We start from the raw sequence: 144,179 nt of genomic DNA on the forward strand, positions 1-144,179 counted from the left end.
GTGGATGGCCAGTGATTCCTAATCTGTGCGCTGCTAGAGCACCCTTTATGGCTGCTTTGCAGCAATCGCCATAGGCAGAACAATTGGAACATAGCTGGGCTGCTAGATTCTAAAGATCTGTTATAAGGAACCTCTCTGAAAGGCAAGAAACAAGTGGCTGGAGGTCTGCAAAATCTTAACTAAGAGACAGTTGTGTGACTATGATATACTGGTGGGCAGCTTTTGCAAAACACCTGTCCATGTGAGTAGTCTACTTACACAAGCAGGGTAAAGTCAGTGCCACAAACTCATACTAGATTACAGAGCCTTATCTGTTAGTTATAAAATTGCAAATTGTGATTTTTCAGTTCATGGAAAAGAAGTGCAGGAACTGATTGTTCTGTTGTTACAATGCTCCTGAGAATAGACTAGGTGCAAGAGCAATATTATCAGTATATAAGTAGAACTAACTATAAGAACTTCCAAAATGGTGCATATGTCAGGACCATTTGTACACCATTCAGGACTCTTGTTGCCTTTCAGCAACTCATTTGTGAGAGTCTTGCATAACGTTCTTCAGATATGTTAGCGTACTTTAACAAAATATTTTTTTAATTGCAAAAAAGCTAAACATGTTACATGATTGTAAACATGGCAACAGACATGACAAATCAATGAACATTTTTAGTCCACTAAGGGCCCAATCCTATCCATCTTACCTGCGCTGATGCAGCCATGCCAATGGTGGCAGAACAGCTTTTAAACTGCCCCTGGAGGAAAACTGACAGAAGCTGAGGGGCATCCAGTTTGGGACTCTTAATCCCTATTGAAAAAGAATGGGGAGCTTAGAGAACAACAAGGTAGTGACAGAGTAGGAATTGGGAATGGAAGCATGGTGGGATGTGATAGACAGTTTGGAACAATAAAAGGGTGCAAGGATAAAAGAGCTAATAAGCAGCCTTTCTTTGGGGATTCTATGTACAAGTGCTTTTATGCAAATGCCCAAAGTCTCCAAGATAAGATGGGAGAACTGGAATGTTTAGTGACTAGGGAAAACATTTTTATAGTGGACATAACAGAAATCTGACGGAATGCGGAGAATCAATGAGGAGACTTGTTGATGGCAGATAAATTAAATTAGATCTTTGCATCTGTCTTCATGGCAGAAGACCTCAGGCAGATACTGCTGCCCAAATGGCCACTCCTGACCAAGGAGTTAAGTCAGATAGAAGTTAAAAGAGAAGAAGTTTCAGACCTAATTGACAAATTAATGATCAGTAAGTCATTGGGCCCAGATGGCATCCACCCAAGTGGAAGGAATTGAAGAATGAAGTTGCTGATTTCTTGACTAAAATATGCAACTTTTCCCTTAAAGCGGCCACAGTACCTGAGGATTGAAGGATAGCAAATGTCATGCCAATCTTTTAAAAAGGGAAGGAGAGGGGACTAGGCTGGTCAACGTAACATCTGTTCTAGGTAAGATGGTGGAATGCCTCATCAAAAATGAAAATCTTAAAACAAAAAGACAAACAAGTCTTGCTGAGGGAGAATCAGCATGGCTTCTGTAAGGGTAAGTCTTGTCTCACAAATCTTTTAGAATTCTTTGAAAAGGCCAACAGGCATGTAGATGTGGGAGAACCTGAGAATATTATATAACTGGATTTTCAGAAGGCATTTGACACGGTCCCTGACCAAAGGCTGCTGAAAAAACTCCAGTCAGGGAATTAGAGGGCAGGTCCTCTCATGGATTAGGAACTGGTTGAGGACCAAGAAACAGAGAGAGGGTGTCAATGGGCAATTTTCACAATGGAGAGAGGTAAAAAGTGGTGAGTCTCAAGTATCTGTCCTGGGACCAGTGCTTTACAACCTGTTCATAAATGACCTGGAGACAGGGTAAAGCAGCAAGGTGGCCAACTTTGCAGATGATACCAAAGTTTTCTGAGAAGTGAAGACCAGAAAAGATTGTAAGGAGCTCCAGGAGGATCTCTTGAAAGTGGGAGAACGGGCAGCAAAATGGCAGATGCATTTCAATGTAAGTAAGTGTAAAGCACATTGGGGCAAAAACCAAAACTTCACATATAAAATAATGGGTCCTGAGCTGTCTTTGACATATCAGGAGAGGAATCTTGGGGTGCTGGTGCATCTTTGTTGACCCAATGTTGTTGACCCTTGTTGTTGCTGGTGTTGACCCAATATCGGTGAAGAAGGCTAATTCTGTGCTTGGGATCATTAGAAAAGGTATTGAGAATAAAATGGCTAATATTATAATGCCATTATACAGATTGATGGTAAGGCCACACCTGGAGTATTGCGTCCAGTTCTGGTCACCAGTTCTCGAAAAGAATATAGTGGTAATGGAAAAGGTGCAGGAGAGAGTGACCAAAATGATTACTGGGCTGGGATACCTCCCTTATGAGGAAAGGCTACAGTGTTCAGGTCACCTCAGTCTAGAAAAATGCTGCCTCAGTCATGGGGGACATGTTTGAGATGTACAAAATTATGCAGGGGATGGAGTGAGTAGATAGAGGGATGTCCATTTCCCTCTCACATGACACCAGAACCAGGGGACATCCACTAAAATTGAGTGTTAGGAGAGTTAGGACAGACAAAAGAAAATATTTCTTTATTCAGCGTTTAGTTAGTCTGTGGAATTCCTTGCCACAGGATGTGGTGATAGCATCTGGCCTGGATGCCTTTAAAAGGGGATTGGACAGATTTCTGGAGGAAAAATCCGTCATCGGTTACAACCCATGATGGGTATGTGCAACCTCCTGATTTTAGGCTAACTCAGAATACCAGATGCAAGGGAGAACACCAGGATGCAGCTCTCTTGTCTTGTGTGCTCCCTGAGTCATCTGTTGGGCCACTGTGAGATACAGGAAACTGGACTAGACGGGCCTATGGTCTGATCCAGCGGGGCTCTTCTTATGTTCTTATGTGCATGTGCTGCATCCAGTGGTGGTGGGGCAGTCAAAGAGGCCTCCTCAAGATCAAGAAACAGTTGTTCTCTTACCTCTGGGCTTTATTGCAGCTGTATCAGCACTGTAAAGCTGGATAAGATTGGGACATAAGTAGCTCAGAAACATGTTAGGAGAAGCTGGATGATGGTTCCAAAGTTTTCTTGATGTCTGTAGAAATAATTAGTGTGCCACTGAAAACTGGAACAAAAACTAATGGACTGCTTCACAACAGGTTAGAACCAGGAAAGGTGGGTTTCACTCCACAACAAAGAGATTTTGGTTAAACATTAGGAAGAACTTCCTGATGGTTTGAACTATTCAGCAGTGGAACAGGCTGCCTCAGATAATGGTGTACTCTTCATCTTTGGAGGTCTTTAAGCAGAGGCTGGATAGCCATCTATTGGGGATCTCATAGTTGTGGACAACCTGCATTGGCAAAGGGTTGGACTCAATTGTGTTTCAAATTCCTTCCAACTCCGATAGCCCAATTTTAATGCTGACAAATAAAATTCCATCAGTATTAACTGCAAAACACTATGACAGTTTGCAATGCAGAGCAAGCCATTTTGCCATTACTGCATCAGCAGGGGGTGGGGGGAGGACCCTGTCTGAGTCTATGACTCTTTGATCAATGATGCATTTGGAAACAGCCACCCAGTGGAACACCGACTGGCTTTCATTTCAGAAGCTACAGTTGGACTGTCCTGAAGAAATACTTGAAGAGGGGCAGGATTGTTTGGCAGGATTGCCTTCTTCTTAAGTGAACCTAAAACCATCCACCTTCTTTTGAACAGATGTATTCAAGTCTGGTTTAATTTAAAACAAAACCATCCTGCTTCTTTTTTTTTTCCTCACATCAACATTGGGCCTAAGGTAATGAAAAGATGCCTGTAAATCCTTTCAAGTCTGATGACAAGACAAAATGCCACTAATGTCAGGTTTGGGAATCCTACAAAACAATCCAGAAGTCTCCTTCTTTAAGTTTCTTAGTTTTTTAAAATAATTTCTGCTGTGCCAAGTTTCAAAATATTTGTGGGAAAATAAATAGTACAGAGAGGATTATGAATAATGGTAGGATGGAAATTCACTTTTGGACTGGAACAAGGATCAAGAAACCATTTCTTTCCCACAACCAGCCCTGGAATTTCTGAGGAATTCATAGTCCATATTCATTTTTCCAAGGGGACACATTAATGCAGAAAGTAGCACACCTTTCATCACCACAGTTATACATGGAATGTTGCTATGTGTCTCCCGACTGATGTATTGAATTTGATCTTCTGTTTTCCAGACCTTTATATCTTGGTTTTGCTGACTCACATTCTTTTGATACAATTAATACTGACACATGGTCTTAGGACACTGTTGAGTTGCATAGCCCCTCACATCTTGGCTACTTAGCTGCAAAAGTCTATCAAAGGATTTCAGGTGCATCAAAACACAAAAGAAGGACAAAGGTTTGTTGTTAAGGACAAGATTTTCCCTTCTCAGAAAGGTGGCTGACTGATCTACCCCATTTCATGCATGCCAGTCGTCACTTGATGCTAAAGTTGTCAAGGGACAAAATATGCCTATCAATCCATCCTCACTCTGGTGGATGAAATATGTCTGCACTAACAGCTTTCTCAGTATTCACTACAACATGCAATGTCTTTGTGCCTTCATATACTTCAGCTACTAAAACTGAAGTGTACTGAAGATTTGTCATATTTTTATAACTTTTGCAACATGAAAAGCATAAGATTTCAGATAGGTATTCTCCTCTAAACAGTGGCGTAGCTAGGTCATTTGACACCCAGGGCCCATAAATTTTGTCACCCTATACGACATAATTAATTGATTAATTATTAATTAATTCACTCACATTTTTATACCACCCTTCCTCTAAGCAGCTCAGGTAAAAGTAGCACCTGGTCACTGCAAAGGAGCATTGATTTACAGGTACAAAAAAAACTTTCCAAGCACTCCACTCCCAAATACATCCAGAAGTGCATCACATCAATTCACAGCAACCAGAGGTAAAAGTAGCACCTGCCCCCCCCATAAACACCTGAGGGGAGGAAAGGCAGAGGAAATCTCTCTCTCTCTCTCTCTCTCTCTCTCTCTCTCTCTCACTCTCTCTCTCACTCACTCACTCACTCACTCTCTCTCTCTCTCTCTCTCTCTCTCTCTCTCTCTCTCACACACACACACACACACACACACAGCATGAAAGAAATATTTGATGCTCCTCTTGGCTTCTGCATTACCAGTCTGTAGACAGCAGAGATGTTGATGAGACTGTGGAACAGATGAAGACGCTGTTCCTCGCACTTGCTGCTCGAGGAGAAGCCAACTCCCAACCTCGTGCGCTTGCCGCTATGCGCCAGGAGGCTCCGTCCTCTCTTCCTTCTCCTTGTGCCCAATGCCTGTATTGTATCCCAGCTCCCCCAGCGACCACGTGAGCGCCTGAGCAATGGGGTTTCAGTGAGCCCCTGTTCCTGGGCTCAGACCTGGAGCTGGCGCTGACTGATAAGCTCCTTGCTGAGGCGCTCACGTGGCCACTCTTGTGCCCCTCACAATGAGTTCCTCAGTTAAGCCTGGGCTTAGAAGCGGCTACATCCCACCCTGGTTCTCCTGTCATCTTGCGGGTGGCCATCTTGGGAGGGACCCTCAGGACACCCTCTGTGGGCTGGAACCCGGGGCGGACCACCACCACCCCTGCCCTCAATAGCAACGCCTCTGCCTCTAAACATATTTTCCATATTAGAAAAATGATCTAGGCTCGTATACGAACTGACAGTTGTTTATTGAACAGTGAAGGGATGACTTGGTGTGAGGTACTTCACTTGGTTATTAATCTCTTTCAAAATGGTTCATGGTTAGTTTGGAGATTTTTCTTACAAAAGACTTTTGTAAAATGTGAGATACTAGTGTACGTTTCTGGTTTTGATTTGTAATGTTCTGAGGAGTGAGTGGTAAGGCCCTTTTGATGTTTGTGGTTCTTTTTGTCATTGATACCAATATGACTGTAGAGCACTGTGTTTACTTTTGAAATCTGCAAAGAACTGAAAAAGAGAGATTTTTGTGTGTGTGAAAAATGTATAACAATCTCTCTCAATTAATTCCAAGTGGTTTTCACATGAACTAAAAGTATCTCTGTACACAGAAGAGTCGGATTCAGATTCAGACACCTTTATTAGGCATTATTAAGTGTACAATGAGCATACAGACGTGGCATATAGGAAACTGGCCAGTTGGTTTATAGCCTGCAGAAGAGCCAGTTCATATAAGAAGATAGAAGAGCTCTGCTGGATCAGGCCAAGGTCCCATCTAGTCCAGCTTCCTGTATCTCACAGTGGCCCAATAGATACCTCAGGGAGCACACAAGTTAACAAGAGAGCTGCATCCAGTTGCCACTCCCTTGCATCTGGCATTCTGAGTTAGCCTACTTCTAAAAACAGGAGGTTGCGTTTAGCTGTCATGGCTTGGAACCTGTGATGGACTTTTCCTCCATAAATCTGTCCAATCCACTTTGAAAGACATCTGATGGAAGAGACTCCAACACTGTGATCTCTCAAACTAAATAAGAGTTTGGGGGTTTTCCTGGCAGCCTCACTAGTTTTCTCTATAGAAAAGGGGACATTGGTAGGTCTGCTTACATGAAAGTTCTCCTCCTCTCTCTCTCTCTCTCTCCCCCCCCTCCCCAGTTACATACATGGTTACATTTTGACATTGCACTGAAATCAGTTTTACAGATTTTTCATTTTATTATTTGGTGATAAAACAACACACTTTCACCTCCTAAAGCCTACAGAGTTGTCTATTATCTTTGGCACCACTGTCATACTATTAAAATACTGATTTGGCTTCAGTTATTTTATTTATTTATTTAATTTAAAGGATTTGTATACCGCCACTCAAAGCCGTAGGAGGAGGAGAGTCAGAAGTGGGAAGGCGCAAGTGACTTGTGCCAGACGCTATCCCCTCTAGAGCCTCCCGACACACCAGGGCCTAGGAGAGGGGGGTAATTTGTAGCCGGGCCCAGGATCAGAAAGGGGGGCAGGAGTCAAAGGAGGGGACCCAGAAATTTCCTGGGATCTGACATTTTCCAATCTCGCCCAGATTCACTGCTCACGCGGGACGCTGGGGGCATTACCGTGGGCACATGGCAAGGATTACTGCCACAAGCCATACACACCAGGCCCAGGAATGCATACATACCTTAAGAGTGTCACATTTGGGAGGAAACGGACTAACCATGAAGGAGTATATAGGAGCTCAGTGACACAGCTGTGGGACTGCAGCTAACACAGAAGTCCATTTTGGTGTACATAGGACATTTTCATTCTATTGTGAGCCTAAATACAATGATACTCATCTCCCGCAATGATTTTCTATATTTGAAAGATTTTAGAGAGACTTGGGAGTGTGTTTGGTTTTCTGTATTATTGTATCTAACTTCCAACACTGAGCAGGCAGGTAGACCTGAGCTCTGCATTGGGAAGACGGTAGAGCTGGACTCCAAAAACTATTCTAGTTGTTGCCACTTTCCCCCTGCCTGTTTTGCCCCCATTGCCACCACCCACTCTGATTCATCCCCTCCCTCTTTGGGAAGGGGTCCAAAAGAAACTTTGTACACTTTGATAAAATTCCTCTCAGAGGCCCTGCAACACACTCCCTTTATCTTCTCAGACTTGCACCATCACTGGTTGCAAAGCAATGCACACGTTTTTTTCTGGCCCACATAGGTCGCTCTTTCTGTACGATCAAGTCATATGGTGTAAGTGAAGTTTATTATCTGTGTTCAAATCTGAACCATGTCTAATGTTTGTCTCTTTACTTCTCTGTTGCTAGTAAGGAACAATAACAGACTTCTAGGTATTCAGCCAACTACCTTTCCAAGAATAGACTTGGGATGTTTTCAAGGAGTGCGATTAATAAAGAAGTTAATTAAGAGCATTAGTACAATAAGCCAGCTGATCATGTTGCATGCCCATCAAGTATACCCGCCCAGTGCCTGTTCAGACCATCTTTCATCAGAGATCACTGAAAGAATGAGGCAGGGGTAATTTGCAAGTTATTTCTTCATAAGAACTTTGCTTTTCATATAACGATGTTCATAACCAAAATTTCTCACGGTACCTATGCAGATAAAAGTGCTTTTCATTCTCTCACAGGACACTATAGAAAGGTGCCTTGATAAAAGCATTATAGTAAGTGTGCTTACAGCTAAACAATTAACTGGAACAAATTGATTACTTCACTGTCTTATGTTTCTTTTCACTGAACAAGTATTGCACATTGTGTGGGAGCTGCAGAAATATGAAAAGCTCAAAATTTTCATATTGATTTGAAGCATTCACCCCAATCATGGCCAAGGGATGCCTTAAATTAGTAGTTCTTGTTAGCCTGAGAACCAGTAGAAATTTGCATTTACATTCCAGTAAGTATAGTATAACTGAAGTGATCTACTGATACCAGCCTGTCCTTATTCCTTAACATCCATGTTGCCATTTTCAAACCAGTCTTGCATAAAAAGTGTAATGTGAGGAAATATTACTCGCAAAACTGAAGAGAAACATGGAGAGATATTGCCCAATCCTTCTGACTGCTAACAAAAAATAAAACTGCTCAGGAACTCAACTGCGAAAAGACACAAATAGCTGGAAGTCAAATTGAATGCTTGGCTATTTGTATTGGAAAGGGTGCTCAGTAGAAAAGCATAATATCTATTCCTGAAATGCCTAAGCTAACACAAGTGTCACAAGTGTGAAACAATCCCTGTGAATGGCAGGTTTTTGTCAGATAGTTATTCCAGATTGTGTGCAAACCATGTTTCAAAGAAAACTAGTTTGGAGAGAGATGTTGAAAGCATCCTGGCTCAGATAACCCTGTCAGTGAATCCAAATTTTGAGCAACCTTCCCATTAGGGACCTAATAGAGTGTAATGTCAGCAGTATTGTTGCAAAAACTCAGAAGGGAAAAGGCAGGTTGGTGGCACACACAACTAAATACCATCAGAATTCAAAAGAACGTCCACAAGCATAAAAAGGAAGTGATGTATCTGAAGGCCATGGGAGATTTGAATCCATTGCTTCTAACAAAATATTTCTTATCAAAGTCCTAATGAAAGAGAGGATGACGAGAGGATTAAAAATGGAAAAATTATTGAACCAGATTGGGAGGTGGACTTTAAAACATGTGAGGGACAAGAATATTTGCAAATAAATGATTAAAAATCCTACCAAGTCACCATTAGAGTTCATTTTAGAGGCAGAAATGCAGGGTGCTCAGTGGTGTACCTTAGGGGGGAAAGGGGTGCAAGTGTCCTGGGTTTCAGACTTGAGGGGTGGTGCCACACCACCACCCACTCCCCCACAGCAGCAGTCCCACACGACACTCAGTTGGTGAACCAGTATTGGGGCATCCCCTGACGGCCACCCCTCAGAGGCGTTCTGAGGGCTGGGGAAGCGACGTGCAAAAATACGTGCACTTCCGGTGTCTATTTTCAGCATCTAGATGGCCTTATAAGGCCTTTTGAGGGCCGGGGAGGTTGCATGTGGCTTCCCCAGCCCTCATAATGCCTTCTGGAGGTCAAAATCAACACTCCCAGCCTTACTAGGCCTTCTGAGGGCTGAGGATGGTCCCTGGGAGGGAGGCAGTGGGCATGGGGGGCAACACTTCCAGGTATGGAGGCAATACCCCTGAGGGTGTGCCTCGGGCAGGGCAATGGACATGAACACCACTGAGGATGCTCACTTCCTAGGAGATCAGGAACCTCAGCTAATGCAATTAATGTACACCTGCAAAAAGGTGGAGATGAGTCCTGACAAACGGTTGATGTACTCATCCATTTTCATGTGTTCTGCAGAATTTAGCATCCTTTAAAAAAGAAAGTTCCTAGAGTCCTTCTGGTTAAAAAGACAGGTTTGCTGAAAGTGTGTGGGCATGCCCACATGCTACAACTGGTAACATTTTAATTCTAACTATTTATTATAACTCACTGGTAGAAGGGTTTGAAAACAATGTTATTTATTTTTCTCAGAAGTAAGACCATTGGGTTGTGTAAGAGATGAGGCCATTGTAAGTTCTGTAAGACTTAGGCTGTAGTCCTGTCTTAACCAGAAATAAACACCTCTGCTAACTGGAAAGACTCAGGACAGAAAAACAGATTTGTGAAATAATAAGAATAATATATGTGAGAACTCTCTCTAGTTGCTGGCCCATTTGGACCTAGGACTGGTCAAGCCCTTGAAGAGATGATAAAGGCTTAGCTCAGTTTTCCACTGCAGCAGTGATACCATTTCAATTGTGAGTTCTTTCATATGGCCCATTTCACCCTGAGACCTTTTGGGCTTGCCTCTCAAAGACACCATACACAACAAGAGGCAGCCCTTCAGTGTCCTAGTCCAGTCCCCTAAACAGCAGAAGTAAATAATGCAAAATATGCAAACATCAGGGATGGGCAAATCAAGCGCGGCTTGACTTGAGTCAAGTCACAAGTCTCCACCCCCAATGACTTGACTTGAAAACGAGTCATAACAGCGGCACTTTCCGAGTCGCCAAGTCACCCTTTCGCGACTCTAAAGGACTTCATCCAATGGTCATTTGTTCTTTCAGTGAAGGACAAGAGATCCTGTTCCCGCCTCCCTCCCCCTCCCTGGGCTTTTCCAGCCAGTCATAAGGCAAGAACCCCCTTGGGCCCCTCCTCCTGCCCTCCCTCAGTCAAAGAAAATATCAAACTTCCCATCCTTTGTCCAATGATCACTGAGGGAAAAGAGAGCCTGCTCCTGCCCTCCCACCCAATGCAAAAGCAGGCATTAACGCTTCCCTCCTCCTGGGAGGAACTTCCAGTCTGAATGATGGCCCCACAAGGATTTTCACACTACAAAACAGTAAGCAAGCACACCAAGACACAGACAGACTTGAGACTGTGCACATGGGGAGGAGTGCTAAATCAAGGAGGCCTTGACTCAAATGTTTTGCCGACATCTGACAAATGCGTGTGACTCGAGTGTAAACGAGTCAGCAAAAATGCGCATTTTCACAACTCAAGTCACCTGACAAGTTCCTATCCCTGGCAAACATGTACATATATTTAATCTGCATAGTTTATAGAGGTTGCAGAATTTATCTTTTCTGGACACAGAATTTTTTTTAAGCATAGCATTGAATGGTTTCTTAATGGCAGCTAGATACAAAATTTGCAGTTTTTTGCTGACCTTGAAAAAGAAACATTATGGGGGGAAATGGATAAAATTCTTTCAATCCAATATTCAGAACTGGCTGCAACATTTTTCATGTACTAGAAATACCAGAGAATCAGCAAGAAAAGCACTTCTGCTCCAGCTGCCAATGGACAGCTTTTAGCTGTCTATTCCTTGACTGCGACTGAAACCAGACTGCCAAAGTGCTGCAGATGGAAAAATAATTACTCAATGTGGGTGAAGATTGAAATGGCTGAATCAATTAAGAAGAGCAGCAAATAATGTTTTCATAGTAAGGTGAAAACACAGTTCAAAAAATAAACTCCTTCGTTCATGCATACTGGAATCACAATACAGATTCGCTGCTTAAATGACAGCTTCATGATGGGAATTTGCTCAGAAATAGTAGCAACATATGTGGCCAAATGAAACGAAATATCACCAGGGGAGGATATAAGATTTCTTTGCTATCATGATGATGGACTGAATGGCATAAGTAGCATCCTGGGAGTAATTAACTGGAATAATGTTAATCTAGGGGTAACTGATGCTGCATTTTAATTTTTTGTATTACTTTGTTCTTAATTGTTACCATTTACTCCAAGCCCTTGCAATGGGCCATGATAGAAACTGGATATACCCTAACAGAATAAATAAATTTAAATAAATAACTAGGTATTTATATACTGCCTTTCTGGTCATCAGATTACTCCTCTGACTTTATTCAAGGCAGTTTATGTAGGCAGGTGTTTCTAAATCCCTCAAGGGCATTTTTACAATCATAGAAGTTCTCTCTTTCAAGAACCAACAACATTTCAGAATGGATCTTCCTGGTTTGGTCTCACTAACTTCCCTACTCATCCCTACTCCCTTCTCTCATCCCTACTTCAACAGAAGGGATATTCTGGGTTGGGCTGGGTTTTTAAAAGATAATGATCAAAGAAGTCTTTGGGGAATTAAATCCATTTGTGAGCCATAAATCCATTTGTGGGCAGGAGGTCTGGTCTAGAGGGTAGAGCCTCCGTCTGCCTGAAGATAACATCCACAAGGTCGCCAGTTCGAGGCCACCGGCACCGTGCGACCTTGGAGCAGCTGACAAGCTGAAGCCGAGCAATTCCATCTGCTCTGAGCGTGGGAGGATGGAGGCCAGAATGTGAAGCCAGATCGGAATGAAACACCTTGAATGTAGTCGTTCTTGAAAGAAAGAAACTTCTTTGAAATTGTAAAAATCCCTATTTAATAGGGATTTAATAAAGCCTGCCTATGTAAACCGCCTTGAATAAAGTCTTGAATAAAGACCAAGAAAGGAGGTATATAAATACCTGTTGTTGTTATTGTTGTTATTGTTGCTATTGTTATTGTTATTGTTATTGTTATTGTTATTGTTATTGTTATTGTTATTGTTATTATTATTATTATTATTATTATTATAAATCCAAACAGCTAGTAATACAAATTCTGATTATCAGATCAAGCAATCTGTCAATTGGGCGTTTACTGCGTGGAATGTGTGGCAGTAAATGCTACAAATTAGGAGACGACCATTCTGTCCAAAGTAACAAAAACCGGTAAGACTACATTGCAGATTGGAGATAGTTCTCTACCCATTGCTTAAAGGAGAAAAAAGATACCTCTTGTCACTGGAAATTTAGTCACCAAAAAGGCTGAGGCAGGCAGTGGCATCACTAGGGAGGGTCAGGACACACTCGGGTGGCAGGGGGGGTAACACCACTAATGGCAAAAATTGTAAAATCTTGGTATTTTTTAATAATACCATCATGCTATAAATCACTCAATGTGTAATTTAATGCAGAATGCAATGAAACAAACCACATTGAAATATCTGTATTCTATCAAAATGTATAAATAACAAGAAAAGAAAACACAATTGCCTTATGCAACAAAAAGTGGATTGTCTTAACTTAAAATTGACCAATGAGACTGTTTGTTCCAAAAGCCAATAGAAAGATTGCCTACTTTGCATGAATTGACCCTTTGTTGCTACCATCATAATAGAAGTCCAGGTCAGGAACTAGCCCCTATGAATCCAAGACTTTCTCGTGAAGAACAGGGTCTTCTAAACACTATGTAGTGCAACTATTTATTTTCAGGATATAGCCTATATTTCTTTTTAAAAAAAGGATACTGGCAGAGGCTACTCTTAACATATCCCAGTAGCATATGACCCTACACACATAAGTCAACCTTACATTTTTTGTTTTTGTTAAAATTGGTCAAAGGGGGGAGTTGAGGTGCTTCACACTGCAATCCTATTCACACTTACCTGGAAATAAGCCCTATTGCTTATTATAGAACTTACTTCTGAGTAGACATGCATAGGATTGGGCTCTTAGTACTTTGCCCCCATCATGGTTTTGATCCCAATCACTGCCCATTTGCACATTTTTCCCCCCATTAAAAATAGCATGGGGGGGGCATACAACTGGGATCAGAATCCAGCAGGAGCAGGCTGGCTGGCTGGCCTGCACTGTATCTGGGGCAGGTTTGAAGGTGGAGGAACTGCAACTTACATCTCCTTACCCCTAGTTATACCCCAACCACCTCAATGAGCCTACTCAGATCTGTGCCAGCAAAATCGCTAGCACAGATCCCAGCAGCCTGATGTAATGCCGGGCTGCTCAGGAGGAGGGTTAAGAGCCGGCCTAAGTGCTGAAGACCTGTTCCTATCCCTCCCAGGCCCGATCCACCCACCAGCCAACTCACTACCCACCCTCCCCCCGCCCCAAAATGCCCCTGTTATGACCTCCCCTATGCTAGCCTCTCCAGGAAAGCATGAATTCATCCCTGCCTGACAGGGATATGGTGCGGGTTGGCACAAACATGCCTTACAGCACATTTGCAACACTCCTGGGCTGGTGCAAGGGACTTGCATCAGCCCAACAAGCACTCAGGATTACGCTCTATGTTTCTCAGCTTGCAGTTTAAGACATATTGAACATAGTGGGACTTACTTCCAAGAACATGGGAGTAGGGTTGCAATGTTAATTGGTTAATAAATTGCAGAATGTCTACTATGGTGCAACAAAATATATTGGTCAGATTAAAAATCTTGGAAGAACAGAAAACTCTGAAAGATATTTAGTAACTTTCAAAGTGGAAACCAAAATAATTGGAACACAAGACCATTCATTTGCTCCAGGAATGAAAGGCTCCCAGCCTGTAATGAGCAAAATTGTTTTCAGCATACAATTCAGTGCGCATAAATCCAAATTTAAACGTATACCGATATTAGGCCCAATCCTATCCAACTTTCCAGCACTGGTGCAGCCACAATGCAGCCCCAGGTAAGGAACAAATGTTCCCATACCTTGAGGATGCCTCTGTGACTGCCTCTTCACCACAGGATGCAGTGCGCAGCCCACTGGTATAGTGACCCCAGCACTGGAAAATTGGATAGAATTGGTCCCATTTTCATTTAACTCAGGTTCTGGTGGAAATGTATAAAATTTGAATGCATGGATTTTTTTCTTCAAAAATTAGAGTTCCCAGTCTGTTGTTTTATGAAGGGCACACCTTTTCCACAAAACACGGCTGAATTTTGAGCTGAAAGAATATGGTAAGAGAGTAGAAATAATATTTGCCTTAAAAAAAAAATTGGTATAGAGTCTGTTTCTGATGAAGGGTAAATGCAGGTGTATAGGTGCTTTTTCAAGAAAGAGATGCAGTGATATGGACATCTGCATCTACTGAATTTCTGTCTGTCATTTGTGTCATGTTAAAGGACACATAGCTTCTGTCATGAAAAAGCAATCCTCAGTGAAAATGGGCACTTATACTGTAACTACAATGACTCTTCAGTAGTTACTGTAGCCAAACAGAATTGCAATGACCAAAGCAACTCTTTGGGCCCAGAGATAGTCAAAAAAATGAAGACAGCGTTAGCAGGTTTTAGGAAGTATTATAAAATCTTGCAGTCTTTATAGGCTGGTTATTCACTAGTCTGTTTCTCTGAAATTGTCATTATTAGTTCACTCACTTTTTACAGACTGACCACCAGACATCCTATTGTCCACCTGTGTTTTTTTGAGATTTGATTTGTAGAGATCTTGTGTAGCAAAAGAAAATGTTCTGCAGCATCAGCCTCCCCAATATGGGCAGACAAAACACAGCTGAGACTTTAAAGGCACAGTAGACCTTAGAATAAAAGCTTCCTGTTTGCAAGTCATGCCTGTTTGATTGCTTCCTGTTCACCACAGTTGGTAATTGCTCCTTAATTAGTCAGCTTCTCTTCAATATGGCGGGAGGGGGGGGGGCTCTTAGAAAATTAATCCAGAATCGTTAGAGCTTTGGAAATAGTAGGAGTGAAAAGGACTTCCCCCCCCCCATACTTTTGGATAACATGGTACTGTACTAATAAGATATTTACATCTATCTTCAGACCCAAATACACACACCAGATATCATCCAGTACCATTTGTGGGAGCACCCATGAAGGACCAATGCAGAATGAGTGTCATGATGTAAAAGAGAAGTCTAACATACAGCAAAGTGCCATCTCTGCATTTCGGTCTCAGAATAAGTGTATTTGACATTTTATAGCTTTTCATTGGTTACAATCCAAAGTAAACGTCAGGTGGTAAGAAACTGCCTGGATACTGGATAAAGGTATTTCACATGACCTTTGCTACACATAAAATATAGGGGTTAAGATCCTCCTTGTTGCAGGTGGATGCATGACAGAATTATCATCAAATTAATTCACCATTTGTCCATAATGGTCTCCAGGGCATATATTAACTGAGTTCTTTTATTTACCCTTTTTATGCGCTGAATCTTGGTGGGTAGTTAAGTGATCATCACACTGCCCCCCATTCTCAGCATTGATGTGACGCAGGTCACATGAACTGGTCATAATTCTAAAAGTTCAGGATTAATAAATAATTGTAAAAAAGCAGGATGTTACAAAAGAAAAAGAATTCAGGATACCAAGAACCTACAGTATTTATTGACACAAGATGTTTTCAGAAGGAACCGCCTTCTCAAGTCTAAAAAAATGTAAATGCTTTTGAAGGCAATGTTACTGTGTGGCAGTGGCTGAGCTAAGGGAGTGCAGGGGTAGCAATTGCACCAGACTACAAGCTTTAGGGGGGCAACATGCTGAGCTTGACATTAGTGGCCAAAATTGTGAAAACCTTGGTATGTACAAATAATGCCATCATGTTATGTATCATTGGAAAGGTAGTTTAATGCAGAATGCAATGAAAGAAACTGCACTGGAATATCGGTATTCTATCAAAAGTTATGGCCCATCACTGCAAGGAAATGGCTTAACACGATGCCAGGAAAGACTTGACAACTATCTTTGACAGAATATAATGTCAATAAAATGTAATGTAAATACCACACCACATATACACGGATAAATATGGTAAGTTTAGGCTGTGTATCCTGAACTTTTAGAATTATGACCAGTTCATGTGACCTGTGCCACATTCTAAGGCTAATGCTTATACCATCTACTTCAGGGGTGCTCAGTACGTCGATCACGATCCACTGGTCGATCGCAAGTCAAAATGAGTCGATCGCAGGCTTCTCTCCCGTCCACGCATCCCTGGGAGTGAGCCCCGTCCTGGGAGTGAGCTCCCTGGGAGTGACGCATCTCTGGGAGTGAGCTCCTGTCCACGCATCCCTCGGAGTGAGCCCCGTCCTGGGAGTGAGCTCCCTGGGAGTGACGCATCTCTGGGAGTGAGCTCCTGTCCACGCATCCCTGGGAGTGAGCTCCTGTTCACGCATCCCTGGGAGTGAGCCCCGTTGACTCTACTGGGGCTGACTTACCTTTCCCCTGTTTTTGCACTGGTATGTATGGAGATCTGCCCCCCCCCACTTGTATTGGAATTGAGGAAGATCTGGTGAGGAGGTAGATGTGGTGTCAGCAGTGGCCCCTTTAAGGGTAAGGCCTGGGCATCCAGCAGAGTGTGCTGCACAGCTGCAGCCACTTGAAGGCAATAGGGCCCTCAGGGATATAAGAGCACCTGAGGCAGGAAGGGCTCCACTTATTTATGTGAGTCAGCCTTTTCCTACACGAAGATCATTAAGTCCAAGTACCATTCCACCATGACTGATGAACATTTGGAAGTGTGCTTGAGGCTGGCTGTCAGCAGCTACTGTCCGGACTATGCATCCTTGGCTGATTCACTTCAGTGCAAGTCATCAAAGTAAACTTAAGTAATTACAAAAATGTTTATAGTTAATTATGTTGTGTTGTGCAATATTGGCTCATGCGGTAATGCAAGGTACACCAACATACATTGTACACATAAATGTTATATGTTATGATGGCGCGAACATTGTAAAAAAACTCTGGTAGATCTCTGGGCCTTGCTGGGTTTCAAAGTAGCTCTCGAGCCAAAAAAGTGTGAGCACCCCTGATCTACTTCATATGACAGATATAATAACCTTCTTACATAATTGTCCATGCATTTACTTATTCTCACATGGAGTACACAGGTCAAGTGTGCTGTTGGGAGCAGTGGGTGTGCTTGCATTAGGGGCAGATTCAGAAGGCATGGTTGTTCTCCTCCCTCCCACACACCTAGTAAATGCGTAGGGTAGGGGTGGCAAACGTTTTGAGAACATGTGCCCAAATTGGCAATAGACCTCTAAAAAAATTATCACATGTGCCAGTGGTAATTTTGAGCAGCAGCAGCAGCAGCAGTTGATGATGATGATGATGATGATGATGATGATGATGAGATTTTTGCATGGTCAGGTGTTGACTGGTTTGTTTTATCCAGACATCAAGTCCTTCTCAAGGACCTGAGATGCCTAGCCTGCCACACCCCAGGGAGTGCCTCACAATGTCGCAACACACAGTTTGGGAACCTCTGCCTTATTCACAAGCATTTGTTATTGCTCTCCCCATCCACAAGATGCACAGGTAGTCATTTTGTACTGCTACATTGCCGGGGATGGTGGTGGAAAACCAGGATTGGGCTCTTAAGCATTTAAAAGATTATAGATATTGTATATTATTTAGTATTTGAAAGCATTTTAAATCATGTATTTCATAGTTGGCAATCAATGGCATTTAACATTTGAAAACACTTAATAACTAGCCTGCAATGGTATCTTGTATCTGACAGCTACTAACAGCCAACATACTACTACAATATTGGTAATGCTTGGCAGCTGAGAGCTAAAGAGATTTCATGTGATGCCTACCAAAACAAAAGATAGCAAGAAAACTCAGTACAATATTTTGTGTGTGCATGTTCTCAGAAGTAAGAGTTCAGTGTGACTTACTCCCAGGTAGGTATACAGCATTGCAGCCTAAAATACCCAAAATTCAATTATGGGATAAAATTTCTCATTCAGAATGAAATTCAGTTTGAAGTCAAGATCTCAGTGACAACTGTAAACTCATTACACAAACAGATTTAACATGGGTAGATTTAAGAAATAAACTTAAAGCACCAAAGTGGCATAATGTTCACATACAAGGTTATCAGTGTTGTGTTTTGAGTCAGCTTCTAAGGAAACAAGATGACCCACTGAATTCCATTCAAGTCTTGATATCGACTTCAAGTAAAATCCTATAACAATATAGTATTTTGACTGCTGCAACACCTACCAGGAACATAAATCATGTGTAGGAATGAACCTTGAGTTAGTGCCCAGACCTCCAACCAAGAACACATTATGACAGTTCTCGTTTTAGCGCAACGCACGCTTCTGCTTGACACAATCACTGTAAACCTAAGAAAGGATCAAATAAATTCCCACCCCATTGATTAAGGGCATTTCTATATTTATAGACTTATAGCAGATTTCCACCCCTGACTACTACTGAAGTGGTTTGTCACCAATTATGTACTGAGATTCCTGTTAGAAATTCAACTAAACTACAGTTCTCAGGACTTCGAAGGTTAGAGGGACTTATTGTCAAAGCCAATGGCATAGTGGTAAATTTTGAAGTGCAGAAGCTTATCATGACACTCCTTCCCATAACCACACCACCATAGACATGTGTTCGGTAGAACTTATTCTCAGGTAAATGTGTTTATAATTGTGGTCTTAGTGTGACATGAGGTATTTACTTAGGCAGATCTTGGGAAAGATGATGGACTGACAGTAACATGCTCCTAGATAAATGACACACAGCCCAATCCTATCCAATTTTCCAGGGCCGGTGCAACCCTATAAGTGGGGCATGCACTGCATCCTGTGGTGTGGAGGCAGTTAAAGAGGCCTCCTCAAGGGATGGGAACATTTGTTCCCTTACCTCAGGGCTGCACTGTGGCTGTATCCATGCTGGAAAGTTGGATAGGACCCTCAGTTGACCTCTGGCTGAGCCTGATGCTTAGGGGCAGTCTAAAATGGTAAAAACAAAATATTGCAAAATAACACTGAAATTGGATTTATAACACAATAAAATGCAATATCCTGCTCAATTAATGAAATAACACTGAACTGTACCTATTAAAGTGGCTGCAGACTGCCTGTGAAGCATTCTGAGTGCTTCTGACTGTCTGCCCAATCCTATCCACACTTTCCTGGGAGTAAGCCCCATTGACTCTAATGGGACTTACTTCTGAGTAGGCATGTATAGGATTGGGCTGTGTGTTTCTAAGCCCCTAACTCCCTTGGAGCTCTGTTGCTCACGACACAGTGACAAGGTACTAAAAGGGCAGGAGGTCTGGTCTAGAGGGTAGAGCCTCCATTTGCCTGAACATCCGAAGGTTGCCAGTTCGAGGCCACCGGCACCATGAATGGTGAGACCTTGAAGCAGCTGACAAGAGTAGCTGAGTTATGCCGAGTTATTCCACCTGCTCTTTGGCCGCTGTCAGCCTGTGTGGGAGGAAAAATGGAGGCCAGAATGTGATACCAGATCATAAAAGATCCATCTGAAATGTTGCTGTTCTTGAAAGACAGAACCTTCTTCAATTGTAAAAATCCCTATTGGGAATTAGTATAGCCTGCCTATGTAAACCACCTTGAATTAAAGTCCGAGGAGAAATCTGATGACCAAGAAAGGCGGTATAGAAATACCTGTATTTATTATTATTATTATTATTATTATTATTATTATTATTATTATTATTATTAAAATTGTCAAGGCACACCATCAGTGTTCTGACAATTAACAAGGCACACCTTGCTGTTGGTTGGGGACTCACATTCCCCAATGGCCCTACTAATAAATGACTCTCTCCCAATCTCCCTTGGCATACCTGCAGACCACTCGCATACTCACATGCAGACCATACTTGGCATACCTGCATACCTGCAGGCCACAGCACAGTGGCTGAACATGGTTGGCATAGAGCTCTATGGAAAGTGAAACTGAACCACACTATACATTTATTTGTGAGTAGGCGACCTTTCCTCAGTCCAGAAGGCACCACTATGGTAACGTGTTTTTTTCTACCTTGCAGTTAAAAACCAGGGTTTTTTTTTCCTTCCATAGCAATTCAATGCTATGTTCAATTCCATTGGTTTAAGTTGCTATCTTCTCAATGTTTAATGTTTCTTCTTTGTGTTTGGCAGCATTAGGTTCACTGTAGTTGTTCATTCAAGTAGCATGCAAATCTTAAATGGCTCCTGTAAGTTTCATTCAAGTGGTTGACTATGTAGTTGTGCTCTTTGCATGTGTGTATCTACTGACAGCCACAGGCATAAAACACATATATACCATCTATATGACAGGGATAACACTTGATAAAAAATACTTTAAGCCATTTCTGCCCAACGTTGCATATATACAACAGGGACCAAATGTGTATACCTGTGGGCTGGGCAAAAATGGGTTAAAATGTTTATTTGGAATAAAAACACATGACATCACTTTCAGCTCCCCCCCCCCCTTTTTAGGATAACACTGAAATTCATGAAAAAAATAAAACCATTTTAGACTGCCCCTACTGATGCTTCTTTTCAGCTCAGGCCCTTTGACAGAAGTTTCAAGGGCAGCACCTGGGGAAACCTAATGATACCACCACTACTGCTGGAGAAGTGCTGGAGCTCTGCTCCCTTTGCACCCCCCCCCTTGACTATGCCCTGGTTGAAGCATAAAGTTGCTACTGTAGAGACAACCTAATAGTCTGAAAGCTACAACATACTCCGCAATGGCACTGCTGCAAAACTTGTGCTGCTGCACCGCTCAGCCTCCTCCTCCTCTCCTTCCAGGCCAATGAGAGGAAGAGCGGAGTAGTGCGCCAGCCAGCAGTGCACACTAAACTAGAGGAAAGGGGAGGCAGCACAGGGGACTCTCCGAAAGTTAAGTCTATGGCCCTTCAAAACCTGAGATTTAGCAGCCTCGCTGGGAAGCTTCAAATGGCCCGTGAAAGCATCTGGTTGAAAGCCTGTGATCTGGCAGCCCTGCTTGTCTGCTGGATGTGAAGGATCAGAACATCTCAATCTGTAACAGGCCAGGGGATGACCTTTCAAATGGAATGAGACATTAACCAAGGCATATGTGGGGAGGGGGAGGAGAAGGAGGGCACTTTCAGGTTGCTCAGTGTTGCTGCGGCAGTGCTTCTCTCTCTGAGTAAGTGGCAGAAATATTCCATCAGCGTTTGAAGCCCTGCTGCCAGAATAAGAGGACTTCTCTGGCAAATGACTTCATGCTGCCAGGAGTTGCTTCTGCTGTCCAGGATTGGCCAGTCCAGTCTCGTGGAGAGCAGCATTGCTGCTTGTGTCTGCAAGTACAACATAGTCAAGCTAGTGACCCTAAGAAGCTGCTAGAATAATTTGAGGGAAAATGCAGTGTAGTGTTTTTATATATTATATAAATTACCTTTCCACAGTGACTTCTGCTTTGAATTTCCACCATTCTGTAGTTCAGTGGGAATAAAAAGGAAAGACAGAAGCCTTCTGAAGACAAAGCAGGGCTGGTATTCCCATTTCCTATCAACTTCATACACAATGTCGTGCCAGCTCTGGCAACCCTCAATGAATGCCTCTGAATTAAATGTGTTCCTTCTGAATGAATGGCGGTTTGCCATGCACAGTAGTGGACTGGAGTGCATGAGATTTACATGGATGGATGTATACTTGAGTGGATGGAGTATACTTGAGATTTACTGCTCTTCAGTCCAGTTTATAGGATAGCAGAGAACGTTGCTCATTTCTTGCAAAATGAAAAAAAGGCAGATTTAAGTAATTCCAGGATTTCTTCCTCATGGAAAAAGGAAAACAAAAAGATCCTCAGCACTGTTTTTTAGTTTGACAATCTGCTGAAGAGCCCATAGAAAAGCAAATTAGAAAACCATCCAAAAGAAATGAAGCTGCTGTATCCCAATTTGAACCATTGGCCCATCTAGATCAGCACTGTTTATATGGACTCCAGGCGCTCAAGTCTGCCCCAGTCCTCTCTGGAGATGCCAGGGATTGAAGCTGAGGACTTCTACAAGCAAAGCAGGTGCTCAGCCAATCAGCTACAGCCTTTCTCTCAAGCATTCATCTGCTTTTTACTTGCTGTGTACAATTTCCCCTTTACCAGACCTCTATTCAGGATGACTGTCCTCTAGCATGGTGGGCAATCCTCAGTTTACAGTTTTGTCTACAACCTGTTATTTGAGACCCCTCTGAATTGTTTTACCCATATTTAGCAATATGTCTGCTTCCATCTCTAGGAAAACTAGATGAAAAGGAGGAAAGAGCTCCTATGCACCCAATCCTAACCAACATTCCAGCACTGCATTCTGTGGTGCAGTCACAGTGTTTGCTCTCTTACCTGTGGTGCAGTGCGGTGTTTGTTCCCTTACTTCGGGGCTACCAGTGATTGTGATTGCATCAGTGCTGAAAATTTTGTTAGGATTGGGTTGAATTAGTTGCACAGCACAGGAAAGATAGTAGATGCAGTCTGACATGCAGGAAGAGAAAAAGGAAATTCCTTTTTATTCACAATTATTTTATGTACAGGAGGGATCTGTCATGCTCCTTCTGGCCCAGTTCAGATGTATCATGATTTCCCACTACATAAATGAGCATCTATAGGGCTCACACACCTGAATTCTGCCTTGTTTAATTCTGCCTTGTTTAATCTGTGCACATTACTATGAGCCAGCATTCTACAGTGCTTCTGCCGCTTGCTCCTTCCCAGCTCTTCATCACACTAATGCAGTGATTCTCAAACTGATGGGTCGTGACCCACCAGCCTGAAAACAAATGCCACTGCCCCCTTAAGGGGCGGGGAAAGGGGAAAGGCAGCAACACAATCCCCAAGTTCACATCACTGTGGGGGACCTAGGAGCTTGTTTTTAACCTTCTTATTTCCCTGCCAGCATCTGGGGGGTTGCGGGGAACCCTATGGAGCCCCCTGCAAGGCTCCCTGCATCTCTAAACATTGACAAAATGCAATTGCAACTCACTTCCAGTTTCACGCTCGCAACCAGGAAATGGGTTGCAATTGCATTTTGTTAGTTTTTAGAGGTGTGGGGAGCCTTGCAGAGGGCTCCACGGGGCTCCCTGCACCCCAAATGCCTGCAAGGAAAGAAAGCCCCTAGGTCTTCCGCAGCAGCGCAATCCTTGGGATAGTGTCACTGCTGTCCACCCCGCCCCTGCAAAGACTTCCCCTTGTCCTCAAACTCCCTGAGAGTTTGAAAACCAACGCACTAATGGACATGCCTTGTTCTAAATTATTCCCATGGTATGGTAGGCCTACAAAGAAATGAGCAGGGGTATGTGGATATTGATATGACCCAATAGAGCCCACCTTATGATGTTTGGGGGGGGGGGCCTGATTTTTATTCCCCATTGCTTTATAGCATTCTGGAACTGTAGGAAGGCTGGGAGAGTTGCCAACAGCACCCCTTTCAACTTTCCTAAACAAACATCTTCCATGGGCTGAATCACATTAAGACTGTAGACAACACCAGCTACAGGAAATGTAGACCCTTGGCATTCGAAGGGCTTAGAAAGAAGTAGAAAGTTGGAGCAGAGATGAGCAACAAAGGCAAATTTACAACACAATTTTAAAACATGATAATGCCTATTCTGAAACAGAAAAACCCCAGTAGAGGCAGTGACTTCAGCTAGTGCTTTCCCTAAAGAATCTACAATTCACCAGGCACAATTTCAATCATATCTTGAAGCTGCCTTTGTGTGGTTACATTTGTTCCTTCCTTGGCATTTATTTCACCTTGGTCTTCAGAAATACATTATGCCAGGTTGTTGTTCCCTTAAGAGTTTGCAGGAATAAGCCTGGGTAGGAACTGCTAGACACAAAGTAAGGAGGTGCTAATGATTCTAGGAGCCTGAGATTCCCGGGAGCACAGACAGGTTGTACAAAGAACAGCTGCAGAAATGGAAGAAGTTGTTGCTAATTTTTGAAAGTTGCATATAAAATGTTGTGTAAAGGCAAAAAGGCCCAATCCTATCTAGCTTGCCAGCGCTGACGCAGCTGTAATGCAGCACCACTTTAATAGAACAAATGTTCCCATGCCTTGAGGAGGCCTCCGTGACTGCCCCCCCCCCCCACTAGAGGATACAACACATGCTGTTTTCACAGTGAAATTAGTGCCGGAAAGTTAGGTAGAATTGGGTCCAAAATCAACCATCGTCATATCTCTGACAGAGAATAAACTCACACTTCGATAGTCACAAGATTATGCTCTTGGATTTCCTGTTAAACAACGTAAGAGCAATGCCGACTCCAGCTTTTAGTAGGTCCTTGGGCAAAATCCCTGCAAAGGCCCTGCAATGTTGCAATCCCTCTCCCATCTTTGGAAAGCACATGTGCGCACCACCTGGCAGTGGGGAGAAGGCAGCAGCAACAGCAGACCATCCTTGTTCTTTCTCTGGTGCTATTTAACAATTGTCAGATGTCACCACCTGACAAAGCATGGGGGGGACATACAAGAATTGTATTATGGCACTGACAGAAGATGGTTCACTATTACCACTTCTATTACACAATTATCTTGTGAGCATCTCAATGAGGCCTGACTTTCCATGTGATGATGGGGGTAATAGCAACAGAGTAGGTCCTCACTGCCTTAGAGGTTGGCCAGAAAAAGTGTAGGCCTTGGCTGACTGAGGAGGGTAGCTCCTTGATACATACATTTTTATGTGCTTTGATTATTGTGCTAAAATCGATTCCAATATTGTTTTATGAATTCTGCTTTGATTGTCTCTTTAATGGAACTGAAAGACAACCTAGAAGTATTTTAAATACATGAACACACACGCATGTTTGACTAATTACGCTGATGTGTGCACATTTAATGTACACATCCAGGATTTGAATCAACTCTAAAATATCCACACATGCGCCTAACACAAATTCAATGCAATTTGCTTTTATTAAACGGGGGGAGACAAACACAATGCATGAACAGATTCCATTTGCTGGCAAGAAGGCTTTTTGAGTAGGAGAGGATGGGCAGCTGAAGCAGGATCAGGAGTCTGCAGCGAAATGAAGAACTTGTAACGAAGAGAGATGTCTTCCACATCAGAGACATTTAGCTCTTCTGCTGCTTTTTCAACCAAGATTCCATCCTGTAAGAGAAAACAGGGACTTCTTGTTTTTCTGATACATGTTCTGTACATGTCTGGGTTTACAGATGGAAGCCAAAACCATATCAAGGCTATGTACAGTTAATTGGGAGTGAATCAAAATGAAGGGAGTTAATCAACCCTATTGGATTTACTTCTGAGGAAACATGCACAGGTGGGACTCCAATAAAGTGACCTACTCCTGAGCCAGACTATTTGTCTACCTGTCTCACTATTATTTGTCCATCTGGTTACTCTGATTGGTAGCAGCTCAGAGCCCAGTCCTGTGCTCGGCGGCATGACTTCATGCCACCAAGCACTGTTGCAAATGTGCCTCTCTGCCAGGCTCCCACCCATGCTAGCCCAGCACTGGCCAGTGCTGAACTAGCACCGGGCAGTCGCCCAACCTCCACGGCTCAGCGGTCTCACGGACTGCCAAGCTGTGGCACAGTAAGTAGGGGCAGGGAAGGGGAAGGAGGTGTTCCGGGGAGGGCAAGGCTGGCAGGGGGCGGAGAGAGGGCAGGGGAGGCATGACACGGAGGTGTGACATGAGAGGGGGCCAGACTGGAGACATGCCAGGGGGAGGAAGGGAGGCGGGTTAGTGGAGCTCCGCAGGATCCAAGGCACTTGTGGAGGGCTCGGCACCCTACACAAGCACTTTTACCTTACAGCTGTCGGCGGTAAAGTGAGTAGCCCCATTGCAGGGCTGCTTACCTTACCTGGGGGGAAGGGGACAAAAGTCCCCTTCTCCCGAGGCACCTCCCGCAGTAGTCCAGGGGGCGCAGGATCCAGCGGCAGCCGTTCTTGGTGCCACCGAGCCTAGGCACTGCGGGCAGCTCAGGATTGGTCTGTCTGTCTCCAGGGTTTCAGGCAAAGGTCTTTCGTAGTAGCAGAGTATAATAGCGCACAATGGTGGAACAATATAGAAGAAATTATCCATCCAATGAGCAATGATGGAATTTTGATTAGTCACAAGTAGCCCAAGAAAATCAACAGTCACCATCAGACTCTAGTCTCACAGCAGCCCATGATGGGATGGGATGGATTGGCAGGATCTATGGATCCTGGCAGTATCCCAGTAGATCCCCCCCCTCCCACCCACGCAAGAACTTAGTGGCTCTCAAACTCTCCCAGAGCCAGGAAATGCAATCTTACCAGCACCAGGAAATGCAATCGATCTACTGGTGGGCTTCTGCTACCACTTGATGGCCCAGCTGCTCCTAGCAGCAGGTCATGTATGTGACCACCATAAATGCTACTTACAGTGGCATAAGACCCATTCAGGATTGGGTTGTTAGGATATGACTGAGAGTTAATCAGTGTCAAGCTTTTTTAGTGTTGAGGTGTTTTATGAAAAACTTTTTAAAAAACACAAAATTTTCCTTCTCTGGTTATTTTCTCTTACGATTTATTTCCAAAACATTAATTTTTAAAAATGGTATCTACCCCAAAATTTATATTTAGGAAAAGATTTTCTTTTTCTTTATATTACCACTTATACAACAGGTAATAGATGATTTACAGAACATACTCCTGCATTAATTGCGCTGAGGGATTTATGACAGCAGAAAGTGTTTCGCTGTCATATAATGGCTGGCAATGACACCTGCAGCATGCTGCTAAGTGGTCCTCTTGCGGTCACTGCCGCAGGAGATGGTGGCACCACAGTCTCGCTGCTGAAGCCTGCTGCTCCCATCAGAGCCAGTAAGCTTGTGGTGGGGGAGGGCGGAATGGGGCAAGGAGGGACAGAATGGGGCAGATATTGGCAGCAGCGACTTACACAGATATCTTTGTCCCGTTTTCCCCTGTTCCCTCTCCCTTACTCACCTCAGATCCCTGCCAGCAAAGAAATGAATGTTACCTGGAGGAGACCTCCATGACTGCCCCCTCCACAAGATGCAGCACACACTCTGGTGGTGTGGCTCCATTAGTTAGGATTGTGCTGTTAATGGAAGTTAATAAAGAAGAATGCACTGTCATGTCCTACTTATCTCTCTCCCACTGAAAATGAGGAAATATTATCATCATTGCCATGATCATTTGACATTTAGTTTGGTGTTCAATTCAAAATATTTATGTATTTATTTGTATTTCTCCTGTTCTCACTTTAAAAAAATCTTTTTAAAGAAAAATAATATTGATTTTATATGAAGGAGAGATTAGTGTACTAGTATAGTTGGTACTAGTACTGTGTATTAGTGTAGTTAGGCGCATGTTGTTTACTGAAGTACTTCAGTCTCCCAAATGGCAAGCGGGGAATGATGGGAGATGTGACCTTATGTGATAGCTTGTCTAAACTACTCCAAGTCTGGATTGTTCCAAGAAAGTGAAACAACAGTATCAGGAGCGAGAGAAGAGGGGAATAGATGTCCACAAATACATCTCCCAGTCCTGCAAGGGGTATTGGCAACTCACACTCTACAGCAATTTCTCCGAGGACTGCATTTTCCAAGAAAGGTCAAAGGAGCTTTGCAAGGGCTCCGAACCAACAGGGTACAGAAGCCTCCTTCTTTCTTACACGTTTCTTCATCCTTAACTTTTTGGGTCACACCTGCGCAAATGAAAAACATATAAATGAACGCAAAACAATCCATGATACTCTTCACTGAACACACAGAATTGTTCAGAGGAGCTGAAATTTGGCAAGCGCCATGGTTTCCCCACTGTATTCTTACCCTGGAAATTATGATATTTCACTCTTATATACTGCTTTTGGAATGCTGAAAGAATGTTATGGGTATTACTTCAGGAACCCAAGAAAATTACAGTAACTGTGAAAATCACCCCAAAATTAGGGAGGGGCAGGCATGGTCTGCTCATCTCTGAAAATGATCTGAATTATTTCCAAAAAAGTTATTTCCAGAAATAATTCCCTTTCATTTCCACATCAATCCAAGACTCAGAAAACAACCATTTCTTCTATATCAGTCCCCTCTGCTACCTCCCAGTTGATCTCAAAGGCTGCCACGGGAAAAACCAAACTGGTCTCTGCAAGGGATCCTCTGTTCTCAATTGTACAACTGTTTGCATAAGGACCATGTTCAAAGACTGCCCCTAGAAAAAGTGCTGCTGAGTGACCAAAGCCCGTTCCTTGCAGGGGATCCTGAGGGTAAGAGGATCCCCTGCAGGTGACGTTCCTTTGGTCCCAATTTCAGCATTTCTTGCAAACTCTCTAAGTCTGCCATTCCTGTTGGCTTGGGAAGTTTTAAAGCTCCTTTTGGAATGAATGGAGTTTGGAGTATAACAGGACAGAAGCTGTGTTTTGATGCATTATTTTATTTAACCCATTTAGCTTACTTTCCAAAGTGTTCCTATTCTAAAGAAAGTTATATAAGAATTGCTTTACCGCAGTAGATCTTTTCTAAAGATTATTATGGGGAGGAGGGGGAAGGGTTACCTGGGTATTGACAAGGATAGTTAAGCCTTAGGACTCATGTCAGTAGCTAAAACCTCATCTGGAAAAGTTGATTCCACTGGAGTTCTTATCATATACAACCAGTTATGTTAAATAGTATCATATGTAATTGAAAATGAAATATAATTTATTTCAACCATTTATTTTTGTAGATATTGAAATTGCTTTGTGCGCTACTTTTTGTTGAAAATCAGTATATTAATATTATTACTATTTTATTTTTGCACAGTCATGTTGTTTGTGACTGGATTTTGTTTATATCCACCTATTGAGTCATTCCCAAGGGCCTAGGATAGGCAGTTATTTTTTGTTTTTAATTGTTGCGTTACAAATATCGCCAAAGCATAAGCATTGTTCCTAGTAAGGCAGCCTTTTGTAATTGGCTGATGGTACTTCTGCTCATCCCAATGGTGTTCAAGTGCTTTTCCAGCTGGTTTGGGATAGTATCCAAGGCCCCTATGACTTTATTATTATTATTGTTATCTCTTGCATATCACAGCTACTGGTTCTTTTGCTGGACTGAGCGTTAATTACTAGTAGGGCCCCACCCAGAGCCTAGGATGTTGTAATGTACTTACGTATAATGTGTCCTGAACCAAGCAAGGTAGCTTTTTGAATTTAACCAATAGTAATTTTGACAATATTTAGATGTTTTAAATGCAGTTCAAGCATGTTTGGAATTGCATCCAGTGTACCAGTCACCTTCGGGATAACCACAGCTGGTTTGTGCCATGGATTTCAATTTTTAAATCCTGTTATACTAATTTTTCATGCTCTTTATTATTATTATTATTATTATTATTATTATTATTATTATTATTTACAACAGCTGAGTGCAAAGTTGGCTTATAACATGCCTGGGCTGCAGTCTTGCTAACCTGGGACTCAAGTCCCATGGGAATCAGGGAGCAGACTTTCTTAAGTATTTCTTAAGAATTAAGAATTTCTTAAGGATTAGGGTGCTCCATGAGGGTGAGAGGGGAAGATTTTGTTTCATTGCCATCTACACTTCTGCCCAGCTTTTCATGATTGAGTCGGAGAAAGACTGAAATCTGAATTAGACTGAAACTCATTCACTAATTTGACGTACACATTTCTAATGGGTTGTTCAGGATGGACTTGATTTCGACAGAACAAACCCTTACCAAGATCAGGAAGGAGAACCAGGAAGAGGACAATGAAGAGGAAAGAGGAGGAGAGCTTCATGGCAGTGAAAAGTCTGCAGTGGATATTAGCAGAAGAGCTACAAGTTCAGAGTGATAAGAGATGCCAAGGAAGGCAAGAGGCAGTGACTGGAACCTGCAACAGATCTGAGTCTGCATTCTGAGACTGCAACAGTTGAGCAACTGAAATTCAGGGGACCGTTATAGTAGTCACCTTGCTGAGGGACTGAAGAAAGTTGACAGTTGGTGGCAGTTAAATGAGAAGAGAGCAGTTGAGATCTGCTTATTTAAAAAGCTGGTGTGCCTCAATTCTTATGCCACTAAAAGTATAATCAAGGCAGCTTACATGCTAAAAGCAGTCAGACAATTTTAAGAACATAAGAAAAGCCCTGCTGGATCAGGCCAAAGACCCATCTGGTCCAGCTTCCTATATCTCACAGTGCTCCACCAGATGCCTCTGGGAGTGCACAAGACAACGAGACACCTGTTGCATCTGGCAACAAGATACACTCCCTTGCACTTGGCATTCAGAGATAGCTTACCTCTGAAACCCAGAGGTTGCTTATAGTCCCCGTGACTTGTAACTTGTGATGGACTTCTCCTCTATAAATCTGTTCAAGCCCCTTTTAAAGGCATCTAGGCCAGGTTCCATTATCACATCCTCTGACAAGGAATTCCACAGATTAATTACTTGCTGAGTAAAGAAATATTTCCTTTTGACCATTCTAACACTATCCACTGTATCCCATGCATAATATTATTATGTCTCAATCATGTCCCCCGCCCCTCAAGTGGCTTCTTTCTAGATCGAAGAGCCCTAAATGTTGTAACCTTTCCTTGTAAGGGAGGTATCCCTGTCCACTAATCATTTTGTTCACTTTTCTAGTTCCCCTATTACATTTTTGAAATATGATGACCAGAACAGGAAACAATATTCCAGATGTGGTGTTACCATTGATTTGCACAATGACATAATAATATTGGCCATTATAGTCTCAATCCTGGTTTTAATTATCCCAAACATGGAATTGGCCTTCATCACAGCCACTGCACACTGAGTTGACACTTTCATTGAGCTTTCCAACAGCACTCAAAGAACTATCACACGAACCCATCTGTGTACATATGTGAAGTTATGATTTCTTGCCCCATAGTATATTACTTTACATTTGCAACCCAATTCCATGCAGGATTGGGCCGTCATGTGAACGCATTTGTGACAGAGGAACAGGGTTCCTAGTGTCCTTCAGGTGGCATTATATCAACCTTCCAACAACAACTACATTAACGTTTAAGCAGTAAACAAGCTTTGTTTAAATCTGGAGCACTGAATTTCTTGGGTTAATGAAGGTGTGGAGCCTATTATATGGTTCAAATGAGAGATCGGAAATGTGCCCATCCTGGCCTGTGGATGTGCAGAACTTGGGCTTAGTTGACTGCTGTAAATTGGCCTGAGGGGATCGTAGCCTGTGCCTTTCATGAGCCAATAGTCAGTCAGTCTGAGTTTGTCTGAGCCAATCATTATAAAGTTTTGTTTGAGCCAGTGGGGTCACTGCTGAGGAAAGTGAACGGAGTACCTTGTAACAAGCCCTTGAGAGTTGGAGGACCAAATGAAAAACTGCTGCAGGAGAGAAGGCTGCAGTACCAGTGGAGGAAAGATAGAGGCTGCTGTGTGCAAGAGGAACTGAGGCTATAAAAGGGGCTGCACCAGCAAAGAGAGCTCAGAGACCACCAGGGAAGCTCGGTAGAGAAGGAGCTAGAAGAGCAAGCTGGGGAGACCACCAGGGAAGAGCTGCAGAGAGGAGCTGAACCCAGAGCTCTGCGGGAGAGCTGAGAGACCTGCTGGAAGGAGCCCTGGGAGAGAGAGCCTCTTGCTGGAGCTGAGGACCAGAGGGGAACTTCCATTGAGCCTCCAGCCCTTGGCCTGCCTCAGGTCCTCTCTCAATTGGGGGAATTTGAAATAAGGTCTTTCCATTTGTTTGGTTCAGGTTCCATTCCTCCTAATAAAAGCCTTAAATTTAGTTTGGTGTCAGTGGTCTCTTCCGATCCTGCATTTTAAGATGATTTTAAGAGTCATCTAACTGGCCTGGCACTCTGTTCTCCAGGCAGGTACTCAGCACCAAGTACACGTGTTCAAATGCATGTCTCTTGCACACCTTCGATTAAACAAATAAATTATAGACCATGTAACAGTGACAGAGAAACTTGTTTTCTAAAATGGCAGTATAGAACAGCAGCACAGCAAAAGATAAACAACAGTTGCTATGGAAATAGCCAGCTGTGTCTTTTCTCTACTAGTGGTTTTTTTTCTAAGGTGCAGCAAGCTTTTATGTGTTTCTCTGCATCTGGCTTGACTGAAACTGAAGAGGAAAAAAATGTTTCTAAGGCCACAGTCCTAACCAACTTTCCAGCATGGACATAAGAGCAATGCAGCTCCGAGGTAAGGGAACAAACATTGCCTGATCTTAAGGAGACCTCCATGACTGCCCCCCAACTGCAGGATAAAGTGCATGCCCCACTGGCATAGCTTTGCCAGTGCTGGAAAGTCGGTTAGGATTGCGCCCTAAGTGAATCAAATGGAAATATTTAGATGGGTGCTACCGGTTTTGGTGTGCCATGTTCAAAATCTTAATGAAGCAGGATTCCCATCTGTTCCAATAGAGCATTTAGAAAGAAAACAGCTTTATTTAATTCTTCTGCATATTTGGGGTATTTGGAATGAGGCTTGGCGACAAGTAGCATGATACTAGCCTCTATCTGTGCCTGCAGATTACCATTTCAGAATGGAGGCAGACGATCAAATGTTATTCCATATAAAAACTCCCCATCCATAGAAAACCTGCTCATTTATTATTTTTCACATTTTTATTTCCTCCAAGGAGCTCAGGGTGGTGTACATACTTCCTCCACTCTTTTTGTCTTCACAACCACCCTGTGAGGCTGAGGGATAGTGACTGGCTAGTGATACCTTTTCTGAGGTGTGGGGAGACCTACAGAGGAATCCATGGGTTCCCCATACCCTCCAGTAACTTCAACACTAGATTAGAAAATGCTTTTTTTTTTTTCAAAAAACCAGTAACAAAACATATGAATGTTAGTATGTTTTCAGTGTAAGATATTACTTTTAATCTACATAGTGGTTCCCAGATGGTGGATCGGGACCCACTGGTGAGTCACAACCTGATTTTATATGACCTAAAGCAGTGGTTCTCAAACTTTTAGCATCAAGACCCACTGTTTAGAATGCAAATCTGTCAGGACCCACTAGAAGTGATGTCATGACTGGAAGTGATGTCATCAAGAAGGAAATTTTTTAAAAATCCTAAGCTACAATCCTACCCACACTTACCCAGGAATAAGTCCCATTTACTATCATTGTTAAAAGCATATACAGAGTAGCCTGTTTAAAGTACAGATCTGTAACATTTCTCCAGTGCAGTCATAAGCCATGGAGGTATCAAGTCTAATATATTAAAAATAAAATATTGAAATGAATGGGGACCCACCTGAAATCAGCTTGCAACCCACCTAGTAGGTCCCACCCACAGTTTGAGAAACACTGGCCTAAAGCAAACTTCCAGGGCTAAGAAGCTAGATTAGATGATGAAACAGTAAAGGTGAGGCAGGTCCATGCTCATATAATAAGAACTACGATGGGAAATAGACTTTCCTTGTGGCCTATGCAGATGACCTGATTGCATGTTATGAAAATATCAGGACTATAAAGATGTTGTGCACCACCTGAACAATGGAAATAAAACTGTTGGGAAATGTCTCCTACTACTTAGGCATTCAAACTGAAAAACAAGAGATGGCAGAACTTCTTAGTCAAAGACAAAAGACTATAAAGTTGCTGGAGTCTCTGGGACTCAAAGATGCCAGCCCAGTGGCTACACCAATGGAAACAAACTTTCTAAAACAAAATTAAGAAAGCAAACCATTGCCAAGCAACAGCCAGTACAGGGGCAAGTACTGTATAGGAAAACTGCTACCACAACCAGACCAGACATTGCAACTGCTATGGGGATCTTAAGCAGAAAAACCTGTCTACCACACAGAGAGACTGGATTGCAGTTAAGAGAATAAACAGACACATGAAGGGGGCTCTAGATTTTAAACTAAAGCTGTCAGTGATAATTCAAAACTAGTTGGCTACATTGATGCAGACTGGGCCAGAGGCAGCTCTGTCTGCAAATCAACCAGTGGATACTTGTTTCTATGGTGATGGAGCAATTAGCTGGGTGAGTTACAAGCCGACTATGATGGCCCTTTCCTCAACAATATTTGAATATATCTTAGCAGAAGAGACACATAGAGAGGAGGACATGGGCATAGACCAGTGGTTTCCAAACTTACCTGGGTCACAGTGTTCCTGCAGCCTCTTATTCCCTAGTCAGCCAGGCGCCACCATCTTGAATCTCTCAAGACCAGCATGAACAAGGTCTGATCAAGATGGGCTACTGTCCAACAGAAGTCATGACAGCAAACAACTTGATTAAGCCAATGACAAGAGATTATTTGCAGAGTCCGTGAGCAAAGATTAAACTTGTGGACTGATGCATGAATCCTTGAGAAAGGATAATGGAAAATAGGTAAAATGCCATCTACAAGACACTAGAAGGGGCAGTGTATTATCCAGGAGGAAGATCGCTCAGGGCCAAATCCTAAACTTTCCAATGCCAGTGCAGCTGGAGTCCAGCCCTGAGGAAAGAGGACAAACATTTCCTTACTTGGAGGAGGCCCCCATGACTATGCAGTGCATGCCCTGTTGGCACAGCTGCATCAGCACGGAAAATAGGATAGGATTTGGCCCTAAGACCTTTACTCTTGTCTTCTTTGACCTGTGGAGGTGTGGGATGATTCTACAGTGGGATGCCAGGAGAGGGGGGGAGGAGGGAGGAACTTAATTTACAGAGCTGCTTAATTTATACACAGACCTCTTTTCCCATCATAAGCAGCTTTTTCACACTCCTTCTGTACACATAGAAATAGCAGAATATAGTCCATAATAGCTATCTCTGAGGCTGATCAATTAATGACTGAGAAGTTGGAAGTGGATTCGTTCTGTAGAAGATGAGAACTAGTTTTCTATCTTGATGTAAAATGTGCCAGACAGGTTTGATCACAATATGGTACAGCCAAGTGTGTTCTTAATTTGAGTGTCATTATAATAGCAAAAGATGTTTTGTTCTGTATGCTTAACATCTGCTTATACAATTTGAAAGAATCCATGCACCAAAAAAAAGGAGCTATAATCATTTATGCCAGCAAAACCGAGAAGCTATTCATTTTTCCTGCAAGGAATTTTGCAAAGTACATTCTGTACAAAATGTGTCTTCCTCCAGAATATTAAAAGTGTCTGGCTAATAGACAGGTTTGAAATTCCAATATTTTTAGGACAGTTTGAAATGTTTACAAGTGTCCCTAAGTTATCCCCCCAAGTCAACAGTGTTCCATATCCATGAAGGGAGGTGGTTAAGAGACAGCTCTCTCAGGCTGTCCAACAGAGCTCTGCTTATTTACCCAGGAAGTGGGCTGAGAGCTTCAGACCAGAGCTTTTTCCATTTTAAAAGGCTATAAAGCTCCAGGAATCCTCTATGGAATTATCTCTTCAGAAGCTGATTCTATAAATGAAGAACGAAAAAATCGCCAGGGATTTATTTGGCCAAATCATACACAGTCTCCCTTTATTCCACTACCAATTCAGATCGCATTTCTGGTGGCAGAATGAAAGTGCCAGGAGCAGAAGGCAGTATATTATGAAAGATTTGTGGATAAACGTTTATTTTCTTTTCATGGTATGAAAGGGGGGTTGCTGTACCATTGCGGAATCGTGGAAGGGTTCGAGATAGACTTTGTAATAAGTAAAGGCCAATTTATGCAACATTCCTAAGGGCAATGTGATCATTGTGAATGTCCACAGCATTTTCCCAGGATAGCTGGAATAATGTGACCACTTGCATTTGTCCATATCACCCACTGCCTAAGAAGATGTACTGAAAAGTCATCTATTAATTGACCTTGAGATTGGAGGAAGCCAATCAAAGGTTTTATCCTGCCATAAAAACAGCATACGGGGGGAACGGCAATCAAAATCAGAATTAAAACTCATTGACCACCCCTGCCTTGGTTTTGCCCCATTTCACACCCCTTGAAAGCAAAATTTACACACACAATCCCATGTTATGCTGTCAGGGTTGGTGCTAGGAGAAAGCAGGCTGACCAAGGATAGCGCCTCCTAGTGCTTAGTGCACAAGTACTCCTTCCTGCTGTCCGTTATCCCTTTTCATGGGGCCAGAAGCTGAATGAGAAAGAAACTGGTAGTTTTGTTTGCAGCCAACACCTGCAGCTAAAGAAGAAAAGACGGGGGGGGGGGGGCATCTTAAAAAAAAAAAAATCCTCCTAAAAGAGCCCAGAAGAACCCCAGAGGTTCTTATTCAAAATCAAGGGCACAGCAGCATCTGAGAGTGATCCGATTTGACAGTCCACTGCATTACCTGTGATCATGAACTAGGAAAGGGAGTGCTCACCAAATGCAGATCCAATCTTTGCAAAACTAACTCAATATATATCAGTGTTATACAGTGTTTCTCAAACTGTGTGTCAGGACCCACTAGGTGGGTCGCAAGCCAACTTCACAAGGGTCTACATTCATTTCAATATAATATTTTTAATATGATGCTACCATGGTATGTGACTGCATTGTTACAAATCTATACTTTGTTACAGATCTGTACTTTTTATAGGCTTCTCTGTTTATGCTTTTAACAATGATAGTAAATGAGACTAACTCCTGGGTAAGTGTGGGTAGGATTGCAGCTTAGGACTGTTAAAAATTTTCCTGCTTGATATCACTTTCAGTCATGACATCACTTCTGGTGGGAGCCAACAGATTCTCATTCTTAAAAGTAGGTTCGAGTACTAAAAGTTTGAGAACCACTGTTATATATACCATGAAAGCAAGTTGCAGGAATAAACCATGACTGGAACCATCTTTCCAGACAAAGGTTAAGATTGGAAGTTTCTTGTAGCTATTAGACCCAATCTAGCATGAGAGGCCCAATATCCTGTTCTAGGGTTGCGAACTCTCACTGAAGCTATTCATAGAGAAGGGGTGTTTTTTTTCCAACATGATGTAATTCTGGAAATTCCTGGAGGTTCTGTTAAAATCTCCAGGACTGATTTCAGTAGTCGAGATTGAAGCGGATCCCTGGAGATTCAAGGTCAATCCTGGAGAACTGGCAACCGTATCCTGTTTCCATGTATCCCTCTTCTTCAAAAGCAATAATCTGATTTCAAAGGAGTTACTGGAAAGGGAACCCTTACAGCCATCAAATAACTTTAAAAAAAAAAAAAAAAGGATTCGCCATATCAAAGTGTTCACAAGATAGAAGGGGCACTACGCTTTGTAGTAGGGGCACTGGAGAAGAGTTAGTGTTGTCAGTGCTCACCACTCTTATATTTTTCATAGAAACATGAGCATGGGAACAGGAGAACCAAGTCCCTGACAACATTAGAAACAAGAAGAAAAATTCACCCGCTACTGCAGGCTTAGAAAGGGGGACAGTGGGGTCATTCATCAAAAGTGATGCTGTGGACCTGTTAATTACACGCCTCTGATACTTGCACAACAACTCGTATGTTCTACCCTGCACTCATACTATTACAGCTGACTCAAGACCCAATCCTATCCAACTTTCCAGCACCAATGCAACCGTACCAATGGGGCATGTGCTGCATCCTGCAATAGGGAGGCAGTCACAGAGGCCTCCTCAAGGTAAGGCAATGTTTGTTCCCTTACCTCAAGGCTGCATTGTGGTTGCACCAGTGCTGGAAAGTTGGATAGGATCGGCCTCTCACTCAGGGCAAGGGTGGGGATAACATTGTAACAGTAACAAAATGTTGCCATTGAAGTGTCATAAAAATTAAGTGCATCCACACGGGAAGGGCTACCTTTAGATATGTAGAGAACCTACCACAAATGAGTTTTATTCATCATCTGGAAAGGCCACACTCATCACAGTAATGCTTTAAAGCACTATTTGACTTTTATGTTATAGAATCCCTTTGCTAATTCACATTTAGTTTGTCATGCACTGTAAATCTCTCATCCTTCTTAGCACAGTTTCTTATACATATTGAACAGTTCTCTATAATAGCTAAAAGGGGCCTGATCCAGAGGAAGTCAGTCACACATCCTTAACTAAAATGAATCACAAGGATGATTAACTTGGTCCGGATTGAAAACCCATGTGGAAACAGCACAGATTATATCACAATTATTTTATACATTGCATTGGATCTTCAGTGCTGTTTTTATCATGTGCATTGGTTACAAATTATGTGACCCAGGTTGGTTTGCCCCACCTGTCATATTTGTTCAGATTAAATCAAAAATAGTAGTGAAACTATTTACCCCCTCAAAAGTGCAGTGATTAAGGAAAAGCCCAGATTCTGTCTGTGAAAATGACCTTTGCTGGTGGAAATGACTCACTGGTCCAAAGTGTTAAGAAATGACTTGCCAGAATACAGCCCACGCAGGTGAAATGGAAGCATATTGCCTTGCTAACATAACTTCAGTATAGCAAAACTTAACCAAAATTGACAACAATCCTTTGAGGGGGAGGAGGTAGTGCCTGTGAAGGCATGTTTCAAGCCCCTGAACTGCAATGTAAAGCATTGATTAGGCCACACAATCTGTGCATCTAGCACTAAATTCAGAGCTTGTGTAGCATAAAGTCTCAACGATCACAATACCTGCAGTAACAATTGCCCAGGTATCCCCCCACAAACATGCATGACACAAAAGACTTGGCTGAAACAGGGCCATGATTTATTCCATTACAAGGTTGCGCAGCGATTGGTGCAATGCAACGGGTCCTGACTATACCCACCCCCCTTTAGTGCAGGCACCTAACTAGGAGGAGACAGTTCCTGTCTGAGCCCTCCTTTGGGTGAACCACCTTGACTCAGAACCTGAGCTCGCCCAAGGCTCCCCCAGGTTCTTCATCACCAACCCCTGGAAACGGGGTCCAGTCAGCTGAATTGTTCTACCCACCCTGAGCTGGGGAACCACGAAGGTGAGCATCCCAATTCCATTCCGGGGTCAAGCTAGGCTGCCTCCGATCCAGGTAGCCTTGGGGCTCGGCACTGGCCTTAACCCAGCCTGTTGCTTGCCTGAAGGTAGACATCGGTTCCCTATTTCTCCTCCCATTCCCGCACTACCCTGCCACACAGGGGGCTAGCCTAGCGCTTAGCATCCCCCCGCCCCATCTAAGAGTCCTTGCAGGACCCATTGCAAGCCTGACAGAAAAATATCGTTCCCGACCTCTGAGAGATGCACACCATCTCCCCGGTAAAGGTGCGGCAGAGACCTCACTATATCTGGGTGGCGAAGCACCAGGCTGCCAGCTGCCGACGCTTCCCTCCCCAGGTGTGCATTCACCTTCCTTCTGGCTCCATCAACTCCAGCCAGGCTTGTAGTACACCTCCAAACCCGGCGCAGAAGCAGATCCGACCATATGATGATCAGGCCAGTCATCCAGCTTCTCAGTGTGTTGAGGTCTTCTGCCGTCTGCTGCCTCAAGGACAGTCCCGTCCTCAGGCAAAGGTCATTACCACCAAGGTGTATGAGAAGCACCTGGGGAGGAGGAGCTTCCTGTATACACTCATATACGTACCACGGGCAGTAACTGCCACCACTTCATCCCTCTTCTGGCGGCCCACTGCACTGAAAGCTGTGCTCCCAGGACCAGCTGAGATCCGAATTCACTCTTGAGTGCTTGCTTGTGAGCCCAGAAGACAATGCAGTGGCCACAAATCAGTGCCCTCGCTGGCAGGGAAAGGCCCAAACCTAACAATTAAAGAAGGAAAAACAAAACAATGTAAGTAAACACAAATAATCAGGTGATAACTAAGACAACCTGCCTGCCTTGAGGCACACGTAGCTCTTAAATGCCCAAGATCTCCACCTACCTATTCTTTTGATCTCCCCACTATCACAACCCATGCCAGCAGCAGCAGTTGCTGCCCCTATCCTAAATGAATGAAGGCCAAACTCGGCTGAGTCCTGGCCAAGGCCATCCAAACACTTCCTCACCACAGCCAGGAACTGGAACCAGGTGAGGGGCTCCAGCCTCCTCTGCTCCATTGGGGGACCATCATTCATATCTTGGGGTCTGCTCACTTTGTGCGCCTCCTGCGCTACGTCGGCCCCATTCCCAGCACAACAGTGCTCCTTCCAGTTGTGCACAAAGAGTGGCCTGTCGGACACGCCTCTTACAGCCACTTACAGCCTCTTACAGCCACATACTCACGCAGCCCTGCCACTGGGCAAAGTGGCGAGTTCCCTGCCCCATTCAGTTGGACCCACTGTCCATGACAGCCTGGTCTGTCTTCAACTGCCTCAGCCTCACGCCAGCCTGGGCAGAGCACCTAATAAATGATTGCTAACCGAACATCCCCCTCGCAAAGGAGAAGAGGCCACAAATCTCTTAAGTGGATTTGCAACCAAACATCGTCCCTCCCCAAGGAGCAGGGACAGTGCACCCATTAAGTGGGCTAGTAACAGAACCTCTCTCTAAGAAGGGGCCACAATCCCACTAAGTGGGTTGTTAACAGAACCTCCTCCCCTCTTCCAAAGGCGTAGGGGCATTATGCCCACTAAGTGGGTGGCAAAGAAACACCCCCCTTCTCTGAAAGGAGTAGGGTCAGTACTCCTGATAAGCGCGTTGTTGACAGAACACCACCTCTCCCACAGGAGTTGGTGAAGCGCACCTGGTAGGCAGGCTGGTAACAGATCAACACCTCCTCCTAAGGAGAAGGGGTAGCATGCCTGTTAAGCAGGTTGGTAATGGAACACCACTCCTCTCTCAAAGGAGAAGGGGCGGTGCACTTGTTAAGCGGGTGATCGGAGTTGTTAATTGCGCCTGCTGATGCACAGGGAGAACATAGTATTAAATGCGTCAGAGCGCCCCATCCACTCCTCTCAATTCCATGGGTGCTGAAGCCGGGCCTGGCAGCTTTCGAAGCAGCTCCCATATAGATGCAGGCTGTAAGCAATCAGAGATGGCCAGGGGCTCCCAATATGCCCCTAAATATCATCCGAAACAGGGAGTATTAACTAAGTACAAAGTATTAACAGGGAGGAGTTCAGGTGCCTGCATAAAAAGGGGGGGGGGGCTTCTGCAGGCTTTCTGCAGGCTTCAGAAAGTCCTCCAGAGGCAACTGGAGTACAGCTCCAGTCACCCTCAGGCGGTTCATGTTGGACCAAGTCTGTGTCAATGCAGATCCAGGAGACCCGCATTGAACCAGATCCACAGAAAGAAAATCCAAGGATAACGAGTCCTCACCTGTATTCGACTTGATACTACCATGTATGTAACTGCATTTGGGGAAATGTTACAGTTTTGAATTTTTAACGTAGATACAATTGATGTTTTTAACACTGACAGTTGAACCGTTGATGCTTTTAACATTGTCAATGGGGCTTACTCCTGTGAAAGTGTGAATAGTATTGCAGCCTTTGGGATGTTTGGGGAATGTTTTTAAACAGATCAGCAACTGCTTGGGAGAGTTAGGAGGGTTCTTCCTTATTAAAAAAACATTTAAACTTCTTGTTAACTTTCAATTTGCTTAATTGATTTGATTTGATTTTGTCATATGGGGAAAGTGCTAAAAATTTTCCTGTTTGATAATGTCACTTCTGGCCATGACATCATTTCCAGGTTAATGATATCACTTCTAGGAGGTCCTGACAGATTGTCATTCTACAAAGTAGGTCCTGGTGCTAAAACCTTTGAGAACTACTGGTATAGCATACATCAATTTCTTGTCTCTCCCACATCACATTCCAAACTCCTTCCCATTTGGCCTTTGCACCTGTGGAGTTGTGCCAATGCCCAACTTACGATGGCACAGAGTTTTTCTGGTGCTTCACCAGCAGCCATGGCATGTCCATCAGTAGGTAGATGTCTCTACACCAGTAGAGCCATAATTGTGCCAGCATATGTGAGATACACTCCACACACCTGGTTCAATAATAGGTTTGGGCTGTAAGATAATGTATGGCATGCTCTTGGAATTCTCTATAGCAGGGGTCTCTAAACTTTTCAGCCAGAGGGAACATGAGATATCCGGCATAGTGTCAAGAGCCAGAAAAATAAATACATTTTAAATATAAAAATTTAAATAAATACATTAGAAAGCCCCAGAAAGCCTAAGGCTTTCAGATGGCCCAAAAACATCACTTCTGGTTTTTCAAGAAAACCAGGAAGTGATGCTGTTAAGCCTTTAGAAGGCATTCTGTGGGGGGGGGGGGGGGCACGTGGCTTCCCCAGTCCTCAGAACACCCTCCAGACAAACTGGAGCAGAGCTCCAGTCACATTTGGATGAGCAGGCCAGAGGCTTGCAGGGGAGCAGGGGCTCGCCACAGGCCAGTTAGAAAGCTCGCTATGGGCTGTATCTGGCCCCCAGGCCGGGGTTTGGAGACCCCTGCTCTATAGCAACACATAAATGCAAATTATTAATGACCTTCTTTATTGGTTCTGGTCCACAATCAGCAAATAAAATATTTAAGAAACTAGTGTTATCTGTTTTGTTTTCAGCTAAAGATTTGAAACTGCTCAACCAATGAGTCATTCCAAAGCTCATGACATACTGGCAATACTCTTGGAATTTATCAGAAGACATAAGTAAGTCTTTCTCCTAATCTTGCATAGCACTTGGCTGCCTAATCCTAGGCTGCCCAGCTTGTCCGTAAAATCATAGCAGTTCATAGCAGCTCCCTTTGGCTAAGGGGAGCCAGAGGGGCCATAATACTTCTGCCTCCCCAGATTCACTACGACATCAATCCCTCCATGAGTTCCAGAGCAGATCAGTACAGTGCTACCACCTGCTAAGTACCCACCAAGGATTTAGGGCCCCGAGTACTCACTGCAAGAATCAAGCAAAGCCAAATGCAGACCAGCACTTTTGCACATTGGGCCCCCAAAAGAAAAGGGCGTCTGATGTACATGTAAACTTATTTAACATGCATGAATCAACCTGGATAGATCAGGGATTTATCACATGTTATTGGCCTACTTGCTTGGGTCATTTGGAGTGATCTGCCGTGCAGATATCTTAGGTGTGATGCACCTTAATTCATTGGATTTTGGTATTCTGTAGCACTGAAGAGAGGGCAGTTCTGCCTTTGCACTAGGTCCCAGTGGTTCCCAAACTTTCCTGGGATCATGACGACCCCACAGTCTTTTCTTCCTGGCTCCACCAGGTGCCACCATCTTGGATTTTGTAAAATCACACAATACACAAGCCATTGTTTAAACACATAGCTGTTGTCCATAGTAGGGACTTAAGTTTTTAGATTTTAGATGAAGACTTTTCTCTTGCAGTGCCACCTAGATCTAAAGGGTCAGGAGTGAGGAGAATGACAGAAACCATCTCAAATCCTTAGTGACAGCCTAGTTGGGCTATATAGGCAAACAACTACAGGCAAATTCAGGATTGTACAGTATTATGGAACTTCAGTAAGATACAGATGAGCAAATTGCATTCAGCACCAAAAAGAAACAAACCAATGGTGGTGAAACCAAACCAGGGAAAGTTAACCTGTCTTGCTTGCTGACATTGCCAGCAGGACTATTGGAAAGAATTCCTCTTCATAAACTCAGCTAAGTGAATAAATTAGCAGATTGTCATTTACAAGGCTACTTTGAACTAAGTTCCACTGAATTCAATAGGACTTACATCTTAAGTAAGTCCTCAGTGCACATACTCTGAAGTTAATAGAGAAAGTATCTTTCTCTAAGTCGTATAGCTCTTTAGAAAATAATGTGGATTAAATTAGGCTCCTGTTGTGCATATTGGAAAAGCAATTTAGCCAACTGCTGTATTTCAAGTGGTTTTTTTCCATATTACGTTAATAGATTATCTTTACTTGTCCTCCCTTTTCAAGTTCAAAACAGCTTCATAGAAACCATTGCCACAAGAACTAAAAATACTACTGTGGGACTTTATGGCAAGTCAATCACTGTGTTTTAGATGAGGGTTTTTCCTTTATTGTTGGTTTTGATGCAAAGGTCACTAGAAAGTCAGGTATTATTATACCCTGAGAAGTCTAAACTCTGTACCATCACAAACAAAAACAACTCATTTTAATTGTTACTAGAAGAGCATTTCACTGCAATGAATTTACCCTAAATTGGGTGTCACTTATAGCAGAATGAAATAGGTTTAGTAAGCAAGATATTGATTCAGCAGTGAGGGTAGCCAATGAACATCTTTGTTAATTTCCAGGCCTCTACAACAACCAAGGTAGATGGATGCTCTGAGGGAAGTGTGAAGAATGTTGTGTTTGCTGATTTACTTCCAAGTTTTAACTTGTCATACTCTTTAGGTTCAGAGGAATGACAATAATTTTTGAAATGCCAAGAAAAAAAAATTAAATTGCACAAAATGTATAACAAAAATACATAGAAGACATATCACTGACACAAACCCACACTTATACCCAGCCACTAACTGTTTCCTTAAATGAATTACATCATTTCTGGAAGCTGTCCAACTTCTGTCTTTGGCAAGGCTCTCAAAAGAGAAGGTTCTAGAAGTAAAATCAGCCTATCATTATGTAGGACAAAGTGGATCACCTCATAAAGCAGATAGTAAAGACAGCAAGTTGTCAGCTGTTAAGTTTATAATTATATTTTGATTATGAAGGGTGTGTACCATTTGTATTTTTCACTCAGGCATCAAAATGTCTTCTAAGAACATGTGTGAATATGGTTGCCATCATTGCAGCATCTCTTTCATGAACACCCTTAGTGTTGTTGGCATCCATCAGTCTTGGAAGACTATGGTATCGCGCTCTGAATGGTGGTTCTGGAACAGAGTGTCCTCTCCAGTGCGCGAAGTCTGGGTAAAGCAGGTATGGAGGATAGGCTGTTACCCATGCAGCAAATCCCCCCTCTCCACGTCGCTGAAATGGTCCAATGGAAAGGCAGAGGCCAATACGGTTGGTTCCAGTGGCATCGCAGGAGTTGCCAGAACGTGACTGTGTTCAGCCATGAACTGCCTCAGGGACTCCGGCTCCGGATTTAGCCTCGAGGTTAACTCCTGAAGCCTTTTCCATAACTGGATGTAGCCACAAGGCAGTGGAGGTTTGGGATCAGAGTTTTCCTTCTCTCAGATGAGCTGCCTTCCCTTAGTACTAAGGGAAGTACTAGTACCCTTAGTACTAAGTACCTTAGAACACCCTTAGTACACCCTTAGTACACCCTTCTTTTACTGCATGTGGAAGGTCACACCACTGCTGCCCCAGACAGGAAAAGATACAAGGGGGTGTGATAAAAGAGTGGGATAGATCCTAAACATCCCTTTACCTCTGAAAATAAGCAATTATTCCTTTTGAAGGGAAGGGGAGCGGCTTGGCTTATTTGTCATCTCAAGGGCAGGAGCAGGGCAGGAGCTTGCCTCTCTCTGCTTTAAAAACCAACACTTTAAACTGAGTCCAGAAACAACAATTTGTATTTGCAGCAAGACTGAAAGATATTTTTGTGATTGGTAAGCTCCAGCCAACAGTGAGGCAGCCAAATTTTGGACCATTTTGGACCATTTGCAGTTTCTCAATGGTTTTTAAAAGTAGCCAGAAATTGAGAGCATTACAGTTAGACCAACACTGAGGGCACAAATGAATCAGGGTCTTCAGGGTCTTTAGGAAGACTGGTGAAGCCACTGAAGCTGGTAAAAAGCACTGCTGCTGCTGCCATTACCTGCACATCAGGTCCAAGAGTATCTCAGTCTGCCTACCTTCACCTTCGGGGAGCATATAATGCTGTCCAGAGCAGGTTGTAGATCCTGCCCCAGAACTCCAGAGTCCTTGACCAGCAGGACCTCCATTTTGTCTTCATGGAACAGTGGTTTGGTCACCCACATCCATTCCTGAACTGACACCAGGCATTGGTTTGTCATCTCCACTAGAAGACAGAAAAGAGCAGAGCTGTGCAGGACTGGTTTCAGTGATCTGTCCGCTGGGCCAGTGGCTGATGCACAAAACCATCAGCTGGCCCACTTGGCTAGTTTGGTCCTTGCTCCTCAATAGCAGTAGCAGTGCTACTGCTCACTTGGTGGCATCACTGGGGGAGCATAGGGGGGATCAGCACTGAGCTTTGCCCCAGGGTCTCTAGCAGTCTGGTGCCAACTCTGGAGCAGTTTGCCTCATCAACACTCACAAACCCTGTTCAGAAGTGCTGCAACAAGGGTGAGCCTCCACAGTTACAGCACCTTCATGGGCATGCTGGCAAGCCTCATATTTGCTGTCTATGTGCTCTGAAACCACACCCCTACTTTCCACACGTCCAATACTTATGACTGGAGACTGTACTTCTGGAGAGCAGAAGGTGTGGTTTTAGAGCACAGAGGGGGTGGGTCTTACCAGCATGCTCACAGACGTTCTGTAACCGTGGAGATTCTCCATGGTTATGGCACTTCTGAACAGGGCTACATTCTCTGCCCTGAAATTAAATGCCCCAAAACGCAACAAGTGCGTGTTTAAAGTCTTGCACTGCATTTTAGAGGTGTGCCCAGCTAGAATCCCTACCCTCTTCAACAGAGCTGTCCAAGTCTGACGACCTGCTGATGAGACTTTGGGTGGGGATTGGTGGAAGTAAATATTCCATGTAAACCCCTTTTTCTCTTCTTCAGTCCTTAGCTGGTGCTTGGAGAGCAGGTTGGCCTCTCAGCCAATATGCTGCTGTAGGTGCCGCTGGGATCTGCGTATTGTTCATGACATGCTTCCACTCTTGGTGATTGTTGGCAATATTTCTTACCTCATCGATAGTCAAATGCTGCTTTCTTAGGTCTTCCTCAATGTGTCTGAGCCATGTTTTCTTTGGTGCTGCCCAATGAACCCTCCAGTAGGGAAGTCGCTCTCAGCAGAGAAGCTTGTGTGGCAGCCAATGGGTAGTCATTCTGCAGATGTGAAACAGCATAACTCCAAGGTGTACGATTGCCCTGAGACTGGCTGTGGCTTCCTCCTCTGCCACAGACAGTCTCAGTGTGGCTGCCCTTGGAGAGATGCCACCCACTTCAGAAAAAAGCAGGCAGCACTGCTCCAAGGTGCAGTTGCTGGGAGCAAAGGCTTCTTCCGAAACAGCCGCTTTCACTCCCAGCGACCACACCAAGATGACTGGCTGTGCCAACAGCAGGCAGGTTCTCCAAGCAGTCATGCTTGGAGTGAAGCTAGCCACTTGGAAAGAAGTGGCTGGCCTTGCTCCAAGTGTTCTGGAAGTGAGTGTGGTGACATCGTCACATCATCACAATTACGTCTGGGGCATCCGGGTGGGGGTGGCCTCTGGTGGTGGGGAGACTTGGGACAGCCCTGCAACCTCAAGTCTCAGTCCCCTGTGGGACGCATCCATTTTGATCCTAAAAGGGAAACTCATCCTATGACTTAAAGCAGCTCTTGCTGCCAACAATGGGAGCAATGCATGCGTGCCCACAAAGTGGAGAATTAAATGCCTGTGACTTGTGAAACTGGACAAAAAAGGGCTGCTTTCCTGCACCACAGACACAAAGCCTAGGCAGAAATTATTTAAGCAAAATTAATCATTAAACGGACAATTGACGTGCTTGTCAACCTTAACTATTCCAGACTACACCCTTCATATCAGCAATCTGTCTCCAGTGCATATAGCCTTTGAAACATTGATTTAGGACTATTAAACTGCTCTCCCACATTTTATATATCAGTCTAAAGCAGTGTAGCTCCTCACAAGGCATGTCAGCTTGTCTCAGTATTTGGCTACATGAATAATGCATCAAAATGGTTATTAACAATTTACCATCGTAATTAAGTAGTGGGCATTTTTCAACTCAGAGCCTCTTAAGTGGAGCTTTGTTAATAGTGAATGCAGACTTGACTAAAAGGAGTTCTGTTTTGTCAATCACTAAAATGGGGTTCTAGTTTTCATAATGAGAAGCAGGTCTGACTCTGTTGATGCTCACTGAGGGGGTAAGCCTTTGGCTGGCCTCTGGCACTTCAGAAAGCAGTTAGGAGCATGCATGTTTCCTTCATACAAAACACTTTTACTTATCAGTAAGAAAGATGAGTACATCAGAAAGCTCTACTCTCACCTCCCTGCCAGTGGCAACACAATCCAGAATGCCACCCAATGCCACCTCAACTCTACCACCTTTGCACAATTACGAACCCCCTCCCCTCCCCAAACTAACAGCTGCTCCCCACATGGTTTCTTCAATTACAGAAGTGCAGGACAGGGGACCGTGGGAATGAAAGGGCTCCTTCATTTGTGTGGACCCTGGAAATCAAACTGAAAGTCTTGCACTTCTGCATTTGGAGAAACAGCACAAGGACCAAGGGAAGGAGGTGAGTGATCCACTTTCTACCAGCTGGGCAGACAGTGGGTCATTGAGGATTGCATCCATGACAGCTTGGAAGGCACCCCAAACCTGCTGTCCTCTTCCCCCCACAATTTGCTGCTGTCGCAACTCACATTGCCTAATGGATGGGATGTCCATGCTCCCTGCCTTGCTAGTTTTCCTCCTGCAAAGGATTTTTGTTACTTACTGTACTTCCAAATGTGCAATGCCTCACTAGCAACAACACAGCACAGGCTGAATAGGACTCCAGGTATGGAACTAACTTGCTAATCCTGCTTTTACTAATGCATCAGGAAGAGGAAGCCAAAAAAGCAAGTTTGGATGCCCAGGAGTAGCTGAATTCCATTAATGAAGGTGGGTTTCTAAGTGCTTGCTATTAATACAAAAGGCAACTCCATGTTGATCGGCAGTGCAGCTCTGATTACTAGATGCGGGGAACAAACAGCAGCTGCGTTTCTCTATAATGCCTTTGTTATCATGAACTTTCCACGGCCACCTTTGTGATGTTGAACTATGATCCAGGGGACACCAGGGGTCTGGCCCCTTCTCCTCAGTCATGAATTTCACAACTATTTCATAGCGCGCCTATGAGCCAGTCACCTTCTCGTCATGTAACCCACCTCACAGCGTTCTTGAGAGAGTAAAAACCAACAGATACACCACACTGAACTCCCCAAAGAAAGGGTGGGATACAAATATAGTAATTCATCATTGGTGGCTGCAATGCATTGGATTAGATTCTCAGCAGTTCTTAAACTTAAAAAGAAATACATGCTTGGTCTCATGCACCACAACAGCCCAAACTGGGGTGTTCCAAGAGCTGCACTGCCTTTAAGACAAATGGAACAAATCCAAAGGATTGATCAAGCTGTCAGCTCCCTCTTCTGGTGCAAATCCCTTCTCAAAAGTCACCAGAAGGAAGGAATCATTTGAATTTACCATGAAACTATGTTCACTAGTTTCAAAATGAAACCAGGTGCCCCCTCCACTACCTCCCCTGGCATCATACAACTTGACTTGTATGAGATGCAGACAGGTCTTTCCATTTTGAACTTCCTTTAATTAGTGTTTCCACCTTCCCCCCTGCCTATTGTTTCAGTCACTTTTACCAGGTGAAGAAAGCACAACTTCTAATGAGGTGTCACGCTCTGCTCAATGACATTTAGCAGATGTGGCAAGTGGCTGCCCACATTAAACTGGAGAGAAAATAGCCTTCGTGAATGAGTCATAACACAAGACGGCACAGCTGATGATTCACCCCGACTTTAGAAAAACGATCTGCGTCCTCAGTGGAATTCACTTGTTACTATCACAAATTTAACTGAATTGACTTTGCAAGGAATGATGCACACCAAAACTGCTGTTTCATAGCTGTGATGAGTCAGGAAGCGAGACTATGCAGTACATAAGGAACTTCAAAGAGGGGTGACGTTCCCCTTCATGTGTTGGATGCTTGTGAAAGTACTATCCAAAAACTGTGAAACAAAGATAACTTCTTTATTGGCGATCAAGTAACACTACAGTATAGCCCATTTCAGCAGCAATCCAAACAGGGATTGTTCAGGATGAAGAACCTCCAAGGACCATCTTAACGTATGTAGAGAAGGTGCAATCAGCTTGGATGCCATCTCAGAGCATCAATGCATTGCTTATGCTGGCATTAGTGGTTTGTTCTCAGTAGTTCCTCTTTTTTGGCTAGGCTAGAAGGCTTCTTCATGATCGTCTACCAGTTCTGTAAGAGGGGAAGGTTGCTCCCATCCTTTAGGATTCTCAAGCAGATAGAAACATTCAAATGCATCCCTCATTAGAGGCCAACATCTGAATTAGATTGATGTGTAAGTTTCAAGCAGATGCTGGAAGAGAGGAATCAAGGAAATTCACTGCAATTGTCAAGCAGCCATAATCATAGAAACTTGGCAATCACCTTTTGATGCATATATTTACAGCCCAATTAAAAGCTACACTGGCACAGCCAGGCACTGTATCCAATGCAGCTCAGGAAGTAGCTTGAGGTCTCCTTAGTGTAAGGGGACATACTTCCCCATACCCCATGTCAAGCCCCAGCCACCTTTATGGGGCTTCTTGAATCTGTGCCAATTATTTAGCCTGCACAAATCTGGGAAGCCCTTGTAGGGCTGACCAGCCCGGGAAGCGGGTTAGGATACAGTTGAGGAGGCCCCTCCACCCATTCCACTCTTGCTTCAGCTACTACCACCACTACCACCATCTCCACTAATGTGGAAGATAAGACTTGAGTTTTTTTTAGTGTTCCTAAGGTACTAATTTGTAGCTTAAGGAAGCCAAGTCAATGTCTCATACTTCATGGAAGTTTCATACAATATCAAGTGTTTATTTTTTGTTTTGGTGCTGATTTTGATTCTCTCAGATATGCACATCACAAATAGCAAGAAATTTTTTTAAATAGCACAGATGTTTTGGAGCAATTCTTTGTCATTTGTGTGCTAAATGACTTGGGCTACACTGTTCCCAGAACTTAAAGAATACGGAGTCTGGCCCTCTATGTGTTTCCTGTGAAAACAATGGATCTTACTTCTCTGGCAATTACTCCCAACTACGTAAGTATAAGACTACACAGTACAGACACATGAAGGAAACCTACAAACCTTCAGATCAATTCTAACCATTTTCAGCTCTTTGATCTTTCCATAAATTTCTATACCAAGTAACAAGATAACAGGAATATTCATGGGCTGGAACAGAGTGGATCTTGATTGCACAGCTCTGGATAACACAGCTTGGAGATACGAAACTAAATACACAATTGGGGAAAGGGGGAAGTACAGAAGAAGCTAGTCTGCTTTGAAGTCTGAGATATAGCAAAAGGTAAAATTATGGCCTGTGAAAGAAAACCAAGAAAATTACTTGGGTCAATCCTGTTCAAACAACTCACCCAACAATTTTAGATACTGTCTTGCATACTGCATCAAAAGCCTTTTGTTCACTTTATTAGCCTAGGACTCAAAGGCAACAGGAGTGGCTTGCAATCATATTCTAACATGCCATATGCCGATTCCACTGTTAACACCAAGGGCCAAAACAGATGAGGCATGAGAGATTCATGTTCAAAGCTCCCGACTTCTCCTCTTCAAAACATTTTTAAGTCACTGAGGAGAGTCCAGTTTCAAACATAACAGTGGCGCTGAGAGAGAGCTAGCTTTTCTTGAGGTCTATTAGCTTGAAGAGGAGAAGATGCCATCAACGAAAACTTCACCACCACCTGGAATCTTTTATACCAGTGGTTCTCACACATTTAGCACTGGAACCCACTTTTTAGAATTAGAATCTGTCAGGACCCACCGGAAGTGATGTCATGACCAGAAGTGACATCAAGCAGGAAAATTTTTAACAACCCTAGGCTGCAATCCTACCCACACTTACCCAGGATTAAGTCCCACTGACTATCATTGTTAAAAGAATATACATAGTGGCTTGTTAAGAGTACAGGTCTGTAACATTTCCCCAAATGCAATCACATACCAGGGTACCATCAAGTGTAACATATTGAAAATAAAATACTGAAATGAATAGGGACCCACTTGAAATTGGCTCACAACCCACCTAGTGGGTCCCAACCCACGGTTTGAGAAACACTGTTTTATACTACAGTATATGTGCAACTACATGATATATTAAATAACCAGCCCTCAATATAAAATTTTCTAGTTTTTTACTTAGCTAAGCACTTCAACCATAAGCGTCTTAAGTATGTTTGTAGGTGCATAGGCTATTTGCATTTTATCGATATGTACATCAAACAATTGTTGGACAAGTTGCAATTTTTCTGCAATATTTATTCAGAAGTTATGTAGCATAAAAACAATTAGATCCTGGTAGAGACCTGCTGACCTCTTTGGGACTCAGAATGGCCTGCAGAAGCCTCCAAAGCCACTTCCTGTCTCCAAAAACCAGAAGTGGCTTCTGGAGGAGTCTGCAAACCATTCCAAGGTGGCTGTAGGTTTCCTTGCGATAAGGGGATATTTTTCCCCTTGTTTTTATTTATTTATTTATTTTAACAGGTATTTATATACCGCCTTTCTTGGTCGTCAGATTTCTCAGACTTTAATTCAAGGTGGTTTACATAGCCAGGCTGTTCTAAATCCCTGTTGGGATTTTTACAATTGAAGAAAGGTTCTGTCTTTCAAGAACCACAACATTTCAGATGGATCTTTTCCGATCTGGTATCACATTCTGGCCTCCAGTTTCCTCCCACGCAGGCTGACAAGCAGCTCCTTCATCTCTCACTTAAGGGCGGCCAAGACGCTTCTTCACTCACACCAAAGAGCAGGTGGAATAACTCAGCTTGGCTTGTCAGCTGCTTCAAGGTCTCACCATTCACGGTGCCAAGTTGTTGAGTTGTTGCTGAGTTCCTCACTGGGAGGCCCGCTGTCTAATGGATTTGTAGGCATCCACCAAAGTGTACGGTGGGATGGTTCCACACATATCTTAAATTGCTTCTCTTACATGTTCCAGTGTTGCAGGTTGACAGAGTTGTTGACAGACAGGTCAACTTGTTGACAGAGTTGACTCAGATCTCTGTCAACTATGCAGTTGTTCAGCGCAGCCTGGTGTAACACCAGCTGGCCCAGGAGATGGAGTTAAGATATACTGGAGGAGGCCTCTGCCAATCCTGTCCCCTCCCAGGACCAATCCTCCCCATTCTGCCCTCCTCCAGACCAGAAACACTCCCTCCCCACCTCTGAAATACTCTCCCAGCCCTTGCACCACTCTGCACTAAATTCACGTCTGCCAATGGTCGTGTCTTCATGCAGTGCTGGCGGGAAAGAGCAGGCCTTCCCACCAGCACTGCTTACACATGGGGTGTCATGAACTTGCTTTAAGGCTTGCTTTAAGGCACAGGGACTGCTGTGCCAGTGGAGATGCAAAATAGGATTGTGCTCTCAGAGCCCTCCCTGAAAGTCTACATTTGGGAGCTGCTGGCACAGGAAAAGAATTAAATACCAGTTAATTATTCTTCCATAGTTGCTTATTTTTATTTTTCTATCCAAAACGAAATGTTGACGCACAAAAATACACTAATCATTTCTGTATCATGTGTTAACTTGTGCTGTTCCATCATTTTGTTCTTTATTGCAGTTCTGCAAAAGCGTCACTTTTGGAGTTCACTTCAAAACAAACTACATTTGATACAGGCATCGATCATTCTATCACAGTACCAACACCACTCATTTGGGTAAATTGTTGTAGCTCCCATCTCTCCAAAGCTGGTAATTAAGTAAATCCATCTACAAGCTTCTCCCTTATATCCTTTCTCCTCACAAGACACCGGCATGTTATTTTTTTAGAGAGTTAGCAAATAATCTTTTATAAGTCTTTCCAACACACTACAACAAAAGAAAATCAAACCAAAATCAGGCATGGGTTTTTGAACACACAATACTGAAAACAAGTTACCAATGCATTTGTTAGGTATGAAGTTATCAAAATGCAATTGCCATTCATTTGGGAGCTTAATGAACATTTAATGAAAAGCTTGCTCTTTTTCTAAAATTTTGTAGCTGAGCTTGCTGCTGCTTACCCCATCCCATTTCGCCTCAGGACTCACCACAAAGTGCTGCTTCTTCCTGTTTGCTGTTGTGGGAGCTCACATATTTGGGTCCTTCAGAGGCTGTCCGGTACAACAATGCAAACACCCAAGCAACACAAAGGCTCATCATTTACATAAGGCATGATGGTTAGGAGTACTGTCCAGAGCAAAGAAAACTAGTACATACATTATGTATGTACATACATACACAGAGAAACACCTCACCCAGCAGAGATTAAATGCCATTGTTTCAAACAGACAGCATTGGTTTTTTTATCATTACACATAGAAACCTGAGGTTTTTTTAGGCAATCAAAATGTTTTTTAAAAATAATTTGGGTTGATCATTCAGTCTTATTTTATTTCAGAAAATGTATGCATCATTATGAGGGTTCAGTACTTGTTAACTAGAGAAGCAAATGCCTCGTTCTGTACCTTCTCCTAATTGATGCACACAAAAACAATTTTTAAAGCTCTACTTAAAGCTTAGTTTTAAGAATATGTAGTTTTAATTACAGGTTTACAAGAGTTACTCTGTGAAGGAACCAAGTTTATGCAATGCAGTTTGGTAAGGAAGGTATATTTGCAAAATAAGTAATATATTGAAAAGAGATGGACCAAAACTCTATAATAAGCTGAGAACCAGATCAACGCTAATGATATGCCACCCTACATCTGTGCAGGGCATTTGTATTCACAAAATCCGTAGCAAGTCTGCATCAATGCTTGTTCCACATAGGAGCTGCTATCGGTCCTTGTGGAGACCTTTCAACAACAACATATTCATCTGGGTTGCCAAGCGCTTGATAATGGATTAACAGATCCTGAATTGCACGTTCTTCTATCTGAAATGAGAAAGGAAGAAATGGGAGAGATGTTCTTTGAAATCTGGAAGAAATCAAGAATAAGGATGAACGTTTAGATAGCTAGAATAATGGTAGTCACTACATTCTTCAGTTTTACCAACACTGAACAGGTTTTTTCAACAAATTTGATAAGTTAGAGCCTAAAGAGAGTGCTTTACTTGCAATTCCATGTTCAGGAGGTTACAGTAAAAGGTTACTATATTACAGTAAAATGTAATACAACTTCTTTTGAAACGCTGCCAAAAAAAAAAAAAATTCCCCAGACACACAGATCTTCTGGTTCAGTTACATGATGAGGAAAATTGCCAGCTCAGTATAATTTGATTAAACTATGCTCAACTTGAAGGAATATAAGTTAACATCACAGTTAACACATCAGTGAGCACAAGACAGTCACTCCAATGGCTTTAATTAATACTACTTTACTGCAGAGAATATTTTCCTCTACCTGAATCAAAGCTAAAGGTTTCTCTCTACTTCGGATAAGAGCAGCTTCTTGTTGGAGCTCTTCCTCTACAATTTCTGCAAACGTGATGGGTGTTGCTGCAGCTGGACTCATCGAGGATGTTGATAACCAAGGACTGTGAGGTAAGTAATGCAAGAGATCACCCACTTGAAGATTTTTTTTCTAGTACACTTAATTTAAAACACCCAAATTACTTTTGACACTCCAACGGTGTAGGTTCACAAGAATGCTCATTCTCTGCCCTAAGAGTGGTGGCAGTTGTGCCTCTAGAACAGCCATATTCAACCACTAGTGTGCTGTGAGTGGTCCACAGGTGTGCCACAAGAATTTGGGGGAAGATCATTTATAAGTAGGGATGTGAGCCTCCCACTGGCAGCATGGTGTGCCTTGTTAATTGTCAAAAACCTGATGGTGTGCCTTTGACAGTTTTGATGCCTTGTCAGTGTGCCACAAGATGAAAAAGGTTGAAAATTGCTGCTCTAGAGGAGAAAGGTAATAACAGAAGAACTGCACATTATATTCTCAGAATGTTTAAAAATACTGTCAAATATGAAGCTTAGCAATTTTGCTGAGGAGTGTTAATACTTATTTTCCTCAGAATAAGGGTAAGTCAAACAGTACACTAACAACATGCTTGAGCATGCCCAAGCCCATTTTTCATCTCCAATCCCATCATTATTTGACATCAGTGGGTGCTTCCCACCTAAGACAATGGATGTTTCTCTCCATCCAGAGGGGAAATAGCAACCAAAGGAGAGTGGATCCAATCTGGATAAGGAGCATGGCAGAGACAAAGGGTTAAAGTCCCATTCCTCCCAATGGTTCTATTTGCAAAACTGAAAAATAAAAAAGCAGCACACCTGAGCCAATCCTGCAATTAATGCAACATGTAGTCTGGCTGTAAATATAAGTACAGGTGCAGCCTATTTACTCACAGATTTTTTTATCTTCGGATTTGTCTCAGAAATTTGTCTCGGTGTGGGGGGAACTGAAAGTCACACACACCTTTGCCTCCTTTGCTGGCTTCATTTCCAGGCAGCCCAAAACACTGCAAAAAGGCTCCGCCTCACCCAGGCAGGGAAATAGCCCTGGAACCATGGAAGAGGTTCCCCTTGTCAAGGAACAGTAACACTCTTGGAGCCCCTGAGCCTGCAGAGGCTGAAGAGGGGACGGAAAACCTCTGTAGCCAGAGCACATGCAGAAAGGTGGAGCTCTCTCTCTCTCTCTCGCTCTCTCTCTCTCTCTCACACACACACACACACACACACACACACACACACACACACACACACACACACACAGGGGCAGGTGTGGTAGCAACAGAGGGGATTGCTTTAAAAAAAACCAGGGAGTGTTTGCCCAATTCTCCCCCCCCCCCCGATGGTGCAGGCTCTCCAGCCTACAGAAACAAAACAGTCCAGCAAGCAAGCCTTTCCAGCAAGCAAAGCATGAGAAGGCTACAACCCTCTCCACACTTTCCTGGGAGTAAGCCCCATTGCCTACAATGGGGCTTACTTCTGAGTAGAAACGCATAGGACTGGACTCTTAAAAGCTCAGCATCCCACCTGTGAAAGGGGGAGGAGAAGGAGTGGAGGGGAGGGGATTGAGAACAGCTGCCTTAGTTTCTTTCCAGCCCCACGTGTCAGGCTGCAGCATATTTGCTTAACTCTATGGAATTTAGCTCAACATGGTTTTTGTTAATCGCGCCGAGTCATGGAACGGAACTAACTGGGATAAACAGACTCCACCAGTATATGTTTTGCTTGAATGTTTAGTAGGCAGCAATATGTCTGCACCAGCATTTTATAAGGTTTTTCCAACACTCATTCTGTTAATGCTGTAAACAGTCATTGTAGCTTTGAATTCATTTGTATAGAAAGGTTGAGATTATGAAGATAAAGGAGACAGACTGGCAAATACTCCACTTGAGGAACTTGTATGGATCAAAGTGGAGAAGGTTTCAAAATGACATTTTGAAGATGAACCATACACCTATAGATCTGGATACATGTAAACTTTTCACTCTCTTTCATATATTAGGTAGACTATAACATGAACATACTGTAAATGATTCAATTTTCCTCTTTGAATTTCAATATTTCATTTAGTCAACAGCCAAAATATCTGTCCCTCCTAGTGTGTCCCCCAGAGAGGATGGCCTTCACCTCGGCACACTGTAAGAACGCTTGTGTGGCTGCAATTTAGGCAAGGTAGAATCAACTATACACATTATGTTGTGCTGTCCTAGATATCAAGCGCTAAGACATCAATTTCTCTCTCCCTTGCTCAGTGCTAAAATAGGGCATTCTGAGAATGTTATCATTCAATTCTGACTGGCAGGTGATGTTGAGCATCACCTTTCAGTTGCACAGTTCCTAAACCCGAGTAACTTGAATAAAACTGTTATCAGTCCCAAGTAATCATTGAGTAGTTTGCATCACAGTAAAATTTGTAAAGTAATTGGCTTCTTTTCCTCCCCCGCCCTTTAAATAATATATGCATGCATAATGTAATGTATGTATATGTGTACACATTTATATTTGTGTATTGTTTTGGTTTCTATTCTCTATATGATATTTCACAGAGATGTTATTTATCAAATACCTATGCTGAATAAAGGTTTGATGAGCTGAGTGTTGAGTTGATTCAATTTTTACAGAGATGTCATAGTCAATATTTTTCATAGTATATTGCCCATCTGTATTTTATATCTGTATAAAATATACTGTATTTTATAAACAGTATAGTAATAGAATGTCCATCAACCTAAGTTAGATGCTATACGTTTGGATGTTTATATGGTTTTACACTGCTGTAGACACTCAATGCTTGCCAGAAAAGTGATTTACAAAGATTGGAAATTAAGATGTTTGATCTCTCACCTTGGAGACTTTTGAGACTGTGCATCCTCAATTCCTGTAACTGAAACTTTTCTAGAGCTGGTTCCCCCACCAATAAACTTTTCTTCCCCTACTAGGAGATCACGGAATGACTTTGGCACAGCAGAATGCAATGAAGAAGCCCTTTTTAAAAAAAGAAGATAAAGCCTGAAATTCTTATACGTATATAGTAGCATTAATAAAGTAGTATAATGTTTGTGTTCCATTAGACTAATATAATGAATCAAAGATTGCAATATTACAGAGTCCAGAGAACACTATGCAGTTACGGTTTGAACTTTCTAGGATTCTGAAGACAAGAAAAAGTATATATACCAGAGATATTTCCTTCTCTGTTGTAGATCTAACAAGGGCTTATCTCTATGCCCTTAACTACTCATGCTGCCACCACTTCCTATGTTTCTCATACCAAGTCAGACACTGTTTGTATGGGGCAGTGCCATTGTCCCCAGGTATTCACCAAATGGATGGGGGTGATTCTGGTGCACTTGAGAGAGCAGGATGTTTCCCTGTACCTCTGCCTTGATATCCTCTGAGATGGCCTTCACAAAATCAGGCAACCTGGAGGTGATCCTTCAAACTCTACCACAATAAGAACACTCTTTCCTTCCAAAGGATACAGCATTTAGGGGTATGTTCAGATACCAGCATTGCGCCTGTATCAGTCATAAGGACGGACAGCTTCCCTGGTGCATTCAGCACTCAAGATGTCCAGGACATACTTAAAGTAGTTATAAAGATTGTTGGAACTAATGATATCCGACATTTTCTGTCAGGGCCCCTATAAGTGGTCTCTTATCCCTGGCAACTGGAAATTCTCCTGCAGAGCCATGTTCCAATATGTCCGTCTAACGGTTAAGCAGTCCCTCCGCTGGTGAATTTTGAGAGCTCTCTCCAAAGGTGTAACATGAAAGCTGCGGGGGATGCAACACACCACAGATAGAATGAACCTTATTCAACATTGGTAATGACTCAGGGCACATGGTGCAAGCCACAGAGGGAATACCAAATCAACTGGTTGCACTTTAGGTGATGTGCCTAGCTCTCTTGGTTCCAACCTCCTCCAACACATACTGGTTCATATAACAAAAGCCTACTTCAGCAGGCAAGGAGCATTTCTTCCTGCACCTACCTACACACATGTAAGTAAGACTATTAAAGTGAGCTCAATATAGAGTTTATTTTCTTTAACCCATTTTTGACAGGCCAGCAGGTGTACACATTTGGTCCCTGTTGCATATATGCAATGTTGGGCTGAAATGGCTTCAAACACCACTACGTAGCCTTCATTCACCCAAACTGTGAAACTGGAGGTTTCTGTTTTTGGCAAAAGAAGTAAGTATGGTTTAAGATATATTGAGTCTCCATGTCAACCAAAAAAGTTCCAGAGGGTCCCACACCCATCTGGCATACTGTCTTGCCAGAAGAGCTGCTGCATTTCCAAGACAAGTATCTCGTTTCACTGCAAAACAAAAGTTCTGGAGAATGCCACATACTGCAAGCATGGAAACCTCACTTCAGTGCCAATGCATGCACAAGAGCTCCTTTTAGACTTTCAAAATCAGGGTTATGCCATAACTCAACATGGCTAAAAATGTACAACCTCTTTTTCTTCACCCTTATAGTAAAAAATAATGAGAACCATATTTGTTAGTAATTTTTGTCATCATGCCAGTAGTAGTAAGATATATATTTCTTAAGGAAATTTAAATGCTTAAGTAAATCTCACTTTCCAAAGAGTCAGTAGTATGGCTTTTTAATGTCATTATAGATTTCACTCTGATTGTCTGCTTAAAACTCTTGGGCTTTTGCCATTTTCCATTTTTGCAGCCAGAGGAATGTTGGCAAAAAGGTTTTGGTCATCTATGCCCATACAAAAATTAACCAGAATTCATTCTGCAGCTCAAGTTCTACTGGCCTATGCCATGTGGTGAAGTGGGCAGAGTTTTGGATTTTCGGTGAGCTGAAACCCCCATTCGGCTATGAAATTTCCTGAATGTTATTCAGTTATTTTTCAGTTTACCTGCCCTCATAGAGCTGCTTAGGAAAAAAAACCCAAATATCCTTGAGGAAGGGTAAGATACAAATGTGATAAAACAACAAAAAGCAATGCCCAGGTATTTTACTTGCTTAGTGTAAATAGAAAAAGTCAGCTTCGTTTGGCATGTACAAAACAGGCCCCAGCTTTAATTGTTAGCACCACTAGTTAAAAAGGATCTCTAGCAGCACAGCTAGAAAAATCTGCCCAACAGTTTGGTGATCTGCTTCCTGGCTAGACAATACAACGCCAGCTGTACCAAGAATCTGACAGTATATCATAGCTTCATATTTTCAGCTTGGAATATAAATACAGACTGCTATAGGTTATACCCTTTAACATTATTAAAAGGAGCCTTACATTTAACCCGGCAAACTGTGGAACATATGAAAACTTTTCACATGGGGGGGGGAATCCTAGACCAGGGGTGCCCAAACCCTGGCCCTGGGGCCACTTGCGGCCCTCGAGGGCTCCCAATCCGGCCCTCAGGAAGGCCCCAGTCTCCAATGAGCCTCTGGCCCTCTGGAGACTTGCTGGAGCCCACGCTAGCCTGATGCAACTGCTGTCAGCGTGACAGCCAACCATTCAACCTCTTGCATGAGCTGTGGGAGGAGGGCTCCCTCCACTGCTTGCTGTTTCACATCTGTGATGCAGCAGAAGCAGCAAAGGAAAGGCTGGTCTTGCTTTGTGCAAGGCCTTTTATAGGCCTTGAGCTATTGCAAGACCTTCATTCATTTGTATGTTGCATCCCTAATATATTCATTTATGTAAATTTATTCAAATTTGAAATGTAAATTAATTCTTTTTTCCCCAACACAGTGTCAGAGAGATGATGTGGCCCTCCTGCCAAAAAGTTTGGACACCCCAATATAGACTGATGCTTCTCTGATTAATGTCCATGTTTGAAACAGATTTTACATCCTATGAACATAAACACCTAGCATTAGGAGCACTTTCCTCATCATTTGGCTGTCTATAATGTTTCTCCAAGTGAAACATCGCTAGATGTTCTTGAAATTTACAAGAATCTACTACTGGCAGTGGTCTATTCTTTCGTTACGGGCACAGCTATTATACCTTCTCAAAAGCAGTGGTTTCCTTCCAAGACTTGTCAGTGATCTGCCAGACCACCCCCACATGCTATGGAACAGAGAATCTTCTTGGCCTAAACACTGCAGAAGGAACACACTTCCTCCTTTACATTTTAAAAATCAGCTTTTAGCCTGAACAAGCACCACTTCTGCAAAGCAAAAGATTCATATATTACAGCTCTCCACACACACAAAACAGTTGCTCAAGCACAGTTGTGGACAAGAGTCTGTACATCAAATTTGGGGCATGAAGAGAGAGCTTTCTCATACCAGCTGCTGAAAATATTGTTCTGAAACGATTGCAGATACCAAATTATAACCCCAGGGAACTGCAGTTCACTTGTTCCTTTGACACTGTGTATTTACATATGGATAGATTCCCTTTGAAAAACATCTGCCACATAATGCATTGTCAAGAACATGGTTCTGTGGGCTGGCACTTTCTCTGGCTTTTAGTCTTTCTGGGTTGGGGTTATATGCCAATCAACTGCGAGCCCCCAGCTCTTCTTCTTAACATGCTTGCCTTTCTGGAGGCTGCATTCCAAAATTCCCCCACAACCATTCCTTCTTACAACAGAACTTATTCTTATGCAAACTGGTAGCCACCGCCACCACTTCGCTGTCTAGCCCCCCTTTCTCAGCCCAGAGAAGACATGTGAGATGCTCCTCATAAATTTTACTTTTGGTAATGTGTCTGATTGGTTTGGGTACTGAATTTAGCTAGGTGTGTATTCCCTTCATCCAAGTAACCACTCCAGTGCAAATCTACTTAAAAGAATATATTACAAAGAATAAGAATACAAGCAGAGCATAAGCCCTCATAAAGATAAAAAGGCACGTTAAGACGATAGCACACAATAACCAAAATGAGAAGTGCTAAATAACCCTAATACACTTAACCTTGATTTGGTTTTGTGAGGCAATCTTCTATCTATAAATCTAGCAGTAAAACTGGAGTTCCCTGCCTCCCTCCCTCGCAGCATCTTCCCAAGGACGCAGAAATGGCAAAAAACAAAATGGCCCTGCTGTTCCCCTCTTTTTATAACTCTCCAACTGACAGAAAACATTAGGATGATGCAATCTCTACTTTCATGCAGTTTGGCACATAGGCAATCCAGGTGTCTGATTAGAAGAAGTTATTCTCATCCTATGACCTGTAATAAAAATCAGAGGCCTCCTGATTTATTTTTTAAAAGGCTTTCCTTTTTTAGGGAAAAAAGTCACACCTTCACTGCCTCTTGTTTTCAAGCTGTGCCAGATCTTCTTTATCTCTAAAGTTTCTCTCTGGCACCAAGGGAGACTCTTCAAGACATAAGGCAGGACTGATCTGCTAAAACTTACAGCTTCCCAGCTTTGATGTTCCTCTGGGCATTTGAAACTTTGGCACTGGCAGTAAATTCAGGCTCTCACCTCTGGAGTCAGAAGTTCACTGGAGTGTACCCCACTGGAATTTCTACCAGAGCCAGAGATACCTCTAAATCAGTGGTTCCTAAACTCCTGCCCCTTTAAGACATGGTTGGGATCCAACAGAGGATCCATAGGTGATTGCATGTCACTTCTGGGTTCTCCCCGCCCCCACTGCCATGGTCACCTAATATCTGGAAGAACTGGGTAAGTAAGAAGCCCTGTAAAAACCCCTTCCTTACTTCCATGTAATCAGTGGCAGAAGTGAGGAGAACCCAAAAGTGACGGATGCCGTCACCTACAGGTCTCTGTCACCACCTGGTTTAAGGATTTTTTGAATGCAGTATCTGGAGGGGTCGCAACCCCCAGGTTGGGAACCACTGTTCTAAACCTATGTAACACAACCTCTTTCAACAACAACAACAAGTCGGTATTTATATACTGCCTTTTTGGTCATTGGACTTTATTCAAGGCGGTTTACATAGGCAGGCGTTTCTAAATCCCTCAAGGGGATTTTTACAAACACAGAGGTTCTCTCTTTCAAGAACCAACAACATTTCAGAATGGATCTTCCTGGTCTGGTCTCACTTCTGGCCTCCAGTTCTCCCACGCAGGCTGACAAGCAGCTCCATCTCTCACATGGAGGGCAACCAAGACACTTCTTGCTCACACCAAGAGCAGGTGGAATCACTCAGCTCAGCTTGTCAGCTGCTTCAAGGTCTCGCCATTCTCAGTCGTTCAGGGAGCTGCCAGTGTCCTCGAACTAGCGACCTTCTGATGTTACCTTTGGGCTAACGGAGGCTCTACCCTCTCGATCAGACATCCTGCCTTTCAGGGTTGATTCTAACTCTCTTTAGATGTTACTCTATTTTACTTTTCCTAAATTCTATCCTCTTCACATGTGTGAGGTGGACATAATATATCAGAGCAATATCCCCACCTGAGATTTAGCTTTACATTAAGTGGTGCAGAAGTTTCATATATATTAATTTTCAAATAGTGATTCTTTGTCAGTACTTGATGATGGGTCATCAGGAACAGATGGATAAGAATCCAAAAATCCCAATTCAAAGTTACCTCTGCTACATTTTAACTACTGATCTTCCCTGCTGTTCAATAGTTTGCTGCTATTTATTATTATACTGTATTTCATTATTTTATTCTACACTTCTGGAAGTCCCTTTGGTCTCTTTGATAAAGGGTGGAAACGAAATGATTTGAAATAAATAAACAGCTTTACTGGCCAACTGCCTCAAGGTTTCTAAACCAGCGCAATATGCAAATTCAAGTCACAAAGAAGAACAGGGTATCCTCGTAGGCTGAAACAACACTTCAAAAGGTACTGACTTCAGTCACGAGGGATGTAAACATGAAGACGTACCACACATTTCCCAGCACTGTAGCTTTTGGAGGCATAGGTGGTTGCACAGCTGTGTCTGGCACAATCTCTGGGCCGTTATCCTTCGCAGCCATGGCAATCAATTTTCTTTGCTTCTGAGAAAGTTTGCTTCCATGAGAAATGGGTTTACTAAAAATTGAAATAAAGCAACATGATATTAGCCCACCATAACACATCACCTAACCCAGGGATATCAAACTCATTTCATACAGAGGGCCAAACAGCATTCATCATGCCTGCTGAGGGCTGGACGTAATGCCATTAGGAAGGAAATGATGTCATTAACCAGGTCATAACAAAAAAAAAAAAATAAGCACTTTCTCACTTAGGAACAAATTAGCTGCAAATAACAGAAGAAAAAATATACAAATCTTGATCATATTTCAAGATATGGGAAAACCCAATTTTCATGTGGGCTGCCCTATCAACAGTAATAGCTTTGCTCAGCAACTGAGAGCCTGAAAGTCAGGTAAAAAGCTGCCAAGGGCCACATCCAGCCCCTGGGCATTATGTTTGACACCCCTGACCTAACCAGTTCTAAATAAAATACCAACATATAAGAAACGGCAAGATGGGTTTTCACCCTCTTATGTATGTCCTAGACTTACAAAAGCAGAGGAAGACTGGCTTTCTTAGATTGGTAACATGGTATAAATAATGAGCCTAAATTTTTTCATGATGCTTCCAGTTCTCTGACATTACAGTCATGCAAATGTTAATTTTGTTAAATATGTTAAAACAGTATTCACTATTAGGGTGTAAGACAGAGACTATAGTATCACCATATTTTGTGTATGAGAATAATGCAGACAAGAATGTATGCTTCAACACACAAATATTAACTTCCAAAATAACGTGTAAAGCAGCTATGAGGGCTTTAAAGTAGGCTAGGATTTAGATGAATAGCTCAGCCTTTATTTTATTAAATCCTTGTATTTTACTAACCCTGAATTTATCTTTGGCATGGTTCCACATATCTCTTTGTTTTCTTCAATTTCCATAATGGTTCTTAAATCCATCGCAGGAGGACTGGCAGGACTGAATGAAAAAAAAATTATAAGTTGTTACTTCTGAAGAAATCCATTTTTACTTACATTCCAGTTGCCAAATGCCACTGAAATTTTCTATATCTTGCATACATTTTGTAATCAAATGTATAATTTATGTGTACTTCCTCAATTATGGCAAACCTCAAATAGAATGTTTTCGGACAAACATTTTATATATGTGCATATTTTTCAGGACACACACCAAGGACACTTTTAGGTCTACTACTTAGAATGCTGAACAAGATACTTTAAAACCCCTGTGTTTTCGCCAATGTGAAGCTTGGTTACTTTGCTCTAAAAATCTGCTGTGACTCTAGATCTTTAAAATTAGCAAATTTAAGCTGCAGCTAAACACAGCTAGACTAGCAATAACTTCTGCTGAAAGAAGTCAGCTAGCACCTTTAGTGTACAGTCACATTACTTTTGGCACATTGATCACAACCACCAGACAAGAATTGAGCCATCCAAGCTTCAGAGAAATATGTTAACAACTACCAGCAGTTATACACAAGCAATGTCTTTTAGTGTGAGAAGCTCACCATATTAACTTGTAAGGGAACAGCCTTTGACAAACATGGAAACAAATTAGATATACCTGAAAGAGCCAATCACCCAGCTGGCATTGATGTTTTTGTTATTAGAAATGCACCATGAAGGAGATCTTTTATGCACTGGTGTTCCCTCACATATTTTCATTTCTTTATTGGCAGGTGGAACTGTATTGGAAATACACATTTTCTCTTTCACCTGAAATCAAAACACTTAAGTTATATGAACTGTTCTTCAAATATTAATAAATGCAATCCATTTTGACAATAAGTAGTATTAGCATTTACAGATGTATGGAAGAGATGAACACGTCATGCATTTAACTTCTATTGGCTACTTTACGTATGTCCAAGGATTTGGGGTGCATCTACTGGGGCTTTTTCACCTTTCAGTATTGCCCCTTGTATCACATACGTATAATTTTTGAAATGCTGGTGTCAACACGATGGATTAATATGATTTTTTAAAATATGAAGTTGATAACTGGATAGTGCATCTCTTACAGTTACAGTATATCTTCGCTTAAGTGTATTTCTTTCTAATCACGAAAGCTTTATGGTGTATATCTTATTTCTCTTCCATGACTGTTATATCACAAAACCAAGCAGATAATTTGGGGGGGGGGGGAAGGGGAACTAGCAGCAAAAGATTGCAGATAATATATCCCTAACAAAACTAGAAGTTTTGTTTTGTTTATTTGAGTCGCACACATTAAAGCAACAAGGTGAATATGCTCTCACCTCAGCTCTCTCTGCATGGAACGCTGCTGTGAAGTCAGGGGACTGCAAGTCTCTGGGACTGCTCACTCCCACATAGCTACCTTCAGAATCTGATGTGAGCATTTCAGGGAGGGATTCAACAGAGCTGGCTTTATCCAGTTTCAGTATCCCTACATATATTGCAAACAAAGCAAAACAAAGGAGATTAATCTGTGTAACACAAAATAACTTGGAGGTTAACATTTCATTCTAGAACTATTAACTCTTCCAGTATGCCAAAAGTTTCTGCACTGACATCAGGGCAATGCAGCTCCGAGGTAAGGGAACAAACATTCCCTTACTTGGAGGAGGCCTCCATGAGCGACACCCAACTGCAGGATGCAGCACATGTCCCATTGGCACCGCTATGCCAGTGCTGGAAAGCACTGATATAAGGGGTTAGGACTGCGCCCTATGTAACCTAGCTACTTGACCAAAAACATTCTGGCCTAGCCCTAGCCTGCTATGCACTTAAAGCACTCCTATTAATGACAAATTTCCCTCATCCTTCATCAAGCAGATGGCACTCAAGTCTCAGCTCATGCACTGCTGTACTTTCTCAGAAATAAAAGGGCAGCAGACAAAGTCCCACCATTTAGCCCTCTATCCTAAAAGGGGAGATTTGTACTTACCGTGAATCCCCCTTATCAGTGGTCTCCATGTCCGGATTAGTCCTTACAAGTGGGTAGCTCCTCCCTCTCAGGTAGGCAGGCCAGAGTCTTTTGGTCATCCTGAGGGGAGGGGCCGCCTGGACTCCCCAGACTGTCCAAGCATGAAGAGCCCTGCCCCTGACGCCAGATGTCTCATGTCCATCCGGAGGCACTGTAGTGGCGGTCCTCTAGTGTCACGTGCTGAATTGCGTGTTGGCTCGGGGGATGAGTGCAGAATGGGCCCAGGTGGTGCGGGGCCCTACCCCAGGTCTATTGCTACTCTGCGCTGTACTGCGTCCCCCTGACTTTACGATTCTAAAATTCAAAATAGGTTTGGCTACCTTGCTTTAAAGCAGGAGCCTCCAGGCAGGCTGCTGGTAAAACAAAGGAAAATTTTCTTAAGGGACAGCAGCAGTTCTTGCCTGCTGGAGAGTTAGGAAAAAGTTTATTAAAGGGACAGCAGGCAGTATTGCCTGCTGGAAGGCTGGAGAGTTAGTGAAAAGTAAAAAGAATAAAATACCCTCTTAGCTTCTCCAGTGGGGGGGGGGGTTCAGAAGGGGGGGTTCAGCAGAGCTGAACCCAGCTCTGTCCTGCTTCGCAGGGGGACGCAGTACAGGGGGACGCAGTACATAGCAAAGTAGCAATAGACCTGGGGTAGGGCCCTGCACCACCTGGGCCCATTCTGCATTCATCCCCCGAGCCAACACGCAATGCAGCACATGACACCAGAGGACCGCCACTACAGTGCCTCCAGATGGACACTGGAGACATCTGGCGTCAGGGGCAGGGCTCTTCATGCTTGGACAGTCTGGGGAGTCCAGGCGGCCCCTCCCCTCAGGATGACCAAAAGACTCTGGCCTGCCTACCTGAGAGGGAGGAGCTGCCCACTTGTTAGGACTAAGATGCACATGGAGATCCCACTGGAGAATGGTATCTTTAATAAGGCCACTGAACTCCTAACAGGAAACAAACTCTAGGAATAAGCTGAACCTGTAACATATTACTGTAATTGCTCCCTAGTGGTTGCTGTAGCCTGTGCTGGGGCTACTATTGCAGAACTCTAAGGAGTATGCAGCTAGCTCTTACAGAGCCACGGAGACATTAGCTGCTACTAGGGACTGTGGTTTTTGTCTCCTCTTGCCACCAACTCCTTTGCTGGCGCTGAATGTATATGCTACTGTTTTTGATCAGGCCATGTTTACCTCCAACCAGAACAGTAGGTATGAGAAGTGCCACAGGCATCTATGGCCATAGGCCCCACAAATTGCTCAAAAGAAAAAGATATAAAACAAACTACACATAAATTGTATGAATGTAACCTCCAAATCTGCATTATAAAGCAATATCATTCACCACTAACCTGTTGAGGGTGGACTCTGAATAATATCCGATAAATTATATCCTCCTGAGCTGTCCGACCGTCTTCGAGGCTTCTTTTTAGCCTTTGCTTTCGCTTTTTTGAGAAGGGCTTCCCTGGTTCACACACATACACTTAGATTTCATTCACATTTAGAATTATGGCAACAGATAGCATGCTGATTTCCTTATTACATTTTCAAAGGTAAAAACTTTCCCAACATAAGGATAACATCTTTTCCTAATACAATCTTTTAAAAATTATTCTGATGGCACTGAAGATTTCTCCAGAAGTCTTCAACATGCCTTTTGCTTTAATCGTTATCCCCTTTTCTTGCTTATTTTGAATGGGTCAAGAATAATCTTTATAATAACCAGAAACACAAAACAGCATTTTCAAAAGCAAACTTCCATAATACATCATGATCCCTCAGCCTATGACTCAAAAGTCATCTTAGTTGTAACAACTAGAAGAAGGATAGTTTATTATTTACCGGCAAGAACTCAAAAGGATAGCCTAAGTTATCCTTCTGCTTATAAGGGATCTGAACAATGAAATCCAAATGGAATCCTGATTTGGCTCTGCACTTGCACAACATGTTATGTTTAATGTTACACATAAATTTGTCAATCCCTCATAGTTGTACAGATTTTTCTAAACGCACTGAAACTCACAGTTTTTGTTTTCTAAAACTCACAGACTAAATGCCACCTTATTTCCACACATGAATTTTAGGATGCAACTCTCTTAATTTTTTTGTGGTTTTCTGCCACCAATCCACATTTCTCCATTCCACTTGAGAATTGAGAATTGAATTGGATAATTGAATCTCTGAAAACACAGTGGCACAGTAGGCCAAGAGATCAGAGAAATCAGGAAAAAAAATAATCTTACTGAGTAGCTTGCTCTGTACTTAATTCTTCTTTCAGGAAGACAAAAGTTTCTCCTTTCTCAGGTTCCAAAGAACTAATATCAGGCCCATACTGATAAGGAGTTATTACTCTCCTAACCATTGCTGGAATCTGTAACATCAAAATGATTTAAGCTAGACACAAAGAATAAGTAGTACTGAAGACATTTCTGAAAACCTGTAATTCTGTCTTTAGGAACACCCATTTTCAAGCAGGGCAGAAAAGAGAACTCTTACATACTGAATTAATCTAATGATACACATTTATGCAAGTCTTTATAGAATATCTGATAGAGCAGAGTACACAACCTCACACTTACACAGCCTTCAGGCTTACTCAGTAAAAAGAATGTTGATTATACATTTTCATTCATTTTTACTTGCACCATTTTAAAAAGCTTTATAAACAGCATTTTAATGCCATATTCAAAGAAGGTGGTGAGATAGGATTTTAACTAAAGCTACTTTTAAAGTAAATAAAATGGTCCTGGTAAATAGCACATAATTGACTCATAGGGTTAGAAACTTCTCACTCTTGTATTAATAGACAGATACAAGAGAAGTCCTGCTCTTGTCTGAGTTACATTACTTTTTAAAAAAATAGTGTAGCCTAATGCACATTCTACCACATTTTCTGCGACACCAATAAAAGTGTGGGACACACAGGGCTACATGATTAGTGAATAAGTTGGTAAAAAAATTGTCAGAAAAACACACAAATAAAAATTACAACATACTTATGGATTCAATACCTGTGTCCAAATTACTGGTTAAAAATAATCAAACATTACTGGTATAATTCCTTTAATAAATGATAGGCCTTACCATGTTTCTGTAAGAAACAGAAAGATCCTTCAGAACATCATCACTTAAAACATCCAGAGCCCTAAGGAAAACACACATTAAAGAGAATTCACGCTAGGCTCAGTTATGCACAAGTAACTGACATGAAAGGCAATCATCTTGAGTTCTACACATGATATAAGACCCTAAAAGTGTGGTGTACTTTTATCATACAATGGATAGACCAATTCTAAGCAGATGGGGCAGATACAGCTCTTGCAGGCCCACTAAGTATTGTGAACTTTTTCTTTCCTCCAAGGCTTAAAGATAAGCAATTCCAATTATGTGATGATTCCCTTGAGTAATGTTACAAGCACAGGCATACGGAAAAAGTCAAGCTACAACAGCACTCCGCTTAACATTCCCTGAGATCGAATAGCAAGCAGACTAGACCCTAAGGACAGTTGTCAAGGAGAGAACTCAGAGACATTTGGAAGGAAGATGCTACTTAAACCATGCTCAAGACAACAGTTGAACAAGCAGAGCCAGAACCTACCTTGTTTCAAGAAGAGCTGCCATATTTAGCACTATGAATTGTGAGCAAGACTGTTTCAACTGTTCAGCATTGTACATTGCGGCAAACTCCAGAAGTTCAGCAGTATTCTTTAAAGTAACTGTGGCGGGAAGGGGAAGAAGGAAAGATGAATTAATTATGTAAGAGACCAATTCTATTCTTTCCAGCTCCCCACCAACACAGACAATGTAGCTGCACCAAAAACAAGCTTGTTGTATCCAGCAGGAAGGGGGGGAGGATCGGGAAACTTTGGAGGAAAAGGGGGAAGGTTTTGGAGGTAAATTGGGTATTATTTTCCTTTACCCCATCATAATTCTCCCACTCTGCAATGGGTCTCCTTAGATCTGCACCAGCTCTGTAGGATCCAGCATATGCCACTGCTGCCAGATCCACCCTTCCCTCAGCTATTCCTCCCACATCCCTGCCCAGTTTCACCTCTCCCCACCTTACCTGTTCTGATGGGTGAGATGGAAACAGGCAACAAACACAGAGCGCTGTTGCTTCTTGTGGCAGTGTCCCAAAATGGGTGTTGACAGAGCACCGGGCATGCCATTGGCAGCCATTTTACAACAGCAGAAGCCTCTTCCACTGTTTGTAAATCCCTCCCCTCAATAGCCCAATCTTGGATAGAACAGGGCTGAAAAAATCATGATGGTAATCTAGATAAAAAAACATATTCCATAACTCTCTTCTGCTAATTATGGTCCACTTGTGTGCACAAGAGTAGAAAAAGAAAGGTACCCAGTGCAAGCACTGTCATTACTGACTTTTGGGGTGTCACCACTTTCATGGTGATTTTCATGGCAGACAGACAGCCCAATCCTGAGCTGCCCGGGGCGCCTGGTTACAGCAGTGCCAAGAATGGCTGACGCCGCATCCTGTGCGCGCCTCAGCCTGCGCCTCAGGAGAAGGGGACTTTCATTCCCTTCTCCCAGGTAAGGGAAGCAGCCCTGCAATGGGGCTACTCACTTTACTGCCGACCAAAAGGTTGGCGGAAAAGTAAAGGCATTCGTATAGGGTGCCGAGCCGTGCATGAACGGATAGGATCCGGTGGAGCAGAGCTCCATGGGACCCGCCTCCCTCCCTCCCCCCGGCATGCCTCCAGCCTGCCCTTTCTCCACCTCCCGACTCCCCGTCACGCCTCCTCCCCGCCCCCCACCTATTTCCCTCCTCTTCCCCCCGCCTCCGCTTACCATGCCACGGTTCGCCAGTCCTTCAGACCGCTGAGCAGCGTAGGACAAGCGCCCGCCCGGTGCTAGCCCAGCACTGGTTCAGCGGTAAGCCTCGCAGACGTGCCTTACAGCATGTTTGCGACAGTGTGCTCCAGCGGAAAGTCAGAGTACCAAGCTCAGGATTGGGCTCTAAATGGGGTGGCTTGCTATTGCCTTCCCCAGTCATGCTACCTTTCCCCAGCAAGCTGGGTACTCATTTTACCGACCTCGGAAGAATGGAAGGCTAAGTTGGATTTCCTGAAGCTACCTGAAATCCAGCTTCTGCTGAGATCAAACTCAGGTCATGGGGAGAGTTCTCGACTGCAGTACTGCAATCTACCACTCTGTGCCACACAAGACGCTGTAGTGGTTCTCAAACTGTGAGTCTGTGGCACACCAGTGGGTCAGCACCCAATGGTTCATGAAACTGGCAGGGTAGATTAGGCTATGTGCATCAAGGGTTAAACAACCTGCTACTTGAGTTAAACACTGCTGCCCAATCAGCATTACAGCTACAGAGGTTTGAGTGGCTAGTAAAATGAAACTTTTTTTTAGGCGAGTCCTGATGCAAAAACGTTTCAGAAGCACTGACAACATTGCAGAAAATAGGTTTTAAGAACACGCGCTCAATAATACGTGAAAGAAGTGTCATCTTGCAAACTATTACATAATTATGAAAACAGATAACATTACAAGAGTCATTCCAATAACTCACGTTTTTCTGTAATTACTCCCTCACAGATCTCTTTCAGACGTAACATAAGGAGCTGGTCTGCTACCACAAGAACATTGCAAACGAATTCCACATTTTGAGATTCTAGAAATCATTGGAAAGTTACATGAGGACAAGTGTCCAACATTCTACTTACTGTCCATCTTCTAGCTATTAGCTGAACTAAGATCACATTCTAACATACAGCAGAACCTCCAAAGTTGACCACTTCTCTATAATGACCACCTCCTTAAGTTGACCTAATTTTCTAGAGCCTTGGGTTTTTCTAGACCTAATTTTCTATAGCCTTTTTTTCTTATATGTTGACCACCCTCCTATGTTGCCCAATTCCTCCAGTCCCTTGGGTGTTCAACTTAAAGAGGTTCTACTGTATTTAGAGATGAGTCAACACACTTATCCCCAAACAGCTCCCACTCAAATGATTAGAAAGGAAAGTGCTCTCCAAAACCACTACTCCTTCTCCCTTTTGCATGTCAGTTTCACACACAAGACATCCTCATTTCAACTTCTGGCACCCCTTTCTAAATTTGCTACTTCCTATCTCTACCCTTATCTGAGTTTAACTTCTTAGAAAAGAAAAATAAAACTTTACTGGGGGGGGGGGGGAATGATCTCCTCCCCTCTTTAATCTGACCCCATTCTTAGCAACCTCATTAGCGATGGACAAAATCCTCCTTGCCCCATACTCAGAAAAACCCAAACTATCCCCCAATTTGAAATACAGTTCATTTTATTTGAGCCAAAATCTGAGCCTGTTTCATAACCTGTTGTGACTCCAGTATTATCACTGGGAGCATGATAGGATTATCTTTCTTTCAGACATACATAGCACTCCGCCTGCCTGCTCCCAAGTCCCTTCTCCTATTGTTCTTGTTGTTCCACAGGGGATGACAGCAACAGAATGGAGGGATATGTCTTCCTTCCCTACCTTCCTGATGGTTGCATGCTAAATGCAAGGTAAGTGGGAATTTTATTTTTTTCAGTCTACTGACACAGGTCAATGGCACTGGAAAAAGTACAACTGCAAGCACTCCTTGCATTAGACATGCAGCTACTACAGTCTGTTGTCCCAGTGAGATGTGAGCAATGCTGCCAAGGCAAAAGCAGCAAGAAAGGTAAGAGGTAGGAAAGGGGCTTGGAGGTGAGGAGAGCTGAGAAGATGGGAAAGAAGCAGACAGGCCTTAAGTTCTCTGCATCTCTGATTAAAATCTGAGCTGTGCAAGAGCTTGAGTCAGTATCTCAAGCTGAGGGCAAGCTTTAGGAACCTGCTGGATTGGATTTCCAAGCTCTGCTCAAATAACATTCAGCAGCATACCAGTTCTCATCTATAGTTAATTTATATGCAATTACCTCAGCTCATGTGTTTGACTCCACTGATTTTTGCCTATCAATATTTCTTGTACCCCCAGTTCCCACAGTGTCTATACACATACTCATGGAGCTCTTCTCAAAGGTACTACAGACTCCCAAGCATGCTATTCATTCCTGTCCAATGCATGCCAGAAGTTTAATGCCTTCACCTTTTATTGTAAGAGCTTCATCAGTGTAAATATAATCCAGAATGACCTGCAGGATATCAGAGGGGAATGGCATTTCCAGAGCTGCACAACATGAAGCCTAAATGAAAGAAATTTAAAACAAAAAATATTTCAACCCATTTAAAACCAAACAGAATTTTCCTGGGAACCTTGGAGAAACTCTTCAGAGTACAAAGATATACCGTATTTATCGGCGTATAACACGCACAGGCGTATAACACGCATCTTCATTTTAAGAGGAAAATTTCAGGAAAAAAATAAGGGTAGCTCAGAACTTTTTTTTATTAATATTATTACCACATATAAGGTAAATAATGTAAAAGGACAGTAAAAGCAACTGTTTTAACAAAAGAAACTTGGATATTTTGTTTTTACAAAAGTTTACTCAGAAATCACTATCTGGGAAACCAAGAAACTCTTCATCTTCACTGCTATCTTCAAAATTGCAATGAACACTGCTGCTTTCACTGCTACTATCTTCATAAATCAGCTCATCTTCTTCACCATCCAAAGCATTACTTATGCCACCTCACCTCAATCCCTCCCCCTCCCCTCCCCAAAGAAAGGGTCTCCACTTACCATATTCATCAGCTGCCAGCGGCTGTGATAATATGCGGCGGGCGCAGCGCTGACATCACGTCACGACGCTGTGCCGCCGCTAGGCACTATTGGGAACGGGATCCCTTAAAGAGACATCGCCGTATAACACGCATACATCATTTGCCCCCTATTTTCAGGGGGAAAAAGTGCGTGTTATACGCCGATAAATACGGTATACCCACTTTTTCTCACAAAAAACCCCCACCCAAACCTTGATCATGTCCACGTTATTAAGGTTACAATTATTCAGATAATCAAGCAACTTGCTCTGCTGTATTCTACTATATTTTACAGAACATCTTGGCAATATTCTCGAAAAGTTTACAGATTGCCAGAAACGCAGCCCTTCTCAAAAGGAGCCTATCAAGGAATCATTCTTGATGTAGAACAGTGTTTTCACAAGTCCAAAATACCCCTTTTTCTGATTAACTGGAGGAACACTTCACTTTTACACCCCAAAAGATACAAATGTAGAGAAAAAGGAAGCATTACACATGCTGATGGCAGGGAGAGGAAGCATTACCTACTCGCTTCCTATGTAGGTCAAGATTCTGAGCATGTTCTCTTTGAAAAGAAAACCCCAAGAAGTTTTTTACACAAAGATGCAACTGGCAGCCTCCTTAAGGAGAAGCAATTCTGTCTCATCTCTGCATCAGGTATGATTCATTCATTCAATCCATTCTACTCTATGAAGATATGTGGCAGAACTATCCACCTCTAGAGAAGAGTGACAGTAAGCAGCAAAGTCAAGCAGTAGCTCATGCTGAGATACCTGCCTATTTTTAGCCCGACTATTTTGTGCAAAGTATTAGACATACCAACAATGCAATTCAGATTCAATCTAAGACAAATATGAACAAGCAAAATGAATCAATCAGTAGATCAGGCTTCTAAATTGGAGGAGCAGGCAGCTAAGTAACTGTTGCACCAGTGGCACACTTACCTCGATCCAGGCACTGCTCAGCATGCTGTGGAAGTAGTCTGAAGAGGAAAGAAAATTCATTCAGTCATGCATTAAAAGACAGAACCAACCATGAACCAAGTATCCAAAATACTTTGCATTATACCTACCAAGTCTTGCACACAGTACACATTTGTGACATGGGAACTCCTTTCCATCTATAGACTTCATTGTTACATCACAGAGGTATGAACTACAAAAAAAAAGGTAATGATTTGGAAACATTAAACACGAGAGTGGTAATCAAATTCAGCAGTCTCTTCCTCACTGTGTTTAATATGCAAGTTTAGGATTTTTTTATAATTTTGTTTCAAAGAAAATTAAATACATTTGTTACCAGCATGAAATGCAAAAGAGAGTACAATGACAGCCCACACAGGAGCATATGAAATGAAAAGCTGCCCAAGACAGCTGCATCAGATTGTACCCAATCTGAATTTGTGCCTCCTCTACATTTTCTGAGTACAAAGAGAATGATGGACCTTGTGAAACACACAACAATGACACTGTTGCTAGCCAGAGAATTTACAATCTACGAGGGTCGCCCAGAAAGTAATGCACCACATTTTTTTTCTCAGTCTACAGTAATGGTACAAATGCGAAACTTTTAGATATACATTATTTGAATTTTCAGGAGTGCGCACACAAATTTTTGGTTTCTTCAGACAGATAGCGTAGCTGCAGCAGTGTTTCGAAATGGCGTCTGTAAGTGATGTACGTTACAAGCAGCGTGTTGTCATTGAATTTCTCACTGCGGAGAAAGAAACTGTTGGGAACATTCACAAACGTTTGTGTACAGTTTATGGAGACTCTGCAGTCAACAGAAGTACGGTTAGTCGCTGGGCACAGAGGGTGAGGCCATTAGAAGGCGGTTCGGCAGAGCTCCAAGATTTGCAGCGTTCGGGGTGGCCATCCACGGCTGTCACACCTGACAAGACGCAGCTTGCTGATGTGCTCATTCGCGAGGACCAACGCATAACGACTAGGCAGTTGGCGCTGAAGCTGTCAATCAGCAAAGGAAGTGTGGATGCAATCATCCGTGCTCTTGATTACTCAAAAGTGTGTGCATGATGGGTTCTGCGCTTTCTTACGGTGGACCACAAATCTCAGAAAAAACATTTCTTCTGAGTTGCTGAAACGTTTTGAAGATGAGGGGGAAGCGTTCTTGTCCAGGATTGTGACAGGTGATGAAACCTGGGTTCACCATTTTGAGCCCGAAACAAAACGACAGTCGATGGAATGGCGTCATCCTCAATCTCCACAAAAGAAAAAATTCAAAGCAACTGCTTCCGCCAGTAAGGTCATGATCACTGTGTTTTGGGACTGTGAGGGCGTCATACTCATTGATGTGATGCCAAGAGGCAGCACCATTAACTCTGAAGCTTATGTGAAGACATTAACCAAACTCAAGAATTGTTTCTAGCGACTTCGGCGCCATAACAACCCAGGTGAATGTTTAATTCAACATGATAACGCTCGGCCTCACACAAGTTTGAGGACTTCGGAACACATCACTAAGCAGGGCTGGACTGTGTTACCCATCCACCCTACAGCCCTGACCTAGCTCCCTCAGACTTCCACTTGTTTGGGCCATTAAAGGATGCCATTCGCGGAAGACATTTTGAGGATGACGAAGAGGTGATTCGCACAGTGCAGAAATGGCTTCGTGACCAGAACAAGGAGTGGTACGACGGCATACATGCCCTTGTGTCTCACTGGAGGAAGGCCATAGAACTGGACGGAGATTACGTGGAAAAATAGGGAGTGTAGAAGAAACATCATTCTTTCTTGTGTGTAAGTTTCATTGTGTTCAATAAATAATTGTTGAAGAAAAAAAATGTGGTGCATTACTTTCTGGGCGACCCTCGTAAGATATGCAGTAAGAATGGAAGGTAGACAACAGGGACTGAAAAAGCAGCAGCAAAGGCTATGGTTGCGTGTGGATCTATGACGAAAGAAACGGAAGTCAAATTTGTGGTATCATAAACCCTGAAGCATGATACAAGAAGTGTTGCTAGATAATTTTCTGACAGTAACACATTACACTTTACTACATAATTTTTGCCACACCCCATTAAGTGCAAGTTCAGGAAGATACTAGCTACACTAACTGACTGGGTCGGAAGTAGGCAGAGGCAAGTAAGAGGGTCAAGGATGAAGGCATGTGCTAGTCTTAGGGTTTCTTTCACTCAGAGTTTATAAAGAAATGTCTGTCAAGGCTGCCTTGCATGCTTGGCTTATTATACTACTCCCAACGAATTGAAACTCACAATTTTTTCTGGTTTAGCTTTGGTTTGTTGCCATTTTTTCTGTTGACAACACTAATTCTTCCATTTTCCAGTCTGACTCCATCTAGTCTGTAAGGGGGGGAAAAGTTACCATATAACTTCATGCGTACATAAAGCACAGGAAAAACCAACACTCTACTACAAAATGAAGGAAACAATGACATACATGTGCTAGAGAGCCACCACTGTATGTGGTGAAGGGTAGTTGTTCCAGACAAATACTGAGAAACAGCCCAATCCTATCCTACTTTCCAGTGCTGATGCAGCCCCAATGTAGCGCCGTAGCAAGGGAAGAAACAGTCCCTTATCTTGAGGAGGCTTCCACCACAGGATGCAGCGCATGCCCCATTGGCACGGCTGCAACAGTGGTAGAGAGTTGTATAGGATAGGGCCCTTAATTATGTTAACATACCATACTGTTCCAGAAACAGAGAGTGATCATTCATTCATCATTTTCCAAGATGGGACAGAACAATTGTTTTTAGAGTTTCAATAATCCTGAAAGATGGTAGTATGTGGTGCTGCAGAGGTAAGACAGAGGTGCCTTTCTAGGACTGAGTATCAACAGAAGGTTTGAGTGACATGCTAAATGACTGTGCCTTAGAAAAGCTAGTTATGGAGTCCACCAGAGGAGAGGTGACTCTGGATTTAATATTGTGCGGTAATCAGGACTTGGTTAGAGATGTCAATGTTACTGAGCCATTGGGGAACATTACTGAGCCATTAAGAACATAAGAACAGCCCCACTGGATCAGGCCATAGGCCCATCTAGTCCAGCTTCCTGTATCTCGCAGCGGCCCACCAAATGCCCCACTGAGCACACCAGATAACAAGAGACCTGCATCCTGGTGCCCTCCCTTGCACTGGCATTCTGACATAGCCCATTTCTAAAATCAGGAGATTGCACATACACATCATGGCTTGTAACCCGTAATGGATTTTTCCTCCAGAAACTTGTCCTCCAGACCATGTCGAATGCCTTCTCAAAGTCCAGAACATTGGGGAACGAAGTCCATTGGGGAACGTTACTGAGCCATTGGGGAACAGTAATCATGCTGCGATCCGTTTCGACATGCATGTCAGGGGAAGAATACCGGGCAAGTCTCTCACAAACACCCTTGACTTCCGACGAGTGGACTTCCCTCAAATGAGGAGGCTGGTTAGAAGGAGGTTGAAAGGGATGGTAAAAAGAGTCCAATCTCTCCAGACTGCATGGAGGCTGCTTAAAACAACAGTAATAGAGGCCCAGCAGAAGTGTATACCGCAAAGGAAGAAGGGTGCCGCAAAGGAAGAAGAAGAAGTTGAGATACCGCTCAACTAAGTCCAGAAGGGTGCCCGCATGGCTAACGAGCCAAGTTAGAGAGGCCGTAAAGGGCAAGGAAGCTTCCTTCCGTAAATGGAAGTCTTGCCCCAATGAGGAGAATAAAAAGGAACATAAACTGTTCCTTTTTATGTTCCATAAACATAAACAGGGCAAAAGAAATGTAAGAAGGTGATACAGGAGGCCAAGAGAGACTATGAGGAACACATGGCCAGCAACATTAAGGGGAATAATAAAAGCTTCTTCAAATATGTCAGAAGCAGGAACCCGTCAGAGAAGTGGCTGGCCCTCTGGATGGTGAGGGAGGGAAAGGAGAGATAAAAGGAGACTTAGAGATGGCAGAGAAATTAAATTTCTTTGCATCTGTCTTCACGGCAGAAGACCTCGGGCAGATACAGCTGCCCAAACAGCCCCTCCTGACCAAGGAATTATGTCAGATAGAGGTTAAAAGAGAAGATGTTTCAGACCTCATTGATAAATTAAAGATCAATAAGTCACCGGGCCCTGATAGCATCCACCCAAGGGTCATTAAGGAATTGAAGAATGAAGTTGCTGATCTCTTGACTAAAATATGCAACTTGTCCCTCAAAACGTCCACGGTGCCAGAGGATTGAAGGATAGCAAATGTCACGCCGATCTTTAAAAAGGGAAAGAGGGGGGACCCGGGAAACTATAGGCCAGTCAGCCTAACATCTATACCAGGTAAGATGGTGGAATGCCTCATCAAAGATAGAATCTCAAAACACAAAGATGAATTGGCCTTGCTGAGCGAGAATCAGCATGGCTTCTATAAGGGTAAATCTTGCCTCACAAACCTTTTAGAATTCTTTGAAAAGGTCAACAGGCATGTGGATGCAGGAGAACTCGTGGACATTATATATCTGGACTTTCAGAAGGCATTTGACATGGTCCCTCACCAAAGGCTACTGAAAAACTCCACAGTCAGGGAATTAGAGGGCAAGTCCTCTTCTGGATTGAGACCTGGTTGAAGACCATGAAACAGAGAGTGGGTGTCAATGGGCAATTTTCACAATGGAGAGAGGTGGAAAGCAGTGTGCCCCAAGGATCTGTCCTGGGACCGGTGCTTTTCAACCTCTTCATAAATGACCTGGAGACAGGGTTGGGCAGTGAGGTGGCTAAGTTTGCAGACGACACCAAACTTTTCCGAGAGGCAAAGACCAGAAATGATTGGTGAAGGAAATGCTCCAGAAGGATCTCTACAAACTGGCAAAATGGGCAGAAAAATTGCAGATGCTTTTCAGTGTAAGTAAGTGTAAAATCATGCACATTGGGGCCAAAAATCAAAACTTCACATATAGGCTAATGGGTTCTGAGCTGTCTGTGACAGATCAGGAGAGAGATCTTGGGGTGGTGGTGGACAAGTCGATGAAAGTGTCGACCCAATGTGTGGCAGCAGTGAAGAAGGCCAATTCTATGTTTGGGATCATTAGAAAAGGTATTGAGAACTAAACGGCTAATATTATAATGCCGTTGTGCAAATTGATGGTAAGGCCACACCTGGAGTATTGTGTCCAGTTCTGGTCGCCACATCTCAAAAGGATATAGTGGAAATGGAAAAGGTGCAAAAGAGAGCGACTAAAATGATTACTGGGCTGGGGCACCTTCCTTATGAGGAAAGGCTATGGTGTTTGGGACTCTTCAGCCTAGAAAAGAGGCGCCTGAGGGGGGACATGATTGAAGCATACAAAATTATGCATGGGAAGGATAAAGTGGATAGAGAGGTGCTCTTTACACTTTCACATAACACCAGAACCAGGGGACATCCACTAAAATTGAGTATTGGGAGGGTTAGGACAGACAAAAGAAAATATTTCTTTACTCAGAGTGTGGTTGGTCTGTGGAACTCCTTGCAGCAGAATGTGGTGACGGCATCTGCCCTAGGTGCCTTTAAAAGGGGACTGGACAAGTTTAAAAAATAGCTGATCACATACCTTGAGCTCAAATTGCCAAGTCCAAATTTCTTTGCAGCAACCTGCAACGCTTTGATGAGATTCACTTCTTCCCTAATACCCTTGAATTTCTTGGAAATAGATTTGGATTTGCTCTTCTGTTTTTCATTTACTATGTGCACTTGGTTACTTCTGTAAACCTCAAATGCAGACTTATTATTAACATCATCATTAATCGTTATTTTATTCAAGTTTGTAGTTAAGGAGTCTTGATTCTCTTCCACTTTTTCTTTGTACACCGTTTTCGGCCTGTGACCATGAATCAGGAGATCACATGAGTCTGTGTAAATGTACTGCAGAAGGTACATAAACAAGTCTGGGTGAAGTTTTTCAATCACAAAGAGGTCACAACCAACATCATCTTCATCTTTACGATAAACATCAGCAGAATCTAGCCAATCACCATCTGAACCAAAGAGCTTCCGGAAAAAATCAGACCGCATTGCCAAAATATACTTGTGTGTAGGAAAAATCCTGGTGCCAACCTGAAGAGTCACATCATGGATGGTATCCATAACATCTGCTTCCCCAAGCAATTTGCTAAAGTCCTCAGTAAAGCTAGATGTTGACACACTTGGAATTTCATACAGACTGGAAGACAAACAAAGTTAGATGAATTGTTTTTAAAGAGTTCAATTTTAGTTTTCCCTTTATACTATTCATGCTTAACGCAAGGTGGAAAGGTTCCAACTTGTATTGAGTGAATTTTTTCTGCCTTCTACCAAACAAATACCAGAAGAATACCCTGAAGCAATACATCCCTACCTTACATGCAACATGTAACTTGTTGCATGTAAGGGTGAATACACCATCAGCATACAAACAATGCCTTAAAAAAGGGAGTGATGCAGAAACTCCTTAACAGGATGCTGTACTACATAATCTACTTAAATGCTGATTTCAAGCATCTTTACATATCACCACCATTTTTCTGTACCAATGAACTAACAGTATGTTCTTCCTTATTCTTATGTAAACTGATGCAACTTCAATATTTTAAAATTCTCCTGTATTCTAAGCTAAATAAAAACAGAAGAATTTTTAAGCCATATATGAAAGTACAAACACTAATGGTAATTATTATAAAAAGGCATTATTTACTTCAGTTAACTTTGAAATCAAACTTTTTTCTCAGTTTCATTTTAGAGGCAATTATTTAAATGAGGAATTTGCACATCAAAAAGAGTGCTCATGTACATCCTACTTCATTAAAAGAAAATGTTTTTTAAAAATACATGCTCTGGCTTAACCCACATGTGGAAAACATTTTCTGTTTAAGAGGGATAACGGATTGACCCATATAGATTCTATAGTCTCTACAAGTGAAGCCATGAAAATTTAACAGATTTGACAGTAGAAATCAGTATATGTCACAATATACCCGGTAAACCACCACCTGTTTTGCAAACACACACACACACACACACACACACACACACACCCTATGTCTTGAAGCATACATTTTGCATACAATTCAGTGGACCTTATTCCTAGGTAAATGTAAATTCCTAGGAAAACTTATTCCTAGGCCTACAAATCAGAGCTTCTCCTTCCCTTTACATAGATCACTTTGGGCTGGTGTTTGAAAGAAGGACAATCAGAAGGCATTTAGAGTACTCCTAGCACAAAGAAATGATGTGGTTGGGACAAATAAAGTAGCTGGAGTGGAGAAATGAAAGCTAGCAGAAGTAAACTAATGAAATCTAGCCAATATACAAAGTTCCCCCAAAGAGGAATCTAATTCATTTCTAGGAAAATATCCCCCAGACACCTTATTGCTCATATGAAGGAAATGGTTAATTGTAATTCCATTTCCTTAGGAGACATCATGCAGCCAGTGACAATGTTCAAAAAGATCAAAGCATAAGAGTTACTACTGAGTGCTTACAAAAAGAGTTCTACTTTCCAACCGCAAAAGACCTGACCAGGCACACCTACTTCTGAAATTCATCATCATAATCTTAATTTTCAACCACTGTGCTGCAGCGCTTTGGTGTGCCACAAATGGTTTGCAGGACTGCAGCAGGAGTTTTGGGAGGTTATTATATTAGTAGGGCCATTAAGGAACGCGAGCCCCCTGCCGGCAGTACAGTGTACCTTGTCAACTGTCAAAAAACTGGTGGTGTGCCTTGATAAATGTGGTGCCTTCCCAGACACATGGCCTTTAGTGCTATGAGACGAAAAGGTTGGAAATAGCTATTCTAACCTCAAATAGCTATGATGTGTCAAGAGAAAGAACTAACCAGCAGGAATAATTTTGAGTAAGCACTGTTCTTGTCAGCACTTTCAGGTAAGTTATTCCCATTGACAGTCGAATTATACCTTGTTTTAGGGTCAGACTGTAAAACAGCAAAGTTACTTCCATTAGGATCTGTAGTAACACTGACAGCTCTGTGAACAAAAGCAAGCTTCTCAAGCCGTATTCGTTCATACACATTCTTTGTATCATAAGACGCGACATCATCTGAAGGACTCTGAATGTTTGACACAATTTCTGGAAAAAAACAACCATGGAAAAGGTTTAACTAGAATTTAATTGATGAAACAAAAGAATACAGAATACAGGTCATCCCTCGTTATCCACTGGGGTTCTGTTCCAAAACCTCTAGTGGATAAAAAAAATCCGTAGATAAAAAAACAGTGGTGGAAAAAGATTCAAGGACCCACTTCCAGGTTTCTTGCCCTTCCATTGCTCCTAATGGAATAAGGTCTTGCCTTGACATCCACAGGAGTTTGATTCTGGGACTCCCTGCTGATATCATTAAAATGTGTTAAATAAAAGCAGTTCAAAAAAATTAAAAAGTGCATCCCTTTACAACTGTGGTTTAAAAACAGCTTTTCTTACTGTTGTAGAGAGGCAATCAGCAATTAGAAATGCAAAGACCCCTTGCCTTTGCCTGGCTCAGCTGAAGAATGGAATGATCACTTGCATCACTGCCTCTCTACAACAGTAAGAAAAGCGGGTTTTTTAAAAAAAACAAAACTGTGATTTTAAAGGGATGCATTTTTCCCCTTCTCCAGGGGCCATCACATCCCTTCTCATTTGCAGTGGCCATTCACATTGAGTCAAATTTGTGTATAAAAAATCCGCGTATAACAAGGTTGGATATGTACTTCAAATTATTTGGAGAATGTAATGTTGAAATGTTATTTGGCTTCATTCACTGAAAACTGTCTCATGGATGATGGACTAAGACTGCATTTTTGAAGACTGAAGACTGAAAATGCAGTCTAGAAAGTATATCATCCATGAGACAGGACAAAGCACGTACGAAGTTTAACTTGCAGCATGTATGTTCATTTGGCAGTAACTGGGCAAGCCTATCAGGCAGATAATTCCCCTATACAAAAAACCTGGCTTTGGGACAACCATGATCTGAGTGTGAACAAGACTGTCTCAATGTCCTAGAACGGAAACATTCCCTACAAGAATTTCAAAATGTTTTGTTCACCTAAATGCTTGGTACAAATCCCCTACACAGCTCAAACACTTCAAACTGCAGCTAAATTATTTGGACTCCAACTTGAAGACACTAGGTGGCACCACCTACTAATCTTTATTCTGTTGCTCTACAGAAACTGTGTTCCATTCATAAACATGACTTATTTGAATATACTTCAGAACATACTACTAACATGTCTACCAGCTGGCCAGCAGAATAAGAACACTAGGAGAAAAGATTGTGCTTTCTGCATACCTAAAGTACACAGAAGAATGATCATGTGTACAATTTTTCAATATGAAGAAAAAACTGAATAATCTAAAAGGGACTGAGAATTGTCATTGTGCTCCAAAACACATGGAATGCTGAAGGTGCCAAAAGAAAAAAGGGAGTACGAGGAAATTGGCATGATGAAATTCCTTATCGTATAAGAGGGAGAGGATTAGGGTTGGAGAATACACATTCTGATGTGCATAACCCAGGTGTGTGCGCGCGCAATGACCTTTTAACAAATGCGACCACTTACAAGTTATGTTTGTCCCAATTACTAACCTTCAACAAACTGAAATTATGAAGGAGTGAAATTTCCCATTCCCACAGCATTCAGATTAAGGTGACAAACAGTGTGGAAAGGGGAAGCTTAAACCCCTTTCTCCACACTGAATGTTCAAATTGTTTTCTTCCTCTACTGTCCTCCCTCCCAGATGATTGCTTTGCAGAAGAAAGATCCCAATCCTAGCTTCATAAGCTCAAAACCTTTAGTATAAAACAAACAAAAGGCACAAACATCACAAGACCATGCAAAAAGGACTAAGATGAATCAAGAGGAAAACAATTCAGATTATAACATTGTTCAGTGCTCAAAACCTATGCCCAACAGAACCCCAAGTTCAATTTTATAAAAAAATAAATATTTGATGGTATTAAAAATGTACAAACCAAAATATTTGATGATCAACCACTATTCTTGTGGGAAAGTGATAGGATGAACGTATGTGGCAAATGAGACTATATTGTGAATAGATATTTTCAAGTTGGTTTTTTGGAAATAACTTGGGTAGTGTGGACAAACAACTTGCGCTATATCTTGAATTAATAAAAATGAAGAGAAGACTATTGTGTGTGCATAATCAGTTTTACACAGACTACTGAGTGTGCACATGCTCCCCCGGGAGTGGTTCAGTTTTGGCAGCATAAACATAATAAAAGTCAAAGTCCTGACCTCTCTTTTCCAAATTTCTGTTCGCATCCATCCACTTTCCTCTGAAGGCTTCACCATCTTGGGTAACAAACATCATTTCATTCCTATTTAAAGAAATATCTGACATGTAGACTTGGCGGCCGTAGACCCAGCGGCACTGCTTCATAGGACTGTTAGTAGATTTCCAGCAAAACACCTAAGTCATTAGGGCAGGGTGCAAGGGTAGAGAAAAGGAGATGTTAACATTTCCTCATTTCTTCAGTAGTAAAACCTTGCATCCTATTCAAGTACTGTGAATTAAATTGGCGTTCCCAAGCTTTCAGCTACCAGGGCCATCATTCAGTCTTGCTCATATGGTGAGCTAGAATGAGTCAATTGCAGAAAATATATACATTTTTAAATAACTCTACAACTTTTCACAACAGAAGAAAATATCTGAAATATTTGTTGCTATAGCGCTGCTTGCCATCTCTTTCCCTCAGATGGATTCTTATACGTACAAAGCAATCCAGTTCAGCGGTTGTTTCATCTAGCACAAGGAAGGTAGTGTACAGTAGTGGGGCAGGTGGAAGGATGGGAAGTGGGGGAGAGCTATACACATAATTGTAAGTGCCACCAGACTCAGCAGGCTGGTCAAAGTGTGTTGGTGGGCTGGATGTGGCCTGTGGGTCATACTTTGGAGAGTCTTTAATTAGATCCTTCATGCCATGAGGAGCTACTAGTGTCTCTACTCTTTTTTAAGCAACATATTTTGGGACCTGTCCGCCATCTGTGATCTGTTCCAATGTATCCTCCTGACTGATGCTGGCCTGAGCTCCCCCTCATTTCCTGAAAAAGGATTTGACTTTAATCATTTTTTATTTAACAAGACCACCTTCCAGATGGCAGAGAGCTCTGTGAAAAAAGATAGGCTGGTCAAAGTGCTCTAGGTCCAGAGATACAATATCTTTCTTTTACTTGCAAACACCTGTAGCAGTTTGCTAAGAGCTGGTGAGGAGGTGAAGAGCTGTGTGTCTGTCTTGAAATTGCTGCTCAGTCACCTTTGAGTTTTTGTTGCTGTTGTTTTTTGCCGGTGGGGGCATATTTTATATATATATATATATTAAATATATATATATTTAAAAAAATATATATATATTAAAAAAAATAAAATGCCCCCCACCGGGCGCGCACATATATAAAAAGAAAAACCTCTGAGTTTTTTAAATGGCCAAAATGAACATGGTTTAACTTTACAGGATCTCCTCTTATGAAGCTTTTAATGGCGAGTTTAGATTATTCAGTCCCACTACTAAGAAGCTGTACAAAGCCATTCTTTTAAAATAGTTTCAGAATGGTAACAAAAAGAAATTTTAAAAGTGTACTTTAGTTCAAGATAAAATTGCAATAGCAGCAACTATTTTGTCACAAGTGCCTACTGAGTCAAAAGGTCTATTGTAATAAAAGAGATTAGGGGTGTGCTGGGGGTATGGTCTGCAGCAGTCACTGTCCTCCATCACTGCATACATAGAGAAGTTCAACACTGAGTGCATGTACTTCTCTCCAATGTTATTGTGGATAAAATAGTGCAAGGCAGTCCTGACAAGACAAGACAAGACAGCACTTCAAGGACTGTTCATCTTCAGGTTACAGTCATCATGCATGTTTCAGGTAGGGAACCTCATTCATATGGATATCTGTATTATTCTAAAAGTCATATAAATAGAGACAAATAAGCTGCTACGCAACAAATCCATGTTTACTCCTTTTGTGGCAGGTAAAGAGCATAAAACATTTTACGAATACTGTATACAATTCTTCACAACTATTTCTCTTCATTGCAAATTTATTCTAAAAATAAATGTCAGGAGTGGCCTACTTAATGGTATAATGTTACAGACGGACAGGAAAGATCTTAGATAAAATTTTAACTAAATTGTATTATAGAGATGCACAGTACTCTACAGACCACTTACTCTTCCAGCTTGATCCAGGGCAAGGATAGAAGTTCTCTGACCTTCATTTTCCTTAAGGTGTTGAGGAGCCACTCTGTATTCCAAATAGCCTCCAGTAACAAGAACCTTTTTTAGATTTAGCTGCCTGAACAATTAAACACAGAAGTTGACACTTCATATAAATATAGAGCATCATCTAAGAAAGCAAAAATGTTTACAATTACAGAACCAATAAAATAGACATTTAAACCCCACTAAAGCTGCAATCCTAACCACACTTTTCTGAGAGCAAGCCCCATTGAACAAAATAGGACTTATTTCTGAGTAGACATGGTTAGGATTGTGTCCTTAGTCTAGTACCTCAACACTGACCTAACACAAGATTCAGCACAGCTGCCTATAGTTAGCAGATGAAACAGTATCAACTATTCCAGTAATGTAGAAACTCTGTCAAGTTTGTCAATTTTGTCAAGAAACTTTGAAGTTTCTACATCAGTGGGAAAGTTGACTAGTGTTGCTTAGCCCCACCCTTACCAGCATGTTATCATATGGTTCCTATTAAGTACAAGGCATGTGAAACATCCTTATTAGAATACCCAGAAAATAAACCTGTGTTTCTATAAAGAAACTAATTTGAACACCTGATAAACTGAAGAACACAGCAATGAAAGGCAGCCAAAAAACAAAAACAAAGATGACATTCAACATTCACACAACTGGCATTCAGACTAAGAAGACAAACTAGAACAACTTAGTACTAAAATTACAGCAAAATCTTAGACATATATACTCAAAAGGGAAGTGCCATTCACTTGTATAAACACTTCCACGTGTTTACAGGACAAGCCTTAAATCCTAAATCCAACTACATTAGTGAAAGCTGGTGGTTAAAGGACTGAAATGAGAACCAGGGATTTCCCAATCGAATTTTGCCACTGGCATGGGCTGGTGGTCTTAGTGCTTGATGCCTGCTGGTTTTATTGGTGCTTTTATTATTTACTAATTATGGTATTTTATGTACTTTGGGTCCTCTGTTACATTTGTGACTGATTGCTGCTTGCTGTTTAACACACACAGGCACACACTTATTATATTTATCTTGTATTCTGAAGTTTTCTTTTAGATGTATGTATTTTTAATACTCTGTTATAAGCCAGTCTGGGGGCCCTTCAGGAGAAAATTGAAAAAATAAATGAACTCAGCAGGTGGCCGAAGGCAAACCACATCATTCAGGGCTGTTGCGTTCTAAGGAACAGAAGCATACACAGTTTTTTGAAAAGCCTTGCACAGTTACATGCAGAGCAAGTAGTATCAACCTTTCCACTTACAGCCTCTTAATCATGGTCCAAGTAGTTTAGCAATATGGTTAAGCAGGGTGTCCTCTTGGGCAGACTGAGTTACTAAATGTGCATGCAAAAAGGTAACCCACCGCAGTTGTTCAAATTAATAAAAATAAAATACCTCAGCAAGGGTAAGAGGCTGTGTGTGGTTGTGTGCTGCCTAAATCCACCATCCAATGCTGCTTCTGTGTGCACCCCTCCTATAGAGGGAAGGTGGGCAAACAAGTGGGCATTCTTTCATCCCCCTTCCCTTGGCTGCATGCAGCCTCCTTGGTTCAAATCTCTTCTGTCTGAAACAAACAGGTGCAGGAGATGCTGGGAACTAAGCAACCCCAAGCTTGTGCTCATTACAAACAGAAGAGTGCAGATTGTAAGCGAAGATAAGGCACCAAATCACCTTTCCCTGCCTCCCTGTTCTTTGAAAGCACTCAGTAGGCAGGGAAATGTGATGTGGGACCACAGCAGCTTTTTTTTTTCCTACTTCTCCAGTAGTGCAGGATGAGAGGATTGGTATACCCAGTGGAGCAGTGGATTTAGAGAAGGCAACAGACAGATGGGCAAAGGGTTTGTCTATTTGCTGCCCCTCTAAGGGTGCCACTCCAAGCAAATTCTTCAGATGGCCTCTTGGTTGAGTCATTCCTGGCAAGGGTAAATTTCTAGATTTTCTCTGAAGAAAAGCACTCACTTGGAAGCAATCTTCTTGCACTGATATTCAGTGAGCAAATAGATATCCCCTCTTTCAGTAACACAAACTGTGGCACCATCACTTGCAGTGACAAAGGATATAGTAACATCCTTGTGATGCAGCGCAGAGACTTGGCGAGGAGAAGTCACACATTTCTCTCCATTAGGATCTAGCAAGTACCCTATAACGTAAGAAAACAACCTAAACGTCAGATCCAAAACTACTTGGTATTTGAACACAATATTTCAGAGAACACAGTATTTCAGAAAGAAAGCAGAAATAGGTTGTACGGATAAAACATCCATCCACCTCAAAATTAAAATTTCTGAATGGTCAGAAACTATCCATAAAGCTAGGTCAACATAGGAAGCGGTCTTATACCAAGTTAGGCCACCAGCCCACTTAGCTCTCAGTACAGATGTTTACACTGCAAACCTATGAACATTTAGAAAAAGCAAGCCTCAGAGCATGCAATGGTCCTAACTCCCTAGGAAATGTGTTCTAGAGTGCAGACTTATATTTTATTTATAAAAAGCATCCCTACATTACAATGAAGTACATATACTCCAATCTGGAGCACATGTACTTGAAATTATGTCTTAATCTTATATGAATTGAAGAACAAAAGAACAGCCCTGCTGGATGAGGCCAAGGGCCCCAGCTTACTGAATGTCATAGTGGCCCACCAGATGCCTTTGAGAGCACATAAGACAGCAAGATTCAAGTCATGATGCATTTGCACATCCTGGATTTCAACTGAATGTTATTTCAGGGTATTATACAACTGTTTCTAGAGCTGGGGTACAAATTCTATTCACTGTCAGCATCTTTTTATCAAAAGCTAAAGCCCATTTAGGAAATTTTACCCTACTGCAGTTCTGCATGTATTCACATCAAGAATTTTTAAATGACAATCAGAATAAAAAGAAAACTAAATTCCATACAAGTTGTGTTACATTAATTAAAATATACATATATGGTGTGTCTCTCTCTCTGGTAATGCAGGCACAAAGGGCAGCTGGGTAGTGATAAGAGAATGACTATTAGGAAAATTGTCATAAGAAGGGGTAAGGAGGTAAAAGAGCAGAGAGGTTTCCCCAAGCTTTTTTGTAGTTTATCAGCACTACTGGTAAAATAGAGCCTTTACCAGCACCACTCAGTCACTCTCCAGCTTTTGTACCTTAATGGTAAAAGAACAAAATAATTTTAAGTTACTTCTAAAAAGGACACACACACACACACACACACACACACCCTTCTGTAAAAAGCCATTATATTTAAAATTCTTACTCTCTCACCTAGCTGTCCACCATTCAATCCCATTGTATACACTGCTTCTTTTGTCCACAGAACTGTATGGAATCTGCCTGCAGCCACACCAACAACCATTCTTCCTTTAAGATTTTTTGCTTGAACCTATAAGAGAAACCCAAAGTACACACATATCACAACCAGGTTAGAACAGTATATTCAGGGTACATATAAATCATATCATTCAGAGGACAGAATGAATATGCTAAATACAGACTGGAAAAAGCATACTTAAAGACAAGTGGAAAAACTAGGTATATGTCTTTCAATATTATAATACTGCAACATCAGAGCTCCCCTCTCCACACTTCCCTTTTACTTGAGGGAAGTTTCATGACAGGGTCAAGAGGAAAAAGGCTTCACTAAGACATATGAAACTATCACCACTGCATAGTTTGTAATACCAGGCAAACAGATCATTTTGTCAATTGCTTGTCTCTTTCAGCTGGCCACTGAGGAACAACAGATCCTAGTCAGCCCATGAGCCAAGACTAGCCTATATTAGTCCATTGGAAATTCCAGCTCACCTGACCAGATCAGAGGAAGGGGTGAAATACCCATGTGATCCTAAAACATCCAGTAAGATGGGACAATGATCTTAGTAAAGCTAGGTCTTGACTTGACCTTAAGGATGATCTTGCATATGCTCTGATGGCTCTCTCAGAGTTCATCGGTGTGTGATCAAGCCACCCACCTGTCTGAATTTGGAATGAAGTCCACCCATTTGCCTGTATTTGCAGTGAAGTCCAGACAGCTGAGGTCACAGAAAGTATCTCAGTCAGGATCAGTGAGATAGATCAATTAGGGCAGAAGTTCCCAAACTTAGAGCAGTCAGGGCACCCTTTTTCATGGTGGCCTCTTCTTTCCAGTTCTCTTGGGAGCCACACTCATGGATGTTGTGCAATCCAATGTGGCAGCACCTGGGAGAGCCTAGAAGAAGAGGTCACCAGGAATATTCCATGACACCACTCTGAATTCTGCATGGTGCCCTGAGGCACTGAAGCGCACAGTTTGGGAACCACTGCATTAGGGAGTTTATTTTGCTGTGTTGGCTACAATTACCTGCTATAAGATTTGCTAAGATCTGCAACTAGGATTTCCTACTGACCAAGACATTTTTGTAAGCATGCTTGTTCTGTTTCTTCCTTTTCATATGACCCTTATTATCCTAAAATCCCCTTTATGTTATCCCCTATACAAACTTCTTTTTATGTTTTAATTCTCAGTTGCTTATTGTTAGCCAAAGCTTTGTTCTACCACTCCTTGACCATTCCTACATGCTACAGTATAGCTTTTTAGGAATTCTCCACGTAACTTTTAAAGATGGTCTTTCTCTGGCTGGCTTTAATCCTGTGGAGAAAGCAGAGTATACCATTTTGACCCAGGACAAAGGGACAGATCTGGGAGAAAGATTAAAGCATCAGCACCAGAACGTACAGTTTTACACACACACACAATCACCAAAAGTGGAAACAGCAGCAACTCTGGAATTCACTGTTCAGTAAAGTCATGGTATTCTCCTACCAGATTTTAATTGTTTTCAGTTGCCTACAATTGCTGTAATTGTTACAGTAAGGATATAGTGGGCTTTTACAACTATTTTCACAATGCTGCTGCTGGCACTTAGATTGCTCTGGTTGTGTTTTTAAAACTATGAATTGTTTTATATTTTGCTTCTGAAGTCTGTTTTGCTTACAGGCAACCTAATACGGAGCTGCCTGGTGTGCAAGTCTGCCACGGCGCCAAAATGGCTGCTGCAGCATCCTGACTGCACTGGGCAGCCACTGGCTCCACTGGGCCTGCGGTAAGGCTCGCAAACGTGCTGTACGACATGTTTGCAACAGTGTGCGCTGGCAGTAAGCTGGTATGCATAGCGCTAGATAGGGCCCTTAAACACCGAGATCAAGAGCTCCAAGATGCTGCAAGAGAAACAAAATGCTTGTTCAGCCACTGACACTGAAAGCTGTGCTTAGAATATAAATACATATTATGTAGCCTTTTCAACACCATTTTCACTTCTGAAAATACATAGATCTGAGTTATAACCTACCCCACTATAATATTTTGGAGAACAAAATCATAAAATCCCAACTGCAATTACTATTCCTCCTCCCCTTATTGCACTGTTCAGAGAGATAATAAAATCAAAACTATTAATATGTATATCCTGTCATCTTTCATATGCTAAAATGAGCTTTGAATAAAGTGGGACAGAAATTTTTCAATTAAAAAAAATGCCTTTTCACCCATTTATCAAAAACCTTTGATTTGGAGTATGGAATTCCACTGCAGTTTCAACTATGTTTTGAAAGAGATTCATTTTCATTTGAACTACAACAGTTCTCCCAAAGTGATGACTACAGGGATGTAAAAACATAAGAAAATCTCTGCAGAATCAAGTCAAGGACTATCTAGTCCAGCATCCTATTTCCTACCACAGCCCACCAGCTGTCTCTAAAAAGCCCGCAAGTAGGAGATGAAGGCATTCCTCTCCTACCATTGTTCCCCTGCAACTGGTTTTCAGGGACTCAGCTAATCAGCCCTCTATAAACATGTTCTTCACTTCTTGGTTCAACTGCAAGCAATGCAGCTGACCACTGCTCACAATTTACTCCTCCTATGAAGAATCATGTAACAAGATGGGCTATGAAAAAGTCTGGGAAAGTTAAAGGCTTGTGGCCATCTTGGAGCTTAACCATCTAGAATGTGTTTTTTTTTTTTACTACAGATGCCACAGATATTACATAAATCTGTTGCACTATGTCCAGTATACCCGCGTCTACGTGTGCCTGAGGAGTATACATGCCTCTAATTCACTGTTAAGCTAGACACTACCCATTTACTCAGAAGTTATTTTTACCTGTCTGGGAACATTGCAATTGGCGGGAGGAGGAACAATACCCAGCTGATGAAAAGTATTCAAACCAAAGGTATACACATAGCCATCTTCTGTTAACACAACTGTATGATCTTTAGCTGCTGTGACTTGTGAACACTGATGAACCATCAGGCTTTCCACCAGTCTAGGAATCTAAGATAAAATGGGAAACACTGCAATTATCATCTCTCTCACAAGCAGGAGTTTTACCACTGTAATCAAAATCAAAGCAAAACCTTTCAATAAAAAATGGTATTTTATTCTGTATGCCCTGTCATAGGGAGATCCAAATGCTGAACAATTTGGTTTATATGCAACCTAGCAATTACTTTATTATGCTTAACCCATTTCTGCCCAGCCCACAGGTGTACACAGTTGGTCCCTGTTGCGTATATGCAATGTTAGGCAGAAATGGCTTAAAGGTGGTATATACAGGGTTGCACGGAATTTTTGCACCCTTGGTAGTCAGTCAAGATTTATGGTCTCCCCCAAAAGGGGGATCATTTTGCAGCTGCAGTGTGCTTTGGCAGTACTTGGCAACACAAAAATGCTCCCTTTTCAAATACACCAAAGCACATGCAGAGACAAGCTCTCTGATTCCTTCTCTCACTTTCAGCTTGATTTTTTTTTAATATTGTATTTTACACATGAATAAGCAACCATCGGCACAACTATTTTAAGAGGAAAAGTGGGGTAAAAATGTTTAAAACAAACTAGACGGGCATTACAAAAGAATACATCAAAAAGGTATGAACCACATTGGCATTTGTGAAAACCCATTCACTGAAAAGAGAATCTCCATTATATAGATAATTTTTATATATTAAACTTGCACTGCTTTACTGTCCATTGCCTTACACGCAAAGGCAACTTGAACTAGAACTTGAACTAGAAAGAACACCATTACACCAAAGAAAGTAATGAAAAACAGCTTGTATTGTCTTGCACTGGAAAGTTAGTTTATTGCTTATGCACTTCCACAGCACTGAACACCACAATTTCTAATAAAAAAAATGATCTATTCAACTGGAGTCTTCAGATTGCATTGATTTAGTTTTCTCATGGTCAACAAGACCATGTTGTCAGTACTTGGGACAACTAAACTTAAAATGTACATCCCACCCTGTTCAAAATCTCAGCGCAAAAAATTCTACCACTAAAACAGAAAATGTATCAAAAAAAGTGAAATCTACAACATATTTTAATCTTTACCACACACAGCCAACAACATCAACATGAACTAGCATGTTACATTTTACAGTTTATGAACACAGTCGATCTCTGCACTGCAACAGAAGCAGTTTCCAGTCCTCAGCATGTCAAAATCAGATTCTAAAGTACTGCAGGACAGCTACTATAAATAAATAACACCAATGTATGTGTAATACAAGTCTTAGGAGATCAGATACTATTTCTGAAAGCCAGTTTTCACAATTCAGGATATTAGTTTGAGAATACCAAGCAAGTCTGTTCATCACCATGACCCAAACGACCTCCTTGACCATGTCCACAGGTATACACTTGTCCTTTCTGGGAAAGAAACACCGAATGAAATTTAGAAAGCACCACCTAAGGAGAGAAAAAAGTGCATTGAATAGAGATAATCTACCTGCAGGTTAATGTCAACTTCTTTGAAGGACTCAGGGCCCAATCCTATCCAACTTTCCAGTGCCAGTGCAGCTGCAATGCAGCCTTGTAGAAAGGGACAAATGCTCCCTGACCTGGAGGACGTAAGGTAACATTTGCCCCTTCCTTGCAGGGTGCAGCACATGCCCCACTGGCATGGCTGCACCTAGAAAACTGGATAGGAATTGGCCCTCAATCAGTTTAATAAATAAAGACACCTAAAAGCTAGTCTGAAAAAACTGCACACTCCTAGGTTTATAAAATGCTGAGTACAGAATCCTTGTCATCTTTTGTTAGAAAAACATGCATCAATAGGACATAACAGGAAAAACAAGTATTTCCACCCACTCAACTCGCATTTCCGTGTAAAAAATAAAACACGACCATGAGACGTAAGAAGCCCATATTGCCAAGATGGTTAAAAATAAGAGATCAGAAATGCAAACTGCAAATGACATGGGGTATGCTGTATCTGCAAGACTCATACCCGTGGTTTCATCCAACCATGGATTGAGATGTACTCCCAGGAAAAAAATTCCACATACCCCCTTGTCATGGATATGTACAGTTCAGGCCTAGTAGCATTGCAAGGCCTGAACCAAGCTAAAACAGTAACACAGAAGTGGCTTGCATTTCCTAGCTGCTAGGATTTAAATCTCAATGGAAGGTGATTATGTAGCACCTAGGCAGCCAGAAAGACGCCCATCAAGGATGGAATGCAGCTGCAGATCTCCAGGGGGAGGGAAGAGCTGAGAGGGCAAGCTTCCAGCCCCACTTCCAGAGGACAGGGTCTTTGTTCCTTGTCTCTTGGTGAGAAAGGTGGTGGGTGCACATCCTGCCCCACCAGGACCATGTGGCCATAGGTAACTGACCTGAGCATCTACAAAAGAAGCTGACCCAGGTGAGGGTTAGAGAATAATAGAGTTAGCAAGTTAGCTTTGTTGTTTTATGCTGTTATGTTTCCTAGAAGTTTTTCTGCCTCTAGCATTTGCTGCCTTTTGTAACCTTTTGTAACCCTATGTATTTAATAAAGTAGAAAATCCTTTTAGGTTCATTTTCTGTTGGGGACAAAGGTTCAGAATCCTGCCTAGCCGTTCAGCAAGCTACCAAAAATCCTCATTGTGGACCAGTAACTTGAGGACTGAGACTTTAAGTAAAGAAAGTGCTCAGTGCCTACAAGGGATACAGTTAAGCCTAAAGGGTCTTGGTTTCCCTGGACTGAGGCACTGGCTCTTACAGGGTGGTGGCAGTACTACCGAACAGGGATCTTTGAGGGCTCTAGGGTTCAGAACCAACAACTCTGAGCACCCAAAACCCTGGGAGTGAGACCCAAGTGTACGACACCCCTGCAAAAACTTCCATATATTCTGCTGTAGCAGAATCAGGTCTGGAACAAGATCTCTCTGAAGCACTTGTTCACAATGTTTCATTCACATTGCACCCACTGTTTTTATCATTTTTACGCAGTTTAACAAGCGGATTTGAGCATGCCTGTTTTTATCATATCTGCATAGAGTCCCAGTACCAAACCCCTGCAGATATCATATAACAGTATAAAAAAAGACTTCTTTCCAAACAGAAACAGCATTTTCGGAATTGAAAGGGGGAAAAGTGCCACATGTTTGACCTACACGTATCATCTTACACCTAAGCAGTTTCCATCATTTAAGGCAGGCTAGGATCACTGGTCAATCTACATCAGAGTCATCTTCATGTGCAAATACCATGAGATACAGATTCAAGAATCTCAACATAGAGAAGGAATGCAAAAGAAAATTCAGTACTGAAGCTCTTCTACTTGGTGGCTTAATTCTGAAAAGAATGTACTTTATACTAACTAAATCAAAGCACTATTCATATGTTTAAATTACCTGTTTAATATAAACACCATTCCTAGGAAAGAGATCCACCAACTCAGGATGATGTTTACTCTGCTGACTGCCATGGCCCAAAGTAAAGTTGATGTTGTTTCCCCAAGTGTAGACATCTGTAGGATCTAACACAAAGTGATAAACGCCATTTGTATTATCTTCTACACTTATGTATGAAATGCATTTTAGTTTCTCTTCTGTGTTTTGCTGAATAGCTTCTTTCCAGATATTCCACAACAGGACATTTTGGGAATTAATCCTAAAAAATTCTAGCACATCAAAATTTATTATCATGACAAAATTCGATATCTAAGCATTTGCAAAACAAAAGTCTAGATAACATGATCCCAAAATTCACAGTTCCAGATTGTCAATTCAACTTTTATCTTAACTGCATGATTAGAGGATTGCGTGTAACAAAGAAGATCAAGAACAGCTCTAAACGTATATGAACACAATCAGGACATCTGCTAGAATTGGTGTTCTCAATGCATTTCAATATACAAATCTTCTTCAAAGAAACTTCTGAGTCTTTTACGAACCAGCTCAAGCTAAGGCTTGGATGATATCATAATGCATTCTTATTGAGCAGGCTAATGAATTAAATATTCTCTTGACAAAGATTTTTTGTTAAATCTCAAATACATTGGAACACCAATATTAATAGCTGTCTATGTGTTTGTGAAGACGCACCCAGACAAAGTAGAGCAATCCTAGGCTTACTGAAAATATCTGAATAAAAGGTAAGCAGGGGTCCATATTTCAACCCACCCAGACAGGTAACCAGAGTCATCAAGACTGTACTAGCAACTAAGATTCTCATGTACTCACTAAGCAACTGTTGAAGAAAAACCAGGAGAGAAAATGATAGGCTAGCCCAGTGTTATTCAAACTGTGAGGCGCTGCTCCTTAGGGAGGCACCAGGAACTCAAAGGGGAGGCGCGGGGTGTCCTTTCACGCAATACAGTCACACCCCTGGGCAGAATACAAGCCCGTCTTCTGCTCTTTTTTTTTGAAGCAGAAGAAACGGGAGTTGCTCAGCTGCTCCCTCCTAGAATGACTGCGAGAATGGCTGCTGCCGCCCTGCCCTCTTCTCGCTCCACTCCGAGGCTGCCGCCTTCTGTGTTCGCTGCATGTTGTTTCCAAAGCTCTTTTACTCCAGCCCCCATCTGGCAAGTACCAAGCATGCTCATTTTGCAGTCCTTGTCCTTGCTAACCGTCAGAAAGAAACCCTCCTTGATCCTTGTCTGGTTGGTTCCTAGTTCCCAGCCTGGGATCGCTTCTCATCAAAGTGAAATCTCTCTTTTCAACCCCCTCCCTCTTCCACTCCCCCCTTTCGATCTCCAAACCTTCCCGCTTTCCTCCCCCTCCCCAAATAAAACACTTCCTATTTTACCAGTCACCAGGGGTCTTAAAGTTGTTTCCATGCAGTTGGCAAAGGGGGGGGGGGAGAGAGAAGCACACACTTTACTTGGCCAGGAGCAGGAAAAGGGTACTGTTTTTAAAGTGATTTATTAATCTTGTTGTTTGAGTGAAGAGGAGAGGCTGTATTTTTAAAGTGATGAATCTTGCTATTTGAAGGGAATACTTATCAGCCATTGATGAAGTGATTGCCAGCCCAATCCTATCCACACTTTCCTGGGAGTAAGACCCATTGACTCTAATGGGACTTACTTCTGAGTAGGTATGTGTAGGATTGGGCTGTGCATCTCCTAGTATAGGAGACAAATCAGCTTCCAACCAAACCCTTATCAGCTCTGATATATTTTCATAGTCTATTTTTGTTTTCCCCACCAGCTGCTGGAAAAATTTAATTTCATTAAATTAATAAAGGGATCCTCCTTGGATTCTTCTGTCCAAGGAGAATGGGAGAAATGACTAGTTGGATTGGGGTCCACAGGGGTGGGTGTGTGTAACGTTGGTCAGACTGGTTGTTCACAAAGTTCACTTGATAAAACAATTCTATTGGTATGCTTACAAAGTTAAAAAAAATGAGTCTTCCTGGACCAGACAAAATCTACCTACTCCAGCATCCTGTCTCCAACAGTGATCAGCAGCTGATCATTTATAAAGCATGTATATTGCTGTGTATTAATAATATATTTTTAAGATCTGCATTTAATTAATGATATGATTAATATAATTAATATTAATATAGTTGATATTTCTGGCCACTTCCTGTTTAATGATGTCACTTTCAACCCTCAGGAACATGATGGGGAGTCATGGCCAACAGCCACGGGGGGGGGGGGTCAAGGGAGCCACTGGCCAGAAAAGTTTGAGTGTCACTGGGCTAGCCCATTGCTCTTCTATTGAAGGGGGGGATCCTATGACTGTTCTTAAATCAGCTGCACTTGCTACAATTGCCAAGCACTATTGCCAAGCACTACTGCCTTAGAGTGGGAGGACAAACCCCAATGAGCCCAATTAAGTCCCACCCTTAGTATTCATCCTCTTCTCTGCTTGCTGGAACAGTGATAGCAGCTGATGAGACATCTGCCAGCTGACTATGCAGATAGACCTCCTAGAGCTTCAAGGGAGTGTTTTATCCAGCATCTGACATTTAAAGGCAAGCCCACTCTCCAGAAATTCAGTATAATCAAACACACATGTTGCATTGCATTTTACAATAGCATGTATTCTGTAAAACACGGTTATGTTTACATATTAAACATAACTGTAAAATTAATGATTATTTTATGCAATGACCTACCAGTATTCTTGAATACAACATGAGCTGGTCTGTCCTTCATTACCAGGTCCAAAGCAGACAAACCTTCTTTATCTGGCACATACAAGTTCACACCATGCTAGAAGTGGGTGGGAGAAGCAATACAGAAATCAATAATTTTATTAATCCTCAACATTAGTTGATTTCCATTTCCATTTTACAGAAGAAATCCAAAAACATTTTACATTTAGAGTTCATTATTTAATGGCACAATCCTATCTGGTGCAGACAGTTGCAAACATGCACCAGTTGGAAGATCAGAGCCTTCCTGCCAGTGTGAAGAGCAGCACCCATCAAAGCAGGTACGTTCTGTGCAGAGCTACGCAGGTGTAGGGGGAAGGAATGTAACGGGCAGCATCAGGGGATGGGCAGATCAGGGCTGGGAGGGGTCAGGATCAGCAGCAGTGCACACAGTATCCCCCCTTCCTGGGCCTGATCCGCCAACATGGATCAACACGGACTTGCACCAGTGATATTGCACAGACCGACTGTGCAGGCTGAGGTTTATCTTGAGGCAAGGGAACAAATTATGTCCCCTTATTCCAAGAGACTTAACACCTGCAGGATGCAGTGTAGCCTATGCCAGCACTGCTACATCGTCATGGGGATGTTTAGGTAGGATTGGGCTACAAACATATCATGTCCTTTTAGGTAAAAAATAGAGTAAAGCATCATAACACACGTTTTAATTAGTATATATAAAATTCATCAACTAGTTTTAATTATTTCATGGAGAAATAAATCTAAGTTCAGAAAATGGCAGCCTGGCATTGTAAAAAAAGATGATCTGAAATAGGTGATCCAGGAAGCTGTTTAGCTAGCATGTCAAATGCACCTTTTTTTCTCTGATGTGATGCTGCTACTTTGGAAAGTTTTCAAAACTAGTAAAAAGTTGACAGCATTACAGAAGCAGACAATGAAGTGTATCTTGTGCAATTTGTGTGAATCAGGCCTAAGACACTGAACACATTACAGTTCACATTTTGCTCCTACGTTTACTTCCCCCTTACTTGTTTTAAACTAAAAAACATTATTTTGATCTTTAAAGCATGCATATTACTCTGATGCATAATTTTTAACTTATTTGTTAGCGTTCAAAAATTATTTGTACTTTCTCAGACGGGGTGCCAAACTCATTTCATACAGAGGGCCCAATAGCATTCATGATGCCTGCTAAGAACAGGAAGTGAAGTCATTAAAACAGGTCATAACCAATAATAAGTACCTTTTCTCACTTAGGAACTCATTAACTACAAATGACAGAAGACAAAATACACAAATATCATATTTTAAGATATGGGAGAACCCAATTTTCATGTGGGCTGCCCTTTCAGCAGTAACACCTCAGCACTGCTCAGCAACTGAGAGGCTGAATAAAAAGCTTTTGCGGGCTACATCCCACCCCCAGGCCTTATGTTTGACACCCCTGTTCTAAGACAGTGGCTCCCAATGAGGATTTATTCACTTAAAACCAATGTCAATCCCTTGAGACAAATTCTTGTTGCAATTTATCAGGAAAAATTGATACAGAGTGCATATATGTGATGAAATTTTGCAGTAATTATATCAAGTGTTCTTTTTGCTCAATGTTTGGTTTCTCAAGATTTTAGGTACATTCTACAGTTGCTGGGTTATCAGGACTACTGACCTTCAGCAATGACCACGCACAGTCTATATGTCCATAGAAGATGCCTCGGTGCAAAGCTGTCCATCCCGATTCTTTGTCTTTTGCTGACAAATCCACTTCATTTGTTTCTGCCAGCCAATCCAGTACACCTTTCTTACCACAGGAAGAGGCAAGATGGAGGGCACTCCTGCCAAACATGTCCTTGCTTGTTGCTGCATTATAGCAGTGAGAAGTAAGAAAGGCCTTGATCTGGCCTTCATTTCCTCGGGTCACTACAGAGACAATATCCAAAGCATGCTGTGGTGATCGACACTTCAAGGTGCAGTCTGGCATCAAAGAACTCATCTTACTCTTTCCTAAACTGTTCCCCCCTGCAAGAGAAGCCCCTGTCAACACACCAGGGCACTCTGCTTTTGCTTCTTCTTCACAAGAAGGTCATGATTTCCAAGTAGTTCAGTTTCAGACAGCTGCCATGAGGATCATTGTGCTGTTAAAGCTTGGCATTTAAAAAAATAAATATTTTCACCAATATAAATTTATATTTAAGTCTTCATTTCTTCATCTACAAATTACTGTATTATTGTCCGGGGGAGGAATTCCAGAAGGCAACCAAAGGAGTGGGGAGGGGGATTCCCCCTCCACACTTTCTAGCTCTTTTAGATTGCCATAATTGCAAGGGAGACCTGAAAGAAGAGGAGGGGAGAGAAGATTAGATTTGTGAAACATTTAAGAAATTAGCTTTATCAGCAGAGATGAGGGCATTTATTAAAAACTTTATTCACTCTTCGTCATCATCATCTTCAGCATTTATATACTGCCTTGCAACAAGAAGATCACAAGGCAGTTTACAAAGTCAAATAACTAAGTGGCTCCCTGTCCCAAAAGGGCTCACAATCTAAAAAGATGCAGAAGAACTCTAGCAAACAGTCATTAGTTAAGACACTGCGCCAGGGTGAAGAAGGATAGTTACTCTCCCCCTGTTAATATAAGAGGAACACCACTTGAAAAAGTGTCTTATGCCCAGTTAGCAGGGGATGGACAGAGAAAGCACTTTACCCAGCATGGACAGAGAAAGCACTATGCTTATTATGCAAAACAAATACAGGGTTTACATTCTGTGCGCATGCTAACCAAAGCAGAATCTGGGTTCATTTTCATGGTCAGATTAAAGTCCTCAGAAAAGAGCTTGAACTGGCTAGTTCTCTTTAAGGAAAAAAAATTTAAAAGATGAGAACAGGACTCCTAGAGGCAGGTGGGCCGGGCTTTCATGTCCAAGCACATCTCCTAGTTCCTTCTCCTTCTCTCTTATCCTTTAATAAGATAAATTAACCCAACCAATTGCCAAAAGAAAAGCAAACCCCCCAAATGGACACAGTGTAGTGGGTACAAACTCAAAAAGAAAAATAAAAGCAACAAGATTTAAACATATTCCCTGCTTCTGTCTTATTTGGCACATTTAACGGTTGACCCAGACACTGACAACTCCAACTGGGTCAAGTTCATAAAACTGGGAGATTGGGTGTTTGCATTTGCATTCAAATGATTCAGTAAGCTCCAGATTTCATTAAAAGGATAGCTTGTTATGGAAAACAAGCCACAGAGAGCCTCAAACGCACAAGTTCCCTCCTCATCCTTTCTTACATTAGGAGAATAAACAGAAGCTTCTAGTTTGCAGTAAAGCTTTGGTTCTCCTGCATTTCTTTTTCCTAGAGCAGTGTTTCTCAAACTGTGGGTCAGGACCAACTAGGTGGGTAGCAAGCCAATTTCAGGTGGGTCTCCATTCATTTCAATATTTTATTTTTAATATATTAGACTTGATGCTACCATGGCATGTGACTGCATTTGGGAAAATGTTACAGACCTGTACTTTGAACAAGCTACTATGTATATCCTTTTAACAATGATAGTCAATTGGACTTACTCCTGCGTAAGTGTGGGTAGGATTGCAGCCTAGGATTGTAAAAAACTTTCCTGCTTGATGATGTCACTTCCGGTCATGACATCACTTCTGGTGGGTCCTGACAGATTCTCATTCTAAAAAGTGGGTCCCAATGCTAAATGTGTGAGAACCACTGTCCTAGAGAACTATAGGCTTGATCCAGTCACATGCAGGTGCAGTACTTGTGGACTCCTTTTGCTGTCCTCCCACTCCCACAAGCTTTGAAGTACTAATCAACCAACAGCTCCTCTATGATGTTTTCAAGGGCTTATTATCCAGTTATAGCAAAGATGAGAAAGAGATAAAAAACGCTATTCATTAGTAAAAATAGGTTTGTTGTAGCACTGACTGAAATAATTTAGAATACAAAATACATCACTACAAACATTACCAAATACTGATACTGAATATCTACTATCAATCTACCAAACTAAAAATCTACTGATGTTTTATAGAATATATAAATACTACTAGTGATAAAACCCAGATCATTAAATACTAGCAATAACAAATGACATTTGGAATTACCGTATTTTTCGCTCCATAAGACGCACTTTTTCCCCCCAAAAAAGTGGGGGGGGGGAGTGTGTGCGTCTTATGGAGCGAATACTGCAAAAAAGAGTGCACGTTGGGGACCTTAATGATGCCATGGGGAAGCCTGCAGCCAGATCAGAAAGGGAAGCCGGGGCTGGGCTGGGCTGGCTGCTGCCCTCGCGCCGGCGAGAGCTCGCCTCCCGCCCGCCTCTCGCTCCGCCCACTGCCGGGCTTGGCCGGGAGCCACCGCCAGGAGATGCGCTGCTGCTGAGGCCGGAGCGTCCGCCCGTCCCTCGCCCCGCAGCCCTCGCCCAGGTAAGACCGGCGGCGCCCGGCCGGGAGTGCACCCGCCCCGTCGGGCAGCGCGCCGAACTGCGGAACTTCCTCGCTGCTTGGCAAACTTCGCGGCCACCACGCTCTGCTGCCACCACAGAGCTGCTGCTGGTGCTGCCACCCGGGGGCGCCGGCGGCGCACGTGCCCGGCCTGGCCCACTCTCCGCTCATCGGCACACCTCCTCCCGCGGGTGTGCCCAGTCCCTGCGCCAGGCAGGCTTTCTCAGAGCTGGCCGGGCGCCCAGGGGAGGGAGGCTGCCTGTCCACTGGAAGAAGGGGGCTGGGGCGCTGCCGCTCCGCTGTCCCACCTCACAGGGCTGTTGGGAGGAGGCAGCGCTTCTCCCGCAGGGAGCGAGGATCCCTCCCTCCACAGCAGCTCTGCGCACGAGTCGCCCTTCACCTGCCGCTGCCCGGCTCCGCAGCTGCTGGGACTGCGCGAGGCTTCGCCCACCCAGGCGGCACCTGCAGGGTCCCGTTTTCCTCCTCTAAAAACTAGGTGCATCGTATGGTCAGGTGTGTCTTATGGAGCGAAAAATACGGTGAATCTCTGAATAAATACAAATCTTTATTATCTGGCACAGGGGTGCCCAAACCCCGGCACAGGAGCCACTTGCGGCACTCGGGGGCTCTCAATCTGGCCCTTGGGGAGCCCCCAGACTCCAGAAACTTGCTGGAGCCCACACTGGCCTGACACAGTGGCTTCACTAGGATTCACGTCACCCGGTACAGGAGGCCTGCGCATCACCCCATGCAGTGGGCAGGGCAATGCCCCAGGTGATGGGCGTGGTTATGTACCATCACCCCTCCCCCACTGGTTTTTTGGCTGTACCTTTTGTTAGAACACAGATATTTCAATGTGGTTTGTTTCATTGCATTCTGCACGAAATTACACATTGATTGATATATAACATGATGGTATTACTCCTCCAAATTCTGATTTTAGTGATTTTTAAAACTTGTAGAGTCACACACGCACACACACACACGCACACACCCCTACCCCTGAGACAACTTACTAACACCTTATTGTAGCAGTTCTCAAACTTTTAGCACATGAACCCACTTTTTAGAATGACAATCTGTCCAGGACCCCTTAGAAGTGATGTCATGGCCAGAAGTGACCCATCAAGCAAATTAAAATAAATAATTATAAATAATTAAATTAAAATAAAAGAAATAATGAAATAAGGAGGAGCCAGTCCTGTTTCACCAAGTGAATCTACCCTGAAGTAAGTTCTATTGTGGTCAATGGGGCTTACTCTCAGGAAAGTGTGGGTAGGACTGCAGCCTCTGAGCCCAATCCTATGCATGTCTACTCTGAAGTAAGTCCCATAGCATTTAATGGGGTTTACTCTGTAGTCTGCCTGCAATAATAAACCCCCAAAAAGAATCAGTGAGATTTCCAGCCCTCCCCAGTGCCCAGTTTAAGGTTCTTCTATTTCAGGCATATCCAGATAAAGACCCACCTGGCTTTGCAAGTGCAGAATAGAAAACTTCCCCTTACCATTCAAGCCTCTTTTTTGTCCTTTTTAGTGGGGGGGGGGGGGCTGCCTTCTGTTGCACTCTAGCTCCATCGGATCAGGACCCTTCTGGGGTCCTCACATTCCCCTTTGCCTGGCATGACCACCAGCCAAGGCACATCTGCCTACTCCTGAGTAAACATGACCCTGAGGCTGCTTTGCTTTGCAGCTGGGAGGGAGGGACTGACCTCCTCCTCGGGTGTTTCGGGGGGCTGCACTCATTGGATCAGGACCATTCTGACATCCTTGGAGTCCTCTCAGCCTGCCCTTTCCAACGGACTAAGGCAAGTCTGCCTACTCACGAGTAAACACGACCATGTAGCTTCATTTCTGGCTCCATAGACTGCAGCTGGGAGGAAGGCAGGGACTTCCTCGGCTGTTTTTGGGGGGCTGCATTCATTTGATCGAGACCATTCTGGTGTCGTTGGATTCCTCCCAGCCTGCCCTTTCCGACAGACTAAGGCAAGTTTGCCTACTCACAACTAAACGCGCGATACGGCTCACTTTCACTTTCCATAGGACTCCATGCATTTTTTCCTTACAATATTTGGCCATACCTTTTGAACGAAAGGAGCGATTTCAATTCTGTTTTTTGCACTGCACTTCGCTGTCCATTCCGCATCCAATGGTGTATGGCATGATGTGGTAGCGCCTAATGCCACGAAGTTAGTGCGTCCTCCCCAGGGCGCGTCACCCCCTGGCGCGTCACCTGGTGTGGCTCGCACCGCCCGCACCCCCCTAGCGACTCCAGTGGCCTGACGCAACTGCTCTCAGCATGAGGAGGACTGTTCGACCTCTCACCTGAGCTGTGGGACAAGGACTCCCTCCACTACTTGCTGTTTTACGTCTGTGATATAGCAGTGGTAGTGAAGGAAAGGCTGACCTTGCTTTGTGCAAGGCCTTTTATAGGTCTTGAGCTACTACAAGACCTTCATTCATTCATATAAGTTCCATCTCTAAAAAATTCATTTATGTAAATTTATTCAAATTTAAATGTAAATTAATTCTTTTTTTCCCCGGTCCCCAACACAGTGTCAGAGAGATGATGTGGCCATCCTGCCAAAATGTTTCGACACCCCTGATCTGGCAGAAAGACACCATCAAAATCTACAGCAGAAACATTTATAAGGGTGCATTTCTTTCAATTCCATTTTCTTCACTCCCAGAAAATCAACTTTAATGGCTGGAGATTAAAGTACAAATACCTGGCCCTTGGTTGGGGAGGGAAACATAAATCATAAGGCTGAAATGTAACTGTCAACCATCTTAATCCAAAAGTGTGTTAGCAGCAGTTACTTAACCTATCAAGCTGACAGCAGAAGGCATAAAGGGAACAAAGTACGGGGCAGGACAACATTAGTCAGAATACTATTTAGGAACTTGCTATAAAAAAAGTAAATTGCTGACATCACCAAGTGCTTTTTGACTCAGCAATTCTTTCTCATCTCTTACCTCACGTTGTGAAAGAATGACAGACAGGTTCAACATGAAAATATTTCCCTAAACATCTGTTTTACTGTAAGCAAGACTGCATTTTGTGCACAGAAATAAGTAACTAAGTTATTATTTCACAACATATCCATATTTCATGGTAATGCTAAAAAAAAAAGTAATTTCTTGTTAAGAGATCAGAAAAAGAAAGCTGTTTTATAATGCAAGGCAAGTTTCTCAGAAATACAACTTTTAAAAAAAGTTTTTTAACACTGGCTAGATTTTTAAGTCAGACATTAAACTAGTTAAATTTTATTAGACATCTGTCAAAATCAGAACTGAGTTTATTTAAAAAGATTTATATCCTCACTTTATGATTTAAGGCAGATTATACACAAAATCCGTGGGGGCTGGGGATAAGAATAGGCCCTCAGTTTGACTGTACTTGTCGTAAGAGGCGACTAAATAGCCACCGGGTAGATGGGGGAAGGCAGCTCATCTGAGACAAGGAAAACTCTGATCCCAAACCTCCACTGCCTTGTGGCTACATCCAGTTATGGAAAAGGCTTCAGGAGTCAACCTCGAGGCAAAATCCGGAGCCAGAGTCCCTGAGGCAGTTCATGGCTGAACATAGTCACGTTCTGGCAACTCCTGCGACGCCACTGGAACCAACCGTATTGGCGTCTGCCTTTCCATTGGACCATTTCAGCGATGTAGAGAGGGGGGATTTGCTGCATGGGTAACAGTCTATCCTCCATGTCTACTTTACCCAGGCTTTGCGCACTGGAGAGGATACTCTGTTCCAAAACCACTATTCAGAGCACGATACCATAGTCTTCCGAGATGCCAACATACACAAAATATTAATATAGAAATTCAATAAAGATAATTTTAAAAACCAGCAAAACACTCATTCAAAGAGAGACAAAAGAGCACAATCAAAAATTAGGAAAGGGCAATTGAAAAGTGTGTTTTCGGCCTTCTTTGAAGAACATGAGGAAAGGAACAAACAGAACCTCAAGTTCAAACATTACCATATGCATGCTTTCCTACCTCCTTGGAGGCTTTGAAATACAGTATCTGGCATTGATCATGTTTGATCATGCCAGATACTATTACTATTATTTATTTACTTATAGAATAAATATTATACTATACTATATTTTAAAGCCTCCAAGGAGATCGGAAAGCATGTGTTTGATCATTTAAGGTAATACTTGCAGGTTTCCATTTTGTTTCTCAATTCCCTTAAAGGAAACACAGTTTTATTTGTTTAGCTATAATGTAAAATAACAGTGCATAACAAGATCCCACAATAGTAATAATTACACTGACTGTTGGGTGTCATGCTACTGTCAAGCAGGAAATTGTCCTTTTATGACCAAGCAGATTTAAAGCAGAAGAGGGAGAAATTCTTTTGTTTGCAATATCACAACATAAACAACTAATCACATCAGCACACCTGCATTGCAGAACCACTTACTGCATATTAACATAACCTCTTCAAACTGGTACAGCGTAATACCAGGACAACATGTACTTTCTCCTTGAGTATATATCTGTGAAGGGCTATTACTGTATTTCTATTTCACAGCAAGGTTTTTATACACTTTCAGAGGCTTCAAACTTTGTATTTTGTTTCCAAGGGCCAGACATCTGCAACGCCTGGATGTTTGTAAAAAACAGTCCTTGCCCAATCACCTATAAAGCAAGCATTGGGGTGGGAGATCTACTTTTTAAAACAGGCAGGATCACATGGGGATCTCACCCAATCTCTTTCTCCATTCCAACTTCAATACTAGAAGCAAGTCAAGCAGGGGAAATTGCACAAAGCAACCAAGTGTGATAAAGTAAGGCAGGGCAGAACTCTTCCTCCACCCACTTTACAGCTAAATGGGACAAGTAACTGTTTGAACTACAAACACAGCCCCAAATGTCTAGTCTGGTCCTATGCCATTCTGTATGCATCAGAATAGACTTGAGAGCAGAGTTTCCAGCATCTATAAGGGAACATATCAATTTCTCCCTCCAAAACAGTACCAAACAGAATAGAAAAAGCAGAGAGGGAAAGGGGTCTGGACCCACAACCAATAACAAGACGATGAGCAAGGAAGTGTATCAAGCCACCAAGAATTGATCTAGAGCTGTAAAACCAAAAGAGCAATTTTAACCAATCTCTTTAAGAGCCAGCCCACCAGTGTTTTGCTCCACTTCTCTCTCTCTCTCTCTCTCTCTCTCTCTCTCTCTCTCTCTCTCTGCCACTACCACTGTTGTTGTTTCATGCCACATAAATAAAGTGCACACCAAACAACTAGGCATACTAACTTCTGCTCATAACAATTAAAACATACTGGTCTGTAATTAAATAAAGTCCTTATATGATCTAGTATAATCCAAAGCCTATAGTCATACAGTTCACATCCAATGTAAAATTATCTCTGCTTAAAGGCAAGAGGTTTCTGCTTGGCTCCCTTCATGCAAAGATACAAAGCAGATTGAGTTACTCTAAGGCAGGGGTGCCCAAACCCCGGCCCTGGGGCCACTTGCGGCCCTCAAGGCCTCTGAATGCGGCCCTCAGGGAGACCCCAGTCTCCAATGAGCCTCTGGCCCTCCGGAGATTTGTTGGAGCCCGCACTGGCCCGATGCAAGTGCTCTCAGCGTGAGGGCGACTGTTTGACTTCTTGAGTGAGCTGTGGGATGAAGTCTTCCTCCACCGCTTGCTGTTTCACGTCTCTGATGCTGTAGCAGTAGCAAAGGAAAGGCCAGCCTTGCTTTGTACAAGGCCTTTTATAGGCCTTGAGCTATTTCAAGACCTTCATTCATTCATACAAGTTCATCTTTAATATATTCATTTATGCAAACTTATGTAAATTTATTCAAATTTTAAATGTGAATTAATTCTTTTTTCCCCTGGCCCCTGACACAGTGTCAGAGAGATGATGTGGCCCTCCTGCCAAAAACTTTGGACACCCCTGCTTTAAGGCAGTGTTCAGAACTTTCCAAATGCAAGAGCTGGTAGTTATTTCAGAAAAATATTGTTTCTCAGCAAGATGGAAAGTCCATGAAATTTCCTCAGCAGATCATAATATATTCATAGCTTGAGAACTGAACATTGCAAAACATAGTTTGGAGAACAGATCAAGACGTACTGAACAAGATCATGAATATTAACTTCTTAGATTATAAACTGATACAGTATATACAGCACTGTACCTTTAGGATGCTAGCACATACCTGTAATTACTTGCTAGCTTTTAAGTCCAGTAGAAAGCCCACAATAATACAAAACATAACAATTTAACCCCAGATGTCCCGTATTCCCCCCCCCATGGTTGGTTGTTAAAAGGAATCTGTGATGCAACCTATTCAACACCTTGTCATCATGACTATGTTTTTAAGATATTTTAATGTAGGCTTAACATTTGTGTGTATGAACTCTTTTTAAGCCACTATAATCAAAAACACCTACTGTTATCAATCCTATTTAGTAAACAAATTCTGGATTTTTCAAAATAATCTTGACCTAGAGCTTCCTTTCCAAGCTAATTTAATAATAAAGTAATGTTAATCTCACTCCTGCTTCTGTATTGCAGAACATTCAGCCCTAAAAGCAATCAACACTTTAAAATAATGAGGTTTGTAGCAGATGCTATACTACCTAAACATGAGCATCATTACTTACAATTAATATCTGCAAAAGTCAAACAGAATAGTGGGAATAGAAAAGGGGGCTGGCATCATTAAACCCCATCCTGTGCATGCTAGAAGGACCAGGAACACTTCAGTGTACCAGTACAACATTCCAGTGACAAAACAGCATAGGAACCCCAAAGCCTAACAAGTGCCAACCCCACAGTTCTGCTCCCATTGATTCCAGGTGGACACCCTACTGAAAAGAACCACCATGCATAGCAACAACATCAACAGGCATTGACACAGAGACTCCACCCCTCTGGCATCCAGATGTTCACAAACAACAGGAAGCAAACAGTGCAAGGACAGGGAACAAAGAGCCCTCTCAGCAAAGCTCTAGTCTTGATAGATCACATGATAGGAACCCAACTAAGAACAGGTTGCCAAATAGCTATGAGTGCAAGTACTTGTGCAGCAGAAACAACAATTCACTGTGGGATCCCACAGTACTGATGAACTAATCAGACGTGCACTAACTTTATCACAAATACATATTATGACCTGAAAGCAGCTTAGTTCTGTAGCATCCTTGCAGAAAACAACACAGCAGTTGCTTTCCTCAGAATCTTGGGGGTAGCAGCAATGTAGCTACAGAATACCATCTCCACAAAGATAACTGTCCTCCCATACATTGTCGCCTCTGATCCTACAGAAATACAGATTGCTGAAGTCAGGCATAATTATGCACTTCCAGAGATGCAGGTTATACCCAGAAGGCTGTTTGCTTCCCAGTTGACCTCTTGACTGAGCAAACAGTCCAAGAAAAGAAAAATTTCATCTTTTCTGGCAAAAAGCTGGCCATCCCTGCAACTCAAAAAGCTGGCCATCCTCTAATTCACTCATTACTTCCCTCACACAGTTTTTGGTGACCTCAGGCTACTGAGATAATGTACCAAACATACTTAAGATCATCAAAGCATGCTCAGTGAATACTTAGTATTATGACGGGAATGGCAAAAAAGGACATGATTCTTACAGGATACAATATGGCTAAGAATATTTTTATGCTACTTTTAATAGGTGTAAAGAAAAGGCAATGGCAGGCCAGACCACAGTTCAACTGACTCACAGTTTCTTTCTCCCTGGACTACTTGTTATTACCAAAGTGGACTGAGTGAAGTTACCAACAAAAAGCAGATTTAAATTGAATATTTCCATTTATTTTTTAGATACTTCATATATAAAAGTGCATACTACTAAAGCCATAGAAACATAATGATTTGATGTTGCTTACATCTATCATGCTTTGTAACTCATTGTTACACTGTTTACATCTGTTACATTTTCCTTGTTTATGTAGCAAAGGAATTTTCTTCAAGGTTTCCAAACGCAATTTATCAGCTAGACCAGCCATTTTCAACCACTGTGCCATGGCACAGTGGTGTGCCGCAAATGATCTCTAGGTGTGCCTTGCGAGTTTGGGAGAGGGTCATTTATTAGTAGGGCCATTAGGGCATGTGAGCCCCCCACCAACAGCATGGTGTGCCTTGTCAGTTGTAAAAAAACTGACGATGTGCCTTGACAATTTTAGTACCTCATCAGTGTGCTATGAGACAAAAAATGGTTGAAAATCACTGAGCTACACCCATACTTTATACAACCCATGTTTGTCTTTAATCAACCCTAGAAAATGCTGCTTCTTTCCAGTGTACCTTTGTTTTAGTTTGTTCCTTCTCTTTGTCATATAACTGCCCATTCTCTGACTAACTACTTAGAAAGTCTATGTTTTTCATGAGACAAAAAGCTAATGTTCATGTCCTTTGACTGGTAGTTAGTGTAGGACCATTACAGGTGACACAACACTGAAATATTATACTTTTCTCCTGTTGTAGGCACTGGCCTTGCGCTCTAGCATGAGCTCAAGATTTAGAGATTATTTAGATAGGGAGAGGACACATATTCTCCGACAAGACTGGTTGTTTACTTAATTTAATCAGTACTCAGCTCTATGAACTGTACACTCCACCAGAGATAACCACCCTGCTTTTGTGTACTTAGTGATCCCAGGATGAAAGGAAGAAGAGGCAAGGCGTCCTGACCTAGACAGGGTAAACCATCAGTGAGCAACCTGTGTTCAACATAGTCAATCTGAGACATATGAAAATATAAAGCTATTTTGGAAACAATGAAAGAATGCAAGAAGAGATTTTATGTCTGGATAGGTGGGCCATAGGTAAAAGCAAAATTATATTTGCCAGTCCTATTAGCAAAAAATTGAGGAACAATAGATATGGCATAGAAAACTAGTTCTTTGAACTTCAGGTTTGCTATCAGTTTAGGCCTAAACCCTTAGCCAATGTACTTGTCTTACCCACTATCAACTTCTTGGTGTATGACAATTTTGGGGGTAGGAGTTCCCTTATATCAGGGGTGTCAAACATAAGGCCTGTGGACAGAATGCGGCCCCCCGGAAGCAATTAATCTGGGCCTCATTATAAGTGGGCTCTCTCATATCTTGAAAACAAATGTTTGCACATTTTCTCTTCTGTCATTTGGAGCTAATGAGTTCCTATGTTTAAAACAGTGTTTATTTCTAGCCATCACTTGCTTAATGATGTCACTTTTGGCCCTCAGTAGGCACAACGAATGCCAACTTCAGCCTCCTGTGTGAAAAGTTGGAACACCCCTGCCTTATATGTTCTCCCTGTAAGGAATACTGGAAAAAAAATAAGGCAGGGTTGTTCATACTTGTTCCACACGGAGGGCCAAAGTTAGCATTCATGGTGCCTGCTGAGAGCTGGAAGTGATATCCTTAAGCAAATGATGGCCACAAATAAGCACTTTTTTCTCACATAGGAACTCATTAGTTCCAAATGACAAAAGACAAAATGTACAGGTGTTTATATTTTATAATATATTTGTATTAATTTATAATACAAGACCACCTCCCACCATCGCTAAGACTAGCCTCCTCATGATGCATCCCAGGCAACGTGACTTGTCACAGTCAAATAGTCTACATGCAATGGCTGTTGGACCTACAAGGATCAGCCAGCAAGAAGAAGCAACATGAACCCACCCACACCCTCAGTCTCTTAATACAGGGGTGGGCAAACTTTCAACTTTAGGGATCCTGGATCTTTAACAGTAGTATAGAAGTGGAAATTTCAGGAGGTGCAGCTTGTCATCTCACAGATGAGAAGCTGCACCTGCGGAAATTCTTGCTCCTACACCAGTGGTTCTCAAACTTTTAGCACCAAGACCCGCTTTTTAGAATAAGACTCTGTCAGGACCCACTGGAAGTGATGTCATGACCAGAAGTGACATCATCAAACAGGAAAATTTTTAACCATCCTAAACTGCAATCCTATCCATGTACACTCAGGAGTAATCCCCATGATTACTTAATCCCCATTATCATTGTTAAAAGCATACACATATTAGAGCGCAATCCTAACCCTTTAAATCAGTGCTTTCCAGCACTGACTTAAGGGCAACGCAGCACTGACTTAAGGGAACAAACATTCCCTTACTTTGAGGAGGCCTCCGTGAGTGACACCCAACTGCAGGATGCAGCACATGACCCATTGGCACCACTATGCCAGTGCTGGAAAGCACTGACATAAGGGGTTAGGATTGCGCCCTTAGTCTGTTAAAAGTACAGTTCCGTAATACTTTCCTAAATACAGTCACATACCATGGTGGCATCAAGTCTAATACATAAAAACTAAAATACTGAAATGAATGGGGACCCACTTGAAATTGGTTCACGACCCACAGTTTGAGAAACACTGTCTGACACCATGGTTAAAGGTTCAGGATCCCCAAAGTTGAAAGTTTGCACACCCCTGAATCTTAACACAACCACAGCACAGTTGTGTTAGTGGGCATGTCTACTCAGGAGTAAGCCACTCCATTGTGTGCAGTGGTGCTTACTCCCAGGAAAGGGTGCACAGGATGGCAGCCCCAGGCCATCGTGGCAGTACCTCTGAGGGGACTGCCTGCCTTTTCCCTACAAGGAGTAGCTACTCACCCCACCCCCAAGGAGTAGAGAAGCTTCCCCCCCCCCCCAGCGCCTGCCCACACCCTGCTGAACGCCTGCCTGCGGTGCAGCCCAAAGCCACGGTGGAGGCGACGCTGCTGCCCTGCGCCAGTCCCCCCCCCTCACCAGTCGCTAGATGAATGGGCTCGGCCGGCCGCGGGGGGGCGCGCGCTGGGGGGCGGGGGAGCACATCCTCAGTGGCTGCGGAGCGCTGCGGACGGCGCCAGGTGCACAGGCGGCCCCCACGACCGCCACGGCTGCAGCCCCGGCGGGAGGAACTGAGGGCGGCCAGACACGGGCGCGGAAGTAACGCGGCGCCGGATTGGCCGAAGGATGAGTATCCCGAGCGCCGATTGGCTGCGCAGCGAGGAGGCCGGGCGTTCGAAGGGGCTGCTGCGCAGGGCGAGCCCCCTGCGGAGTCCCGGCTTCCTCCTGCTGCGTCATCGCCACGAGGGCTGTCCTGCGCTTCCCTTCCTTGGAAAGAAGACCCACCGGCTTCAGCGGGCTTGCTCCCCTGCAAGGCAGTGCGTCAGAAGACCTGCTGAGGAGCCGCACTGCACCTCTGAGCACCGCTTTAGTCCTGAACTGAGCTGCCCTCCTGGCCACTCTTACCTGGGAGTAAGGCCCATTGGCCATAATGGCACTTTCTTCTGAGTAGACATGCATAGGATTGGGCTCTCGCTTCCAAGGAAGTGTGCATGACAGGATGGCAATTGTGCCCCACGACCCTCAGCGTGTGTCACTGGAAGGAAGTCCCACTGGGTTTAGTGCAGTTACTCCTGGGGAAGGGTGTAGAGCAGTGGTTCCCAAACTTTTTAGCACTGGGGCCCACTTTTTTAAATGACACTCTGTTGGAACCCACCTAGGTTAACCAGACTTTTAAAAAAGGTGATCTAGAAAGAATTTATAAACAAATAAATAAATAGTAACGAGAAAAAGACCCTAAAACATTTATCTCCCTATATTTACACATGCTTGCAGACTGCAGGAGCTGAGCTCTTTGCAGGTAATTAGCAGCTACAGTGTCCGATTTTTGAATAGCCTCAGGGCTTGAGGAAATTAGTTCTGATCTTTCCCTCACTCTGGCAACCCACCAAAAATGAGGTCAAAGCCTACCAGTCAGTCCTGACCCACAGTTTGGGAACCACTGGTGTAGATTAGCAACTTTAAAGATCCTGTTGCCTGACTGAAAAAAGCAGCTTTCAACTTCAGCTTGCTAATGCAAAATATTAAAGGCAGAGTCTTCTTGGGCTTCAATCAAGTTAAAACAGGCAATTTCATGCCATGCAACTCTCATAATACTGATAGATAATAAATATGGTATCAATTATTAAAGAAATTGGTGCTGTGCAATATGAACTAGGGACCTGATTACAATCTCAAAATGTAGAGCAGTGGTTCCCCAATGGTGGATTAGAAGCCACTGGTGGGTCATGACCTGATTTTTGATGGGTGGCCAAAGGGTGATGATGGAAAGATCAGAACTAATTGCCTCAAGCCCTGAAGTTATTCAAAAATCAGATACCATAGCTGCTAATTACCCTGCAAAGAGCTCAGCTCCTGCAGTTTGCAAAGCAGCTGTTAACTGCTTTGCAGTGAACAGAGTTCCTGCAGTTTGCAAGCATGAGTAAATATAGAAAGTTTGAGGGTCTTTTTTCTGGTTATTATTACTTATAAACAAACACATTATTTATTTATTTATTTCTAGTTCACCTTTTTAAAAAGTCTAGTAAACCTAGGTGGCTCCCGATAGAGTATCATTTTAAAAAGTGGGTCCTGGTGCTAAAAAGTTTGGGAACCACTGATGTAGAGGAAGCTGCCAAATATGAAAAATTTTTGTTAAGGGGGGAAGGGGGAAAACCCAAGATGAGGGGAAGAGTATAGTCCTATAGTTCAGAAACACCAGTCTGGAGCATAACATATGGTATGCCTTTGGACATATGTACTACAATAGTTCTACAAGCCCAATTTCAGACCCACTATTGTCACCCTGGATATACTGATGGGGGTGACACAAACACCAAACTGCACTGATGTACCACCAATGCCAGCACACCAGCTAATGCAGTGTTTCTCAAACTGTGGGTCAGGACCCAATTTGTGGGTCAGGGTCCAATTTCTGATGGGTCCTGCAGAGCCTCCAATGAACATGCAGGTGATGGAGAGATCAGATAACTAATTGCTTCAAGCCCTGAGGCTATTCAAAAATCAAATAATTGCTAACTGCTCTGTAAAGATCTTCACAACAACCATGGGAAGTAGGGTAGGGTCAAACAGAGTGACTGGCCCAAGGTTACTCTGTAAGGTTTTTGGTTGTGTGAAGGTATTTCCCCCTGCACGAAGGCCAAAATTCTGGCACTATACCACACTGGCTTTCATGATCAAAAGCAACTATTTTATGATCAAAAGCAGCTACTGGCATCTAGATAAACTGCTTTTGCATATGGGAAGTAACTATAACCTCAAAGGAACATAAAATTTAATTAGTATTGTTTTGGATTTTGTAAATGTTTTCTTAATTTTTTTTAAAAAGTGCATTGAATCAGGCACCCTCACAGTTCTAGCACACCATCCAATCAGTTTTATGACAGATTACAATATTGGAACTCTTCCATTGCAAAGCTTACCGAAATCCAGACTAACCTCAATAGCTAAGCTCTTAGCTTATTTTAACATGACCTTATTGGAGGCATTCAGTGGAGATGAGTCATGGAAAATGTAGTCTGTGTTTGTAAAGGGAAATGGCACACAGTGGCCATACCCTCTTGCTTTGAGTGTTGAGCCATTGCAAAAGCTTTGAAAGCTGATGAGAAAATTAGTACATAAGGATGTTCTAGAGGTCAGAATTAGCACTATTATGTAGAAGAACAACCGGCTATGGAAATAGATCTGAAAAATGAAACACATCTATGTATAGCATTGCACCAGAATAGCTTAATTGGTTGCAGTTTAAGAAGCCAGTTTTTGCTACTCCCAAGCCTTTGAAAATCAAAATCCAAGTATAAGGCTGAAGTCGATGCCTACAATACTTCTTGTTTACTAAAGGATTTAACAATAAATATTGAAACCATGCAGCAAAACGTGGGTATTTTTTTTCTATTTTATAAATCAGAGAATTCTGGCATAGAGCAACTTCAGCAAGTCCACAGAGTAATTCACTGGTAACACTCTCCATTTTAGGACTGATGAGTCACACATATATGAACATGAACATCTGTTGTGGTGCCAACATCAAACAAACCTAAGACTGCACATATTCTGTCCTATACATGCGCATCACTTTTTTCGATCATGACTGTGACATTGTATAATTAGGAAAAAAAGGTTGAAACACTTGGGATAAATAAATTTGATAAATTATTGCAAGGACTTTAAAGCAAAGTGAGGGACATATCCCATCCAGTTTTCCTGTGCTGGTACAGCTATGCCCATGAGGCATGCATTGCTTCCTGTGGTGGAGAGGCAGACACAGAGGTCTCCTCAAGGTATGGCAACATGTGTTTCTTTTACCTCAGTGCTGGAAAATTGGATAGGATTGGACCCTGTATTTCAGGTTCAGGAATGAAGATGCTTAAAGTTACAATCCTATGCACTGTTACCTGGGAGTAAGCCCCACTGAACACAGTGAGACTTCTGAATAAATAACATATTTAGGATTGTGCATTGGATTGTGTTGTAAGATATGTATTCACTATGACATCAAGGTTCATGTGCAAATGTGAATCCATCTTTCAGGCAGAAACCAAACTTTAAAATCATAAATTATTTTCAGTCTACACCAGTGCTATGGAAGAAGCTAAGACTGCCATCCTGTATATACCTTCTGGGGAGTAAGCCCCATCAGGCACAGTAGGACATACTTTTGAGTAAACAGGCCTAGACCTGTGCTATAAAAAGTATGATTACAGCACAATTCTATGCATTGGTTCAGTGGGACTTACTCTCAGGAAAGATGTATAGGATTGCAGCCTCACAGTCCAATCTTATGCTCCCCCCCCCACTCCAAAAAGCCTTGTGTTGCATCCTCTGGGGAGCAGGCCCAGAGGTCTTCTCTGGGTAAGAAAACATTTATAAGGGGAGGGGGTAAGTCTCCGACATGCAAAACTGTTGGCGCAAGTCTGTGTCAATTCTGGTTAGAGGATTGGGTCTGAGAAGGGGATTCAGCGGATGCCACTGCTGCTGACCTGCCCCCTTCCCAGATCCATTCCGCCCTTCTCCCCCCCCATTGCCACCACACTCCACCCCATTCTGCCCTCTCCTTGCCCCATCCCACCTCCATGACCAGCCTATCTGGGTCTACAGGCCCTCATTGATTTGCTGCTGCATGTGGGGCCAGCCACTCCACTGGCACTCTGGCAGCATGTGACTTTGCACACTGTTGGAAACACATTTGCGACTGCTGTAACAGTCTTCACAGGCTGAACACTCATTCTGCTAGCAGATTAGCTCAATAGGATCTGGCTGTCAGATACCTAGATATAAGTATTGTATTATTCCTTATAGCTTGAGCCTAAAAAATGGAACATCAAAGAATGGTCCAATTCACATTTATCAGAACAGTGTGGAGAAGAAACAACACTCCCAGTCGCACCATTGTAGATCTTCCCACATCATTGTGACTCTTCCGCCTGGTTCCTCCATTTCTATTTCCGGAAAAGTGTGGAAAGTACCCAGAGGAAAGCAGCTTCCACACTACCATTAGCTATGAAACAGGCCAGTGTCTAGCAGAGTTAAATGGAATTTACGCTTGAAATTGCCACCATATAATATATTTGGGAAACACTCATCAAAAAATAAATTAAATAAGTGAATACCACTTGTGGTACAGTACAGTTCCAGCCTATTTATACACAGATTTTTTATACACAGATTTGACTCAACATGAATGGGCCCTGCAAATGAGAAGGAATGTGCTGATCCCTGGAGAAGGGAAAAAATGCATCCCTTCAAAATCAGTTTAAAAAACTGAACAGTCCGTTAACAATAGAGATGTAAAATTTCTGGAAATTTTGAAGCTTGGAAAAAAACCTGGCTTTTTTGGGAAAAATCAGAAATTTTCAGAAAAATTGAAAAAATGCTACATTAGCACTTTTTTTTTCTTTTACAGATTGAAAGTCATTCTGTTACTTTAGGAACATAAACTATGACTATGGACAATTTGACTTGGCATAAAATTATCACAACTAGCGTATTAAAAATATAGTGTATCCAAACTATTATTACAAAAACAAATTACTTTTTAAATATTTATTTGTAATTGTAACAAATGGAGCAACAATCTCCTGAACTGTTTACTAGTTTATGTGGAACAGACAAGAAAACCTCCACAAAACAATTTTTAAAAATCCAGAAGTAACAATTATTCATATTTCCTCCCCACAGTATTAAATAAAAATTAAAAAACCATTCTCATAAAAAGAATTGAAGAGGGGGGAGGTGTATAGAAGGGAATGGGACTAAGTTTCAATGAATGGGCATGAAATTTAATCAGAAATTTTCTGAGCTGTAATTATCAGTATCAGTTTCAGTCTCTGCTTCTGCAGCTACTCTGTTGTGTCTGTCATTATCACAGTTATTGTGGACTTCTAAAAACTGAAGATTTGCCCGGATTGAAATAAGCTTCTCTACCCTTTCACATGTCAGTTTACTTTGTGATTTAGTGTGAGTGTTTCCAAACATAGACCAGATTCTTTCACATGCTGCAGAAGATGGAGAAATCTGAAGAAGACAAGAAGCAAGAGGAGTCAGAAGCTGTGTTGTGCAAAGACCTTGCCACTGTGTTGCGGGAGGAATATGTTTGGCAGAATCCCAGGTTGCATTCCTGGACCAAATCCCTGAAGATGTTCTAAATTCTGCAACATTTGAAAGTACCTTCCCAACCTCAAGTCCTAAATGTGATGCTTGTTTTGTAATCCAGTCAAATGCAGTCACAGTGCTATCATCACTTATATTTCCACCTTTGAATCTTGGATCCAGCAGATTTGCAGCTGCACGAATTGGATAGCAACAAAATTCTTCCCTTTTTTTTTAATAATCACTTTACTTTCTTCTATAGTTGTAAGTGAAGATATACTGAGATTTTCAAACAGTTGTTTTTATCTTGGTAATTAGATTTGGAATTGCTGACAAAAGTGCACTATTGGATTCAGATGCAGTGATTGCTGCAGCAATTGGCTATAGAATCTTCAGGGAACTTTGCAGCTGAACCCAGAAGACATCCTGATCAAGAACAGTGTTTCTCACACTCCTGAGTACTTTTAAGTTCTTCAACTATTACTGTTTCTTGAAGAACTTCTTTGTTTTTTAGTAAACTTTCAAAGGAGATAACCACTCCAGCCCACTGAGTTTTACTACAGAGCTTCAGTGTCACTATTTTATTCTTTGCATTTTTTCTACTTGCTTCTTCTTGAAAACTGTAGCTACAATATGAATACCTTTTACATGTTTTAGAACTTCTTTTGCTCATCTAAAGATCATTTGAAGGGTGTCCAGTTTCATAATATCATTAAGAAGCAAGCTGAGCCTATGAAATGCACATTCTATTGCAGTAATATGTGGATACTTATCCATTATGATTTCCCATGCTGCTTTCATATTGCTGGCATTGTCAGTCAGCAAAGCAAATATTTTACCACTCCCAATTTTCTGTAGGACTTCACATATTTTACAGCTGATATACTCTGCAGTATGTATGTTCTCTCCTGTTTCAATGCTTTTGTAAAAAACTGGTTGAGGTGTTATAACAAAATTTATAATTCCTTCTCCGCTCACATTTGTCCACCCATCTGTAAGTAGTGCAAGACACAGTGCTTCATTAATTTTTCCTTGCACAGATTCCATTACAAGTTCATATTCCGATGCCAAAAGAGGCTTGCTCAAAGAATGTCTGCTGGGCAAATGGTATGATGGTCTTAGAAATTTCAAAGCTTCCTGCCAGTATGTATTTTCAGTTATTGAAAATGGTGTTCCAGAAAAATATATTGCTCTTGCAAGAGCTTGATCCATTTTTTCCTGATTTTCAGGGGTAATCTTGTCTACAAATGAAGTTATTGAATAATTTTTGAATGCAGTTGTCTTCAGTATCTGTTTACTTGAAGATGCTGCCGATGGAACAACACTTTGTGTTGCTGCTGATGTTACAGATGGAGTAGAAAGGGGACTTCTTGAATGAGAATGCTGAGAAAAACCATGTGCATTTTCATCATTGTGGTCCTCTTCACTTAGATCCATGAAGGATTTTTTTAATATCTACAGGACACTTGTTACATACAACAATGTGTTTTGTCATCCTAGTAGCATTTGGAAATGCATATTTCATCTGACAATATTTGCAAATCACATTTTTCTTCTCAGAATTTGGGATTAGGACTGGTTATGTTTGTTTTTATGATTTCTTTATCTATGCCTAATAAAGGTTTATTCATTCATTCATTCTCAGAATAACATGCAATGTGAAAATGCCTCCATATGCTAGATGTTGGTCTCACCATTTTCCTGAGGGAAGCAGAAGAAAAATATTTAATGGCTAGTTTGCAAGAATACACTAATCTATGGTTGTAGGTAGGGGAAGTAGTAGTAGTAGATTAGTAGTAATTAAATCTACTAATTAAATCTACTAAGTAGATTAGTAGTAATTAAATCATTATTTACAGAAAGGTTATGAAGATAAACTATCGTAGCTAAATGATTCAGTTTTCTGGAATCAGATAAATGTAAACTCTTACCTTTTAAAATAAAGTATATACTTTCAGGTCCTTTTTGTTGCTCTGTATTTTCTTCCAATGCTTTGAGGCCTGGTGAAGTGGACAGAACAGAACCAAACATACCTACCCACATGCAAAAACAAAACTGAAACCTTTTTCTTTTTTGTGACAATAGCAGTACCTCCTAAAGGAAGAAATGCATCTTGTTCTTGCATTGGAGAGTTCAGTTTGTAACCTAGGACTTGCTTGTCCTCAGTGCACAGAAATTAGAATAAACTGATACCATACATATTTTTTTAGAAATGATTTTTAAAATATTTGAACAGCTTGTCTTAAAAAATTTTATTCATCATGTTAAAATAAAACATTCCATCATCAATTTTTTTCTTTTTTTTCTTTTTTCAATTTTTTGGAAAAAACCAAAAAAGTCTTCAGGAAAAAAACAGGGGAAAACGGTTTTTTCCTGAAATTTTCTGGTTTTTTCCCCTGGGCCTTCACATCTCTATTTAACAATAGCTTCCTTAATATGAGAGAGAGAGAGAGAGAGAGAGAGAGAGAGAGAGAGAGAGAGGGCAGCTGGCTAACAATCCATCAGTCCTTCTCTTTCCAGGTGACCCCTCCCTTCCCCCTGAGCACACGAAAGAAAGGTGATCCCTTTGCATTGGTGAAGGGAGGGGCTGAATGAAGCTTCTTTCTAAGCTCTTGGTGGATGACTAATTGATGGGTTGTCTTCTTAATTACTCTTATCTTACATCACAAAGGTCAGCAAGGCTGTTTTTAAATCACCAGAGCAAAGAAACATTGTTTTTTAAATTGATTTGCTATACAGTGGTGCCTCGCAAGACGAAATTAATTCGTTCTGTGAGTCGTTTCGTTTTGTGAAATTTTCGTCTTGGGAAGTGCGATTTAAAACAAACCCAAAAAAAAAAAAGGAAAACAATTTGTCTTGTGAAGCACGGCCATAGAAAAATTCGCCTTGCGAGTCACCAAAAAAATCGCAAAACGCTTTCGTCTTGCGAGTTTTTCGTTGCGCGAGGCATTCGTCTTGTGAGGCACCACTATAGTGTGTTTTTTGCCATCCAAAAAAGTGAGTGCTTGGAACACAACCCACTCAAATAATCTCAACCTGTAATTCTAAAAACCTAGATGTCCATTCAACATGCACTTGATGAAGCTTCTTGTTTTTGCCACTAGATGTCACTGTTGAGATGCACTTCATTTCCTCTTCCGATTTCATTCCAATACCAAGTTTACCATAGTGTAACATTTTTGCTGAGTTGTTTAAACTGCTTATTAGAAGGGCCTGTTTTTACATAAAGGGAAAATAAATATACTTGTTCTAGGTTTGAAGTTAGATGCTGCAGTCAAAATGTTTTAGTGTATTTAGGGATTCATGCAAGCATTCTAATGGTTGCCACTTCGTTAAAAGTCTGGATAACTGCTTCTTCACTGAAGTGGGAACAGTATTTGACCCCCAGAAATTTTTTTTTTAAGTATAAGAATTGTATTTCTATCACAAATGATGGCACAGCCACTACTCAATACACACCTTCAATAATCATGCATAAAATATCCCAGCAACCATAACCAACTGAGGGCCCAATCCTATCCAATTTTCCAGCACTGGTGCAGCCGCAATGCAGCCCCAAGGTAAGGGAACAAATGTTCCAATACCTTAAGGAGGCATCTGTGATTGCTGCCCCACCACAAGATGCAGTGCATGCCCCATTGGCACAGCTACCCCAGCACTGGAAAATTGGATAGGATTGGGCCCTGAATTGCTGTGCTGGCTGAAGGGGTTGGGGGGAATCTCATTTTCCCAAGAACAAAATATTGAAGTTTGAAGGCTGAGAAATTGTGATATACCATAAGAGAAGCACTTCCTTGAGAAAAGATATCTAACTTCTCCACAACAGATGAATGAATAATTGCATAATTAACTTAAGAAGAAAGCACAGTTATCTTGTGAAGGGCTGGAGCATATGTAGGCCCTGGGGCAAGCCCTGATCTGGCCCCCCCCCCAATGTTCTACCCCTGCCACCTATATTGAGCAGTCAGAGGTTAGCCTGACCTGGTGGGCTGTCTGTTGTCATGGCCCCTTGGCAAGTGCTCATTCTGGCCAACCTCAGATGCCACCTCCAGATAGATATGAATTCTGTGACCTTTTCAGCATAGTACAGTTCTGTAGCTGCTCTTAGCTTCCACTTGCCCAGGGAAGGTTTTGAGACTGGACAAATTATGTTCCATTAATACTGCAGCTGTGCTTAGTTAAGTAAAATCTGCAGGTCAGGTAAGGAAATCAGTTCAGTTCATCATGGAGAAGGAGCAATGTTTCATGTCGGCAAGGGAGCTCCCAGGGCACAAAACAACTTTTCCTTTTTTTAATCACAAAATCAATCAGAAGCATGGGAAGCTGCTATCCATACCTCCCCATCTGCAGATACACCACTGTGTGTGCATATTTCTCCTTTCTTGACAAGTAGCTGTGGTGTAAGCAGTTTGAGAAAATCCCTTTAGCATTTTGGCATAGTTAAGCCAAGAAGCAAGGTAACACAGGATCAAGAAATAAAGAGTAGGCAAAATCAAGCATGCAGAGGTCAGCTCATTAGGAATGCTGCTTCGGCACATGGAACAATAGGCTGCCCTTATAGCTTATTCATTTTTTTCCCTCCAGAAGCTAAACAATAAAAAAGCTTAATTGGTTTTGGCATTTAAAAAATGGTCTTTGTAAAACGTTCTATTTTAAAAGAGCTGAGACTGCAAACCCACACCTGGCAGGTAAGCCTCAATCTTAAAACTACTCTGTGTCATGATAGCAGCTTAGCTCGTGGGCAAAAACGTTTCCTGTAGAAAGGGATAGGGCATGTTAGAAAAAAGGGTTTAGGAAACTCCTCTCAAACTTTGACATTGTTTGGTCCTTGATGGGCCCATTCATTAGTGAGGTATATCTTGTCAATGTAGCAAGCTGATTTAACAAGCTGCATTCTTGATATTTTAGGTGAGAAACAGGAAAATAGGAACAGAGACGAACACAGGATGACCTACTAAAGGGAGGCACATTTGTTTTAGCTTGTTTTTAGAGCAAAGAAACACTGAATTTGACTTTTGAAAAATGCTACGTTCTCATTGCAATGTTCACCACCTTTAGCAACAGTTCTAAGATCCTTCTGACTGTAGTAGTACCTCCTATAATGCTGTGGCTGGGTTACTGGAAAACAGAGTGCTTTGTGAAACAGCAAGTGCTACAGAAAATAATTAGCTCTCTAATGTAGATGCATTCAAAGTCAGAGTCTGTGATGCAATTGACCACCTTTGCTGTCATTCTTCCTACATGACAGTGGTGAAAGGAAGTACTCCCAGGAGGATAGGCCACACTGTGACTTATCCTTGGGAAGTACAGGCTTCTTGTTCATGAAGGAATCTAGGGTACATTGCCTTTCCCATTGTTTCCTCTCCCAAAGCACTGCATGGTAGCAAGTGATTGGTCCTCCACTAGCTAGAATACTCCACTCTCAACAACACAGCACAGGTACACAGGTTCCACTGAGTGAAAGAAAGTGCAGATTATTGCACTTATCTGCCTGGAACATTTGAGTAGTTTTCTGGATTTTAACCTTTTCCTTTTTTTAATGCTGTAAAAATTACACTTAGAAGAATGCTGTAACAAAACAGTGTTAAAGAAGGTATTACTGCGCAGTAGTCAAGAGACACAGGAAAATATTTATTCTCTTGCTGTGCTGTTTTGAAATATCCTCTGACATCGTATTTTACAAAGTTTTACAGTTTCCGACTACACCTGGCCTGTGGGCCATGGAATATATATGAACGTGTTACAACACAAAACATTCCCATGTGCTTACAACAATCCATTTTCCAACCCTTTTGACTGAGCAGCTGCACGCACTTTGTTAACAAAGTGACCTGTGAAATTTCACATACTGAATTTATAATCAAATGCTTCATCTCAAAGGTCTTCTCCGGGCAGTGGAGAAGTGAGTGGGGGTATGAGGGGAGGCTGAAGGAGGCATTCTGGGGCAAGAGGAGGCGGGCCAGGGGGAGGCAGGCAGAGGAGGAGGTATGGAGGGGAAGGAGCAGAGAGGAAGGGATGGGACCGGCAGAGCTCCGCTCCACCGGATCCTGAGTCCCATGTTGGGCCGAGCAGCCCAACACAGAGCTCTCCAATTCTGCAGCAGCTCCAGAGCCGCAGAATCAAGTAGCCCCATTGTGGACAGAACAAAATAAATTGTTCTGATATAAGTAAATATATTAAGCCTGTCTATGTGAACTGCCTTGGATTAAAGTCAAAGGAGTAATCCAACAACCAAGAAAGGTGGTATATAAATAGCAGTTATAATTATTGGGTTTTGTTAGTCTGTAAGTAGTCAATTGTTTTCCTCCACTAAAAAGAAAGTGTCAAGGCAATGTTTTTTCTTAATTCTGAGAGCACCTCACATAGCCCCTGACTCCCTCCATGCAACCCCTAGGGGTGCAAGCCCCACAAGTTAAGAACACCTGTATTAGAACACTGCATATTATTAGAGAGAATGAAAGCTTCACTAATTTAAAAATGTATTTTTAAGATTTAAAATAGACAAAGTTATTTCTTTTTCTATATATGCAAGTGTTCACCTTATACAGAAAGCCTCATGAGACAGATTGGAAATCGAGGCAGGTAATTGAAAGCTTTCTGTCACTGGTTCAAAGTGGGAGGGGAACCTCTCTAAAAATGAATGAATTCATAGCTCTCAAAACCAGCTCCTGTACCATGGAGGTTAAGGCAGAACTATCCTAGCTGCTTAGAGAAGTGAACAAGCCTGACCCATAAACTTTTATCACCTGACTTGCTCTAGTCTGGCTGTGGTGTTGCTTGTCTCCATGCAGTTCTTCCTTTGGTCAGAGCCTCAGCTGGCCCATCCATGGGGCCAACTGAAGTAGTCGCCTCAGTCAGCAGACTGGTAGGAGGCACCCATCTCTGTCCACCTATTTGCTTCCACTGCTCCTTCTTGTCCTTCCCTTGCCTGGATTGGAAAAAGAAGAGCGGGACAAAGAGGAAGAGCAAATGTGGAGTGAAGTACTGAGTTAGCCCATTGGAGAGTGGGAGGGACACATCATTGAGTAAGGGGGGGCTCACTTGGCATGCTGCCTCAGGCATCAGGAGGTCTTGAGCTGGTCTTCGTCATTGCTGAATGGTGGCACACGGAGTCAAGTAAGTGTGCACTGACTGAGCCAGTGCACATATTGCTAAGCTGGTCTCCCACCTTTGGCCAGCAGCGCAGCATGAGGAAGGAGGTGAGTTTGTTGTGCTGATTGAAGCTGGAGACAAACGACATAAGACATTATTTTTCATTGCCTTTTGTGTTCTTCTCTGGCCTGCGACATTAAGGCAGAGATGTCTAGATTTTTCATCAATACTGCTTCACTCATCAATATCGCCTACTGTGGTTCAGGTCAAGTAGCTATCAACTTTCATAGTACTTATTTTGTTGTATTTATATGCTATTTTTATATATTTATGTGCACATTTGGATCAGATGTCTCATTTCCATTTCCCAGAAATCAGAGCACTCTGAAAGCTACTCTTGAATGGATTGTGATAGCTAATTAATCCTGAACATTTCAGTGATGGCAATATTTATAAAGAATGTCACTGGTTTTAATCAGCTGGATAAGATGTAAGCATGTGTTCAACATACATTTTAACTAATCTGATGTTTGAGTGATGCTTTGTTGTCTGTCCTTTGATGTCTGTGCCTCTGTAATAATGCTGTGGTCAAAACGGTTATCCCCTCCCGAATTTTTCTTCTTATGACTTTACTTATGGTTCTATATATTGTACATTTTAAAGTGAGTAAGCTGTCTTGGGCATTTGCTTCGGCATAGAAAAGGAGGGATATATATATATATATAGATATAAATATAGATAGATAATCTTCTAATGCAGTGGTTATCACACATTTAGCACTGGGACCCACTTTTTAGAATGAGAATCTGTCAGGACCCACCAGAAGTGATGTGGGTGGAAGTGACTGGAAGTGATGTCATCAAGCAGAAAAATTTTTAACAATCGTAGGCTGCAATCCTATCCACACATACCCAGGAGTATGTCCCACTGACTATCATTGTTAAAAGAATATACATAGTAACTTGTTACAAGTACAGGTCTGCTACATTTCCCCAAATGCAGTTACATACCATGGGAGCATCAAGTCTAATATATTCAAAATAAACTATTTAAGTGAATGGGGTCCCACCTGAAACTGGCTCACGATCCAACTAGTGGGTCTCGACCCACAGTTTGAAACACTATTCTAATGCGTTTGTGGGAATTTCATGAATTGTGTGACAGATTTGCAACAGTTGGTGACTAAAGCAAATTGATAACTTTTATTTACAGTACAATCCTATGTATGTCTATATTCTGAAGCCCCATTGAGTTCAAGGAGATTTACTCCCACTTAAGTGCGTATAGGGCTGCAGCACTTCCTTGCTAAGTTACTGGCAGCTGCACCAACTAGCTTCTTGTTCAAACAAGTCAATGGTATTTGCTCTAGCATGCCAGCCAAGCTTAACTTCTAGTTATTGAAAGTGGAGTGTCAAAACTGAGATACAGAATTCATGCATGGCACTCAATTCTAGTGCAACTCTGTAGAAGGTAGAGCATTGAACAGATCTTAACCCATAACCTTCTAGTCAGCTGGCAATGCCACACATCCTCTTGCCTCTCTATGTTTGTGGCCTTACTTGGGGCGAAGGAAAGCTAAGTGAGTAGGTTATAGAAAGTATGTCAGGACAAGAAATCTATGGTAGGTATGATCAATACCCCACAATAGGTATGTTACTGGATTTAACTTCAAGCCAAGCTGGGAAGGAAAGAATGAATGGCTTTGGGCCTAATAGGGAAGCAAGTCATGAAAATTATGGTTCTCAAATATACACATTTGGTTTTCTCGTCTAATCATTTTTCCCCCTGGATGCCCCATTTGCTGTTTCTGTTATCAGAGTAAATATATCAGCCTTATATATGCCCAACAGTAGTTCATATAACTTGGCAATCTGAATAATCAGAGTTCGCTACTCATTATTGTGCAACAACTTCAGAAACAAAGCACTGCTGATCACCTCAAGGTGCCATTTGCAAGACCAAGTACCTCTGTGTGGAGACACAACTGCTCTCCAGCCCTCACACTGAAATGCCAGTCATTGCAAATGGTGCCTCTGGACAAGGTCACCCTGCCAGTAGTCCCTGCACTCGTGTGGATGTCACCATGAACACGCAGCAGCTTAACTTCAGGAAAAATATTCAGATTTTGGGGGAAAACAGAGTGCCTTTCAAGAGCCCAAGAAAGGCATGTCTGCTCAGCTGCTGGCTGGCCCCTCCTCCCCTTTCTTAGGAAAGTTAAGAGTCATAACTTTCATGACTCTTTGGGCCATCAGATAGATTAGTCTGAAGCCCTCAGGACAGGAATTCTCAGCTCCCTGAAAAGCACAAGTTTCAAATCCCTGCTCAGCCACAAAGCTTCCTGGGTGACCTTGGGCCAGTCATAACCTTTCAACCTCACCTACCTCACAGGGTTGCTGTGAGGACAAAAGGAGCAGAGAAAATATATACACCACTCTGAGCTCCTTGGAGGAAGGGTGGTATAAAAATGTGATAAACTGGTTTAAGCCATCTTTGCGCTTTCCTTATAGTTGAACTTGTCCAGTCCATTTGTGTAAGATGAACATCCTTCATGGGCATAGAAAGAAAGAAACAGCTCATGTGCCTCATTAGCTGAGAAGAAGAGATATCAGCAGACCAGGTCATAGGGCCAAAATTCCTTCTTTTGCCCAGCTGATGGGACCCTGTGCTCTGAAATCCATCTGGACACCCTTTTCAGAAGTATGTCTGCAGCTTATACCTTACTCTGCCCCCCATTATTCCTATGGGCCCTTTAAAGAGAAGAGCCATACAGTGTTCCAAGGTATGCCCCCAATCTGCCAGTACAGATGTTCTCTGGTGTCAGTTCTGCATCAACCACAAAGGCCCTTAGTATTCTCAGTGGGCCAGAAGCCTGACAGAACAGCATTAATGGGCTTTTGTGCAATTGACAGTCCAGCCCAAGATCACAGATGGACAGCCCAAAATAAGAGATCAACAGTCACCATATAATATTTGGCCATTTGACTCCTTGGAGAGCTTTCCTTAACAGTAAACTGCCAACTGCAAGTTATCAATAGAACTCTGTGGGTTAAATTATTTTGTGACTCTGTTAAGAAAAAAACGGTAGTGATTGGACTGCAGTGATTTGAAGGACAAACCACAACCCAGTCACTTCCAGTTTCAAAACACAGCTCTTGAATAACAAGGCTAAAATATAAATATAAATAAAATATAAGTTTCCTTTGCCCCGTCAAAGGGGCGGAAGAGTCACTGGATAGTTAACAACATGACATGCCCCTCAATTTGGACTGCAGCAACTCATGTGTAAAGTGCTCTGTGGAATGTGTCCTGGCTTTGGTGGCATGAAAGTTGAAGAAAGCAGCTCACAAAGCCATGGAAGATAAGCACCTCCTCTGCCATAAAGTGAAAACAGCAGAGGGCATAGAGCGCTGGAGATGCTCACAATTTTCTCGGTAAATTTAATCTCAAATCTAATTATTTTCCAGGTAAAATAATCACATTGTCAGGCCTGTGTAATCAGTGCAGAAGCCAACTCTTTAGTCTCCCATCTCAGTATGAATCACACAACTGGAAGGGACCTTGGAGTCCATCTAGTCCAAACCCCTGCTCAGTGCAGGCATTCTGCCACAGCAGACCTGACAGATGGCTACCCAGGCTCCGTCTGAAAACCTCCAACGAGGGAGACCCCTCCACTGCATGAGGCAGGCTGTACCAGTGCCAGACGGCTCTTACAGTTAGGAACCTTTTTTCACATCTAGCCTAACAGCCTGATCCGATGCTGGAACAGTGCCAGTGGCCTTTGTGCTGCCCCAGCAACGGTTGTCACAAAAGTGCTGTAAGGCACTTCGGCACTGGTGGGCAATGTGTGGCACCAGCGGAGAGACCAGCACCAGTCAGTGCTGGACATCTGCACTGGCAAGATGTGGAAGAGGAACATGTGGCAGTACATGTCCCCATCACTCAGTGGAGAGACGTTTGGGGGCTGGGGAAGATGGGGAGGGGGTGAAACTGGGAGGGGGAGAGTAGGCCAGAAGGTGGTTCAGGCCCAGGAGGGGGCAGGGATGGCAGCAGAGATTGCCACTGAATCCTATCTCCCTCCCCTCCACACACCCCCAGCCCAACACGGATCTCATCAGTTCTGCGCAAGTTAAGTAGCTGGCACAGATCCAAGCAGACCCATTGGAGGCACTGGAGTTCTACACAGGGTAAGGAAACCAAAGTTCCCTGAAACCGAGGAGACCTCCGGCTGCTACTCTGGCCCCACAGGATATAGCAGCAGCTGTTTTGGTGCCACTGAACCATGTGACACAGGCACGCATAGGATTGGGCTCCAAATCTACTTCCCTGCATTCATCCCATCTGTTCTAATCTTCCCTTGAGGAGCCAAAAAGAGAAAGTCCTTCCCTTCTGCTTTGCAGCCTTTCAGGTACTTAAAGATGGTGATCATATTTCGTAGTCTTCATCAGGCTAAACCACCCAGTTCTTTTAACCATTCCTCATAGGACTTAGTTTCTAGAACCCTTCACCATCTTAGTTTCCCTCCTATGAACTCTGCCCTCCTATGCCCTCTTATGAACTATGATATTGATATTTATCAGTATCATACCTAGTAGATAACATCTATTTCCTCAGTGTCCATTTGCCTCATATTCCCTCTGTGCAATCCATTCTCCTTTGTTCACCCAAAGACCCATGTTTCTACCACTGCTTTATTTCAGGAAAGCTTGTGGATGCTAACAGCAGGTGAAAAAAAGCAGCTGTAATGAACAAAGGAAGACAAATGGGAGGCAGAAGCTCCCCACACAAGGGACTGAGGGCCCAATCCTATGCATGTCTACTCAGAAGTAAGTCCCATTAGAGTCAATGAGGCTTACTCCCAGGAAAGTGTGGATAGGATTGGGTTGTGAGACTGCACTGGGAGGAAGTTCCACTGAACTCAGGCTTCCTTCTGAGTAGCTGTGCCTAGGGCTGCAGTGGGAGAACTTCCAAATCAATGAAATGTAGAGTGGTAGAACAGTTAGCCCAAGCCATAGTGTGAACAAGTCGGATTAGCCTGGCCAAACTCTGCTGGAAAAACCATGGGCATGTCTATCTCCTTCCCACCCAGCATACTGTCCTGCAACCCAGTGGCATAGCTAGAGGGTGTGCAAAGCACTAAGTTTTGCAGGGAGCCTCACCATGAAGTGCAAGGGAGCCATTTCAGGCAGTGTCCATGTACTCCATCCTGCATTCACCTCCGTTTTGCTCCCACTGCCCAGAAAGGCTCTGAAGGGGGGGGCAGGGACCCCTTGCATGCTGTGGTGAGGCTCCCTGCAAAACCTAGTGCTTTGCACCCCCTCTAGCTATGCCACTGCTGCCACCACATAATTGCATGCATCCTGAACTGCCCTTCATCTGTGATTCCAATACAATTTCAAAGTTTGTAGCCACCACCCCAACAGCAAAGAGTTCACTTAACCTATTTTTGCCCAGCTCAGAGGTGTACACATTTGGTCCCTGGCTGTTGTGTATATGCAACCCACAGCTTAAGGGCCCAATCCTATCCAACTTTCCAGCTCTGGTGTAGCCACAGTGAAGACCGATGGTAAGGGAACACATGTTCCCATACCTTAAGAAGGCCCCAGTGACTACCCCTCCACCAAAGGATGCAGCTCAAACCCCACTGGCACAACTGCACCAGCATTGGAAAATTGGATAGGATTGGGCCCTCAAGTCAGTACTCACCAGCTTCAGCTCTTGTAAAAGCCAGTCTGATGTAATGACCTGAGTGCTAGAATGTGACCAGGGAGGCCAGAGTTCAAATCCCTGCTGAGTTGTGAACTCCCTGGATGATCTTGGCACTAGTCTCTTTCTCCCTCTCAGCTTCACCTTTCCCAGAGGGGTAAAAGTGGGGGGTCAAGTGTGCTGCTGAGGAAAGACAGGATAACAAGGTCACAAAGGGTGCAATCCTAACCCACTTCCCAGCACTGACATAAGGGCAATGCAGCTCTGATAAGGGAACTAACCTTGGCTTACCTTGAGGAGACCTTTGCGAGTGCCCCCCCAACTGCAGGATGCAGCACACGCCCCTGGCACAGCTATGCCAGTGCTGGAAAGTGGGTTAGGATTGCGCCCAAAGAGAATCTGCTTTCAGCCCCAGGCTACATGAAGCAATTGAAACAAGCCACGTGCTTTCTGAGCGCGTGCAGAGCGCCTTTCCTTTGTTTCCCCAGCCCATGGATTTGTCTCAGGGCAGCCCCACTGTTCCCCCCCGAACAACACAAGGCGGGTGACTCTTGCGCGCCTTGCAGAAGCTGCACTGGACGCGGGTTTTGGAGGCGAGCAGGATGGCGGCACGCCGGAGGGCGTGGTGCGCGGAGCCGGGCGGCTTCGCGCGGCCGTGGCTGCCATTGGTCCCTGCCGGGAGCGGAGGCTGGCCCAGGCACGGCCCGCGAGTGGGAGGGAAAGTTCTCGCCTGCGCCCCGCATTTCGTAATCGGCGGCGGAGTTTACACGGGACGGCTGTGCGCGGGAGCCTCGGGCGCAGCACGGAAGGTAAGGGGACGCCGGCCGGCTGGCTGGCGAGGGGCTGCGACTCCTCCGGGGTCGGGGAGGGCTGGACCTGGCGGTGCTGCTTGCTTTGCTTTGCTTGGGGGAAGGGGGCAGCCATGGGCTCGAGCTCCATCCCGCTTCAGAAGGAGGGAGCGATCCGGAGAAACGTGTTTAGATGGTAGCGCGACTTGCTCTCGTGTGAACGTCCACAGAGTGACTGCGGCACAGCCAGCTCCTAGGCGTAGTCACTGAGAAGTTAGGCTACAGTCCTAGCCACACTTTCCTGGGAGTAAGCCCCATTGTCTGGAATGGGACTTACTTCTGAGTAGACATGGAAAAGATTGGGCTGCCGGGCTGCCATCCTATCCACACTTTCCTGGGAGTAAGCCCCATTGTCTGGAATGGGACTTACTTCTGAGTAGACGTGGAAAAGATTGGGCTGCCAGGCTGCCATGCTATCCACACTTTCCTGGGAGTAAGCCCAATTGACCAGAATGGGACTTACTTCTGAGACATGCCTAGAATTGGGCTGTCAGCCCCACTGAGTTCAGTGAGACTTACTCTCAAGAAGTGTTTGGAAGATTTGCCCCTAGGCATACTTAAAAGATGGGGGAGAGAATGACGTCTCTAGAAAGGGGGACTTGGAACCAGGTTGCCTGGAAGGAATACCGCAAAAGTTGCAAGGGGAGGAGAGGAAGCCGGGACTTGCTGCTGCTGTGGCAAGAGATGGGAGTTGCTAAAACTTGTGCCCCACAGGCGAGATCACAACGTGTGCAACTCACTGGTCAACGTGGACAAAGCAACAGTCTGGCTCTGTCTCTGGCTGGGCTAAAGTGAATCAGAATCCTGTAGGCAGGCAACAACAAGGAGAGAAGGAATCCATTCTTCCCTGACTGGGAGTACCACTGAGATCCTAAGGAATTGGTGTGGTATGCTCTGGAGGAGGCAGCCCTGGAGACAGATTAGTTTGGGGACCATCAGTGGAACAGGCTGAAAAAGAGATGTTGGTGGCATGAGGGGCATCAGAACTGCCTTGCTGGACCAGAGCAAGGTCAGTTTAGTCCAGCATTGTGTCTCCAACAGGAGTCTGCCAAATGGCTCTGCAATTTTGCTGACCAAATGCAAAAGCCATGACTGTTGTGTGCAGCTGAAGTCAAGAAGTGTATGGCCTTTGTATGCGGATGAGTATTTATGGGGTGGAAGGTTTCCCTTTCTTGAGAGCAGAAGAAGCATGGGGAGACCCTTCAAGGCTAGATTTGTCAGACACGGGTAAGTCAATAGAACTTGGTCTGACAAGAGAATCCCTCACTATCCCTATCTGGCAAGGTAGGAGAAATAAGTGACCCTAAATTGTCTGTGCATAATCAGTCAGCTTGGTGGTTCTCTTCTAGGGGATCAGCTTGTCTTTAGGGCTTGACAAAGGTGCTGAGGGAGGAGAAAAAAATGGGTGATATTCACAAGAGGGAGTTCAAGAATGAGAGTACAAGACTGAAAGGCGGTTTTGTCAAACCTAATTGCAAACTACTTCTGTTGCTTTCATCCCTCCTTTTTGCAGCTTCTTTCAGGGGCAGCTGTATGTGAGGAGTAAACAAAGGACTTGACACTGGGAAACGTGAGAAGGGACCATCCTGGCGCTTTGTGGTGGGTTCCTGGCCACTGTGGTACTACTGTCTCAGTACTGAAAGTTCTGGATTGGGGTGGAGGGCAAAGGGCTGCTGTGCTCCTGTCCTCCCAGGAACGCTGAGCTTCTGTTTCCAAGCTTTTCTCTTGCCCCTCCCAGCTGGACACAGGTGTCAGTGTTGCGGGAATCCAGCAGAAGAGGGGACCTGGTGGTGGTGGCAGAAACAACAGCGTGAGTGCCGCAGCAGAGCAGCCCCTGGCCGAGGCGGTGATGCTGGGGTGTTCTCTTTGGGGCTCTGCACCCCAGACACCAACCGGGGAGAGGAGAGGAGCTGGGTGGGCGGAACTGTTGCTGCTCCTTCCAGCCCTCTCTGGCTGGGCTTTGGCTCAGCAATCCGTCAGCTGCCCTGAGGCTTGTGAGTGCTCAGAGGCAGCCAGGACAGTAAAGTGCATCAACAAGAACCTGACTGAGGTGCCACAGGACCTGCCCCACTACGTGCAGAACCTCTTCCTCACTGGCAACAACATCAGCAGTCTCCTTCCTGGGGCGTTTCTCCTCCCTGAGCCACTTTTGGAGCTCAGTCACCTCAACCTGAAAGGCAACCACCTGGAGGGAGTGGAGCCTCATGCTTTGGCGGGGCTGCCCAGCTTGAAGCAACTGGATCTCAGTGACAATTCCCTGGTGCTGCTCAGCCCCGTGGCCTTGGGCAACACCAGCAGCCCTTTAGAGGAGCTGAACCTGAGCAACTCCCTTCAGAACCATCGTTTTGTGAGCTTCGTGGCCAATCTGCTTCAGCAGGGGAACCTTCCAAACCTGAAGCGTCTGGATTTGTCAAATAACCACTTGCTTTACTTGCCAGGGCACATGTTCTCCTCACTGCCCAGCCTGCAGCACTTGGACCTGCATAACAACTCCCTGGTGAGTTTGCACAACGTGTCCTTCCAAGGCCTCCGTCAACTACAGAGCCTTAACCTCAGTGACAACTCCCTCAAGTACCTGAGGAACAGCACCCTCCTGCAGCTGCGGGGCCTCACCACCATCAGCCTCGGTCACAACACCTGGGCGTGCGACTGCAACATTGAGGACTTAGTGACCTGGCTCAAAGAGAGCAGCCAAGTGGAGGCCAAAGAGGCACTGAAGTGCTCTTCTCCTGACCAGCTGCAGAACAGCTCCTTGGTGAAGATAGACATTTCCGACCTGAACTGCTCTGAGCAGACAGATAGCCAGGCTCAGCTGCAGACATCTTATGTTTTCCTTGGGATCGTCTTGGCCCTCATTGGGGCCATTTTTCTCCTGGTTTTATACTTGAACCGAAAAGGCATCAAAAAGTGGATGTACAATATCAGGGATGCTTGTAGAGACCACATGGAAGGATATCACTACAGGTATGAGATCAACGCAGATCCCAGGCTAACACACCTCAGCTCCAATTCTGATGTTTGAAGAAGCACAGTGGGATAGGTGGCCAAGAGCACAATAGCTATGCATGAAGTGTAGATCTTAGCATTTTAGACTATGCCCACCCAACACATGCTTGCTGCCCCTCTGCACACACCCCTTAGATACATCACACACTGACTTGTGTCATGCAGAGAATTATGCCTACCCATACCACAATATTCACAAGTTTTTGCTGTTTTTTAAATGATTGTTGCCTACAGTTGTGCATGGTATCAGGCTGTATGTACAAAACATGCTGCTGTTTGTCTCCCTACCTGTTTGCTTTGCAACTTGCCATCATAGGCATTGGAGAAATCTTTCAATGTCTACCAAGGAAAGGGACTTCTATGCTTTTCTTTCTGTGACGTTTCCAAATGGTGAGACTGTACCATTTAAAATGTACCATTCAACAATGCCTGCCTCAACACTGTTTTGTTTTTTTAAGGAGGAACATTTTATCCATCAGTCTTAATTTTTGTTTGTATGCATCTTAATTGTGAAGAATTCCAATAAACTTTAAACATATTCAGAACATTCTTTTTAAAAACTTCTCTGCACCAAGAAGCAAAATAGCCAACATGCAAATACTTAGTGATTTGACACAGTAGGGAAAGACTCCACACCTCAGTATAACACTTATTGTTTGTAAAGGTGCAAGCATTTGCAATTTATGTGAAAACAGGAATTTTTTTTAAAGGACTGCCCCCTCCCCCTCTTTCCTAACCTGCAAATGAACCAGTTTGGACTGTTAAATAATTCAATAAATGTTCTTGCAAGAACTTCTGTTTTGCTGAAATTTGCTGTTTTCATGTTCTCGTCTGGAAATGAAGCACAATATAGGACAAACCTTGTTCCTTCTCGATGAACTAATTTTCCCAGTACAAAGCATGGCAACAGTGTAAATTCTTCTTTTATTGTCAAAATAATTCATGTTTGCTTGAAAGTGCTTTCATCAATGAAGTTTATCTTACAGTGAGACTAGGAATATACAAAGTTTTACTAATTTGCACTTGTTTATTAAATTGCAAGCAAATGATAATCTACATTGTTATTCAATGCTATTTTTTAAATATCCTGTTCTTAAAAGTGGCTGTTTGACTTTCTTAAGCATGCAGATGAGGATCCATTACATTGCTGTTAAGGTTCTTTAGAACAGTCACTGAAATCAGTGGAACTAATTACCAGGTAATGGGAGTTATCCAACCAAAGTTGGGCAGTCCCATCCTATGCATTTATTTGGAAGCAAACCTTTGTGTATGTTCAGTGTGGCTTACTCCCACATACCCATAGGACTGAATCTTAAAATCCCCATGGATTTCAGTGGGAGAAACTTAAGCATGTGCTTAACCCTCTCCTGTTGAAACTCTTAAAAGCGCTTAACTTTGCTGGCTTGTGCCTAATACATTTAAGTTTGAAGTGATGGGCTGAAGTCATACTTACATACCAGTCCTACATATGCTGACTTGACAGTACATCTGCAGGTTCAATAGGGCTTCTTTTGTACCAAGTATATATTGGATTGCAGACTAACTTGGATATGTGTTCTGTTGAAATCAATTAGACTTGGGTCTTATTCTCTCAACCTACAGATGAGTGGGTAAACCTTTCTAGACTGAGACTTCCAGGGCAGGGGGGAGGGGCTCACATAATTTAAAACTTATGTGTAGTATAACCTTGTCCCTGATATGCCCATCTGTTTGCACATAACAATTTATATCCTGGCTTCTGCATATAGGGCATTTGTTATGTACAGAACATTTAATTATATTAGCCCCTCCCCACCTGTAGTCTGAAGTGGTACAGTCCAGACTAGCATTCCCCTGAATGCCATCAAGCCGCTGCGCAGAGCTCTTCCATGGCTGTGCAGCGGCATGATAACATCACTGAATGCTCAGTTAGCACTTCAGGCATCATCCCCAAACTTCCTGGTTGCTGATCTCCAAAATGTGTAGAGTTCGGCTTCAAGCTGCGCAACTGCGCAGCTTAGAGCGAACAGTGCTCCAGGCTCAGATTTACTGCCTCATCTGCTGTTTGAGAACATGAGGCTTAACACACAGCAAATAAATACTGTGTATTTAGAGCTGCAGTCCTAATAGGGAATAGATCCTCTTGCACACAGTGGGGCTTTCTGAGTAAATATGCATAAGATTGCACTGTAAGTTTGGTGAATGTATGATTGTTTATAGTTAATGCAATTCCAAAGGTGGTAATAGAAGAAAATCCTGTAAATACGTATGATATAGATGGCAGATCTTAAAATTAGGCCACATGTATGTGTGTTTTATGCTTTCAGTCTTTGCATGGCTATGGCCCTATTTGACTGTTTTATGCACATTTGTACCAGAAGCTGTTCTGAAAACCACAATGTGAAATTTACTTTGGATGATGCGGACATTGTGCAGGAAGTGTGCAAAATACATTGTTAGTGACCAAGGACTTAGACAGTAGAAGGAAACAAATGGCATTGGATGCTGAACATTCCAATCTGTGTTGCAGCTCTTAACAGAATTCTGATATCTGAGCTCAGTTTCAGCTAAGCTATTATACCAGTTCTTCATACTTTAAAGCCCTGAAGTCTGTGGTAAGTACAATACTTGGTTTTGCTTATGAAAGCTGTTTCAGCTTCATCTGATAAAACACTGGTTAGCGGTGTACTCTTATGCATATTTGCTTGGAAATAAACCCCAATGACCAACATGTCCTATATTTCTAGGTAAGTGGTAATTCTGTAGAGCTGAACTTCATAGCCGCCAGCCACTTTACTGTCCATAAAGTATTTTATCTCCTTGTTTTAGGCTGCCCCAATTTTTTTCTGATTTTATTGACTTATTAGTTAATAATGTAAACTCTATATTTTGGAGTTTGGGGCTGAAATCCTATGCATCCTCTCCTGGAAGTAAGTCCCATTGAAGGCGGTGGGGCTTACTTCTGAGTTGAGAAGCATAAAATTATGCCCTAAGAGAACTTGGGAATTATGTCACAGTTCTTTGTAAATAAACAAATCGAATAAACTTCTTTATTTTAGCTGCAACTGCTTTTGTCTAAGCCTAATTTAATAACAGCAGTAAACGTTATAGGAAATTGCCTTTTAAAATGTAATAGGTGCCAATTAAAAATATTTTTGAAAGAATACTGCCATTGCTGAACAAATTAAAGTATTGTTTGAAAGATGCATTCAGTGTTTGCAAATCCAAGTTTTTGGACTAATTTCAGTCACTGTTATTTTCTGTTTCAGAGACCTCTTGGTACTCTGGGCTGAAGTTTCTCTGCTCTCTCATAAGCAATAATGCAGTGCAAATACTTGTCATGCATAATATGGGTACCAACCAAATAAATGCATGTGTGAGCAGCAGTTAAAAATATATATAGTAAAACATTAGTTTGTTGAGCCAAGGCTTTGACTAATGTTGTATGCAATAAAACGCAAATGTGAATTGGATTGATTTCAGTAAAATAGCCTTTCATTAAGGTGCCAAGTAAATATACAGTTTATAATGAATGAATATATTGTCCTTGTATCACCATCCATCAGACTGAAATGAGACTAGCCAACTTGAAGGAAGATAGATGAATGATAATGTTAGTTTAAAGAAGAACTCTTCTCTTCTGTCCTAGAATTAAGTTCTATCCTCTTCTGTGAATGTGATGTATGGCATGTTCATTTGTATTATTTTCAGATGAGGCATGTCTGGAACTGTTTGCCAAATAATTAGTAGTCTGATATTTTATAGAGCTTCCTATATTTTCTATGAAATGTAATGCGGCGAGCGGACTTATCTTACTATGAAACAGAATGACAAAATACTGAATATGCTTCTACAGCAGTTCTTAAAAATACTTATAGTTTTCACCCAAAGTGGAGTTTGAAATGATTTATTTCTACCTATTTGTTCCTCATGCTTGCAACCTCCAGTGCCATTACCGTTCAGCATGTTGTGACACTCCAAAAATTGTATTCTTGTTTCTGTTTTAAAGGTGGTAAACTTCAGAAGGCTTATAAAGTGTGTAGGATGTTATAAGTTGTAAACAAAATTCTGTAGTTTTTTTAAGAATATTTACACCTCTTGAGGAATGTAACCAAATTCAAACCCCTTTATCTGTGTATGTTGTAGCACTAAAGGAAATCTGATTCATGTATGAATTTGCAAATGTCAAAAACCCAATTAACTTTCACAAGCTTGGAATTTCTAGGTCTCTGTTCCGATGTAGTCTCCTATTAAGGCATCAAAAAACACTAGATACCATGTTCATATTGTTATAGGCTTGAAAAGGATGTCTAAGGTCACCTAGACTGCTTCCCAGCAACGGCCACTATATATTTTGACCCTGCTGGTCCTCAAGGCAACCTGTTCTATTTGCCAAATCATAATTTAACTTAGTAAATTTATATGATGTAGTAAATCTTTTCTGGCATTCCAGATTAAATCAATTTTGTCCTCGCCTTCACCTTCTGTTTCTTCAGCGGGTGGCATCTTGTAAGTCAAGTGGCATCTTGCACTTAGTTGGGTAGGTTTGGATGTCCACTTCTACCCCATTTGCAGTCAAAATACCCTCATTACAAAAGCACATTTGTGCCCAGCTGCCTAATGATTGGTGCCCACGGCCAATGCCAACAACCCTTTGGATGCTACTCCAGAGCCGCTGTCAGCTACACCTTTGCCTAGCTCTCCCTGCCGTATGTAAGTTATGCATGTGGAAGAACAAGCCTGATTTAGAGGGTGTCCTCTGATGTGTCGTGCCTTTAGTGGTCATGTCAAAAGGTTATGTCTCCTCTATGTAGAGGCCTGTTGGATATACTGTACTTAAAAACAGTGCTCATTTATTAACATGTTTAAGCATGTAAATTAACATGTTTAAGCTAAACATGATTATCTTTTAGCATTTCTCAAGTGCCCACATTGGTGGTATTAGGGGGGAGCCTTAATGACGGCCACAAGCCCTGCCTCAGCTTGCCCAGTTTTTAACAAACTCATGTTCTCTGTAGCCTTCCAAAAGCCTAGTAAGGGGTTCCGTGCTCCAGATCGAATTACCAGTTATTTGATCACGGCCTGAAATCGACTTTGTCAACATTTGACCATTTTGCTGTCCTGTGATTCTTTAAAGTTTGTTTCTTTCCTAAATTGGAAGATAACTGTACCCAACTTAATACTCCGTGGATTCCTAATTCCAGATACCAAAGTGATGCACAATATAAAATACCTAATAAAGAGATCCTTTAGTTGTAGCTGTGTTGTGGGTGCAGTAGTTACGCTTCAACTTTTATTTCATGTAGAGGTTTCCAGTTGTTTCTCATACTGATCAACAGCACCATCTCTTCATTTCAGCAAAGTATCATACGTTCCCAGACAAAATTATTGCTTAAAGCTCTCGCAGCAGTAGGCTGTCAAGAACAACTCACTGTAAACAAGCAATATGACAGTATCTTTAATTTTTTTTAACCTCTAGCTCACAGTTTTTTTGTTCTTATCTTTTGCCAACTGGATAAGCAGTTGGCTTGACAAGACGTTGATGTGTATTATTAATTTCCTCATAAGTCGTGACATTTAAGGAGCTCAGTCAACGTTGGTTGGATCAAAATCTAACTTAATTTTTTTCCCCTCTTTCTCTCTTCGGCAGCTGAGTGATCTCAAGCTACAACAATAACTGTGCATGTGATGCAGGAAAATAAGATTTGGTAAGAGAACACTTTCAATTCCATGCTTCTACGTTCCTTTTTATATACTACAGAAGCAAGGCTGAACTCACCGTTGGTGTCGCAAAGGAGCCCTGACAGTGGCCTTGGCAGTAATGAGGACTACAGCCTGCTTCATGGAAACTATATTAGTTGCTTGAGTCAGATGTTATAATTGACCTGGCCTTTTGTGCAGTGGATGGAAGTTTGTATAGATGTCCTTATGGATGCATTTCTAATATGCCCCTGGACTTTTGCACAAAATAAAAATGTGTGTGCTTTGGTGATTGCCATTCAGTTGTGTGGGGGTGTTGTGATACGTCTCCAGTGCACAGGGTTGATTATTAGAAAACAATGCGGAGACTGAAATGGGAAGAGGGAAAAGGGAAGCATATCAATCTTTGACTGACTCTCTGCCAAGGGCTTTAGGAAA

The 144,179-nt window shown here is 42.6% G+C and overlaps 2 protein-coding genes across 2 annotated transcripts; one reads left to right on the top strand and one right to left on the bottom strand.

Moving 5' to 3' along the window:
* Positions 1-53,546: 53,546 nt before the first annotated feature.
* Positions 53,547-115,914, bottom strand: IBTK (inhibitor of Bruton tyrosine kinase). Its single transcript, XM_066612471.1, has 28 exons — positions 115,747-115,914; positions 102,210-102,871; positions 100,544-100,640; positions 97,831-97,955; positions 95,792-95,902; positions 94,316-94,486; positions 91,443-91,560; positions 90,145-90,325; positions 88,141-88,264; positions 86,207-86,381; positions 83,864-84,035; positions 81,524-82,132; positions 78,233-78,319; positions 76,073-76,155; positions 75,945-75,982; positions 74,384-74,480; positions 72,846-72,947; positions 70,902-71,019; positions 70,388-70,448; positions 69,547-69,674; positions 68,656-68,768; positions 66,628-66,776; positions 65,934-66,085; positions 65,235-65,327; positions 64,272-64,418; positions 58,340-58,480; positions 55,440-55,572; positions 53,547-54,970 (listed from the first exon to the last, which is right to left on the bottom strand). The coding sequence occupies exons 2-28, from the start codon at positions 102,531-102,533 to the stop codon at positions 54,845-54,847; spliced, it is 3,975 nt and encodes a 1,324-aa protein (XP_066468568.1). The 5' UTR covers positions 102,534-102,871; positions 115,747-115,914; the 3' UTR covers positions 53,547-54,844.
* A 20,991-nt stretch (positions 115,915-136,905) lies between these two features.
* TPBG (trophoblast glycoprotein) lies at positions 136,906-138,078 on the top strand. Its single transcript, XM_066609823.1, has one exon. The coding sequence runs from the start codon at positions 136,906-136,908 to the stop codon at positions 138,076-138,078; it is 1,173 nt and encodes a 390-aa protein (XP_066465920.1).
* The last annotated feature ends 6,101 nt before the right edge of the window (positions 138,079-144,179 follow it).

This window comes from Tiliqua scincoides, chromosome 1 (genome assembly GCF_035046505.1).
Source record: "Tiliqua scincoides isolate rTilSci1 chromosome 1, rTilSci1.hap2, whole genome shotgun sequence".
NCBI lineage: Eukaryota > Metazoa > Chordata > Lepidosauria > Squamata > Scincidae > Tiliqua > Tiliqua scincoides.

Excerpts from the sequence above, each read along its gene's own strand:
- IBTK (XM_066612471.1), bottom strand. The coding sequence starts at position 102,533 with ATGAGTTCTTTGATGCCAGACTGCACCTTGAAGTGTCGATCACCACAG. Across the intron at positions 76,156-78,232 it reads AAGCTAAACCAGAAAAAATT|TTCATACCTCTGTGATGTAA; the intron begins GTGAGTTTCAAT and ends TTTTTTTTGTAG. Across the intron at positions 55,573-58,339 it reads CAGTCTCAAAAGTCTCCAAG|TCCTTGGTTATCAACATCCT; the intron begins GTGAGAGATCAA and ends CTTACCTCACAG.
- TPBG (XM_066609823.1), top strand. The coding sequence starts at position 136,906 with ATGCTGGGGTGTTCTCTTTGGGGCTCTGCACCCCAGACACCAACCGGG.